This window comes from Scomber scombrus, chromosome 9 (assembly GCF_963691925.1).
Source record: "Scomber scombrus chromosome 9, fScoSco1.1, whole genome shotgun sequence".
Taxonomy (NCBI): domain Eukaryota; kingdom Metazoa; phylum Chordata; class Actinopteri; order Scombriformes; family Scombridae; genus Scomber; species Scomber scombrus.
Window position 1 is genome coordinate 14,336,023 of NC_084978.1, and position 131,681 is coordinate 14,467,703.

Here is a 131,681-nt window from a genome sequence, read left to right on the forward strand (position 1 = left end):
AAATCATGATGTAAACGTAAATCATCTAAAATCTAGGACACTGACACAGTTTCTGCTTCATACTGAGTGTAAACTGCTGATCCAGGGTTTTACAAATCCCCTGCCAACTTCACTTTTGGGGTGTGATTTATATCTCTCCTTCTGTGTCTAATCTCCATCCAAGACTCACAAAATCAGTAAATCCTATCTCTGGAATGGGTCAATGATAACATATCTTCCATATAACCCAGCAGATAAAGCGATAATATAAAACAAAATGACATTTCAATGTAAATACGTTCATTTTATTTACAAACCAGATTTACAGATACTGAGAGAGAACTCACAAACAGGGGAGCAGAGATCGTGGGGCTTGAGAAGCAGAATTCATCACCGCCGTTGAAATGAACAGTGAAAGCACAAACTGAGGGGCTAACATAACAGCTTCTGTGGGGGGGGGGTGTACAAAACCAATCAAGGGGGAAGCAGAGGAGACAAGTAGTGAGCCGAGAAGAAATCCCTTCAGTCGTGGTACATTTTGAAGATACAGCTTTTGATGACGCCCATGTATCTGTCCCACACAACCTGATGTCTGAGGGGCAGAAAAGAGGAACAGAGAGAATAAACTGTAAGTAAATGAAGCAAAGGGATACTGTAACTCTCATGACAAATTATAATTGTGAAATCTGTGTGAAGAGAGTAAATGAGGCAATCTTTGTCCACTCGCTGTAATGGAGAAGTGGTCTATATTTCCTTTTATGAATATCTCTTTGTTAGGTGTGTAGTGGTGCAGGGCTGTGTAAACCCTTAACTACATTCCAGAGTGTTTGCATGAGAAACAAGGTAACTACAGTTTAAAAAATCAGGGGCGAGATAGGGTGACACCCACTGGTAGAAGGGACAACAATATCAGGGAGGATTTTAACATATAACTTTGTGCTTGAGCAGCATTTTATGACTGCCAAACTGTATAACCTTATTTGGTTTTCGGTTTGTTTTCTCAAACCACTCGACAATATCAAGACTGTATTTCAGGCATTGGGTTGTCCCCGTGGGAATACGTAACCCTGGCGGGGCTGGTGCAACTTTTTACCTGATAAGCTTTCCAGAATAAACGCACATTAACTCACTTGAATGTGTCCAGTATGTGCGCAGAGTTGGTGTAGTGAGTGAGGTAGAGTTTCATGTCCGCAGCTGTCCATCTGTCTGAACGACATGGCTCAATAAACTGAGGGAGAAAAAGAGGGAAGGAGGCGTTACATCACACCGCCTCAAAGCCAGACCGGAGCTGTGTCTGGAGATTCGTCTGTCTGTGCTAAAAAAATGAAACTGTGCTTTGAAAAAGAACACACCTTCTCGACGAGATCGATGAAGAAATCTCTGACGTCTTTTGTGTTTGTTAACTTTGCTGCAATGTTGACAAGGCCTCTGGAAAGATTCTACAAAAAAAGGGGGGGAAAAGCACTGTTAACAGACAAAATGATGACGCTCAATGAAAAGTATCAAATTCCATCACATATTTCCATAACCTTTCACTAGCAGTTACTAAATACATTTAAGATATGATTTCAAGTTAAACTTGAGTTTCAAGTTTCTCACCTTGAAATTAGCCTCCATCTCATTAAAAGTTTTAGTTTTTCCCCTGAGGGCTGTACAGACCAGACTAAACAGAGAGAACAGAACACACAAATCAGGAGTAAGAGTGTGGATAAAGTTACATTCAAACGTCAGAAACATTTTTCATTAATCTGCAACAAATGGTGTAGGCTCTTGTGTTTCTGTGACCTTTTGTGTTGATCCAGCAGATCTTTGTCAGTGATTAAAATCTTCAGCTCTTTCAGATCTTGTAAGAACTCTTTATCAAGATCCACGTCCATGTCTTCCACCATGTTGTCTATGATGAAAACTCAAGTCAGATACCATCACATCACAAAAAACATTATTATTATTACTACCTTCCCTTTTTCTTTCATTGCAGTCAATTGTTATATCATCACTCGGATTCTACTGAACTAAATGAACCCTTTTCACTTTTCTTGTTAGTTATTTACAAATTTGAAATATGTTTTAATTCTAATGAAGACCTGCAAAACCTGAAGGACCTCTGCTGGTCAACAGACCTCACTGACAGAAGCACTATAAAAGGTAATGTTCATCACACATAACCAACATCGACAGTGTAAAACTGGGTTCTCATACAAGAGGTTTCCTTTCAGCCTTTTGCCCCGTTGGGTCTCACCATTGTTTTTCTTGGATTTAATCACTAATTTTATCGCTCTGTGACCCTCCAACTCAGACAAAAGAAAACAGATCCAGTTGATTAATAAATATATTACATAATTCATTAAGAATGCTATACAGGCCCCTTACATCTCAGAACAACAACATAAATCACTCACCGACTGCCCCAACTGTCCAGTTGTTGATAAGCAGCCCAGCACAGAAAGCAAAATCCTGGAAAGTGAGATATTGCAACTTTCTTTTCCCCGTCTCAAAGCGATTGTTGGCAAAGAAAACAATGGCAGCGTAATCCCTGAAACAAGCAGAGGTATTATAATCAGAGCTCTGTTGTTTTCATGGGTGTGGATATCCTGAATTCTGATCTTTACAGTATTATTTTGTTTAAACTATCTAACATTACAACACCATGTACTGATTCATCATAAAAAAACAACATTATCAGTACTTTGGAAAATAAACCTGAGGCAGCAAGGCTTACTCTTCTCAATGATTACCTTGCAAGCTTGTCAGAAAGTAGAAAATGCTGACGTATGTTCTCCACCAGGGGTCCCTTCAGCTCTTCCACAACTTTGAAAACACGCTTGAAGTTGTCAAACTGCAATTAAAACGCATGATGCAGGAGATTTACTAAAAGCAGTAAGGTGACCTGTGTAAAACCTGAAGAAGCTGCAGAAGTAGTTGCTTTGCAGACACTCAGCTGCAAAGGCTCTTTCACAACTAATTCATTCATTCATTTCATTTAAAACTTTATTAATACTGTGTAGACCATTGAGAGCAAGTCTTTTTAAAAGGACACCCTGATTACAATATTAATATAAAATATTAATATTTAAGTGCAATAAACTGTCCCCACTGCTCGACATTACCTGTCGTCTGCAACTTTTCAGTGTCACATTTGTCTTGGCACTGATATCGTCCAAGTCTTTCTTAGTTCCTTTTGAGAGTTTCTTTCCCAGGACCTCACGGACAAATGCATCATCAAAGGCATAGTATCTACATAAGGAAACACAGACACAAAAAGTGAAGAATATTCTCATCTACTACATCAGGGAACCAAACAAAGAATTGGAGTTGAATAAATAAATAAACAAACACATGATAGACAAACACATGTTATGGTTACAACTGTCTTGAGAGGAGAATAATTAAGTTCAAAGCAGAGGCAAAATGTTTCAAAAGAGAAGAAAATACATAAAACTGTAATTAAACGTTGACATTGAGAATACAAAGCTACTCAACAATGCAACTTTTGCAACACAGGAAAACACAGCTGATCAGATCAGAGGAGAAGCTGGAATCACATCAGATAATCAAATGAGAATAAATGAGAGCTTCACAGCTGCACCTCTCTATGAGCATGGCTTGTCGATGAGGTGGGATCTGGAACAGCAGTTGATTGCCTAGTTTGGACGGACTGTGCAGCAGACGCTCACACATCTGGAAAGTCCTGTACTGGTCCATGGTGTCGCTCAGCAGAACATCTGAACTCGCGTCACACTCCTCCAGCACGCCTCCTTCCATTCTTACCTTCACTGCATCATTCACTGTTCATGTGGATAAATCAGACAAGCATATGTCACCGGGTTGGTGATCCAGTCATGGCCGAAAAGTTGCAAAGTGTGCGTTAACATATGGTATAAACATACCAAAGCACTTTGCATTACTTACTAACAATCTGAATGACACATGGAGGTAATTGTCGCAGTACTGCTTCAGCTCATTAAAAGCTTCATTATGTGTTCTCTAGTTTCTTTACACTTCAGATGCTTTAGATCAATGATTCCCAACTTTCTGGCTTGTGACCCTTTAAAACCCATGTTTTTATTCAGTCTACTTGCTATGTTCATTTTGTTACTAGTCGGACCAGAGAATGATGTTACTAGGGCTGCAACTAAAAATGTATTACACGATCGATTAATCTGCTGTTTTCTCAATGAACTGTTTAGACCAAGAAATGTTAAAAAATGGTATTTATAATTTCTCAGAGGCCGCAGTGATGTCTTCAAATTTCTCGTTTTGTCTCACTAACAGTTATGTTAGGAAATTCAATTAACTGTCATATATGAAAAGAAAAACAACAAATCTTTACACTTGGGAAGCACAAACTGTCTTATTTTTGGCAATATTGCTTGAGGATAGTTGCCAATTAATTTTCTGTCAATCTGCTAAGAAATTAATCAACTAATCGTTGCAGTTCTAGATGTCGCCTTCTCAGAGTGTTTAACTTTAACAGCTTTAAAAGCATGAAGAGCTAAAACTAAAGGCAAAAAGCAGAGACAAGTCAAGATAAAGTAAGTTAACCTTTCTCATGTAACAGCAAAATCATGTTAACAATCTTGAGGCATCTCTGAATTATCTTGTGACCATTTATGCGGTCATAAGATGCAGCGAGGAACTAAAGCCAAATATCGGTCAAACCAGGCTGTTCACATCTTTGGACAAATAACTCCAACACACCAGGACTCTACTTGTAACTTTGTCCAGTCCTCCTCAGTACACTGTAATGCTCAGAGACAGAGAATATATTAAATGTTTAGTGTGACCTACAGTACCTGTGTATCCATCCAACCAGAACTGATAGACCTCCTCATCCATGATAGTGGTGTTACCCACGAATACATCCAACTCTACTGCCATCTGCATGGAGGCAAAACAGAAACACAAGATCAGGAGATGTCAGACATGAAGCACTTAACTTAGCTCACAATCAACTGTATGATTAGCTAAGCACCATTTAAAGTGCTTAAAACAGCCCGCAGCGTGACACCATACCTTGTTTTGAGTGTTTTACCGACCAGTTTTAAGCACCAGACTATAGTAAAAGCTGACCTTCAAAGTTTACCGCTGCAAACTATAAGATAAGGTTAAGTTTCCATGGCGTCCTAATTAGCTGATTTCCTCCATAAGGCTACATGCTAACATCCAATGCTAGCTACGTCGCAAAGTTACCGGAACAAATGAATGACTAAGACCGCAAAACGATGATTTAAGACCAAAATAACACGTCAGTGTAATCAGTTAGTTAACATAAGTCTTTAAAGCACGAACATACAACATCAGATAGCAGATTTACTGCTGTCAACAACAGCAGTCACGATACACGAACTTCCGGTTTGTGACGTCACAGGAAAAGCTCAGCTCCCCTGTTGCTTTTTACAGTTTTCTTTTTTTCCCCTTTTTATTTTGTTATCATTAATAACAATACAATACAAAAACAATTTCCTTAGAATTAAGGAATGCCATTTTTCTCAATTTCAGTCACAGTATCTCCTCATTAAAGCTGTGAGGACACATGAATTGTGTCAAAAATATAATGTAATTAATTCTGCTTCATATATTTGGTTTACATAATGCCTGTTTGCCCCATTGACTGTATATAAAGTTTATATAAATGTATATGCAGTCTGTGGTTTACCCTTGGCTGTGTTGTACTTTTGTTATGATCCTGACAGTTGCAAAAATAAATAAATAAAAATTACACATCCTATCATTAATCAGTGTTTTTGTGTTGTTGTTTGTTTAGGTGCAGGTTACTGTTTGTACTGTTTGTACTGTTGGTTCTCAACCTTTTTGGTGTCAAGGACTCCCAACTTGATACACATCAGTCCACAGACTCAAATTTGATAAGATGTAGTCTCAGGGATGCCCATATGATAATACCGAGTGATTCCATAACTGTCTTTAGTCAATGAAATTAAATGTATTAAGTTAGCATATAGCAAATTGTCATGTGCAGTACCTTCAGTAGGCAATTAAAACATATAACAGCACAATAACAGACAGTACAAAGCAAAAAGCACACAAAATCACATCACAAAATACAAAAACTATTTTTTTTAAATACATAAAATACAAAACTACACACATTAGCACATCACATACACCCACAATGTAAACTTGAAATAAGATAAGATTAGATGAGATGAGATGAGATGAGATGAGATGAGATGAGATGAGATGAGGTAAGATAAGATCAAATAAGATAAGATAAGACGTATCTTTATTTATGATTTATTGAAAATAAATGTGCAATATCCACAAGTTCCAGAGATTATAAACATGTGTACAATGTTCCTGGGATTTACATAGCCATATATTGAATGCATAGCGACGTTAATGCAAATTTATGTTTGTTTAAAGTTTTGCTGTTTTAGTATATCTTGTTTCACTACAGTTTGATAACTACTATCTAGTTAACGTTTAATGTTCTTTAATATTGTGTTACTTTGTTGTCATTTGATTGTTACATTGTAACATGTTGGAACATTCTAACAATGTAACAATGTAGCAAAGATTCTGTTGCTATGCTGCTTGTTCCAGTGTTCCAAAGCTGATGTCACCACATCAGTTCTGGCCGGACTTTTAACACAATTTAAAGGTAAATATTGCTCCTACATTAGGTCTATTCTTATTTACTATTTCACTCTCATGCATAGATTTGATCTTTGGTGCTTTTAGGCCCTGTTTGTATCATGGGCATCACTGGACAACATCAGTAGGTGAATATAATGTGGGATACAAAACTGTGAAGAGATAATGAACAAGTAGACATCACTCTATGATAAGACAAAATAAAGGACAGTGTATTTATTAAGACTCTCAATTAAACTACAGGTGATTTTAATATGCGTTGATATATTAATAGCATAAGTTAGACCAGTCGTTCTGAAAGTTTTCACGTTAAGGACCCCTAAACAGAAACATGGACCACAAACCCCAATTTGGTAAGATTTTGGCTTTTACATGTTTTATTACAGAACATGTATGAAACATATGACCAAAATATTCATATTCTGTCAGTGAGGTATGCATGGATGGAATTATAGTGAAAATAAATGATTCCGCTTTTTGCTGAGGATCTGCTGGAGCTCACTGAATGAATCTCTGGGAGATTAATCATTATCAGGGAAAACATGATGGCATTTTATCATAATTTTATTTGCTAGAGTGGTACAAGCAAAAAGAATGGTTGAATATCTTCCTATTTATTTAATTGTCATTGTTTTCGTAATTCAATCTATTTTTTGTATTATTTGTTCCTTTTTTGCCAAACCTGCCCCTTGTGTTACAGTGACTTCACAATGCATTAATGGATAATAATCCCAGTAGACTGAAAATTGGGGCCTACCACTTTACAGTATAGACTCAAGTCCTTCTCAACTCAACTCAAACATTCCCTTCATTGTAAGCAAAAAAATCCTTTAATGGCCATAGGAAAAATGAAAATGTATATGATTTTTTTTTTTTTTTAAACTTACAGGCCATATAGCCCATTATTGATCTCTGCCCTTTCATTTGTGCTCTTAGTTATTTTTAAATGTGTCAGATCAGAGATAGGCCTCTGCAGGCTATGAGCGCCGGGGCCTGTATGGGCTTTGCTTGCTGCGTGTACACAATCTGTCCTCTTTTCCTCTGGCGATTAATCTAAATAAATCCCTGTAAATCCCTCTCCTCTCCCTCCCTTTCTGTGTTTCTGCATGTGTCCTTCAAATTCACAACATGGGGGGGAAAACGACTCAGTCAACATGTCTTTTCTTCTCACTGCACATCGACACTCTCATTTCTAACCTCACATGACACCCTGATTCCGTCCCCTGCTCCCTCTTGCACGGTTAACACCCTACATTGTTATGGCCTCAGTGAAACAATGGAGGTGGGACACAGGGCGGAAGGATGTGGCTGAATGCCTCAGCATTAAACCCATGGAAAAAAGCCTGCAGTCACACTTTCCACCAGTGCTGAAAAGAAATGAGTAGACTGCAGACCAGGAGTCAGATTTTACTATACAGTGCATTTCTCCCTAAAGGGATTTCAACAGGCATGTAGGGCCTGTAACTGTATATCTCATCTTTCAAAGGTTTTGGTTGAGAGCTTTAATGTCTCCATTAAGGTTATAAGCTCATGTCATTTGTTTTTGAGGATGATGAATTTTTACAGAACAGAAACCCCCCAGAGGAAGTGTCTTCCCACAGGCCTTTCCTACTCATTTCCTTTAGAGAATGTGTTTATCTCTGTTGTTTTGGTCTGATTGACTGATACATTTAGAAGAAAAATATATGGTTTTGAATCCAAATGGGGGCGCACAAGTTCCTCACTGAGAGAGCGTATGTAAAGCAGCTCATCCTCATACATCTGGGTGTTTTTCTTATTGTAACAGATCTCATCTGGATATCACAGCGCTGCTCATGTTGATGTTTTTATTCTTCGTCATATTTGTGAAACGACCATACCGTATAATCGGCTATGTTGAAGAGCCACTGGAAACCACTGAGGAAACCACAAATATGTGTGATCACAATCTAACCGACGTGTCAAAGCAACAGGGCAGCCATCATTAAAAAGTACAGCATCCTGTCAGATCACGCAGAATAAAAGTCATGACTGCGTCGAGACGCCAAAGAATATCGCATTATGAAGGAAAGTGAATATTAAGAATAACACGGACATCTATAACGTAGATAAAATGATGTATATTTTGCAATACTGCCTCTTCTTTCACTAAAATTGTACATGTCGGTGCTTTTATTTGGAAGGCGGTGGAGCTTCACTGCCGGTTGTGCGCTCAGCTTGACGCACAGCTCCCTGCTGAACGGAGTCACAGCCGTGAAAGTGGCGGAGGAGGCGGACATTGTTGTGGTAACAGTCCAGCTCCTGAGGATGAGCAGAAATGATGCACTCATTTTGAACGGATAAAGGGCGAGATTGGATTGTGTGTTTTTTTTGTATCTAAACAATGAATCGTTTTGTAGCCTTTTTTTAAAGAAAAGGAAGGAAAAAGCTGCTGCACCGTACGGACTCATCCTCCAGCCACCGGGGAACTGAGTTCATTCAGCCGAGGCGAGCCTGATGAGACGATGCCAGCGACGTAAAAGCCACAACATCTGCAGGGTGTGCATACGAGGCTGCTGGATTAAGCCTCCATCGTGCATACGTACATCACAAACAGAGAAAAGCCCACGAGGCGGCTGTTGCCTTCAAAATACAGCGAGAGGAGGTAAAATAAGGACAGTTGTATTCCTGGAGGCCTTTGGAGAACACAGCCTGCTGTTGGGAGGATGACAGATTGACATTAATGGAGGTTTGATGTGGTGCATTTTCATACACGACCTCATTAAGGCATTATCCACGGAGAACAGACACTGGGTTCAGCACTGCGCCCAGGAGGAGAAAGTACTCTAAATAAAGATATCACATGTGTCAGCCTTGATTTGGCCTCCAGTGGTGTAATGATTCCGTGCATGACATCTGGAGCACACTGGATGAAGAGGATGTGATGAATCCGTGTTGAGCACTGACACATCTCAGCGCTTTCAATAGATTCTCAGGTACCTCTCTAGGTGTACGTTTTTAATAGAAAAAAATGGGTAGCGAGGGTGAGATGTTAAACAGGGAGCTGTCAAAGATGTCTGACGAGGATCTGCTGGCGTGCTCCAAAGAGGAGCTGGTGAGCCGGCTGCGTAAAGAGGAGTCAGAGAAAATGTCAGCTCTCATCCAGCGCGGGCGGCTGATTAAAGAGGTAAATAAACAGCTGCAGGGACACCTCCTTGAAATCAGGGAACTGAAAGTCATCAATCAGCGCCTGCAGGAGGAGAACGTGGAGCTGCGAGACTTGTGCTGCTTCTTGGACGACGACCGGCTCAAAGTGAAGAAGCTGGCCAGGGAATGGCAGCTGTTCGGGCATCACGCGGCCAAAGTGATGCGGGAGGACCTGGGCGGGTACTTGAAAAAGCTCGCCGACCTAGAGCGCATGCAGGACGGGCTGGTGAAGGAGAATTTGGACCTGAAGGAGCTGTGCCTGGTCCTTGAGGAGGAGTGCGTCAGCAGGAGTGACTCCAGCCCGGGAGGGTCAACCGAGCTCAACCTGCCCTGCATGGTGGCCCGGGACCTCGGAGACGGGAGCTCGAGCACAGGCAGCGTGGGAAGTCCAGACCAGCTTCACCTAGTGTGCTCACCTGATGACTGATGGCAGGTTCATGTCAACAGTCAGGGCTTCTGCGACCTGAATATGGAAGCTGTAGACTAAGGGTGAAGTGATTGACAGAATGACACAGAGGAGCTTTGTCAGACTGTAAAAATCAAATTGGTGCAAAAAGCATTAGAGCCTTTTGAATGCTGCAAGATTTGTGTGCCACTAGGTTTTGACTTGACAAAGATTCTACCACTACAGACATTTTCAGGACTTACAGAGACATTTAATAGATGTTTGCCACATGATCATGTACCAGAATTTTACAGTGTTTTTCTAATGAGTCTTCTGTTTTTTGGGGAGGGGAGGGTGGGAGGGGAATCTCCTTTTTTCAGTTGTCTGTTGTTGGAAAAAAAATGGGACCAAAAAAGTGGGTCACATAAATTTATCTCATGCACTGGACTAGCCGACACTGGTAGAAAGAAGCCTTTTTTTCTATTGCACTGGACAGCGTTACCATGGATCTTTAAATCAGAGATCTAAAGATTCATTTCAATCTGGTTTTGAGCCATATTTAGTCCACTGAATTCCAATAGCACTGAAATAGTTGTGATAAAAGAAAATATGAAACTATTTGATATTTGCTTTTTTGCTAGATGCCCAATAATGTGTAATATTTTATGCACTCTCTTCCTCAGGACAGGATTGGAGTGCCATATGTGCATGATGATTGTCACAATTTGTACAGGCTGGTTAACCGGTCTGATGTTAAGGCCCTTCAGGTTTACTGTGGGTGGGGCTGCTTAATGTGCATAATGTACATGTGCTAGAGCCTGGGCAGAGCCAGCACACTCATTAAGGTTTAGGATTAGACAGGATAGATGTCCTTGGACCTCACTCAGAGCAGAACTGGCTGAACTATGTTCTGTCACACACTTTTTTAAAACTCCAACTGGAAACTCTTTGTAACAAACTGGAAGATCTACAGGTTTGAATGGTTTCTATTCATTATAGACCAGAAAGCTGAGCCTGTTTTAAATTCACTTGTGTTATGTTTTTTATGACATTGTTGTTGTTGATGTTCAATTAGCATATCACAGAGTTTGTTTCAGTTGGCAAAGGTCAGCTCTCTCTCTTCTGTAACTCATGCTTTGTATTTACCCTGTAACATTAGGGACACTTTTAACTTTGACCCTTCTTTATCTTGATTTATCTGTATTAACTAGCATTACTAACCGATTTCAGTTTAAATCATAGATAATGCACATGGATTAGAAAAGATTTATTTTGTCTTTAGCTGTTTATTGGTGGGCTATGCTCGTAGTGCATTGAAGAGCTTTAAATACAGTGGGTATGACACTTTGCCGTGTTCTGACCTTTTCTTTGTGTGTCCGACTTTGCAGAAGCGTTTACATTTACACAACACAGAATGAAGGATTGATTTCTGCACTTGTTGTTGTGACCTTCGTGTCCAAACCAACTGCACTTGATTGATGTGTCATTCGTGTCATACAGGCTGACTTTATGGATGTTCATCAGTTTTATTTTTGGATCCCTATTCGCACAGTCTGGAGAGCTGGTGAGGGTAATGCTTTTACCCACTTAGTGATGCACAGACATCCTTTGACAGCAGCATACACACAGATTTTTCTTTCTTTTTTTTTTGCTCCAAAGCTCTCAATTAGACTCTTTCTATCTCTCTCTCTCTCTCTCTCTCTCTCTCTCTCTCTCTCTCTCTCTCTCTCTAACCCCATTTGAGCAGAGCAATCCAGTGCCCTCTGAGCCACGTATGTATTAGCAAGAGATTCACTTCATTTTTGGGAAATGGAGTAACAGAGAACACAGTGTTCACAGTGGAGGGTCAGAGAGCGGTCATCATGTTGCAGCCACCAAACCTTTTTCACAGGCTCAATATTTTTGAGCTGCCACTAACAATTATTTTTATGATTGATTATTCCGCAGCTTATTTTCTCCATGAATAGATTGTTTGTCCAGTCTATAAGATGTCAACAAATAGTGAAATAACAAACCAAAACCAAAAGATTTGTTCACGATATTAAACACAGAAAAGCAGCCGATTCTCATGTTGGAGAAGCTTCAACCAGCTAATTTTTTTGTTTGATTAAACACCAAAAATGGTTAAAGGATTGATTGATTGCGATAGATTCATCTTCTGTCGATCAATTAATCAATTAACTGACACTTTGTCTCAGTCCTACAGTATTGTGTGTATTTATTCCAGTTTGGGTTAGTCTGGTGTCTCAGTGTTCACTAACATGATTATTTTTAAACTGAGCCAATTTATCTGTTGTTATAAAGATGCATTTCCTCATATTATTTGTTTTTTTACCAATAACATCACCCATCAAAGTTTCCACACTGTTATCAACCTGTTCTTTATTGTCTCTGAAACAGTTACAGTTTTGACTCAAGACAAAAGTAAGGCACTGCCCACCAAAACAGTTCATTTGTCAGAGAAAATAAAAACATTATCAAAAATATAACACACTCTTAAAAAATAAATATGTCACAATACAATCTGTATTAACTCCTACGGTCCAGCCTTAGTGGTCAATAATTTGCATAGACAATGTTATACATTTTTGAAATAAACATATAAAAATAAGGACCTTTTTATTTGTAATACTCTATTGTCCTTGGTGAGGACATTTATAAAGTGTAACATGTCACTAAATGCAATATCATATATACTCATTATTATCAATATATTATTATATATATTTATTCCCAGATAGCTTTTATAATTATTCATATAATATATTCTGCATGCAATTCTTTCAAACAAATTCATAATGCCAACTTATAGCTATTAAAATCTGAAATATAAAGACTATATTTAAAATATTAAAAATCTAAAGAGTGTAATAATCATATCCTGATAATGTCGCTAATCTGTATTTTATCAAAGTGCAGAACAAACTTTCTAAAAAGATTAAATTAAGCAGATGTTCATAGCTTGTGTTTAAATGTTAATCACAATCATTTTAATTTCTGTCACGTCTCCCAGAGAGTGTTTATGTTACACACTCACACACTATGACTTAGACTGTGTCAGCACTGAACATTAGTGTTTTCAGGATGACAGGGCCGTCAATCACAGTGTGAGGATGGTCGGGGAGTGCAGGGAGTGGTCTGATTGGTCGCCACTGCTGCTGCTGCGGCGATGAGCTACCCCACACGGCTGTGGGGCTTGAGAATGGTGGACATTTCCCTGATGTGATGTAGCGTGGGATGTGGTGGAGGCACTGGTAGAGGGGTAGGTGAAAATCATACCAGCGGTGAAGGGAGTGAGTGAGGGAGTGGATATGAGAACTGGAGTGTGGAGCGACTCTGCCTCAAAGACAACAGCAGAAGCAGACGATGTCACAGGCTTGGTAGGGATAGTGATTTTTGGTTTCGGCTTCTCCATCTTTGCTGGCAGTGTTCTTGATGGTCCAGGCCTGCTGGAGTCCCGCGGCTCCATTTTGATGCCCACTAAAGTGGACAGTGCTGGGTTTGGGTCAGAATCGGAGTCAGAGTCCTCTCTTTTACAGATGGGACGGTGAGCCTCCAGTACCAGCTCAAGCTTTTCTTTCTCTTTCTGTAAATTAGCAATTTCCTTCTGTAAAACGGACTTTTCGTCCTCCAGCTGGTCAGTCTCCTGCATCAGAAGGAAGCAGAGGAAAAACAAACATAATGTAAGAATCCTCTCATGCCCTGATTGAGATATTGTATCTCAAACATCAGAGATATGACATTTTTTACAATGTAAACTCACACTTTGAAGTGTCTCGGTCAGCTCCCGACGGCGATTGCGACATTTTGCTGCCGCCAGTTTATTCCGCTCTCTTCTTATTCTTCGTCTCTCCGCCTCTTCGCGAGACAACTGATGAGAAAGAGGAGAAGAAGAGAATAAGGTTATTGAACAAAATTAAATGAAAGAGTCAAAATTAAATGTTGGATTATGTAACCTTCTTGCTTTGGGCAAACAACACACGTCAATACATAAAATGTACAGAGAAACGTGTTAGGAGTCCACCATTGGCAACATGACAGAGGAGAAATACTACCACCATGTGTGTGCTCTTAGTCATCACAGTCATGGCGGCTGAATAATTTGGAAATGTTGGAGCTTTTGTCCCTTTGTGACACCCTAACTCTGACTACACCCAGCGCCCTACTGAATAATTACTGTTGATCCAATGTTTCCCGCCCTTTCAGGTTAATGAGTCACCCTCAGACCCTCTGGGTGAGTCAGGTGTGAGTCATATAACATGACTTGCCCCTGTGAGTCACATGACAGTCTACTTCCTGTACCATGAAATTACAACTCCAAGAACAAAACTGTGACGGGGGATATGTGCCAATGCATGCCCGAGGAAGCAAAAGAGAAAAAAAAGTATATTGTGGTTGTGATGAAAATGATGATGGTTTTGATAAGGATACAGTTGTAGTGAGTGGGGTCATCATAACATAATCGCTATCTTGTTTGACATGTAACATTGCTCTGCTAACAAAAAGCAGATCTTTGCAAACAGTGTGTCACAGGTGATCATTTAACTGAGTCAACATTGACTAAAAGTAAACAGCATCAAAGAACATAAACAGTGTGCACTTGCTTCTAGAGACTGAAATTTCCCTTTTTAATTATCTAAGAATGGAAAGATTATTTAAATAATGTATTATGGAACATTTAAGTAATCTTCCTATTTCTAAATAGGTTAAAGTTGATGAGCGAATCTAAAGGAAATTGTGTCACAGAGCATTACAGGATATTACACACTTGTTGCATAGACATGATTGAGCCACTTTCCGCACCTAACTATTTATCCCACTAGGAAACATATCAATCATAAGAGGACTCCTGTCATTTTCTTTTATGTTGCCAACTCTCACTTTCCAAACAAACCTACAAACATCAGTATTTCTTCAAAAGATGTGTCAGAAGAAGAATTAGAAGAGTTACAAGATTTAAAACTCACTGATATGTAAGGATTTCTTACATGATCATCGCTCCTGCGCTTTGTTGAAAGCGTAGTGTTTGCTGCTGCTCTTATGACCCCTGGTCTGAGAAAGTGGGATTGGGAAGGTGGTGGACCCAGAGGCCGTGCTCCTGACAGGGAAGGGTAAGGCGGTATTGGAGATTGTGAGGGACCTGGTGGATGCATGAGGGAAGGCTGGACCAGCCACTGGAGGTCTTGGTTGGTTGTGATGGCATTGAGGCTTGGTACAAATTGACTGCCAGCCATTGTAAATTTCTGTAAAAACACATATAAAAGAAAACAGGAATACAGTTAGTGGAGGGCCTGAATCAAACACCTGATGAATAACAAAACAGATAGTTCCTGAGATCAAAGTTCAAAATAATTACAGTAAAACATGACTAATGTGGTAAGTATTATGTATCTGAAGTGGTTTATGATCTTCTATTACACACATAGTACAACAACTTGTAGAAAACGTTTTAATTCATGTTATTATTACTAAGATTTACCTCATTAAAATATCAATATATCTTAGAAAACAGATAAAGAAAATGAGTTACAATGAAAACATTTCATTATCTATACACAGAAATTATGTGACAGCAGTATTGTATGTTTACTACGTTATTATAGCCTTACTCTGACTTTCTTTAACTCGTTTAGCTTAGTTTACATTATTTTGTGTTAATTTGACGCTGTCCTGGGATAGCCCTTAGCTTATTTAAATGAAGGTACACCTACCTGCTCCTGTTGTGTAGTGGAGGTGCTGGTGCTTCCCAGGGATACCGTGTTTGACCCAGGCGCTCCTCCTGTGTACGCCGGGTTGTCTCGTCCGTGGCTCCCAAAATTTCGAAACATCCTTTCTTCTTAAATAAAACCGAAAATTGGCTCCAAATAGGGCTATATAGCCTTCAAGGTCTCGCGAAATTACTTTCGAGATGAGACTCGTGTGTCAGTTCAAACTCTGGGCAAGCCCACCTTATTGCGGTAAATCGGTAGAGTCCAAACAGGCACGTCCTGATGGGGGAACAAGGAAGGAAATACCACCTCGCTTTTTTTTCAAATCGGATCAAAAACGCTAAAAACGACTTTCAGCACAAACTCTCGTCCTTAGTCATACACGTAGAAGCCAGCGTCTGGAAATGATTGTGAGGTTGTAAACTCTTAAAGCGGCACTATATTTTTGCCACGCCCCCCCTGAGATTACGGGAAATAGTGCTGTCTGGAATCTCTCACGAAGCTCACACGTGTTATGACGTCATTGACCATATTTGGTGAGTTTCCTCCTGAGAGTATACCCGGGATTCCTCACAGACAGACACAGCTTCACCTCATGGTCTTTTATGATAATAACAGTACTACAAAATACTTCTTTACTCATACTTAGATAATATTCTATTGAAGCTAAAGTAAAATGTCTATAGTAAAAATATAAGTAGCAAATATAAAATGTACTTTACTGAAATGATTGTATTTACTCCATTTTTTAAATTATTATTAGAGGGGTGTGGGGTGTTTTGGGGTAAAAGTATTCGAATTGGTAAAACCTTTTATCAAAATGAAATTACTAGGCTTAAATTGATACTGTAAACAATGGTACATAGATTTAGTGACGTAAACCAATCTTTAATCACTAACTTAATATGTGTTTTATTCATAAAGTTTTATTATTCTCAACTTTATTTTTTACTTTCACTTTTTGAGTCTTTTTAAATCCAAATTTCATCAGCAGTCTGGGCAGGTTGATGTTATGTATTGAAAGGAAGAACAGGAACATTTAAAAAAAAGAAACAACGAAACAACATCAAAACAACTTAAATTTCTAGTTTTCATTTTCAGATCCATTTCTGAAATTGTTAATATCTTGAAAGGATGACAACATTTTTATTTAGTAATAAATGTCATTACTAAATACCCGAATGTATACCACTTCTGTAAACATTTAAGAACACTATCTGCAAGCAACTCATGCTTTTATCGTATAGCTAACTGAATAATTTAATTCAGGGAATATCAGTGGATGGCTTGTTATAGTCAATGAGGGGAAAACAGCATGAAGATAGAGAAAAATGCTACTTTTATATCCTTATCATTTACATATTATTATATATGATAAGCATGTCAAGATTGCATACAGGCATCATGAAATAAATGATGGAGTGTGGGCAAAGCTTGGTTTCATGTGCCTAACTGTACGGAGGTTTTGGCAGTCACTCTCTCTTCACAAACCACATCAATGTGCATGCATGCCTGTGGAGATGAGTCAGTTGATCGCCACAAAGCTGCTAAATTATTTCACCATCCGTTTCAACGGCTGTTTTCTACTTGCAAGCACAATATAGCACCTAGTAAAGATTCAAAAAATGCATGGTGTAGATTCGGTAAGCTTAGTCTGTCACAACAGCTGCTGAGCTTGCAGTCCCTAAGGAAAGAGTTCCCGGCAAAAGATGACTTCTCTTAGCTGCTGAATGTCTCATATTACTGCTAATAGGTCTCCTAGTCCTAGAGTTAGGACTGTCAATTTTTTTAAGAGTCAATTGACAATTGCTAGTCAGCTAAACATCCTCTTTTTAGGAGAAAAAAATACGTAGTGCAATCCATGTAGAGCTATTGTACTATAGGCGTCCATCTCTTCATGATTTATAATGAGAATAGTGAAACTTCCAGGAGCAGTAAAAGGCATATACCTGTTGCTCACTGACCCATTTCACAGCTGAGTCTTGTATTTCAGATTTCAACAATCTGTAATGACGAGGCTACACATACAGGATATTTTCTTTGGCTGATGGTATCATATGAAGAAAATATGGGGCAAAGGTGAGCATCAGATGACTAAAGCTTCAGGAATGTAATGATGACAGACTTGCTATGTCTCTATTGAGACATGTCATAACATGTTGGACACCTTTTTATCTCTACTTGCTTCTATTTGTCCACTAGTTGTGTCTCGTGTATTGTATTTGACCAAGGAAGGTCTGCCGAGCATGCATGACTAATTTGATAAATTAAAACAATGATTCATTTTCATTTTGAAATATTATTCAGGATTCAGATTTGTTGTTTTCTATTTTCCTGCACATTTCCCTCCAAAATTAACATCTTCTTGGGGTTTGAAGGAAGTTAAGATTCCATTTCATTTTACTCACCCTAAAAAACTCGAAATGTATTCACATTACTCATCCACACCCACATAAACCCATCCCACCCACACACACACACACCCATCCCACAAACACACGTGCTTCACTGAGCATAACAGCATCTTGTCACATACACTTAAATCTGTTTGGTTTAAACTTGTGTTGCAATTTATTCCCTGACATTTCCTGCTTAAGTATCATGGGCAAACATAGATTATTTTATTGTGATTATTCAGGGCAGTTTTGAACCGGCAAGTGACAAGAAAGTACTGATTGTCCTGAATTGGAGAAGTAGTGTTTACATACAGTGAGTAATGTATGTGTCATAACAATGCCTATTATTTACCACCTTCACAATATCAATAAATTATGTGAATACATTTTGTTGAAAGCACATATTCATATTATCATATTTTGAAATAGGTCAGCGCATTTTGTTTTAGTCATCTGGGGTAAATGACTGCATTTACACCCATGGAAGAAGTATTCAGATCATTTATTAAAATACAAGTACAAATACAGCAATGTAAAAAATACACAGTACATTAAGTATTAGCAGCAAAATGTACTTTAAGTATTAAAGTAAAAGTACTCATTTCATCCCTCTGACTGATATATTATATGACATCATTAGATGCATCAGTGTTAGAGCAGAATGTTCTGTTGTAGCTATGCTGGAGATGGAGCTAGTTTACACTACTTTATATACAGTTAGCTAGTTTAGTCCGGTGGTTCCCAATCAAAGGGTTGGGCGCCTTCAAAGTGTCACCAGACAAATCTGAGGGGTCGTGAGATGATTAATTGGAGCTGAAAGAAGAAAAAACAAAGTTCTGATCCACAAATCTGTTTTCAGTTTTTGGACTTTTTCTGTCATCTTTGATTTTTGATGACATATTGGATCATTTGAACATTTATTGAAATGAAACCATGTGAGAAGTTTAGAGTGAAAAATCACTATTTGTTGGAGCTGTTAACAACTCAGACATCTGAAATGTGACCCCAACTACACACTGCTTTGTAGTTGAGGTCACAGCCTAAAGCTTGGAAACCACTGGTTTAATCTTTAACAATGTGTTGTATTTTAACAGCTTGTTGTATTATCCATTGTGTCAAATCTCCATCTGAAAAGTAACTAATGCTGTCAAATAAATGTAGTGGAGTAGAAAGTAATAAATATTTCCCTCTGAAATGTGGTGAAATAGAAGCATAAAGTAGTATCTAATGGAAATACTCAAGTAAAGAATAAGTACCTCAAAATTGCATTTGAAGTACAGTTACTTTCCAGCAGTGGGTAAAGGTGTGTTGCTATGCTGCTGTTACAGTATGTATGATGCTCTAGAAGATGAAGTTTGTGGCTCCCTGAAAGTGAAATATAACCTACCTGCTGTCCCCAACATATTGTTAAGAATTGGAGAGGAAAGTGTAAGCAAAGTAACATCCACACATGGCAGTATGAGTCTTAGCGGTATGTGTTAGTGGAGTTGTGTACTTAGATGTTTTCTGCCACGCAGGCACCGTGAATGGGAGGGACTAGCCCGAGCAGCCTCATAGACACGTAGCCACGTTAGCTGTGTAGGTAAGTGCTCTTTTATCCTCATGATTTACTTTATTATCAAAACACTATCCATTAGACAAGTTGTGCTGACATTTGTAAGTGCACTGCTGGCTGTAATTATGTGATCTGTTCTGTTCCACTGAGTATCAGCTGAACATATGTTACCATTAACTTAGCTCGTCTGGCTAGCTGGCTAACTTAGCATCAACTGGAAGCAGAAGTGGTAAATAAGTTTATACGTAGGTTGGGTGCAGATAGCCAGAACTAGCATATAAGTGTTACAAATAAAGCTCTTTTCATTTGATGCTGAGCAATGTTAGCTGTAGAAGAACATCCTGGTTCTTTTTATTGCTAACAAACTAAAGATGTATTCACTTATAAGCTGCTGTGTAGCTAACATTAGCTAACGAGTCTGTTTTTAATTACAAGCTAACGTCAACGACGGATAACGTTACGATGGATTTGCCTCATCATGGTTACCGAGCAAGTAAGTGGAAAAATGATTCAACGTGTTATCTTAAGTCATCGTCATTTTGCAAAATTTTGCAAAATATCCACTTAGTGTCTGACTTCCTATTTGCTTACTGAAGCAAAAACACACAGAGCTCACCAGACACAGCTCCTGCTCTCATCTATGTGGTTTATAGTTTATTAAATACACCTCACTAAAACTAATGCTGTCATCTCATTTGTAATCAGCAACAGCTTTGCAACAAATCCTAGCTTTTTGAAAGTTATGAAATCGGCTCTCACTGATTTACATAGGGTGAAACACCTTTCATTATAATGCAGCACAATACAACAGCACTACAAACTAACAGCCTCCAAAGTGTTGAATTAACACCTCTCTAAGTCACTTTTAAATCTGCAACTATAACAATTAATCAGCCGATTATTTTGTTTTGACCAAACAAATGTCAGAAAACACAGAAAAATGCATGCTACCAAGCCAAATGTACAATATTGCCAAAAAAACTGAACCTTATAACCTTCATGGAGGCTGGATAAATTGCAGATCTGTTGTATTACACTGTGTTAGGTTTAGGTAAGTTTACACATTAAACTGACAACTGAGTGTAACTCTCAAGAAATGTTTGAGGACACAGTCATAGTTTACTAATGGGGGTTTCCAGAATGGTCAAATGAAATGAGCAGTTTTAGCTTGGTCACTACAGGTAAACAGCTTTGTTTCTGTCTTGCTTTAGAAAAGACCTGATATGATTGGAAGGTCTTAAGGGATAGGAAAAAGCCAGAAACTGCATGACACCTCATAAAAGTAGCTCCCCCCCCCCCACACACTTTGATATAAAGTCTATGCCCCATGTCATGTCAATCTTTTCCCAGCTAAGCCACGAGCTCGTGCCGCTCCCCCAGGAGCAGAGTCTGTCCTGTTTGATGATACCAGCTCAGCACCACCAGCAATGAACAGTCAGGGATACTACACTCCTGGGTACAATGTGGGAGCACAATCAAATGACATGCAAGGAGGTATTGGGGTGAACAACCTCTTTACTGACCCAATGGCCAATGCAGCAATGATGTACGGCTCATCCATAGCCAACCAGGGAAAGGATATGGTAAACAAAGAGGTGAGGAATAGCAGGTTCCCTCTGATATGATGTACACTGTATGATTAAATGGGGAGGATGGGGTGTTAAACTAACAATCAGTAAGGTCAAGGTCTGGGTTGGGTGAATAGCACTAATTTGCTGACATGATAATGTGTCTTGTGTGATTCAATCACAAGTGGTGAGCTCTGAACTTTTTACACTGGTAGGGATGCACCGAAATGAAAATTCTTGGCCGAAACCAAAAACCGAAAATGAGGAAACCAAGGCCGAACACCGAAAGAAATTATTATGCCAATTATTAGTACAATTGCATTTATGGCTATGACTGTGTACTAACCTCACTAAAATCAAGGCATTGCAATTCAAAGAATAAATCAATTACAAAAGTATGAAAATATTTATTTAGCAATGACATTACAACAATGCACAATATAAAATTAATTTAAGTTAAAAATAACACTTAATGTTACACTTGGTGAAGGGTTGCGATCGGTATTGGTCTAATAAGCAGCAACACAGAGCTATAAGCACGCTTTACTCTCACACGCGCTGCATTTATAGTCACACATACACACACACCTTCTACTGTGCTGTGCGCTTCTCCGTCTGTAAGCGGGTTCTCCGCATCCATCGCGGCCCGCATCATTTCTCGTGCGCGCTGCTTTAATCCCACATCCAGGTAATGATCTTTATAACGCGGATCAAATACAGTCGCGATGAAGTGCAGAGGATCCAAATAGATCTCAGTGAAACGTGTGCTCACAGACTCTAAGAGTGTACTACACTTTAGTGCTGCAATGAAAGGAATAACGTCTGCTACAGATGCATCAGAGGAGCTGATCTCTTTAGTTAGCTGTTTCGGCCGTGTTGTTTCGGTGATAAAAGTATTTCGGCCGAAGATTTTCGGTGGCCGAATTTTCGGTGCATCCCTAGTTTGGAGTTTAGCTGGTGCTGCGTGATCAAGCACACAGATCTAGATATAGTCTTACTTTTGAAGTATGTAATAAGAAATAAGAACAATCTCAAATATCGTGATTTGCTTTCCAACCATGAAAAAGCAGATGATGTTGTTCTCCATCCACATGTTTTTTTCACAGCTGTATTTAATTAGTTCTTCAAAAACTGATTATTTCCTTCGTAAGTTCATTATTTAAAGTTTTCACAAATGTGTTCTTTCACTGGCAGTCACTTTCCAGCAGCAGTCTCATACTTTCTGGCCTTCAGACACTCTTCATTGCTCCTCTGCCTGATCAAGAGAATTTCTTACAGTTAAAACTTTAATGTACATGTGTCACCGTTCATAGACAGATTTTCAATGAAATAGTCAATTTTCTAATATGGTCCAATTCTTATATCAAGTGATAGTTATTGAATTTCCGTACCCAGGAGTAAGAGATGAACACTTTCAATGAAAGTATCGATTGTAAAAGGCACATAAATAAAACCAACGCTGTTCTACTGGATTGGCAACTTTAATTCGCAGGTGGTTCAAAGTATATTTTGGGTGTTGAGCCAAAATGCACAATCCTGAGGGCAGGCTCAGCCCACTTTTAAGATGACTATGACTCAGCAGCATTCATTCATTTTTGGCAAGATTCACCCCCATCTGTTAAGTTAATATTTGCACTTCTTTTGTGTTACAGATCGGCAGATTTATGTCTGTGAACAAGCTGAAATACTTCTTTGCTGTCGATAGCAAATATGTGATGAAGAAACTTATGATCCTCATGTTCCCTTACACACATCAGGTAATCAGAGCCTTTCATCCCATCAGACTTTGTCCTACTTTGTCCTACATCAACGTACAGCACGACACAAAATATTTAATAGTTAAAGACAGGCATGATCATTTTCTCTGGTATCATGTTTTCAACCACTTATCACAGTTAGACCATGTAAAAAAGATTATGAGCCACTTAATCACTGTTAGAGGGAGAGCCAGGGTTTTATTTATGAATACTTTGATTGCCAGTGTGGATATAAAAGCACACTGAGCTCAGTTAATTCCCACATATAACTAAATTAGATTGTAAATTAAGTCGTCACTCCAAACATTCTGTGCTCTGATACTGTACGAACTACACAGAGTCCAAGTGTGTTTACAACACTAGGGTCACTTATTGATAAAGATTTGTAATGTTAGTATAACTTGCATTAAGTACCTCATGACTTGGGTTTACTTAAAGTTTGGTGATATTCTAGTTTTTTTAGCATCCACAAATTCCAAACAATAAAAAAAAAATATTAACATGTGTTGTCTGTTTAGCCTGAGGTTGATACAGCTTATTCCTCTGGGCCAATAGGCCTCTAATTTTGTCCAAAAAATTATAAAAGACACATCAGTGAACCAGGCTGTTACACTGGGTGACACATTCCTTCATTAACATGAACTGTGCTATGTGGGTTATTTTGAGTTTATCTCACAGATACTGTCCTGCTGCTGCGAAGCACTGAAAATAGTCCAACAATTACATGATTTGAAACAACAGTAACGTTTGACTCAGAAATGATTCATTCTGTTTAAAACTGAAACTATTCACAACTATACATTTGTAGGAATGAATGGCTTTAAGGCTGAGTGCCACACACAGGTTAGGAAAGTTGAAAAGAGTAAAGAGACTGACTGAAAGAGTGTCAGCTTTTTTCTCTTCATGGGATTTGTTGACAGCAAGAAAATAATATGGCCAAACTTATTGTTTAATGGGGGCAACAAAAAAGTTAAACTGAAGACACATCACATGTCGTTCTGCCACAACATATTTAGTTTCAAGTGTAAGAGCTTACTCTGTATTAATTAATAAATTAATAATCATTCCCTCTTATATCGCAAATTATATTGCAATTACATTATAAGTTAAAATAATCACATTTAAGACATTTTTCTGAATCCTTCAGGCCTATAACACTGTTGTGTACAGTTACATAAAGTTGTTATATGTCCTGTGTTTCTGTACTCTTTGTAGGACTGGGAAGTTCGTTACCATCGGGACACTCCACTGACTCCAAGACAGGATGTGAATGCACCTGATCTTTACATACCAAGTAAATAGAACATTAAACTTCAGATGTCTATAAACACAAAAGTTAGGGATGTCTGTACAATTAATTAACTTTTATTTTTTTTATTTTATTTTTTTTTAGCGATGGCTTTCATTACCTACATTTTACTCGCTGGAATGGCTCTCGGTATTCAAAAAAGGTGATACATTCTTCCTCATCTAATTTTATTATATGACTTGCACTAAATGTGTAGTGAGTAGATAAAATGTGTAATAAGTTAAATGAGGACTTTGTTTGTCTTTGTGTGAAGGTTCAGTCCAGAGGTGCTGGGACTGTGTGCCAGTACTGCCCTCGTGTGGATCATCATCGAGGTTTTGGTGATGTTGTTGAGTTTGTACCTGCTGACGGTACACAGTGACCTCACAACCTTCGATCTCATCGCCTATAGTGGATACAAATATGTTGGGTAAATATAGTGTTGCAAATGATCTTGGGGGTTACATTTAGGTCAGAGCTCTAACTCACAGGGTACTCAAACTAAACAAAATAACTGCCAAGTAAAAGATGTAAGCAAACTGTTCAGCTCAGAGGTTTACAGATACTTTTTTTTTTTAAATAGTGAAATGTATGTTAACCACATTATTAACTGCTGCTGTGGTAGTTCTAGATATTATAAATACACTTGTATATGTCTTTCATCTAGGATGATCTTCACAGTGCTGTGCGGTTTACTGTTTGGCAGTGATGGTTATTATGTGGCACTCGCCTGGTCCTCGTGTGCACTAATGTTCTTCATTGTGAGTATTTGGAGTCATCACTGACTTCATCCACTACAGTTATAAATCAGAAGTTTTTTTAAAAACACAAAGCCAAATCACTTGACTGACTAATATCTGTTCAGTACAGCAGGAATGACAACATGTGATTATTACTCCACTATAAACTGAATCAGTTTTATTTCTTTTTTAAACAGATTATCTTTGAATAATCTCAGTGGGATGTATTTCTGAGGTTTTCTGCATCTGAATATTCAACATCCCATCTGGCAAAACTATTATACACTTTTTTATAATTTAATACCACACAAGCATAGCTATAAGCTATGTTTTTTTAATGTGGCAGAATCATTTTTTACCAGGGTATTTTAAAAAGAGAATGAAAAAACAAATGCACAGAGAAGAAGAAAGCTTGTTCACACACTAAACAAATAACCAGGAGGAAAAACAAAACCTAAATGCTAACTGGTAATGTCTTTTGTAGTATTGTACAGATGGAGCTTGACATATTTAATATACTTCTATTTATTGCACCATTGAAGTTGAATTGCAGAGTAACAAATGTTTCAATCTCTGCAGGTTCGTTCTCTGAAGATGAAGATCATCCCTTCACTCTCATCAGACTCCATGACAACTGGATCAAGTGCCAAACCCCAGTTCCGCCTTTATATCACCGTGGTCACAGCCATCTTTCAGCCAATCATTATATACTGGTTAACCTCTCACTTGGTCAGGTGACTGTGAGGTATTCAACAAGATAAAGTCCAAGTGTGTTGAACCCAAAAAATGTGGTTGTTGAGGTTCAATGTTTGTACACCTGCCTTTAAATGCTCTTTTGTCAGTTAATTCCAAACATAAGTTGACAGTGTTGGGCTGCTGTGTCTGTTAGACGGACATGTTCATAATGAAATGGTGTCGTTGATTTAACCAAAAAAGTATGAGACAGAAGATGTCACATCAGAAGAGTTTTGTTCTCCACCATGATTGTACAGTGATACTGACAAATGCTTATTTTTGGCCACCTAACTTTGAAGACGAGGGCTTTTATTGTAAGATTTGTTTAATCATAATTCAGATTCAGTTCAAGTTTCCTTTTTATATAATGTCCCTGGACATACTTCATAGTATTCACACACAAACGCAATACACACACACACACACACACACACACAGAAGTGCACATTTCATACATTATCCAAATACCGTTTTTCTGGTATGTTAATGTTGCTGCATTCTTCCCCTTTTTGTGTGTGAATCCTTGATATTATTTATCTAAATTTCACAAAGCATGACAATGTTTGGAACTTTTGTAGAAAATAAATATATTTAGCTTTGTGTATTCAACTCTGTCTGTGTGTTACATTTCGTTTATTGTTTGATCTGAAACATTGACTTTAGTCACTTAATAACTCATTTGTAAAGATCAGTATTTTGCCTGTAGTCTACAACAGAGGTAGACACAATTATTTTATTTAGAAGCACTGTACCTAAGTTTAATATTGGCATTTAGAGAGGTTCAGTGTTTATTTTGTTATGTTTTAGAGGGAAATTGTGTCATCTATATACACAGCAAGGATTACCTGTTGGTATGTAGCATTATTAAGACATTCTACTTATTACTGTGCAGTATGATGTGTTTACAGGCCATCAGCTGAAGAGATATGATGCCTTGTTGGAGCCAAAGGTAGCTACAGTATTTTGTACTACCTGACTTCACCGTCACTACGTGTTTATTCTAATAAAACTGTTAAATGTAGTAAGAGATATAGGATCTTGAATCCCGTCTCTTCACGGACAGTGTTAGTTATTCGGTGTGAGGACCATAGACTGTATATAAGAAGGTGAGGACGTAATTGTTACGGGAGCGCGCCCGTGCACCCGCACTCTGCAAAGCGTCCTTTTCGTTTCCATGGAAACCGCGGACGGCAACAGAGCACGGAGGGAGAGGTGTCCGACCCCGGTCCTGCCTTTTGAGATCATAATTTCACCTTAAACTTTTGAACGACCTTTCCTTTGGACCTCTGAGGAGTCCCAAGTCCCGCCAGCTTCACCTGTGAGACTCAGTAAGTAATAGTTTAATTCTCTTCGTCATGTAGCCGATGTTAATATCATCGAGTGGATCACCTGTTAGAGGAAAAAGGCGGCTTTCTTGACTGGATGAAACTTTATATAGCTCCGCCATTTGCCCAGTGAAATGCTTTGTAGAGCCATGTGGTATCACGTCCAAACTTTTAGAGCGCCATACATTTATTTTTACATGTGATAAAAATCGATTAGCTGTCTTAGTTTTGGTTTATGTCAGAACACCCTCTGTATAAATGAGCAACCTTGACTTTCTATACCGGACCTGCACCTGTCCACCACCTCTGGCCACCTTAAAACTGAAGGTGTTAGAGGGGTGAGAGGGCACACTACATAGTGGACTTTGAACGGTATAGTGGATGTTCATCAGAGGGGGAAAGGATAGCTAACATTTAACTGCATCAAGCTGTTCAGTGGTTTCTTTTGCAGTATCTTTTGAGTGTAAAACGTTGGTGTTGAATAGGCTAAATATGGGGTAGCTATCCTGCATGTTTGGATTCTCTTTATGTTCTGAAAGTAAGTTAAAGTTAGAAATCTAAAGAAACTAAAATAATGCAAATATTTTTAGTGAAATTAATGATTTTTGAATTATGATGAAAAAATATTTTATGAGCCATTATCCTAACAACATATTTAACACACATAAACTACAGTAAGAAATAACCATCATAGCAAAATGTTAACTTACTTCTTCTCAAAATATTAGGCCCTATTAGTTATGTAATTAATGTTATCTGAAAAATAAAAACAGATTATTATTATTTTAGGAAAGTTAGTTGATTTTCATATATTTTATATTGACATGTATCACAAATACATTTCCACATAGCGGGCCTCTACCCTGATAGTGTGCAATACTTTAAAAATAAGACCAGGAGCAACCATGAACCATGAATAAATAGTTCAATCTATTAAAACTGCATAGGGGGAACTAGGTGTTTTTGACCAATACATTGAAATTAAAACAGGATGAATGACATGAAGTCAGTAGGAACAAACATACTGATTGACAAAGTCATGAAAAACATGAATGATAGAATAAAGCTCCTGAGAAAAATGACACAAAATAAACCTCTGGGGTCTGTAGGATTAAGGACAACAGGAAAATGGCACACACATCTCAAGCCAGTACAATAAACAGGGGAGAACACAGCACCACAATATTCATGGACACCAACATTACCACAATCCTCAGTACAACCACAGACCTCATCCAGCCTGGTCAATCCTTCCTCACAGCACTAACACTGATTCATGTTTGTCTAATTTTTCTGCAGAGGTACAGCTGAATGACAGAAGCGTCCTGCTGGGAGAGAGATGGAGAACAGCTCTCATACACTGCCACCCTCGTCTCCATGTCCCACCACTTTCGGAGGGTCTCTGCCGTTCTCTTCCTCGCCACTGCAGACCTGCTCAAATGGCCGTCTCTCACTCCCACTTTCGCCTATTTCATTCCCTCCGTCCCCTGCCTCACTTTCTCCAGCAACAGCAGAGTCTTTTCAGTCTTCCTTCCCTCTTTCACACTGCTTGGCATCACAGTGCCTCGAAGGACAAAATGTGCACTGCCTCACCCCGCCGAAAATATCTGACCAGGATGACCTGACCTGCCTCAGCTGGCTGCATCAGAGGGGCAACCTGCTTCCACTACAGCCCCTTCCCAAAATGGCTCCACTGCCTCAGCTAGAGTCCTCCATGTCTTCTCAGCCTTTTCCTGCCGGCTCCTCCAAGCCACCGTACTCCTTCAGCAGTCTGATCTTCATGGCAATAGAAGATTCACCGGACAAGAGGCTTCCAGTGAAGGATATCTATGAATGGATTGTGAATAATTTCCCCTACTACGGGACAGCGTCTGGAGGCTGGAGGAACTCTGTCCGACACAATCTGTCCCTGAGCAAGAGCTTCCGTCGTATTCAGAGGGACAAGAGCCAGGTGGGTTTTTCACATCGAGGGCAACAGCATCACGTAGGAAGTCAAGAAATGGTGTTTAATGATTGGACTGAGGGTTTAAGAAGCCATATTTGAAAGCAGCCATCCTACTGAAATGTCCTTGAGTAACACACTAAATCCAGCTGTTAAGACAACAGTTTTGATTGTAATGTACAGCAAATTATACAGTCTAATGTATCACTGTTGTTTAATATCTTTGATCTATTGTATGTTTATTTGTTTCAGTCAGTGGGGAAGGGATCGCTGTGGTGTGTGTGTCCTGAGTATCGGCCAGCACTCCTCGAGGTGCTGAGAAAGACCCACAGTTATCACAGCACCAACAGCAACCTGATAAACAAGCCTGAACTGTGAGTATAATCGCAAAGGTCACGTGTTTGCATTAAGGACACACCAAACAGTTATTTTAATTACTTTTTTATTAATATTTCAGGACATAAAAGGTCAAAAACAATAATTTTAAATAATAAATAATAATTGCAGCCTAAATGGATTTCCTGAAATGTAATATTTATTGTTTGCACATTCATATTGAAACAATATTAAATTAAGAAAGGCAAACAGCCTCTTACATCTGTGAAGCTGGAAGTTGAAACCAGAAAATGTGTTGTATTGTTACTTAATAAATGACCAAAGTAACTGATAATCAAAGGTGGAGAAGATGCTTTTTTTTTGTTTTCACTCACTCTTTATCAGATATTGGACTACAAGTAAACTCTAAATCGTAGTGGAAATACATATAATTGGTTACAAATTTGACCATTGGTGAGTTAATTTACCAGGGAAAAATGCATTGGCTCAATATTTTAATATAATTTTAAATTAATTATATTTTTGGACTATTAGTTGAACAAAAATAAGCCATTTGAAGACTCTTGGAAATTGCAATGGGCACTTTTCAAATTTTTTTGACAGTTTTCATACAATATGTTTTGTTATAATAGACAAATTAATCCATAAGGAATATAATCATTAGTTAAAGTCTGACTTGAATGGATTTGATCTATTGGATTTTTATGTTAGTGCATAATATTTTTGTGGACTGCTTTCTAATGAGAGCAGTAACATATGATGATGATGCTCCACTTGTCTGTTGTGTGTGAAGTGTTTCTGAATAATTTTACATTTTTAATGACACTCTTTTACTGAGGTGTATTTAAAGCAAAACACATACTCACATCTGACCAACAACACATATTTAAGTAGCTGTCTAACTATCTTGCCTTGTTTTGTCCAGGTTGGAAGGATCTGACTATGGGGTGCCTGCAGTGTGTGAATCTATGGAAATCTCAGGTTAGTGATGAGGAAACTCACTCAGGCTTATGTCCTTTAATTAGCACAGGAACCCGCATGTTTGACCCTTTACGAATTTTGTTTAACCTACATTGTTTCATCAATGGAAAGTAACAGCTTTCCATGACACTTTTATTACCTGCAGCTTTTCTCCGTCTCTGCAGCTTTCTCAGCATGCAACATTGTTCCTGTGTTTGTGTTCTGTTGTCATGGCAACAACCTTCTATTACCTTGGCAACCCTGAAATAGTCTAGCTAGTCTCCTTTATGCCCGCTTGTTATTTCTAAACCTATGCACCATATATACCCACGTGCCCACTGAAGAATCTGACAAGTGTTTGCTCATCCAGCCTATACTAAAATAAGTTACAAGTTATCTTTTCTTTATGTAAAATACACACACAATCTTTTATTTATTGTTTCTTCTCTTGCAGATCCTCTTTCACACACCCTCCTCCTGTCCACGCCCTCACCCCAAACCCTAATCACTGATAATCCATCTTTTGCCGAAAACCCACCTTGCCCTTTGACCCCAGATCAGGAGGAGCTCATTACCATGGAGGCGGTCGATTACCAGCAGGATGAGGTCAGTGAAGAGATGGAGAAAGACCCCTTGTCAGACAGCGGGTACATTGAGTTACACTACTTCCAGTCTCACCAGTACCAGTACCTAGTGCTGCCAGGTGACACCGAGTTGGACCTGGAGACTGTGGAGATCCTTCAGCTGGACGCCGAGGCCCAAGAGGCTGCTGGATCACTGCTGGACCTGGCAGGAGGTGGATATTAATACTATATCACATCTAACAGTCACAAGTGATGCAGTGCTTCAAATACTCCAACAGACCAACATAAATGGGGATTTATGTTAAAAGGTCTTATGTGATGATGAATAATTGTTAAATCAGCTTCTTCTCCCTGAGACATTGACACTGCCTTAAAGCTTACATATTAGGGCTGGGCGATTATGGCAAAAATCAAAATCACGATTAATTGAACTTTTAACGTCGATTACGATTAATGAACGATTATCTCCACCCTTGATGAACAATTATGTATTTTCACAGTTACTTTTGTTTTGTATTTTACACTGCCATCACACGATATTTTGTGATATTTTCGCACATGAGTATTTTTAGGGAGTGAAAATAATGTTGTTTTAAGGTGTGACGCTGTGGTTAATGTCTAGTTTACTTGATTAGAACTATGAAAAGATCATGGTTTGGGTTAAAATGATCACTGGAGAGAAGTTTTCAAATTCCTTAAAGATATGCAACCTTTACTGTCATGGCAACAGTGAACACCTAGATTAATTGACATGAGCAAGATTAAGTCGATTAGAGTTTCTAAATTTCGGTTTCGATTATTTTTCGTTTAATTGCCCAGCCCTATTACATATCGTTATGTAGTTAGTTAAAAATATAGATCAACTTTTCTGGTGGACTAACAAGACCATGAATCACATTACGTCACTTGATTCAGGAACTCTCAAATTTTTCTCTCCTTTCCAATACAATTTTCCAAATTGTAAATTATACATAGATTCACATTTGTAATATTAAACTGAGAACTATGGATAAAATGAGAACTCTGAGATATTGAAACTGAGGAGAAAGTATTAATAGAAAAGTTGTTGTTGTTGTTTTTTTTTATCAGACTCTGGTCATTCTCAGGGGTGGAAGGACTTCCAACTCAAGTAGAAGCACTGTTTCCTAAGATATTTCTCAATTTAAAATAAGATTTATACTGTGTTAAAAGCTGTTCAGAAGAAGCACAAAAGTCGCTCTTTTGAGGAATACACGAAGTCACATCCACACTGTTACCGTTTCAATATGAATATGCCTCAGGCCTCTGATTCTTGAAAGTGGGGACCATCTTTTCTTTATAAGAAAGTTTTCTTAGACACTTAAAAACTCTTTAGGGCTGCAACTAATGAGTGTTTTCATTTTTTATTAATCTGTCAACTATTTTCTAAATTAATCAATTTGTCATTTGGTCTATAAAATGTCGGAAAATGGTAAAAAAAAGATTTATTTTTCCTAAACCCCAAAGTGACATCTTTAAACGTCTTGTTTTGTCCCAACAGACCACTACCCAAAGATATTCAGTGCACTATCATAGAGGACTAAAGAAACTAGAAAATATTCACATTTTGCAGCAGAATTTGGACATTTTTTTCTTCAAAGATGTCTCAAAACAATGAATTGATGATCAAAATGGTTTACATTTAATTTTCTGTCGATCGACTAATCAATTAATCAAATATTCGTTGCAGCTCTATTGCTCATTATGTCTTAACACTAACTATTCTGAAATTGCTCTTTCCAAACAGTAGCTGAGTAAATAATACTTCATTAAAAGACGACTTAAGTTATAATCTAAAATTCTATGTGAAAGCACTGCTCAGTTACAATAAGTACATCCAGTTTTCATTCTAGTTAGTTTCTATACACCCGTTGATCAATCTGTTGATCATGTTTGTTAGAGTTGATTTTAGCTTCAAAATGTGATGTTACTGAATTCCTTGATATGTTTAAAGTTTTCTGTAGATTTGGATAAATCTAAATATAATCTTGTAAACTGAGATGTCAGGAACAGTTTGATTTAAAATTTCAGTTAAAAATATAAGAGGAACTCACTGCCATTTCAACCACTTTACATTTCAGGGTATACTGAATTTGTGTTTCTGTAAATTGTATGTATTTTCAAAAGCTTTCGATTTTGTAATCTAACAAATAAAAATCTGTCATGCTGTTCTTGTGAACTATGACTGTATCTCTCTCGCTTTTTGGATGTTTTTATTACAGCCCGACCGATACATCAGTCATCTGATATTATCAGGCGATATCAGCCTATCACAGATATATTGGTATCAGGGAATATGTTGTCCTATATGTGCCGATATTTATTCTTTTATTGTTCAAAGTTATTTAGTCAGCATTTAATTTATATATATATATTTGATCCTTTTTCTTAATTCAAGTTTAATATATTCATGTTTTTTTATTCATAGCTAATTATAATTATCATATAGAATGCAATCAGTGCACTGAAACAGTAATCACCACTAGGAATTTAATAGTTTATTGTAAAATTATAAAATATCACAGCCTCCATTACATATCTTTGTCACAAGTATTTGATAACCACATTTGAGGGATCACTGCAAAAAAAAAAAAAAAAAAAAGGGTTTTATATTCTGTACATAACATTATCGGCCAATATATCGATGTCTTTTTTTTATTTTGCTCCTAATATCTGTGTCGGCATCGGCCCCTGAGATCCAGTATCAATCGGGCCCTTGTGCTCAAACAACGGATCAGTTTAAGTTTGGGGTTTGGGAGCGTACTTACAAAATAAAATTGTGTATTTTACACATCTCTGTAATCAATTACAGTTTCTTCTACACATAGTCACTTAATATGTTGTCTGTTGACTTAACCAAAACCTGTTGCTAAGATACTTAATCTCGGAAGTCTTTCAGAAATGATTTGTTTAAAGTCAAACTCCTGCTGTTTTACATTACCTGCTCAGAGGTTCCGCATTCGTAACTTTACGTTAAAAAACTACAAGTCCCATGTCTGCTAGAAAGCACAGACACACTGGGTCATGTAGTTCAGACTCATAAAACACTACCGGGGAGAGAAGCATTAAAACTACATTTCCCGGACGTCATTGTTGAAAACGGAAGTTATGCGAATTTCGTGTTGGAAAAAAAAAAGTTTTAATGCTTGTTTTCATGCCAGTGGCTTAAAAAGTAACGTCGTTGTTCAACTCTCATGAGTTTGTGTTGAAGCTGTTTGAAGACTTCAAAGGTAACAATACACTTAGAAAACTGGTGCTAAATCAAGCTAAGCGGTCATATTGGAGATTATCTAGGACGTTAATCTCTAAATGTTTTTGTTTTATGAGTTTTAACAACAATAATTTTCCTTGATGGCTAACAGCGGCTACATGTTAGCTTCGTACTGTGTTAATTTGAGTTATGAGCTTCACCGTCAGCTAGTTAGTAAGTCCGTATATAATTGTTGCGTTACTTAAATGTTTAGCTGGTCTAGGCTAACATTAGACATCTGTTTAGCTTTAGTGACTTTCTGCCAACGTAGATAACTTCGCTGTCTGTGAGCTTCAGCAGCTAAAATAAACACGTTTAATTACAGAGGACTGAAGTTACTGTGTATTTTAACTCCAGCCAGTTATGGAGGTGGGTTTGTCTTGTGCAAAAAGTCTTCGAGATTACCAAACTACTTGGAAGTGCATACATTGCTTCATGGCATCTACTTGATCCACCACATTCACTGCAGATAAATACCTGACAAGCCTTTATCTGACAACCACACCTTTTTGATAGGTTTGTGAAAGATGAGAGTGTGTAGATACACGCTGTTATGAAAGCAAGTCCCTGTCTTACTCATCATGGGAGAGGGCATCCTACACAGAAAGCTGCAACAATGCAGCCCATTGAAGGAGCTAAGATGAGGAGTGTGTCGGAGAGCATGCTGAATCTCAAAGCTGGGGGCAAAGCAGCATGACACCCATAACCCCAGAGTTATCTCGATACAGAGACTAAACATTGGGACTGATGCTGTAAAAGAGTGAGCATACGTCTGATATTACAGTGGGCGCAGCAGAGATGGCATTTACTGTCAGAGTAAACAGCTTTGAGTGTAATTTTCATCCAAGTCTCTTGTCTTAATGAAGCTGGAAAGAAAAAGGCTCAGCAATGTGATCTTTAGATATCACGCCCTGCAAGTCTACAACTAATGGCCTCTCTCATTATTGATTCATCTACTTGTTTTTTCATGAACTGATAAATCTGTGACTCAACGCCCATCACAAGTAACTAGAGCCTGAAATTATGTCTTACAGTTGCTTGTGACTCACTGGCAGAAAAAACTAGAGCTGCTCCGACTCAGATTGGTCATATGTTGATAATTTAATAATCTATTTGGTGATTTTCAAAGGGGGGGGGGGGGGGGGGGGGGGGAATTGCAAGTTGTAGCCTCTTGAATGTGAGGATTTGATGCTTTTCTGCGCAAACTGAACATCTTTAAATTTTGTGTTGTTGATCAGATAAAACAAGACATTTGAAGAAGTCGCTAAGAAATAATATTGGGCATTTTTCACTATTTACTGAGATTTTATAGCCAAAACACTTAATCAAGAAAACAGTGGCCATTCAGAGTGCTTTGCATAAGGTGAAAAAATGCTACATTTAAAAAACCACAAAATTAAATAAATTAAAATAGAGTGGAATAAGATTTAAAGGTTTACTATGCAGGATTTTCCTTAAAAAAAACAACTAAAAAAACAATGTACAGACTCATCCAAAGATAATCCCTCTTAATAATCAATGTGTTTATTTGCAGAGACCCTGCCCTCCGTCTATATATTCTTATTTTTTTATGTGTTTGGGGCGTTCCTGGGTGTCAGCCATTGGTTTATTTGTGTTTAAGCCGTATTTATCTGGGTCACATGTTTGACGTTTTTATGATAATTCAAAGACTGAACAATTGAACAAAATAAAATAATGGAAACATTATTTAAAATAGTTCTTCAATAATAATTTTTAAAAATATATATTTTTGTCTGATAACCACAGGGACCAGCACCTCTGAGCAATGGGGAGTGAACCAGGCCCAGTTCAGGTCGTCACAGTGTGTAAGGAGGATCACTCCTTTGCGTTGGACACTGAGGCTTTGGCTCGGATTCTGTTGGCACCTGAAGTCCGAGATAAGCATGTAGTGGTGCTGTCGGTGGCTGGAGCCTTCAGGAAGGGGAAGAGCTTCCTGCTTGATTTCATGCTCCGTTATATGTACAGAAAGGTGAGTCACATGCCTAACACAATCTTTCAGAGTCTCGTTTTTCAAGGCAAGATACAGTATGTTGATCCATATATCTGTCGACAGCACTCAGAGGAAAGCGAGAGAGAGAGTGTGTGTGAGAGTACGTTATTAATACCAAAAAAAATTAAAGTGTTAAAGCAGCCATTGATATTGATATGAATCAAAATAGAAAAAGAATGAGGTAGGTAAAAGAAACAAATATAAATAAAGCTTAGATTATATACAATAACTAAATAGACTAACTCAATTATACACTATAAACTATAATATACTATTTGCTAAGTAATCATGAACTCATGCTGGAAAGTTTTCATGTTCACTAGTGAGAGATCACAGCAGATTATACAGACTATCCCTCTTTTCTCTTCTTTGGAAAATCACTCAGAGTCCGTAGTTGGAATGAAATCCTACACGCAGTCATCCCACATCATTGCCCGTCCCTGCTCTAACATGTGAACGGACGAGTCATTAGACTCAGCCCATAGGTGGAGTCTGTGAATTGTTTGCTTATCTGCACATATTTTTTAAATAATTCCTGACGTCATTACATTTGATGTACTCATTGATAAATCTTGATTTTGGTAGCTCTATTTTCTTTGCTCTAGCGCCACCATCAGACCAAACTTTAATCTTTCATTGCAGTTAAATGAACTGTAAACTGAGGGAGATAATTATGTCCTCTTCTTTTGTGTTGTAAAGAATGCAGAGCAGCCAGAATTTACATTTATATTTCACTGTGAAATGTCATCAGCTGCTGCTTCTGTGTTTGGGTCAATGACGTTTTTTTGTTTCTATGTGGTTTAGTCTAATTTAAAAGGATTAAAATTTCAAAATAAATATTTGAATACCTTGAACACATTATTTTATTTTGTGGACCCAGCATAACATTTCTGCTTTTAATCCATTTTTAGAGAATATATTAGAGGATTATGGCAAAAATGTCTAAGTGGTGTAACCATAAAAACTCTGTACCAAATAATTAAACTTGCTTAAAAACACTAAATTCTCAATAAAACACCATATCAACTAGTTTGGCATGATCTTACATTATAACTTTTTATATTAAATAAAGGTAATGAAATACGATTGTTCTATATATAAAATAGAATCTGGGGAGTCATGTAAATCAGGAACCATTTCATTTTGAATAAAATGAAGTAATCATTTGTATAAGTACTCTTAAATACACTGTAGGTGGATAAAATATTTAATATTTATCATTCTTTTGTAGTAACACCATTTGACATTTTCAGGTGCATTCAGTCTTTTGGTAAAAAAAAAGAAAATGTTGCAAATGTCATTTCAAATGGCATAAACCCAACAAATATACAAAATGTACATTTTAACAAACCTGATGCTTCTTTTAAAACAATTTTTAAAGATATTTCTGAATTGCCCATCTTGCCGACCCTTATTTGTCACTGACCTGTTCATCAGGATCACTGAAAGAACACGACAGGCCATGTTTAATTTTTTAAGTAAACCAGAAGATTTCTTAACCTTTTCCTTTCAGTGGACTCAAAAGTGTAATTTTGTATTACTTCAGGATGATGAAAACTGGCTGGGTAAGGACGATGAGCCGCTGACAGGGTTTTCATGGAGGGGAGGTTCAGAACCAGAGACAACTGGCATCCAGCTGTGGAGCGAAGTTTTCCCCGTCCAAAGGAGTGATGGAACAGAGGTACTTATGTTTTCATTTATTTACTTATTGGATTCAAGTTTGTTGGACTGAAAACAGTTTAAGAAATAAAACAATCAAGTTCATTAAAAATAAATCAATTTATTAATTAATGCATATAAAGACATTTCTGTGAGAGCTCCTTGGTTTGTTTGGGCTTTTTTCTGATTTTGCTCCCTTAAACTGCATCACCTCTTCATTCAGTAGTGATTCCCTGATCCTTTGGACCAGAATCAGTGTTGAAACAGACCTTTTACACAGTTTCTGGTATCAGTATCTGCTGTCATTCAGTGTTTAAAGCTACAGTAATAATCTCTGTGTCACCTTACATCAAAAATAATCCCGATGAGATCTGCACAGTGAAGTAGACTGATTTTAAATTAGGGAAAAATAATGACCTGGTATCTGTCTTGTGCTCGACAGCAGATAATCAGGGTTGAGGTACTGGAATTATTATTGAGAGTGGAAAGTGGTGAAAGTGGTGAATCACAACTTTTCATCTTAATGTTTTGTTACTAGGCTTTCATTTGTTAGTCTGACCTGCATGTCTGATAAAGCTTTAATCAGCAAACAATTCTGCTGTTATGCTACAGATGATGATAAGAGTTGAGAGAATAGAAACAACGAGAGACAGTGGTTCAGAAGTTTACAGTTCCCTTCCCAGTACTGAAGCAGTTGTGTTTTCTTTAATCTGTATAAACCTCCACACAAGCCAGAATTTGTCCTGTAGTTTGTTTAACATTATATTACACAGTATACCATACTGGCCCAAACATAAGACAAGTCTGATTGAAAGACACTCTCCATTTCCAACACCTGTTTCTGGAAATGGTAAATGGCTGCTCATGTAGCATTTTTATCCAAAGTGCTTTACAACGTTTCTGCTGCTCACTCACCTGTTCACACACACACACACACACACACACACCAATGGCAGCAAGCTACCACGCAGGGTGCCGACGCAACCATCAAAAGTAATTTTAGGATTTCAGTATCTCACCAAATGACATTTCGACATGCAGACAGGAGGAACTGGGAAAGTTTCCCTGAGATCTTTGAGTCCTCTTCCTAGAAGCCTTTTCTCTCATAAAAGTGAAATACTTCCAGCAAAGCAAGACATAAATCCCACCAGTCACACACACTAACACTCTCTCCTGTCAGTTTATATTTTTTCAGACAGTCTGTTTGAGCTCTTCGTCATCGATGGATCTTGGCTGTTTGACAATTGATTCAGTGTTTCTGCACATCATGTCATGAATTTCCTCTGTAGCAGTAAATCCTGCAGTTAAACTGAGATAACCAAACACTTTTAGTGCTGGCTTAGTCCAACAGACTCGTCATAAACAGACCAGAAGACACTTGTTATCCCTGCAAAAATAATGCTTCAAACTACTTTTTTGTTTGTCCTGCAGGTGGCGGTAGTGTTGATGGATACTCAGGGAGCGTTTGATGACCAGTCCACTGTGAAGGACTGTGCCACCATCTTTGCCCTCAGCACCATGACCAGCTCAGTACAGGTGACTCATCTCGTCTTTGACATCATAACGTTTCTTTTTTTTTTAAACTTCTTTTTATTTTGTTTTCACATCAGTCATACAGTGCATCAAAACAATTCTTATATGGCATAGAGATGAATACCAATTATGTCAGTCTTAGGGGGTTCAGACGGGTAGTCCATGGATTGAAGGCATAGCCCACAAGGGTCAAACACTTAATAGACTGATCTACATCCTTCAATAGGTTAATACATTGTTATTCCTAGACCTGTCTTCCGGTTCCAGCAGAGAAGACACAAAAACATAAACAAAGATAAAGGTATTTATAAATATACATATATATATATATATATATATATATATATATATATAAAAAAGGTTATATCAAGTGGAGATGTAACACAATAGAGGTCCAGTTATTGAGGAATGCGTCTGACTTTAGCTGTAAAACTGCAGTGGTATATTCCATGTGATACACCTCTTGGACTCTATCCCTCCATTGGACTATCGTGGGGGGCCGTGGCTTCAACCAGGAGGCCGTTATGACTTTATTATCAATTAGCAGAAGTGTCCTTAACAGTTTTGTATGGCTATCTTCCAGAAAGTCCTATGTCCAATAAAAAATGTATTGGATCCATCGGTAGGTCTATAGATAAGCATTGCTTTATTTCTCTTTGTATATTTTTCCAATATTCTAATACTTTTGGACAATCCCAGAATATATGTGTGTGGTCCCCCAGTAAGCCACAACCCCTCCAACACTCAGGTGGAGTATTACTCCACTTTGATGTAACCAGAGGTGTTCTAAAATATCTCATTCTCAGCTTCCAACCATATTCCCTCCAACTGAGGCTATTTGTTACCTTATGCCCCTGTTCAAATGAATTTTCCCACTGTTTGTCAGATATTATTGTATTCATCTCCAATTCCCATTTTTCTTTAATATCCAGGTTATTTTCTCGCAGATCTTCTTGTAGTGCCTTATATAGATGTGATATACATTTTTTGTCACTGTTCCCTGTATAGTTGAAATGAAAATATACTCTTATTTTAGATGGTAGGGAACAAAGCTCTTCCCATTCTTTATGTTTCTTTAGATAGTCTCTTATTTGTAAGAACCTGGAAAAGTCTTCAGTTGCTAAATCGTACTTTTCTTTAATTTGTTCATCATAACGTTTCTCAAAGTGAATTCCTGTAATAAATGCTCACATTGTTTCTCTGTTGTAGATCTACAATCTGTCACAGAACATACAAGAGGACGATCTGCAACAGCTACAGGTCTGATTATGTCAGAGCATATATATTTTGATGACACTTATTTCACTGTATCCAGAAATGCTACTTGTTTTATTAACATTAATATATTGTCGTATCAGAAATCACCAGGAGTCGTCCAGTTGAATGCAGTTAGAGTTTTATTGTCGACAGCAAAACCCGGAATCATTATATACAGACAGAATCTATGCATAAATGACACAATGAACTAAGATGAGGGTCTCTTTTATACTTCTAATATTGCTGACCTCTGTGAAAAAGTTTCAGGATTTTCCCACAGCTCATTCAGCTGCTGCTCAGTTACTATATTCACAACAGGCCATATCAATTTTAATACTGTTCAATTACTTTTCGTACTGCATTCTCTTTTAAAAATAGTAATAACAAAAGTGTGGTATATTTAATCACATACATTTTAGTTTATATTTATCAGATCATCAACTGTGCTTATTCGCTCAGTAAGTGCAGAATCACATACACCTCTTCTTTTAACATAATGCTCTCAGTTTTGATCATCTTTAGCAAATAATAGTCAACAATCAAGTACCCTTTTAGCAGTTACAACATTGTTCATTGTTAGTAACTATCACCAAAATGTTACTCTACAATATCGTCAAAGTTGTTTTTTCTTTGTCTGACATAAAGGCGTTAGTAAGCAAGTCAGTCATTTTAGTGTGTGGGTCATTTTTGCTGCTTCTCTGAGTTTTGCAGCTTTGTATTAATTCCTGTATCCTGTCTTCCTCCTCCTCACAGCTGTTCACAGAGTACGGCCGTCTTGCCATGGATGAAATCTTTCTGAAGCCATTTCAGGTAAGTAAGGGAAATGGTTTGCAAGGCGTCCCAACATGGACTGAAATCTTTGCACTCTATGCACTTCTGCTCAGTTTTTCACTGTCTGTACAGGCCTGTACTGTAACAAGCAGAAAAATCTTAAATCCGGACTAGGCTGGATTTTTTTATTTGTTCTTTGTATGCAAATTCACTGAAGTAAGTAAGGGAAACCATAACATTTAGTGCATTGTTGCTGATGTTGGACATAGATCTAATGTTTTGTTGTTGTTTTTAATGAAAAATATTTGTCACTTTTTATTTCCTCCTACAGTCTTTGATGTTTGTAATCAGGGATTGGAGTTTTCCCTATGAATACACCTACGGGTTTAAAGGAGGCAAGGAATTCCTGGATAAACGGTTACAGGTACCAATTTCGGTCTTGTTGAGTTGGAATAAATACACTTGGACCTCAGCTATAAACAGATTTCCTGTATTTTACTTACTGTCAACAACCTTCATGTGCAGAGTTAAACTAGCAATGAACTCATCCTTCTTACAAGTATTGGTGAATGGGTGAAACTGTTGCACTGGGCGATGTTCCTTCACCCTGAAGAGTATGAACATGTTATTTTAAGAAAAGACTAATAATAGCGAGGACATTTTCATTCTCAGGAGAGTAGTTGGGATTACAGTTTTTTTCTAGCTTTTTGAGCTACATATCACAACCTCCTAACTTTGTACTAAAGTTCTTGACAATGTTCAGTTTAGTTCAAAGTAGTTTTTGGAAAACAGTGTAGGTCTGCAGCACAGAGGAAAAATATATATATCGGGCTTTGGATACACACACAATAAGTAGATCAATTCATTGTTGGTTTGTCTCTGCACAAAACAACAATAAGAAAAATACAGAAAATCATTTGGCTAAATCATTTTCAAAGGTTAAGGAGGCGCAACATGAGGAGCTGCAAACAGTGAGGGAGCACATCCATTCATGCTTCACCAACATTTCCTGCTTCTTGTTACCTCACCCTGGGTTAAAGGTTGCCACCCACCCTGCTTTTCGGGGACAACTTGAAGGTAAGATCTCTAGTTCTCCATACAGTTTGACCTTATGTAAGTGTAGTACAATACACTGAGTGCTGTCCTAAGCTTTATTACACCTATTTTGTCAGATGTGGCGCCGGAGTTTAAAGAGCAGCTGCAGAGTTTAATCCCCAAACTGCTGCACCCAGACAGACTGGCTGAGAAAGAAATAAATGGAAACAAAGTTACCTGCAGGGGCCTGCTCGAGTTCTTCAAGGTAACGTCTTTTCCGTCTGAGTGTCCCTGCTGAACCTGAATCAGTTTGTCATATCTCATATTGTGATTTTTGTGTCACCAGGCTTACATCAAGATTTACCAGGGAGAAGACTTGCCACAGCCAAAGACTATGCTCATGGTACGGTGGTAATAAGACACACATTTTTCCTGTTAATAAATTTTCCTTTTGACACTCAGCTATGGACAAGAATTATTTTGACATGCTTTTTTGTTATTTACTATTGTCTATATGTATGTTTGTGTCACAAGGCTACAGCAGAGGCCAATAACCTGGCAGCCGTGGCAACAGCCAAAGATGAATACTACAAAAACATGGAGAAGGTGGGTTCACTTACATGTTAAAGATGATGTATTAACCATATTGTGATCACTTTTGGCAATGCGGGACATGTGAACATCATAAAAGGGATTATTATTATTACCATTAGCTTATACTATAAAGTGAGAGAGAAATGATTGGTAAATTTGAACTTTTCTCTGTTTTCCTCTCTAAGGTGTGTGGAGGAGACCTGCCCTATGTGTCTCCTGACTCTCTGGAGGACAAGCATCAGTTTAACTCCCGAGGAGCTCTTCACACCTTCTCCTCGACCAAGAAGATGGGCGGACAAGAGTTTTGTGACCGTTACCAAGCACAGCTGGAAAAGGAGCTGGAGGAAATGTGGCAGTCTTTCAGCAAGCATAACGAGGTACGAGACTATGCTATAAGCGTAACATAAAACTTTGTATGTTTTAATTTTTTTAGATGTTTTTTTTTCTTATGGTTATTATTAAACCTTAAAAACATCTGAGTGTGACTCTTATATTAGTGAGTTAGTACAACATTAAAGTTTTCACATACGCAGTGTTTCATGTATTCCTTTTATTATCATACAAAAACAAATTCATGGCTGTTTTTGGCAATGATAGGACTCAAAAATTGTTCTTAATTGTGTGTTTTTTTTCTCTCCTTTTTTTTGTAAAAGTCAAAAAATCTCTTCAGCGCTTTCCGGACCCCTGCAGTGCTGTTTGTGCTTGTGTGCCTCCTCTACGTGGTTTCAGGTGTGTTTCTCTTCGTCGGCCTGTCTACCTTTGCCCTGGTGTGTGACTGCAGTCTGGGCGTGGTCATGATGGCCATACTGACGTGGGCCTTCATCCGCTACTCCGGTCGGTATCGGACTGTAGGAGGAGCCATTGATCAGGCAGCAGGTGTTGTCCTGGAGCAGGTGAGAATAATGGGCCTTTTGATTCAGTTTATTGACTGATCTTTGCACATGTATGTTATTCAGAGCTTTTATTTTTAGCATTTTTCAGTGAACTGCCTTATTAAAACCACTAGAGGGAGCTATTCATACTAGAAAGAACAACAAAAATGGCATTTAGTAATCCTAGGATAAAATAAATTAATAGTAGTCTAGTTTAAGTACATTTTAAAATTAAGTAAATTAAGTGAATGTACGGTGTGAATTATAAAAGTGGGTATTAGTAGATTTAGAGGTTAAAGTTAAAATATGTTCTTGTCACTTGAGAAAGAGGAGGGGGACACTCTGCAGAAGTTTGGATGTTCTTATTAAGTACAGAGCCAGTGTGACAGGAAGTCACACTGTATGGTGGTCAGCAGGGCCCACATTTATAAACAAGAAACAGACTATTATAGCTAAAGCAATATTCATTGTCCTATGTCAAGTCATTTCTGACCTTTGATAGTAGCAAAGACTGTGGTGTCATCAGAAAAGGCAAGGTCTGACTCATGTGGCTGAATGAAATCACAGGTTAACTGTGTGGTTTTTTAGCCAGCTGCAGTGTAGATAATCTATCCGTTAAGTGTTGACTTTTGGCTCGATTGACTTGTTTTAAAAGCTGTTTTCTACTGAAAGGCCGATTTAAATATAAACTTCTCAGAGGCAATGTGATTGTAAACACACATTCAGAGGACAACAGCAACATAATCATCCATCTGAATCAGCATGCTATGTGCTGGACGATGTTCACCAGCTAGTTGTTAACTTTGTCAGTCAGCTGTTTGTTGCTGCAGTCTTGCTTGTACTTTTATTGCTGTCAATTCTGTGTTAATATTATAAGAAATTTGGAGCATTCTTTAGGATAAAACAGACACAATTAAAAATGTGTGAGACGAACAGAAAACAAAACTAACCCCATTAACAGCCGTCGGCATCCATTTACTGTTCTTCCAGGAGTTCACTCCTTTTACTTTCACAAAACCAGAAGTGGTTTGAAACAATCGACTGCACTCATGCTGGCAGAGTTAAATATATGACCGATGAGGTTGAGAGCTTTCATTGAATTAACCACAACAGAGAAAAACTGAAGTGAGGGAGTGTCGCAAGAAGCACTTGAAACCGCATGCAGTCAAATGAACTGTCTTCCCCTTTCTCCCTTTCTCCCTTTCTCCAGGCCACGGTGGCGTTAAACAAGTCGAGAGGAACAAGCATCGTAGAACACAAGAAATCCAGTTAGAGGACCTCTGAACCTTCATAATCTCGATGCAATGCAACCACAGCGCACAACACAGGCACACATTCAGCACTAAAGCCTTATCATGCCACCCACTGGAACAAACATGCAGCTAAACTACATTGGCACAGGCTACAAATGCACAAATGGTACAAAATGCCAATTTACCAGCATCTTTATTGTGCACGTTACTCTGCCTGTTGAAGCCCAGGCTCAAGTAAAGGTGACTGGATTCATTGAGACAGGGGTCAAACTGTCACAATCCCTCTGATTGATACTTAATGTCTTAAATCGACACTGCCGTCATTTTACAAGTTTACAATTGGTCTTAAAAGACAAGTCAGCGTTTACCTTGAAACTTCTAAAACACTTTAAATTGTATTTAAATTGAATGCATCTCACGTGGCTGTATATTGTTCAGACAGGGGTAGTCAGGGTGCTTTCCAGCGAGCTTCTGCAGTATATCTTTATAATAATTACTTAAAAATGCTGGCTTTAAAGCTTCTATCTTTATACATATTTCTTTGTGGCTATATTTTTTTTACTTTGTGGCCTTAAAAACATTCCATTGTGTTTCTAGATTTACATTATCTTTGATATAGATTTGCATTTCTAGAAATGTGAACTGTCACTACTTTGTTAGTAGAAGTGAAAATGCACTTTCTATATATAGCTCAGCAGATTTTGGAAGCTGTTTGTAATGGAAGTTCAGTTGAAACTTGTTTGTTTCAAATGCTTTGCTGATTATTCCTTGAAGGAAATATGTACACTTTGTAGATTTTGCTACTAGGTACTAGACTCTTCTAGACAAATTATATATAGGATCCTTATTCTGCAAAACTCCAAAGATAAATGCATTATTGGAATAGTCAAATGTGCTGAACGCCCAACATAAGAATACAGCAACCAGACAGCCAAAGAGTTAGCTTTAATTATTGTATCAAATATAAGTTATACTTCAGTCTTGTACTCTTCGCTTCAAATATATATATAGAATATAAGTTGAAATATAGTCTGCAGTGTAAACAGAGTTTTATTCATTCAAGCACATAAAATGGCAGTGAAATTAACAGTGAGAAAAATCTTTCTCACTGAAACTCGTGTTAAACAGACATGGAAACATTTAACAAGAAGACAGGCGAGAACATGCTCATAACAAGCAGGAGAAACCTGCAGTAAATGAGACTGTGGGCCTGTTTTTGTAGTGCAGTGAGAAAGTACTCTGAGCTGCATCGTTGTGTTGTAGAACAGAGTGCACATTGATGATCTGGCTACAAGTTAAAGGAAAATGTGGATATTTAAACAATTTCACATTTCTCAAACTGTAAGAACACTTGTCAACATATAACAGATTTCAGTATATGAGCAATGACAAACTCATTTGGGAGAAATGTACATTTATATCTGAATCCAGCATCGCATGTTGAGGTTACAGCTTATCTTTGAATGACTTGCACGTTTAAGAGTTACATAACCTATAAAGCCATACTACAGAAATGACAAAAATTATAAATTGGGGGTGGCTTGACTTGGTCCGTTAGTCCTCATGTACATGTGGCCATCTAGTCAGTCACCTGCAGATAATTAAAAACATAGACTAGATTTATAATTGTTTTTTTCCTTTTGTGAGGCCAAGCAGGGCTTCCTTGTATCTGCGCCTCTCTGAATATAATCAAATGCAGATTATTTCGGAAACATTGGATTGGAGAATGTGGAATGGCAAGTATTTAATAAAATAAGCCTTTAAATACCATGAGACTTTATGGCCTCAGACAGAAAGTAGATTCCTGTAGTCTGGACTTATAATGCATTGTGCACTTCAAAATTAACCATATACGTACATAGACACAGAATAGGAAATAAAAGTGCTTTAATCTCAGTCATTCCATTATGTGCCAGTAATGAGAATACAGGGCTAAATGTGATCATACAAACAACGAGGATGAGAGGATAACAGAGATTCTCAGTCCACGATTTTTTGACCAACATTTTGAACATTCCATGTCTTTCCCTGTTGGCAAGAGGAGGAACCTTCAGGGTGTTTCACAGCACTTACGATTGCACCTGCCTTCCTTTTTGGTGGATTTTGCAAACAGCTTGTTCCAAAAGTTACTCAATGCATGCAATATTTTGGTAACCGCCACTGTAATCATCTCTTGCAGGGGTATAGTGGCCTTGACTTGAGAAATGCTGTTTTATAAAGAATAAACAGAGCTTGAAACTGTTAACTCGTCTTTCCAATCTCTTCATTCAAATGGTTCTTTTTTTAATTGTTTTTTATTAAGTGCCACCAGGTATAAAACTCAGTCCAAGTCATGTTTAACTGAAGACATTCACCCAAAAACAACATGAGCAAGTAAAAGCTTGTCACAAAATAGCACTCAAAGCCACTGAACATTATTTACTGTCCCAGCTATATTTTTAGACATTTTTAGATTTATGTTAGGTTTTAAAAAGACATTTAAACATTTCATTTGAATGTAATGGTGCAGCTGCAATTTATTCAGTCTTATATTGCATTTGATATTTGATTTGATTGTATTAAATTGTATTAAACTTGTCATTGCACAGAGTAAGCACCTGTATATATAAATGTAGTTTAGCATCTAACCAGACAGTGCAAACAGTAGCCAAGTGCATAAAGACATTATAAATATACGGACAGGTAACAACATCAAGTGTCTTAGTAAGGTGTTGGTCATCATGTGATGACAGAACAGCTTCAGTGCTCCTTGTTATTGATTCTACAGTCTCTGAACTCTACTGGAGGGATGAACACCAATCATCAAAAGATATTCCCTCATTTGGTGTTTTGATGACGGCGACGTTCAGCACTGTCTAATATGTCAGTCCAAAGTCTCTCATAGCTGTTCAACTGCGTAGAGATCTGGTGACTGGAGGACACAGCATATGATTCACATCATTTCATATTCATCAAACCATTCAGTGACCCCTCGTGCCCTATGAATGGGGGCATTGTCATCCTGGAAGACACCACTCCCATCAGGACAGAAATGTTTCATCATAGGATAAAGGTGATCACTCAGAACAACTTTATATTGATTTTCAGCAACTCTTCCCTCTGGGGACAAGTGGACCACAGCATAACAGAGCCACCAGATCCCCTCACTGTAGGTGTCAAGTATTCAGACCTGTACTATTGTTTTTCTTTAAATGTGTCACCTGTCTGTAATTGATTGCTCATATAATGAACCATATGGAATATGGTATGACAGGCACAATACAAACAAATACACACAACATAGACTAATAAACTATTATATGGTATGAGTATGTGTTGCATTATTATGTCCAATAATGTACTTATATGCACAGTATGAGCAGTAACAATACAGTATGTTGAATAGTATGAGTTACACTGCTGTGTATTGTGTACAGTGTAAACAAAGAGCTAGCATGTTAAAAGAGGTCATGGCATCTTATATTTTCTCAACTTTTGTGGTTTTGTTAATTTTGGAGCAACTGAAACAGTATGTGTTCTCGTGCTTATAACGTGGTTTTCTCTTAATGTTTTTTTTTCTGTGGGGGAGGGGCGTGGATATTCTGCCACATAATGAATGTAGGTCATCGTGTGTTTGTGTTTACAACCACAGCGCCGTTGCTATAGCTACATGCCCCTTAAAAAAATAAACACAAAAAATAGCTGCTACATCATGTGAATGAGAGCTCAGAGCTGTTACATTACAGCAGCAGCGTCGTTTTCTCTCTCTCTCTCTCTCTCTCTCTCTCTCTCTCTCTCTCTCTCTCTCTCTCTCTCTCTCTCTCTCACACACACACACACAGGCGAAATGTTGTGGCTGCAGCTCCCGGATTTGACGTGTCATTCCCCGCTGCCTCTCATCCTCACACTGGCTTTCTCTCTCTCTCTCTCTCTCTCTCTCTCTCTCTCTCTCTCTCTCTCTCTCTCTCTCTCTCTCTCTCTCCCTCTCCCTCTCTCTCTTTCTTTCTCTCCCCGCAACGCGATGCCGTGCAAAAAAATCTGCTATAGCGAATTTGGTGTCCCTTGTTTCCTTATATGGTGATCAGCGTCGCGGCCCGACCCTCCTCGTGCTGTGAGCGAGGCGCGCCTGCACTGACCGCCGCCGCCGCTCACCGTTCACTTCCAAATATGGAAGTGAGTTCAACAAAAACCACACGAGGAGGGGAGGGGAGGGAGAGAGGGAGAGAGAGACTGGGAAAGACAAAGGGAGAGAGAGGATGGATGGCGGAGCATTACCTCCCATCCTTATAATCACCCCCCGCGCCATTGGTCTAATAATTAATACTCCGTCTTTATACCCCGGCACCCAAATTACACTGTCACTCACAGTTATGGACTTTGTAAAATATGCACTAATGATTACTTTTGTATTGGCGTACAGTAAACTAAAGATAATATAATAATAGATAAAAGCTTCATACGAGCTCTGACAAAAGACTTCATTCATAATCTTCGTGGAAATAAATGAATAATTAATATAACTACACCAGACACTAATGTAGCACTCTTAAACCCCTCTCTAACCTAGAAGATATGATAGTATTAGAGATGTGTTGGTTTATTCAAATTGACCACTATACAAACACTTTCCTGCTTGTTATGGTTGATTTGTTCACGCCTGCAGGCCGTCACAGCGAAAGGAGATAGAAATATTAATAGAAAATGCCATTATAGTATAGCTGGGAAAAAGACATTTAAAAATAATAATTAGATAAAAAATAGTAGAGCTCACAGATGAAATATTCTCCCGTATATCGATGCAAATTATTATAATTTGAACAATAATGCTCAATAATAATAGGCTTTGTTAAATGAGTCGGGGCTCATCGATTCATTTATTAATATTACTTTGTTGTATTATCTGTTTTAATCTGTGAGTGTGTCATCCGACTGAAGCTAATCATTAATAACCATAATGACCTTTATAATTTAATTTACATTTCCACAAAGTAACTCACTACTTGGACTGTGATTGGACTGTCCACACCATGTTGTATCATAAGAGATATTGGACCATCCACACCATGTTGTATTATAAGAGATATTGGACCATCCACACCGTGGTGTATTATAAGAGATATTAGACTGTCCACACCTTGTTGTATTATAAGAGACATTAGACGGTCCATACCATGTTGTATTATAAGAGATATTGGACCATCCATACCATGTTGTATTATAAGAGATATTGGACCATCCACACCTTGTTGTATTATAAGAGACATTAGACTGTCCACACCATGTTGTATTATAAGAGATATTGGACTGTCCACACCATGTTGTATTTTAAGAGATATTAGACTGTCCACACCATGGTGTATTATAAGAGATATTGGACCGTCCACACCTTGTTGTATTATAAGAGATATTGGACCATCCACACCGTGGTTTATTATAAGAGACATTAGACTGTCCATACCGTGGTGTAGGCTATTATAAGAGATATTAAACTGTTCACACCATGTTGTATTATAAGAGATATTGGACCATCCACACCATGTTGTATTATAAGAGATATTGAGTTGTCCACACCATGTTGTATTATAAGAGATATTGGACCATCCACACCATGTTGTATTATAAGAGATATTAGACTGTCCACACCATGTTGTATTATAAGAGATATTGGACTGTCCACACCATGTTGTATTATAAGAGACATTAGACCGTCCACACCGTGGTGTATTATAAGAGATATTGGATCGTCCACACCATGTTGTATTATAAGAGACACCGTCCACACCATGTTGTATTATAAGAGATATTGGACCGTCCACACCATGTTGTATTATAAGAGATATTGGACCGTCCACACCATGTTGTATTATAAGAGATATTGGACTGTCCACACCGTTGTGTATTATAAGAAACACCGTGGTGTATTATAAGAGATATTAGACTGTCTACACCGTTGTGTATTATAAGAAACACCTTGTTGTATTATAAGAGATATTGGACCATCCACACCATGTTGTATTATAAGAGATATTGGACCGTCCACACCTTGTTGTAATAGAGGAGACAACAAAATAAACAGCCGGACCATCCTGACATGCGCTCCCGCTCGTGCATTTTGCTCGAGTCGTGCTCGTACTTATAGGCGCGTTCACGCGGTGTATCCAGAGTGAGCGCGACGCCTCATCATCGCAGTCCATTCAACAAACACAGACCGACTCAGAGCTACAACAATGGTAGGTTTAACGTCGTCTTTAATCACGTTTTGTGTATCATCAGTGGATTTTATGCCAAGTTTAGAATTAACATCATGATTCTGAGACGTTTGTGGACGATTAATTTTCATTTTTAGATGATGATAGTTGTTTTAGCATCAGACATCAGAGCCGGTGAGAGCAGCAGACTGTGCCGCAGCAGCTAGCGCCGGGGCCAAGCAGAGAGCCGCTGAGCTGTCCGAGAGGGCTGCTTTCATACAACAGGGCCAAACCGCGTTTTATATTCAACACACTCTGCTATTAGCCGTGAGGTAACTTTGACAAGAGTGTGAAAATACAGCAGATAAGCTGCTAACGGGTCCTAAACAACGGGCGCCATTTCGTCCATGTCCCCGTGTTTCAGGCTCATAAAGCCACATTACAAAAGGCCCTGCCCCGGTTAACACCCAGCCCACTGCTATGCCGAGGCTCCTCTGGGTTTTTCTCCGCATCATTTCATTGTTATTTCTTCTCTTTCCCTCGGATGCTTCCTCGGTATTAACTGTCAAAGCCAGCAGGTGCAGCAGCGCCTTGGGCGCCCCGGGGCCGCTGACTAGCGGAGCTGCTAACAGACTCCATCATGGCGCTAGCTGAGATTTCTCCTTTGTCTGTTCACGGTTCATGTCTGACAGTCTGCTGGATGCAGCTCGACTTCGTGCTCTGAACCACGTTACATTGAGCCTTTTCAGACTAGAAGGACCGTTTAAGTTCATGGCCGAGTCTCGTTACTCTCCTAAATGTGTGAATTGCATCGGATCGGTGGTTTGGTGGGTTTCTCCTTTTATAGCAGCTCACATGTGCGTGTGCTGCATTCACGGCCCCACCCTGAATTTGGTGCAAAGACCATTTTGTTTGGTGCCGTATTATAACCACATCTGCTGTTACACTGAATTTGCAGCCGTTTATTTGATATAATTGCCATGCATTTAAAACAGGATGTAGCTCATATTTGATATATTTATCTTCGCCGGTGTGTCAGCGCCGGATCCGCTAGCTGAAGCTAACGGGCCGCTGGCTCTGGATCTGGAGGCTCGCTGCTGCGCATCTTTTATTAGTTGCGCATCTGATTTGTACAGCAGTTTAAACAGCCCGCATGCACGTCACGCCATTATACTACCACACAACACAAAGGAGGATTAATTAACAGATGCGTCTATTCATTCATACAGAGTCACCAAACATGAGAGATATATGACGGCTTATGTGTAATTCTTTTGTACACCACTGCAATGAGAAAAGTACATTTAAAATCATAGCATTATACATATGACTAATGTTATACCAGCGGGGTTTTTTTTTTTTTGTCACAATCCAGCTGTGTCGTATGTTGCTGCTGAGTCTGCACCGTTAACAACCTGACATCAATTAAATCAGCCCATCACACGCCTCCCCTTTTCCTCTACCCAGTGTTTCCTTTGAGTTTGAATATGAAACAATTAGTGTAGTGATTGCTAGTGAAGTTGTGGTGTGGTCTGAGGCCTCTAACCATAACTCTCTCTCTCGCTCTCTCTGTGTGTGTAAAGGAATTCAGACTTGGACTGCGACTAGATTTGTATTGAGTCACTTGAACCTTAACTTCTGTAAATAAAAGTATCCACTGTTAAGATTAGATAAGATGGGAGTTTAGAGATCACCATGGTGATATTAGCTAGCTGCTACAACAAAAAGAAACAGTATATAGAAACAGCATTCATTGCAAATAAGGTCAAAGCAATGCAGTGAGGAGGAAAAATGGAGGAATAGAGTTTGACTTTACAGATAATCATTTTTAATTAATATGTATGGAGATTGCATTTAGACAGATGTGTCATGCTGACTCATGCAAAGAGTCTGCAAATAGCAGCTCATTTTGAAAGCAGACTTTGCTAAAACTGCACTATCATGGGGGGCAAATAAAGAACAAATTACAATGCTTTATTGATAGGGAGATTAAGGAAGTGAGTACAGTTGGTTAATTATTACTCTAATATTCACTGTCAGGCAGGCCGTTTACACCCTAAGCAAACATACATCGCCTGCTCCTGCTGCTTTGCTGTCAGATTCCTTTTCCGTCTTTCCTGTCCCATTATTTCCTTTTCATTGTCCTTTTTTTTTTTTTTCCCATTGTCACACTGCTGTTAGAAAGCAGTTTTCTTCCATCTTGTCCTGAGACTGCATTTTCCTATGATGAAGTGCGTTAAACAGAGTCAGAAGACCTGACTGAGTGAGTTTATGGAGCAGCTGTGACTTGGCGATGTGACTTGTCTTCTACATTTCAACAGAAGCCCCATTGTCTGTGACTGTGAACCCTGCACTGCAATGCTTAATGCCTGACCACACCCTTACCCACATGGTCATCTTTATGGCAGAGATAGTGTCCTCGGCTTCTGCTCCTCCGTCTGCAGAGAGAACTTATGAAATGTTTTTTGCATCCTGGTTCTGCCTCGGTCACAGTGACAGCGAGACACACCTGTTGGCTGAGCTCATTTAGTATTCATAATCCAGGTGGACTTTGGACGAGCAGCACTGGCCACTTTCTGCTCCTCTTTTTATTCTTACAGTTTGACCTTACATAAAGTAAATGGAATTAAAAGGCTGTACCGACCGAATCGTCAGTCTTGATTTCATTTGGACCAGCTGTGCTTACAATTGGATAATTTTCAGATTGCATTACACAGCTTAACTCTTCCACCACCATTACATTTACTGCATATTTAAACAAAATTATACTATACAAAATGTAGTGTTGTAAAATTTAAAAAGCCCATTATTTTAATGATCACCTATTCACATTAAGTCCTGATCAATCACTTATGTTTTTTTTTGTTTTTTATTTATATTTGTTGTTTTGTTCTCAACTTTATTCTCTAAAGTATGATGGATGCCTTTCTATTCATTTATTTTTAAATTGTGTAGTTGAAGGAAAAAACCACATCTAACTGCTTTTTCTCACGGCCACACCTTTTTGCATTTCAATCCTCCTTATCAGTCCTCGTAAAGAGCATTCCTGTTGTGTGTGTGATAGTCACATGCAGCACTCTGAGGCCCTCCTTCAGCTTCATGATGGCTGTATTTTTCTGTACTCGAGTCGTCACTTGAGGCTTGTTTAACACAACGGCAAAACGGATGTCTCGACATACAGACAGAACTACCACTGCAGAGCAAGGCTGCAACTAACAATAATGTTCATTATCCATTAATCTGATAATTTGTTGTCAGAAAATGGCAAAAATGCCCATCACACTTTCCCATAACTGACAACTACGTATTTGTTTTTTTTGGTCCAACCAACAGTCTTAAACCCAAATATATTTAGTTATTTTCACTGAATAGAAAAAGCTCTAACCTGCAAGTGACTTCAAACAAATAATCATCTAATTGGTTCTATCTTATGTATAATATCAGCTCTACTTTGAAACTTAAAATCATTAATGTCCTTTTTCTTTTTTTTAACCTTGGATTGTAATGTTCCCAAAATTCATCTGAAGTGCTGTTTTCACCTGTAAAAATCCTGACGGATTCCAGTTTTATTTGCTTTTTTAAATTTGTTATTTTCTGAAACCTGTATTCATTGACTCTGAGCTTTGTGCCGCCTTTCGCACAATAATTATCCTGGGTTGTGTAACTTATTGAGGCCTCAGCTTGTAAAAGGATATTAAATGTTCCTGTAGTAGCAGCACAAACTGTAACTAAGTGAGACCCTCAGTTAACGGCTCGTTCTCTACACAGGCCTCCGGTGTGAAAGTCACAGATGAAGTTATCGCAGTCTTCAATGACATGAAGGTGCGTAAGGCTCAGGCGAACGAGGACGAGAAGAGAAGGAGGAAGAAGGCCATTCTCTTCTGCTTGAGCAAGGACCTCAAGAACATTGTTCTGGATGAAGGCAAAGAAATCCTGCTGGGTGACTTGGGAACCACCGTCCAGGACCCCTACCAGCACTTTGTGAAGATGCTGCCCCCAGACGACTGCCGCTACGCCCTGTATGACGCCACCTACGAGACCAAAGAAACAAAGAAGGAGGACCTGGTCTTTATCTTCTGGTAAGAGCAGCCATTATCAGACATTAAAGTGTTTGTGACTGTCATTACGACAGCGTTTGGTTATTAATATTTTTCTTCCTGTTCACAGGGCTCCAGATAGTGCCCCCTTGAAGAGCAAGATGATCTATGCCAGCTCAAAAGATGCTATCAAGAGAAAATTTGAAGGTGAGTATCCGAATTATCGAACTGCACATTACACACATTAATTTAACTATCAATCCCGACCTTAACCACAGCTAATACGTACCTAACAACTGTAACAGTCAATACTATTATAATAATAATATGTGAAGTGACTGTGTAATATGAAAGGGATCACTTGGTAACAAACCCCAAAGATGATGATTACCAGACTCCACATTTTTCAGCTCATTTATTTTGTTTTTCAAGCTGTAACTTTACTGTTTTGAATACATCTTAATGCAGATCATCCTCATTTCCAATAAGCAGGCAGCTGTTTTCAGGGAAAGAGCTTTTAAAAACCAACATTGTGAACATAATGTAGTGTTTAACATCTAAAGAGCCAGATGCTTCCCTCAGGAGCTGGTGGAGACCAAAGCAGAGTTAAAATTAGAGTTTGATTTTTAACATTTTTCAGATGGCCAGAAACACAGCTCAAACTGAATGCCAGTTTTGTTTCATGTCTCCTGGATGTGTGAATGGGTAATTTGCTGACATGTTTGCAATATCAAAATATTTGTATAATAATATTAACGTTGTCTTTGCAGTGTGTTCTGCTGCCCCCTAGTGGACCAAAATTAAACTTTTTTCTTAAACAACCTAGCAGAATACATTAATATTGCCATTATTTTTTCTTTGATACCTCAATCCAGCCATCTTTTACACAAGTCTAATGCTGCATTCTGACAAAGTGTTAAAAATACCTATCATCAAAAAAGTTCTCGCACACAACCTCTATGGATGTATAGGACAGACATTTTTAGAAGTTTTCCTTGGGCAATAAGACCTTACATACCCTGTGAGGAAATATAAATCTGTCTGCTGTCACAGATTTTGCTGCATCATTTATACTTTTGTAGCTGTTGCTTTAAAATTTCTATTTTATTGCAAATCAGTGATAACTTTATGGTAAAATATCTCCCCATAAATGGTTGCTCTTGTGAATTTCCAGGAAAACCTGCTAAAACGTACTATAAAGATGTTATTAAGGTATACAATACATGCACCATGCATCACTTGTTCCTTTTTAAATTAGCTTTTTATTCAATTAGTCATTCAGCTTATTTATAGGAAATGTGCTTTTTATTGACCTACATGATGATGATCTTCTGACCAGAACATTGTTAAATTTGATTGTGCATTAAGATGTGTGTCTGTCTTTTTTTTCTTCATTTCAGGAATCAAGCACGAGTGGCAGGTGAATGGTTTGGAAGACCTCAAAGACCGGCACACCCTCGCGGAAAAGCTCGGCGGCTCGTCAGTAATCAGCCTGGAAGGATCCCCTATATAAATATTGCCCCCCCCCCCCCCCTCCCCTCTGGCTTCGATCATCGAGGCCTTTCAGACACATCTGTTGGGTTTAGCTGTTCATTCCAGTGTGGATTGGAGAAGGGCAAAAGCAGAACCAGCACCATTTGTGGGACTCTCGGGGAGGGATATTGCGGGTGGGTGTGGGATCAAGTGACAGTTTTAAAATATTAAAAAAAAAAAAGACAAATTCCAGACATGCAGACTGTCATTCCAATTAACGCAACATAAAGATTATGAACAAAACACACACAAAAGAAAAACGTAAAGATACAATGAAGGAAGGATGATGAAGATGATGATTAATACACATGTGTAAGGACAGGGTTTTGTTCTTTCCAGGTTCCATTTGAACGATTGCAGAGAAAGGGACAAACAACAACCTTTTAGTTTTCCAACCATTGAATCCTGATAAATAATTGTTCCAACTACATTTTTTTTGCCAAACTTCTAGTTAAGTTTTGTAAGTGTGTGTAGTTGAGACTAGGTGTAGTAAAAACTAATTCACTCTTGATTGCACAATGTATCAAAACCTTCTCTGGGGGAACACGGTTAAATATATATATTTCTTCTTTTCTGTTTTGTTTTTCGATTGTTTTTTTTCTTTTTGAACATGCAAATTCCAAAACTTGAGTGATTCCTTTTTATTTCCAGTTATGGGTCTGAAAACAATGGCATTTGATGTAGTAAACAAACACATTCCTCGTACTTGTTAAAACCAGGATCTCCTCGATTTAAAAACTTTGGTGTTATGAAGGTCTGATGGGGAGCGATGTGTAAATGAAAGACCGACGGTCAGAGTTTAGCCTGAATATTGAATGGTGGATGTTTTGTATCGTCTCCTTATCTCTAATAAAAAGCACTAAACTACTGACTTGGTCTGCTCTTTTTGCCACTCTTTTTTTTATTTTATTTTATTTTTTTAAATGTGTGCATTGGAAGCAGACCAACGGCTGCAGTGTGGTCTGATGTTTCAGGTTTTGGTCGACAGTGATTCACACATCAGATTAGCCACTTGTATGTAATAGCATTATGGTTCTAGTAGGTGGCCCTTTTTGTAAGAACTTGAAATTTTAACTTGCACACTGTTAGGGCAAATTTGACCCGTTTTGTTTGTTGAGATTTTTGACCAACTGGCACATTTTAATACATAATGTTTTTGGTTGAAATTTGCCTCACAAATTTATAAAATTAACAAGGATCAAGCTATTCACATTCATTTGAAATCATGATGGTGGCTATGTTCTGATTTATGTTAAATAGGACCATAATATATAGTGACTTTTTTAAAATGTATTGACAAATAGTGTAAACCACATAAATACACTATGCTCTGAAAGCTTTATTAAGGATTAATCACCCATTTATTGATGACAAGGTTTTTATTAAGTCGATCATATGGTATATAGACTAAATATTTAGGTATGCTAGGGAGGTAGAGATTCCAATTCAATTTGAGCTGCAACTTATTTACCCCTTTTGATTAAAAATATCTCAATTGTTAGAAAATCCCATGTGAAAATAGTCAAAAAAGCTTGATTTTGTCTGACTGACAGTCCAAAATCCCACTTTTGTTTTACTACCTCCTGTGATGATGAGGGCTTGAATATTTGTCTGTAGGCATTTGGTTTCTGGAAATTCTGGACTTGATTTTGCCTATTTGATCAGCAGTTTGGGGAGTATCATACATGAGCTTTGTTTTCTTTTGGTCCCTTTTTTGATTTGTGTTTGGTTGAAATTTAGTAAATACTTGTATATTGTCCATCTTGGTTGAAGGTATCCGATATGTTATTGGAGTTTTTCCCGTCAGGTTTTGGTTACAAGATCTATGTTATGTTATACCTTTATCACTCTTATTGGTTCATAAAGTTTGGTGACCTCATGCAAGTCCGTCACAGAAACACCCAGTGAAACACCAGTGAAGGTGTGAAAGACCTATTAGCCAACATACTGGTCCATTCATGCTGCGGTACCTGTTCGGACCACCGGGTGGCACCACAGCACCACTCCTTAAACCCAAGTCAAGACTGACGACACAAACACCGTCATAAATCTCTGTTTATTAAAATATATCAAATATTTTTCATCGAAAAAATAAAATTAACAAACCTTCTGTCTATCCAGTTCACACGGAGAAGAGCACACTCTGCTGAGACTTTAGGTAAAAGAGCATCAGTGGTGTGTCCATAAAGAGTTTTTTTATTCTGATTGCTCATGCAGGTTTCTCTACCAGTCTGCAGATTGTTGTAGAAGTAGCCCAGACATCCTTTAAGAGCTATTAAAGTATCAAAGCATGTGAGATGTGTAGAAAGAAAGTCCTCAATAAACTGACATCATCTACAATCTGGTGCCACTGACACACATACACACACACAAACATACACACGAGTGTTTTTTCCCCTCTTGTAACAAGTGGCCTATGTCGATACTGTGGAAACACTGACTGTGTTATTAGAAATCTGACTGCGGGTTAAACATATTAAAGATGCCGTGGTGATGATCTCAGGCGGATTTGTTTTAATAGGTTACAGAGAGAAAATTAAACACTGGAGAGAAATCATTCAAGTGAGGAAACTGGATCCAGAAGTGGCCTCTGTTTCACTGCTGTGCCACTGAAGGATGTTATCCTGCTTTCAGTTTAATCCTTTTTTCTTTTCTTTTTTTAAATCTAAGACATTTCACCCTGTATTCTTTCAGTCACGTTGTGCTTCTTTTTCTTTCTCTCCAAACTTTCTAAACTCCCTTTTAGTCCTGGAAGCAATCTAGTCGGTTGCCGTGCACCCAGTAACAGATCTGCGCAAATTTCAGAGGAGTGATGCGCACAGCCACATTGTAGTCCCGGTTCTCTCCATCTATCTCCAGCCACTGGTGTCCAGAGAAAATCCCGATGACCTTTCTTTCCCAGCGCTCTAAAGAGTTGTCCCACACTCGTCCGTAAACCCCTGAGCCGCTGGCTCCAGGTCGGGCGTCACAGTGCTGGTATATCAGGTCACTGGACTCTTCTTCCACAGGACAAAATCTGTAGACCAGCTCCCCGGGTCTGTCGCTGTCAAATCCGGAGAAGTGGATGCGCTTTCCTGCCAGGTCATCAGAAGCGGGAGCCACAGAGAGGCGCATGAAGGGACGGCGGTGAGGCCATCGCAGCTCCAGCAGTGCGTAATCGAAGTCCATGCTGACCTCCTGAGGGCCCTGGATCCAGCCCTTTGGCACACGGGTACGCTTCACCCTGACCCAGCGGACCAGAGGCTTCTTGGTAGTGAGGCTGGCTTGGGTGCCGTTAATGGATGGAGTAATCAGGAAGCCCACCCTGAGTTTACGCGCGCCTTTGACATAATCCTTCCCATCGTGCACGCAGTGGGCGGCTGTCAGGACGTGCTGCTGGGACACGAGTACGCCGGTGCAGCCTGTGGAGATCCGCACCGCCGTGGAGAAAGGGTAATCCAACAGGAAGTTGTCTCCTTGGATGTTAAAACGTCCGTCCGCTCCATAAATCTGCCTCCTCATACGCTTGTGTCTGGGCGTCACTCTGAGCCCTCTCCTCGGCGAGGTGCGCGCAAAGAGACTGTCATCTTCCTCCACCTCATCCTCCACATCCACAGTGGTCAGAGTGCGGGAGCCGTCGGAGTACAGCGTCTCAAAGGCCAGTCTCTCAGTGAGCAGCTCCTTCTGGGCCTCCTGCTCTCCTCTGCGGAAGCAACTGGCATTACAGTGAGTGGTGAAGTCCAGCTGAGTCTGAGAGCTGAAGCGGGAGCGGGTGAGAGGTGTCGGTGCGTGAGGGACCAGCGCCGGGACGTAGACCTGCGGGTGTTGAGGAGGGTGCAGGACGGACCGGGCGAGGGGCAGGAGGAGCTGGAGGAGCAGCAGAAGGATGAGGAGCAGGTGAGTCAGGAGGGAGCCGTCACGTGGCGTCATCGTATTGACGGAAAACACTGAAAAGACACGGAAAATGAATAACAGCTTTCTAACTTTCCCCGTGAGAGATTGCACGAATTCCTAAATGTTTGTCAAGAAAACCATCTGTCTAAAACATTTCCAAAGAGTCTTACAAACACACAAACCCCCATAAATAAATCTGGACTATTTCACACATGAATGTTGATTGTAATAGCCTATGTAAGTGAGGCCAGCTTAACATCTAATGTTGCAACGCAGCCCAACAATGAACCTCTTGTTCCGATCATATAGATTACGAGGAAAATAGGATTTCAGCCGGACAGAAACAAACAAGAATTTTAATGTTTGATTGGCAAAAAAGTCGCAAACAAATTCCAAAGAAAGGAAAGTTCAATTAAAGAGGAAACGAAGAAAGAAAGCCTCAGCCACAGCAGAACAATGCTGGATGGTTTATTACCTTGAGTTGGTGAACAAGACACTGAGTTTACAGTAATATTTGTTGAAGCTCAGAGATAAGGAGATGTTTCCCATCAAACATTAACTACTTGTGCTGTGCGTGGGCTTTCAGGGCAGATTAGCAGAGACAAGGAGATACTTGATCCTCTCTATAGACTGTGGGCCCGGAGGCACTCATGGCACGAAGAGAACAGGTGTGTAAAAAGTGAAAAGGAACAAGTTGAGGCATGGCAGCGAAAAAGAGCTTTATTTCTAACAAAAGGGGTTGCAGGGTGTGGCCTGTCAGCACACCCCTGCGCTGTCTCGTGTGAAACTACAAAGGAGTCACAAAAAGAAAGAGTTCCTGTGCGCAGAGAAATTACACAGCTATACACACATTTCCCTCCATGTTGACGTGTCAGATACATGACAGCTGAGGCAGACTGTTACAACTGAGCTTAAGTGGTAAATTGGCTGACAGTGGGGTAGTGAAATACATCTCCGCATTGTGTGACAGCCCTGTAGTAGTATGTTATATGATCCAGATATTACTCACAGGTGATTTCAGGAAGTGAAATTGTTACACAAATGTGTTCTCGATGATTTATGGTGGTTTAGAGTTTGTGTTGGACTCTAAAACTAAATGATTAGGCTCTGATCCAAAAGGCACAGCTCTCATTCTGATGAAAACTACAGAAAAAAGATCAATCCTTGTGCACAGGTGACAATACATAACTGGAGGCATTGTTTTTTGCCCGCAGATTGGACAGACATTTTTTAAAGATCTGATGCATAAAAAGGAATATTACACAGTCTACTCTTTCAGTAGATATGTTGCACAAGCATGTATGCAAAACAGTCCAGTGTGCAGATATAGAAGACTCCCTGTTCGGCATCCAAAAGTCATCTAAATGTGTCTGATTTAAGCAGCAGTCAAATAAAGTTAAGCTCTCTCTAACATTTTTATTAAAGCATGGGGGGATGGTTTAAAGACTGCTTGTGAGACAAAAACAGTACGGAAAAACACATGAAACCTGCCATCCACACATTCCCCATTTAATAATTTCACCCTAAAATAACCTTACACCTGCCTACATCAGGCTGAACAAATCCGTTAGCTACCTGTGAAGGCACTGTGAGCAAACTTGTAAAGCACAGCCTACTATTTGATACATTACCTCCTGATTTAAGATCGATAGTCCCGTGTTTACATCCCACTCACGTTCTCCTCCCCATCAGACCACTCGCTCAGGATCATTTTCCAGGTTTTCCTCATCATCTCTGCTGGCAGACAGGTACTTTCTCTCCTTCCCCTCTCTGCCTGACTACGTGCTTTCCGACCTCAATACAAGGAAGATCTTTCTTGCACTTTTTTCCCCCTAGCAGAGTGTACAAATAATAGTCTCCCTGAATGTCCGGAACCACAGTTTCTCTCTGAAACCTGCCAAGCCCAGACAGGGAGAGTCACTAATGAAAGTCTGTGGTCTGTAAAGAAGTGTTTTCTCTCCTCCCTCCTCACTGTCCTAGCGCCCCGCCTCCGCCTGCCGGCTAAAAGGGAGAGAGAGAGAGAGAGAGAGAGAGAGAGAGAGAGAGAGAGAGAGAGAGAGAGAGAGAGAGAGAGAGAGAGAGAGAGAGAGAGAGAGAGAGAAAGAGAGAGAGAGAGAGAGAGAGAGAGGAGGGGGCAATCTGTGATAGACAGAGAGAGAGAGAGAGAGAGAGAGAGAGAGAGAGAGAGAGAGAGAGAGAGAGAGAGAGAGAGAGAGAAAGAGAAGAATAAACGCCTTTTACATATTGTATCTGATATGTTTGTAGATATTTGCATCTTGTATATTTATTTGAAATCATCTGTCACTGTTAGTAATCTTCTGTACTACTTTGGCAATATAGATTTATGATCTATCAGGCCAGTAAAAGCTTATTTGAATTTGAGTTCAATCCCTCTTTACAAGAGAGAGGACAGTCCATGTTTTGATGTTTGATTTAATTATGTGCTGGTTAATAAATCAAGGCCTTCAATAAAAACATATTCTCACATTTTTAAATTGTTTACTTTCACATGTTACAATAAATGAAAAAAAAAAAGATTGAGGCTATTATTATAAAAGTATGAGTAAAATGATGGCCCTAAAGATAAGGGATCAGATGGGAACATGAATGTCTGTACCAAAGTTAATGGTCATTCACCCTACATTAGTTGAAGTATGTTTCACAAAATGTAAACTTGACCTGGATGACTGATAATCTTAATCACACAATAAAAATGTCAACCTAACGGTGGCGCTAGAGATAAAGTCTAGGGATCATCAAAGTCTTTAGAATTCATCATATGGGAGTCATGAATGTCTGAACAAAAAAAAAATATATATATATATATATATATATAATATTATATAACTTTTTCTTTTTAAAAAAAATCTTGTTTTGGTCTTATTTTTCTATTCCCCTAGATGTTTCGTTCTTGTTACTTTTAAAAGCTCTCTAATCCAATTATTTTAGCATTTTTACAGTTTACTCTGATGGTTTTCACTTTGTAAATGATTGGAAAAGTGCTCTATAAATGAAGTTACTAGTAGTAGTAATAGTTAGGGCCCGAGCGGCGACTGCAAGTCGCCTGGCGAAAGCCCTATTGAAATTGTAATGTTTATTATTATTATTATTATTATTATTATTATTATTATTATTATTATTATTATTATTATTCCGACATTTCGTGCCCCAATTTCGCCCCTTTCCCAAATGCGAAAATGCTTATACTTTTGCACGGACGTCCGGCCTCATCCGAAATTCGATATTTTTGGGTGGTCGCACATGGTCGACGCAGAATGGCGGAATAGCGCCCCCTACAAAGTCCAAAAATGCCCATAGGGAATTTTGCTAACTTTGTCCTATGCTCACAAAATTCGGTACACATATGTATTATACCCACATATGCAAAAAAGCCTCTTGACCTCATGACCTCAACCCAACAGGAAGTCGGCCATTTTGGTTTTGATTTTTCCTGCCTAAAATTAACTCCTCCCACAGCGTTCGCCCGATCAAGTTCAAATTAGGTACGCAACATCTCCAGACCTAGCTGAGCTTAAGTTGTGCTCTGCGCATCCGTAGGTCAAAGGGCGTGTCTGCCAGGGCTCAACTAACTTTGGCGTGCTCGCCATGTACATACGAGTGGCTCTCACGCCCACATACTTCATCCAATCAGCTTCAAACTTGCTGGACATGATGATGGCTCCGCCCTGAACGTCCCGATATATTAACTTCCCACTTAACTCATAGCGCCCCCCGGTGGTAACAGGAAGTTAACTAAGATTCATTAAAATTACATACTTTGCCCCATCAACTTCATTCAGAACCAGTTGGTGAAGCTACATTATGAAGACTGTGAAGCTACGAGTAATGTCGTCCGTGTGGCGACGCGGCGACCATCAATTCCATGAAAATACGTTTGGCTCTTTGATGGCTTTATTGAACTCGTATCATCATGAAAATTGGTACACAGGTCCAGGGTGCCGACCTCAATGTCTCCATTCAATCATAGGCGATCTCACTCGTCTCGCCCCCTAGTGGAAACAGGAAGTGCCATATTTTACATCATCATTGTGCGATTTCCACAAAACTTCACATGTGTAATCACTGTCCCATCCTGAACGCAACCGCTTGTGTTTTGTTACACTCTACTGCCCCCTGGTGGATGAACCATCAACCTCTCATAACTCCTTCATGCTTTGTCCAATTCACTCCAAACTTCACATGACTGATGAGTGGCCGCCCTGAACACACCAGACCACACCAGACCATATGTGTAACTACCTGTGACTGCCCCCTACTGGATGAACGAAACATTGCATTTTTGGCCTCCTTCCAGGTTTTTCTCACTTTCTGCTTCACGCCACAGCCCCGCCATGCCTCAGGCCCCGCGGTGGCATGGGTGAGCGAGGGCCCGCCATCGCCGCTTGCGGCTTTAATTGTTATTGTAGTTGTAATAGAGATAAAGTCAAGGGATCACCAGTCAGTGGGATTCATAATCTGGGAGCCATGAATGTCTGTACAAATGTTTTTGCTCATCCACTCAGTAGATCTTTCACTGGATAAGTGAAAACATTAACCTGCCTCTGGTGCTGGAGGAAAAGTTAGATGATGACCAAAGTCTATATCATATTCATCCTCTGGGAACCATAATTATCTGCTCAAAATCTCAGTCAGACTTACAGACAAAACAAAATAACATTGTCTATCCTATATTTTGTTGAATAACATTGTTCAACAAAAAACATTTATTCTGGAAAAGATGTGTGGCCATCTGTACCAAAATCCACTCATTAACACTTAATTAACACTTTTTACTACAGACAGGTCTACCATCATTTATAGCCTAAGTATCACCTGATAGAAATGATACAGGCAAATAGGTTATTTCACAAACTCCCAATCCAACTTTATTCTTACAATGGCTTATAATTAATATATATAAACATTTGTAAATGTTATTAACCAGTAATACATGAATTATTTGAAACTTATTATTAACCCTAACATTAACATTAACATTGGCGTTAACTGAAGAATGTTGACCGGACCTGATTTCAGACAACTAGAAAATTCATGTTTGAGAAAGAAAGGCAAAAAGTGATGTTTTAATCATAAAGTATAATACATATGCATGTAATTATGCAATTGTAATTATGTTTGAAAACATATTGTCGTCAAAATTATTTTTTTACATTATGTGAGATCAGTGCAGTGTATCAACATGCCTGATGATAGTTTTTCCTTCACTGATTCAGTTATAGATCTTAAGTGTATAGTTTCCATCATATTAAGCATTTGGCACTTTCATTTATAGCCTACAGTTACACCCAAGCAAGAACAGTCTTGTTTCTGGCATAACTGTGCTCTAATTACCATTATCTGTGCCAGGAGTCATAATATATAGAAGTGAAATCCACTCCTGTTTGCTCAGACCTTGTAGCTGGCAGGCAGAGGACTGTTGGGGCATGTTGGCAGCAGCAGTGTTCACCTCGTCCTCCATTCCCTGGCTACCTGACCTTGATCTCCAAGAGGTCTTTCATCTCTAATTCAGGGTCTTTGTGAACCTGTGGAATTTGGGAGGCCGTGTAGCAACGCTCCCATGGGTTTGGTGTGGCTTCAGGGGTGCCGAAACAGAGCTACCAGTCACGGCGACAGTGCTTTCAGGAATGCTGAGGAATCTCCCAACAAGGACACAAGTTAGGCTGTCGGCACAATGTGGCCGCTGTTGTCCTCAGTGCACGTCACCCCAGAGGAAACATCTACCGAACCTGCTCTGCGCTGCATGTAATAAAATCTTTAACTGGTTCTGTTCCTGTTCAACATGACTGCCTTTGTGTTGACAGATTAAGTGTTAGGAATATTCCCCCAGAAATAGAGAGAAATCATTGTGGATGAGAAGGAAGGTAGCAGGCAAAAGGCCAGAGAAGTGTAAATGTGTAACTCTGTAAGCATGCTGTGTGTGATGATGGTATCACTGCCTGTCCTCTCTGGGCTACAGACAGCGAACACAAGAGATATCCTTTGTGTGTGTGTGTGTGTGTGTGTGTGTGTGTGTGTGTGTGTGTGTGTGTGTGTGTGTCTGTGTGTGCGTGTGTGTATGTGTGCGTGTGCGTGAGTGTGTCTGTGTGTATGTATGTGTGTGTGTGGGGGGGTGTGTTTGGCATTGAGCAACTTGGCTCCTGTTTCTCAGTGGATTCCTTTTCTTTCTGTCCTCTCCTTTTCCTCACAAAAGTTGCTATTCATATTTTTTCACACACTAAATATAACTGTAATTATTAAATTAATTAAAGGAAACATTTTGGGGAATGTGTGTAACCGCTTTTTTGCTGAGGGTTACATTAGGAGATTGATGGCACTCTCATGTCTGTACAGTAAATATAAAGCGACAGCCGGCAGCTGGTTAGCTTAGCTTAGCATAAAGCCAAAGCTAAACCAAAAAGAATCTGCCTAAATCTCACTGATTAATACATTATATCTATTTTGTTTAATTCATACGAAAATCTAACTGTACAGACAACAATTTGTGGTTTAACATGTGTCTGTCCTCATATAAACAAATGAGATATAGCGTTTGATTTAGAGGTGCTAGTAGGACAATTTTGTTACCTTTGGACAGAGTCAGGCTAGCTATTTCTAAGTGTTAGGCTAAGCTAACCATCTACTAGCCTAGTTTCATATCTACTGTACGGATGTGAGAGCGGTATCAATCTTCTCATCTAACTCGGCAAAAACACAAATAAACTGGTTTCCCAGAATATGGAACTATATCCCTTTAAAGCCTGTATCAAATCTACTTATACAGGATGGAAACTTTCCAGTCCCTTTTTCTCAATTTGTCAATCCGTGTAAATTGATGTGTAGGGTGAGACATCTTGTCAAAATGAAAAACAACAACCTTGTCGGGTCCAGTGTCCCACCTGTCTCCTGCCTGTCATACAGTATATTAGTGGTTGCTTGTCTAACACGTGTTTCAAGGTTCACTCATGGTTCAGTTTTCAGAATAAGCACCTGCAGTTTCTTTGACAGTTTTAAGTAAAGTCTGCCTCAGAACCATTAAAAACAGCTGCTGGTGATATATCTTGAATTTCTGGCCCTATTTGGTTTGTTTAATAGCGTTCATTAAATGTTTCAAGCTTTAACCAGCTTATTCCTTCAAGATTCACAAGTGGCTAGAGCAAAGAAACAAGCTCCCAGCATGCTTTGTGTGGTGGACAGATGTAAATAAACGCCCTAGACGAGTTTCTAGTCCATCACAGGACCAATACAGACACTTCACACATCTCAGTCTGTAAATCCATCTGACACAAGCAATTGAATGCAGGAAGAACACGTCAGCTCCAGATGAAAGAAAAATTCCTGGACTGGGAATCGACCCCATGACACTGACACACTGCTGCCTCTGTTTGATGGGGGTTTTTTTCCCACTGCTCTGGAAAGTCATGGGCTCCAACTCACAAATTGTGATCATTCATACGTGAACACCAGGTGGGATGGTCATTTTATTGCTCACTCTTTGGCTGTGAAGCATCAGGAGTGTAAATGCGAAGGCCTTCTGGTCAGTGGGCAGACCAGATGTGGACATGGAGCACTGCAGAGAAAATACACGCTTGCCAGAGATATTGACTTCGCTGCAGGAGTACTTTAAGACATTTGATGATTTTGATAGTGTGTGTAAAATAACAGAAATCAAATTTTTTTGGGTGATCAGCATTATGTCCCTTATGAGGCATCACAAGTAATTCTTGCTTAACTTTTAAGGGGTCACAAGTCAAAAGGTTTAGAAATCACTGGGCTACAGTTCAGCTGTCCTGTTGGATTGAATGTTGTGTTTTCTGTTCCCATTCTTGAAGATAACTGGCCAAACATAAATGACATGATGTTATTTTCAAGGGTACGGATGCTGACATCTGTCTTTGATGAGACAAAGACGGCAGTCTCTCCACTAACTAAGAATCAATAGACCAGAATAGAGAGCAGTTACAAAATATAATAAGTTTTGAGTATAGGCTGTTATTCTCTCTCTATCTTCTTTTACTTTTAGTCTTTTGCATTTGACAGTATGTGTATAAACTGCAGCTGACATCTTAACGTGCACTCCTGTTTTCTGGTTATTGTCAAAAAGTAGAAAGTTGGGGCACATTAAGGAAACAAATTCTCTTCACTGATTTATGATATTTAAAGGAGACATATCATGCACATTCACAGGTCTGTATTTTTATTTTCCAGTGGCTTTATAGACTTTATTTATTTAACTCACACTGCCCCTCAGTTCAGCCTCTATCTGAAACAGGCCATTTTAGCTCCTGTCTCTTTAACTCCCCATTTCAGATGAGCCAACTCTGTTCTGATTGGCTAGCCCTGGAAGCTCCCTGCTATTTAAACAAACCATGCAATAAAATATAGTATTGATATAGTTTTCTTGTTCTTTGCATGAAATGTCAACTTTCCAAATACATCTGTGCATGATCAAGCTTAAATCACCTAGAAAAAAGGGCAGAGAGCATTCAGAGCAGGTTGAAGCCTGAGTTCAGCATAGATATCCGACGTCATAACAGTATGTAAATAACAGAAAAACATGAAAAGCATAATATGTCCCCTTTAACCGAGTATGTGGTGGATTTACCCTCAGCTTCTGTCTCTTTAACACTCAGCTCCTGAAGGTCAGTGACCTTTCTGCTCAACCCCCAACACTATCAGTCATACACACTTTCACTGACCCATACTCACACACTCACACTTTCCAAGATGATTCATTTAAGAAAACAAAGAGGTGCCATAGAGATTTTTCCCCCCTATGATGAAACAGATGTCATGTTTATTAAAATTTGGCCCCTTTTTAAGGGAAGTACGTTATTTATCTGTCACCCTATGTAGGGGAAGAGCGGAAAACAAATGACACAAACTGAAAATGAAATCCATCAGATTACCAGCTGTTGGTGTCACTTGTGTTAATAATTATTCAGTGTTTGTCTAGGATTCCCTAATATATATCTCATTAGTGGTAGCTGTCTGAGCTGAGCTTGTTCAGTCTGGAGGACTCAGAAGATTCCAGATGAGTGAGTTCACGCTGGGTATGTGTGAGCAGGCATACCTTAAATTTCCATGGAAATGGTGCTTTGGTACTGAGTGCAAGTCAAAGCCTGTAATAGTTCCATATGGTACAAACACAGTTCATCCCTTATATATGTTTCCTCTAGGGCAAACTAGACTGATTTGTGTACATTTTTCTCTTCTGCCAGTCATAATGCCAACATGGTGGGCCGGAGGATCAAGACTTGTGTGACCGTTCAGCTGACACTCTGCGAGGGCCCCCGAGACAGTTTCTCTAAGCAAACAGGGATTTATTAACATGATCACAGGGTTTTCTCTGAACTCTTTAATCTGATAATTGGCTTTAGATTCAAACAAGCCATTAAAACAGTGGAATAGACTTTTCATAACAATCTTGAAGCTCTTGACCTGCTCTCGCCCAAACCCTCTGTCACTTAGGAACTGCAGAAATTGGAGCCCTTTTTCAAGAGTAGTTCTTTAAAGACTGGGGCTGTGAACACAAAGAATGTCCCTTTTCTCCTCTCCAGCCTGTGCCAGTGTTTTATGTCCCCCCTTTTTTCCATCTGGATTTATTTATTGCTTCTTCACCCGATCCCCTTTCATCAAAGCCCTCCCATCCCATCTGTCTGTCCTCTACCCCTCCTCATCATCAGGTCAAAACAGAACGGATATTTTCCACATTTCAGTCCATGTGTTGTTGCAAAGAGGTTCATCTGCAGAGGGAATTACCTGATGTGATGTTAGATTTTCCTCCCTCCTGATAAACATCTCATCCTACTGTCGAGCAGATACCCCTCCTGCCATTGGTCCCTGTTTCTCCTTCAGGGCCTTGTGGGTACGTATCCAGCTCTGACTTCCCCTCGGCATGATGTCATTTCAGTTTGGCTGCATGAACTGTATGAGGAAAAGAAAAAAATAGGGGGGGAAACACAGTTAGCAAAAACAGAACGAAGGAATGCAAACTGACTGACTGCGATGAAACCCATCAGGAGCGAGGTGGAGTGTGTCTCCTCATATCTTGAACCAGTCTGGGCAGAGTGAAGTGTGTGAGAGGGAGTCTGCTGAGGTTGGAAAACGTCCCAAATGGTATGCTGTCGCTCTGACCTCTGGCATACAAAACAACTTTAAAACATCTCTTTGACCTGAATATATGGAAGGAAAGAACGGCATCTGTTGGTGATATAATGGTTACAACATGAATTATAGTCCTGAGGCTCAAAATAAATCTGGTTATCACTATTAGGTTACTTACACTGTTGTCAAATTAGTCAAATGCTAGTCTGCAGTAGAGGGTTGCTGGCTGAAAATATATTTTATTAATATAACTGGATCTAAAAAAATATTGTCTCTCAGTAATGTTGAAGAAAAATAGGAAAAAAATGGGTGTAAACTGTCTGTATGTCATGTAACTTATTTGATAATGATACAACAGAGGACAACCAAACCCTGTGATCTTTGACACTTTCCTTTTTATTGCTAATATTATTCTTCTTATATTGATAGTAACCCTGAGCATATCTCGACCCTGAAAACAATACTAACCAACAGGGAAATTAGCAAAAGAAAATAAATTTCATGTCTCCAGCTCCTTGTGAAACAAAACTTTCCACCCAACCTCTCAGTACAATGAGAAGATGTGCGTCAACATTTTTGATAGAAACTCAGGAATGAAAATCATTAAAGTGTGGGTTGAATATTTGGGAAATTTAAACTGATGCCAGAGGGGAGAAATTACACAGAAATATTGCTAGATGTAAGTATAAGATTTGCATTTTTTTTGGTAATATAGAACTGTCTCTGTGATCAAGAGGGACATTTAAAGTATCTGGATTTGAGATGACCACACAGCTGTTGTATGTTGTGGAAAATGTAAACACGTGAGCCTCAAGTAGGGCAGGCCTCTCAAAGCGAAGCCTGCATAGTTCATCACACCAATATGGTTTGCATATTGAGAAATCATCAAAAGGAGTTGTGATAAAAACAAAGTACGGCCGACTGCAAACCATCTGACCACATGAGCAGACTTTCTAAAGCTATTCCTGTGGAGGAGACGGAGAGAAGAAGCATTCAGGTCATTGGAGTGGGGAAACAAATCTGCTGTAAAGGACTCGGTAAACAGACCCAAATATTTACAGCCTCAGAGCGAACACTCCCAGTGACACTCTTCTGTGTGTGAGTCTCTTCTTCGTGCCAGAGGCATTGATGAGTGACCTACTGAATAGATATTTTACCTCCCACCTGCATATCCCCATTTGACCCTTCAAGTAGTAGAGTCTGTCAGGTCCCTGTCTGCCTGCACTTAGAGGTTGTTATTCTCCCTTTTTTCCCATTAAAAAAACCTCCAAACTCCCCTTGGTTTCTTTAAAAATAAACAGCAGTATTACACTACACCTTAACTTACTTGTATGTACTCAGCGAATACATGTTTTGTTTTGTTACTTCTTTTAAACATTTAAAATATTTAATCCTCTTGTGTGTTCTTTCACAGCCGAGATCTGTGAAATAGTTGGATTTCATGAGTAAAAACTTAAAGCTTCATTCATTGATTTTTTTGGCTTGTAGAAGTAAAATATTGACACATTATGGCAAGCAGGTTAGCAAATGCATCCAGGAAACAGGGAGCAACATTTGCATTTATAGTCATGTTTCAGACCACCTGCTGATGTCCAATATTCTCTTAATTGTTCTGATAAAGGCCCTGCACTGAAACGCATGGGTGAAATAAAGATTAAAAAGGTTCTTTATCTGCTAAATGCTCCATCATTTTCACCAGCTAGTGCTTGTACTTGAACTCATATTTAAGGTGAGTACTGTTTTCATTCAGCTGATGAATGAAAACAGCCTTGTAGTGTTAGACAGTGAAGCCCAAACATCCAAATAAAGAACAGCAAAAAACCCATTTTTGACTGGAGGGAGGCTTAAATATAGAAAATTGATGTGCAGCTTTAAGAAAACTAAAATTTTATTCACCTGCTTCAACCAATCAATCCATTTTTATTCATATAACTCCAAATCATTACAAGTTATCTCAAGACACGGCTTCGGTACTAGTTTTTCATGTTTATGAAAATTGATTACAGCTGAACAAAATGTTATAATTCACAAGGAAATATACCAAACAGAATGTTTGATTACTTTCATGATCAATTTATGTCTTCTGCCTCAACAATCAGAGCAAACTGTTCTACAATTTGACACTAAATCAATAGAAAAAACAAAAATATCAGCATACACACTGTTACACAGTCATGTTTCCATTAATCATCAATCAATCAAAAATATTACCCTGATTTACATCAATTTCCACATGACTCAACTCAACACTAACCTTAGATCAAGTCTATATCATGGGGATGACGTCCCCATGATTTAACAGTGCAAACAGATGTATGTCCCCACAACACGGTTATACTTCGTCACACACAGAGACACACACACACACACACACACACACACACACACACACACACACACACACACACACACACACACACACTGGGGGGGTACCTGAGTCCTGAATGGAATGTTCTGGAATGTTCTGGAATGTTATACTAGAGTTCTTTTTCTCCAAAGAACTCTAGACAGGTTCCGCCCACAGGAGCAACATGGTTGCCAGGTAACACAAAAGCCTTGATAACCAGTGGAATCCAGGCTCTGTGTGTGTGTACATATACCCCAGCCCCCGAACACAACAACAAACAAAACCTTTCAAACTTGTGAGTAACATTCAGTCTGGACAACTGTCTTTTAGATAATGAGTTAAATTTATGTGTTCATTTATATGTTTCTTATTTATTGTGTTATTTCATTTCTTTAATCAACCAGATCATTTTTGGGACTGGTGGTTTTAGTTGTCATGGCCCTGCATGACGTTAGAGAAGGTGATCCAGATGCAGCGGCCCTGACAAACTGCAGGCTGTCAGATCTCTTCAGTCTTCTGTTATCTGCAGCTGCTAATTCTCACCGTTGCATGCAGTATTAATTTGGTGACACCACTCCCTAATAAAACAGCAGTGTATATAATCACTGTCAGGCTCTCTAAACAGACATTTCCTATGCAATATACCAAACAACTTGTCTGTGAATAAACAGAAATAATTAGGGGCATTTTTCTAGCCACACACACCCATCATCACCCCTCACTCCAACAAACAAAATTAAAGTTCCTAGCACAAGATGAATTATCAGTACATGAGCTGTTTCTGCATTCCCGCAGTGAAATTAAAGCTTTTTTCCACTGCTCACCTCTTTCCCCCAGATATCTACTACAGGGATTTTTACGATTCTGTGCTGGAGCTGAGCAAGTGAATGAGGAGCTGAGCGAGCCAATAGTGGGAGGTTTTCATTGGTTATAAAAAAAGAAAATCTAAAAAGGAAGAGAACGTGGCTTCTCTCACTGCATTCTTTCCTTCATCAGGAATTCACTGAGGTTTGGCCATGCGCTTTTTAGTGGGGCCTTTTCCTGTTCGCTTGGGAATAACAAGGCCGCCCGTTTCTTGTCCCAGTGTGCTTCGAACAGAGAAGCAACTACACAACCACAGGGCAACTACACAACCACAGTTTAATCCTTTAAACGCTGTGAATGACACAGAAACAAAGCGAGCCCCCCCCATTCCCACTGTCCGAAACAGGACCCTGAGAGCCGTAGAGCTCATTTTGCTGAGAATAATACTCTTCCGAGTTCAGGGTTTTTTTCCCCTGGCTGGTTCTCTTTTGAGTTACGGGCAGATTGATGAAGCAATGACACTCATAATTGGATTCCAGCATGGCATATCTCTGCTCTGTGCTCAGCTGGAGCTTATTGTTTTTGACCAACATTTAATCCACGGCTGATTGCGGCCCATAAATTCAACAGACAGGATAACGCTGGGATTTACAGCTCCAAAAAGACATCAGTGCTATGACAAAACATTCCAGTGACAACTGTTTAATTTTAAACTTATCTAAAGGTTATCCGCAGCCAGATGAACAAAAAGCCGCAGGAGATGAGTGCCTGTGAAACCGGGATCATCACAAAAGCTTTGCAAATGCATGTCTGTTTATAATAAGTGGTAGAATCCAAAACACCCCATGCAAAGCCAAGGAAAACTTTGAGGAAAAAAAAACAAGCGTTTCTGACAACGGGGATCCAATTGGAGGAGACTTAGAGAGAAAGAGACGTTCTGTACCAGCAAAAACAGCTCATAAATGTCTCCACCTGTCCTGTTTTTCTTGACTTACCAAATATTTTAAACAGGAGTAGAAAGAAATGAAGGAAAAGGGAGAGGAAAGTAATAAGAAAAGAGGGAGGGTGAGGATTTTTTAACACATTAATCTCTCATTAACTATTAAGGAAATTAGGCTATTGTATAACCCTGATAACAATTACACCCTGTTCTAATCACTCTGGATCCATATCTCCCACAGCCTTAACACACACTAATCCAACACATCTGACATCTCGCAGCAATTGTGCCTGTTTTTCCCTGAAGCATGCGATGCAGCAATGTCTGACTGCTCGATGCAGACAGTGGGATGGGTGACAACAGTGTGTAATCACGCAGAGAAAGAGAGAGACAGAAAGGCACATGAGGTGGCTGAGGTGGCCAAAGGCTGATCTCAGTACAAACGAGGCTGGGCTGCAGCTGTGTGTCCTCACGTTCAACTCCCATCTAGATCCAGATTAGCAACACTGTTATTCAGCCAAGACCTGCTCCCACTGGCAATTGGACATGAGTACACTGGGGTATACACTTACACATGGCCAAGGAAAGGAAGGAAGGAAGGAAGGAAGGAAGGAAGGAAGGAAGGAAGGAAGGAAGGAAGGAAGGAAGGAAAGAAGGGAGGGAGGAAGGACGGTATGTAGTAAAGAAGGAAGCAAGATAATAGGTAGGTAGGTAGGTAGGTAGGTAGGTAGGTAGGAAGGAAGGAAGGAAGGAAGGAAGGAGGGAAGGAAGGAAGGAAGGAAGGAAGGAAGGAAGGAAGGAGGGAAGGAACACTGTAAAAAAAAAAAAGAAAGAAAAAAAAGTAGTTTTTTTACCAGAAATGTTCTGTATAATTTCCCTCTCTCTTCAATCTTCCCTTTTTTAATGAAACGGTTGGAAACTATTTTTTCACATAAAAAACAATATTTTGGCAGTAAAACATTTCAGACAATTTTGTATTAAATATCTGCTGAATACCATATATAGCCTTTAACATAACTATTTTTCATGTTTTCTGACATACTATGCTTGTTTTTCCCCGGTCAAATTAAAAAAAAAATTAAATGAAAAATTAGTTTATAATTCACTAAAATGACTTTAATTTAATTGAAGGTATTTATTAAATGTTTATACATTTATTCTTTGTTTGAACGTAGTAAAACCTATATTTTAAAATGGAGTCACTGTGGATGTAATGGGAAATTCCATAACCAAACGGCACAATACCCTAAATTTACAGCAATTGTTTAAATATAGCTACTGTTCATGTATTTTGACAAACAATGTTTACTTTCCATTTGACAATGTTTACTGTCATTGTACAGTGAAACATTTTCTAACATTACAATCCTCTACAAAGAACAATTGGTCACTAGGCAATTGAGTCATTACTCAAAGACAATTTCTTTGGAAACAACTGCTTTTATATGAAGTCATGAAACCGACAAAACACGACAAAAGGTTATCAGGGGAGACAAAAATATAGCTGGAAACATCAATGAACATTGTAACTAGTTAACTAAATAATAAAATCGGAGTGTGGACAGAAATATAAAGCTATATACTTTTCCTGTGTCAGTTGATATAAAAACTATTTTACACTTCTATTTATTTCTAGTATATTTTCATCAGTTTTTTTTGTTCTTGACACACATTTAACTATTTATCTACACCCTTCTTTCCCAAATCATCAAATATTTCCCTCTCCACATTTCTAGTCGGCTATTCCTTGTGTTTATGTGATAATGATGTGGATTAATTGTGTCAAAACCAGTTTGACTATTTTACCAATTGAAAATGTTGTCTTTGCAGACCTCTGGTAGTTGATCTTCCCACCTTGCAACACTGATGTCCAAAAGTATATCAGGGTGTCAGTGCACAATAATATCATTGTTGGTTATGGTTACAGGTAAGAGAGATTTGAAACTTTCAACCAGAGATGGTGCTGCTTTTCAACCTGTGTAACTTCACACAGGTTAAGGGTTGTGAGGAATGTTGAATATATATATTTATTTCCAGGGTGCCTTTAATTTACTCTGTATAATTTCTCTTTTATGTTGTATCTCTACCAGCGTCTGTGTACAGTATGTACTGCCATCACTCCCTCTTCTCATGCAGGGGGATTGTAACCAGAATGTGTCGTTGAATTATGTGCTTGGCAGGGTGTTGAATGACCGTCAGCTTAAAGAGCACTAGTTCACCAACTCCACAGCAGAAACAGCTCAGCTGCCAAGTCCCAGTCGCCCTTTTGTCACCCACAACAAACACAGCGAGAACACATGAAAACTATAAAGGTTTTAATATGAGCTGCGCTGTCATGACATCCCCTGGCATTAAGATTTTTTCTCACTCTGCAGAAGAAAACATTAATGCATTTTACCTCATAAAACCTGATCAAGAATGTGTGTCCCTCTCCAGAATCGTGTTTCACAGTCACAGTTTAAACGTTTTCTCACTGGACTGCCCATTACTGCTCCCAAGTGCAATGAAGTGCTTTTATGGAGCAGTTTCAGTGATAAGTACCTGGCAGTTTTCTATATGTTTCTTTTGTCAATAAATCTCATGTGCAGAGCCAAACTGATAGAACTTGACTTACAATCACTGTGTGTATATCCAAAGCCTGATATATCTTTTACCTCTGGGCCGTTGAACAAACAAATACTATTAAAAACATGTCAGTGAGCCCCACTGTTGCACTGGGTGACATGTTCCTTAACCTTGAAGATTACGGCCATTAGTTTCGAGCTGGCTCCAAAGACTAATACCAGCTATCATGTTTTCAGTCTCTGGAAAGAAATTATGCTACATATCACAACCTCTTGACTTTGTACTCAAGTTCTTTGAGAAATGTACAATGTAGTCATTTTTTGGACAACAATGGAGGTCTACAGCACAGAGGAATACAGATTTGTTGACGTTAATAAAATAAATGTAGAAAATTGCAAGCCTTGTCCTTTAAACTGCAGTGTCCTTAGATTACATTTGCACCAGGTACAAAAAGCAAAAGGAGGCTGTGCCCAACACTTTCTCCTGACTCTGTGGGCAAAGAGCTGTTTTCCATCTGAATCATATCAGTGTCTTCCTGTAGATAAAACAAAAATATGGAAACAGTGAGGGAGTTATGCCATTACAAACAGTTTGAACCTGCTGCCCATGAATCAGAAACCTGACGGCTCTATAACAATGGACTCGATCTGACCTTTCCTTGTTGTTGTTGCTGCTCTCAGCAGCAGAGCTGCTGCAGGCTTGTGTGAGTCTGAAGAGGACCTGAACATCTTTTTGACTGCAGACAAAAACACAGCTGGTTTGACATATGATAAAGAAAGAAAAACAAATAACCATCCCTTCTTTTTTCTATATTTTTATTGAGTGTCAAAAGTATGAAACATACATTTATTAAAAACATGTTTTAAAGAGAGAAAGTCAGAAGTACAATGCTCACCCATTTTTAAAAACCTGATCACTGATCACTGGTCATAAGATGGAGGCAAAGTGTGTTGCCAATCTGTGAGCTTGCAGGGCACTGAAGGCCCTGGTATGATATGAACCATCCTTATTAGGTGGGAAACCAAAAATGGCAGAGAGGGGATTTGGATATATCACTACATTGTCAAATATTCAAGGCCAATAGTTTGTCAATTTCAGGCGCGACCAAAACATATATACAAGGTTTGCAGGGGACTGACCACATCTGCTACAGGCATCACTAATACTGGGGGCTATTTTAGATGATTTGTGGTTAGTATAATGAATTCTGTGTATAATTTTACATTGAATGAGCCTGTGTAAGGCACAAACAGAAGAATTATGAACTAGTTCGAGGATGTTGCCCCCAACTGTTATCATCTATGCTGAGTCCCTGTTCCTGCTCTCACACTTCTTTACTTTGATGGGGGAAACCAGAGCTGACGAGTCCATGGAGTCATAGCTACATGACATATTCCTTCTCTGATTGGGGTTTGAAAGAAACAAAAGAGGTGAGATGCTGGTACATAATATTTGGTTGACAGGTCTGCAAAAGACATGAAGATTTCCTTGTCATTTAAATCATTAACTGATGTTATGCCTCTGTCGAAACAAAACTGGAATGCAAGGTCCATGTTAGATAGCTGCTGATAAATGTTTAATTATTGAGGCACGAGTAGAAGATCTGTGCAGGCAAAAATGTTGGCTAAATTGCATCCATATTTCGAGAGACTGAGTAACCACTGAGCTAAAATGCTAATGGTACAGACAGACAGGTAGTGCAAGCAGTTTGCCCTTTCCAAAATTAAGTTTATATCCTGATAGCCTCCTGTTTGAAAATGTTTAAAAATACCAGGAGGGATGTAGAAGGGTTCATCACATTCAGATAGATAGATAACTTTATTGTCATTCAGGTACCCATGAAAAAACACAGTGCACTTTGAAAGAATTTTTGTTGCATTTGACTCTCAAAGAGCAGCAAAAACATACCACAATCAGTCGATCAGTAAAAGTGCTTTGTGCGCATATAGTTAAAAAATCTGCAATAAATATATATAAAATTTTAAAAATACAATTATATTGTAAAGTAAAGTAGTTCTAGCAGCAGTTTTCACAGAGCGAAGTAGGTATAGAAGTAGATCATCAGCATACAACAACAATTTGCGTCCTGTTCTAAGTCAAGTAATACCCTAAAATGTTCTCCTCAGAACATAGCAAAATGGCTAGCAGCTCAATCACAACTGCAAACAATAAAGGGAACAATGGGCACTCCTGCCTTGTGCCATGGTGAAGCTGAAAGAGAGATGATATTATATTGTTTGCTTGCACTCATACTGGGGATGAGTACCATAACTTAACTCATGAGATTAAATTAGGATTCAGGCCAAATCTTTGCATGACTTCCAAGATTTCTCCACCTCATCCTGTCGAAGGCTTTCTCTGCATTCAATGACACAACCACTTCTAGTAGAGTTGTTGAAGCTGGACACACTAAGTATATTTAAAAGTCTTCTGGTGTTGTGGAAGGATTGCCTCCCCAACATGAAACCTGTTTGGTGTAATGAAATTATACGTGTAAAACATGTTGGAGAAAAATGACTAGAATCTTCAACAGAACCTTGTAGTCTACATTCAGCAGTGATATGGGTCTGTAACTGCTGCACTGTAATGTAATGGATCCTTCTTTTTTGTTCAGGAGAAGTTATGATAGCCTTCGTCATTGTTGGGGGGAGACAGCCTTTTGACACAGATTTGTTGTAGTTATCTTGCAGAGCTGGAGAGAGGAAAAAAGCAAACTTTTTGTAGAATAGTACTGTAAATCTGTCCGGACCATGTGATTTGCAACTTTGCAAGGTTTTAATGGTTTCAATTGTTGATATTGGCCTGCACAGATCTTCAACAAAGTTACTGTCAATTCTAGGGAACTCAATGGTATCTAAGATATTATCTATGCTGGCTTGAGTGCAATCACAAGTATATAAATCTGAGTAAAATTTGGCAAATGTTTCAGATCAGTAAGAACAACACCCGGTGGGGATTTAATATTTGTAAAAAGCCCAGACACAGCTGCAGCTCTGGCTTGCTGAGCCAGAAGCTTGCAGGCCTTGCCTCCTGATTCAAACAGACATTGTCTTGACTTAAGCAGATACACTTAGAAACATACCCATAAGGTTCATCTTGACAAATCAGGTGTTTTTCCTTCCAATAATGATAATATAATCAATCTCAGGGAGTTTGAAAAAGTGTTGTTAACTCGCAAATGTGAATTAAATCTCTATTGTTTGAAAGCAAGGCTGTGATTGGGGGAGTTTATATCTCAAAAGGTGGGAGCATGATCAGAGATTACTATACTGTGGTAATCAAATGGATGTATGCTAGAAGGCAATCTGTTGTCTAAGAGAAAAAAGTATGATATGAAAAAAACAGCCGGGAATTCACACCTCCATGGATCAGATGAGCCCAGCTCCCCTGCGATGACGTTTAATGACTTGGCTGAGTTGGTTAGGGAACATGGTCTGGCAGAGGGGCAGAGGATCTGTCTAAATCAACATCATGTACAAAATGAAAATCTCCACCGGTAATAATGTGGTGAGCCTCAACATTGGGAATAGAAAGCCTAGAGAACTGCTTGTCAGCTTGTCATCCCGGTAAGGTGCATAGATGCTTGCCAAAACAACCTGGGTATTGCATAGTTTGCCTGACACGATAACAAACCGTCCGTCGGGGTCAGTTGTAATATTTTCTGGTTCGAATGAGATGCTATTGCAAATTAAAATTGCAGTGTCTCTGGCTCTTCCACTGAACTTTGCATGATATAAATGACTAAACCAGCCCCTCTTGATGCACAAGGTGTCCTTATCATGGAGATGTGCAGTTCTCCTTCAGAAATACTCCTCTCAGGTCTTAAAGGTGAGACATAATCTTATCTATCCTGGTAAAACGGTTTGCCATTTGACATTCCAAGATATGAATCAAATGTTGTTATTTACACAAGATGTTCATATTCATCATCCATTTGGCTCTGTGTCACTTGCACTATGTAAACTACGATCTGAGTGGTGAAGAAAAACAAGTAAAATGTAAGAAGGATGAAGGAGAGCCAGGGAAGAGTAGAGAGAAAGAACGAGGGAAGAAACAAATGTGTCTGTTGCACATAAGTGTCTTGCTGTTTGAACTCTTCAGAACTTCCTCTGGAGTTAATCTCCTGGTATTTCCTCATCACACAACAATCAGCTACCTACAAATTACAATTCAACCTCTTAGCACTGTAAACATGTTTTTGGCATACGTCCACCAGAGAGCAGTGTTCACCATTTAGAGTCAAAACCCTGAAAGTTGAAAATGAACGGCATATTGACCAAAATAGAACGGTGTCTCAAAGAAGAAACAACCGCAAACCAAACAAACTCCCGGGTGATGAAACAGTAAGTACTGTAGCTACAAACGATGAGCAAAGCTGTCATCTTCAGTGAATTGTAGGTTAATTGATGGTGGGGCCAATTGGTGTACTGCTAGCTCATCATAAAAATATTTTACTATTTTAAGTGGACTAAGTGAGAAAAATAACACCCCCCCACATCCCCAAAAATCAAGCAAAAAAGGCACTGTCATGTTTTATCCCTCAAGGTTGGTATATGTCTAGTCTTACCTTTATATCACACCTTCCCATTTTATCCATGTGAGGTAGCAAAACGTTTAGCTCAATTAGCACTAGTAACATGTTACTAGTTAACATAACCTGAGTGGGCAACGAACTTTATCTTGAATTAGTCCTTGGTTGTCTGGGTATTGTAACTTTGGTATGTAGCCAAGAACAGAGGGGCTTCGTTTACCAATGAGACACTGTCTACATATGTCTTCTGTGTCGTTGAACAACCGTGCCAAGTACAGCAGTGAAGGCTTGAGATTATAAATGAGTACCTGGTTAATAATATCCTTGTACTCAGCATGGAAATTATGCTGCTCCATCACGTTGGGACAGTAATCTTCATATATGTAGACCAGACTGACCTTGTAACTTGAGTTTGTCTGGCTTCCTTCAAGCAGCACAGATTATCAGGTTCTTTGTCTGGGACATGTGGAAGTGCATAAACACGGCTCCGGGCTTCTCTCCCGAACCTGGCTTGGACCTGAGTGCACGATGAGCCCTGTCAAACTCTGGTGGATGTGAAAACATCTTTCCCCAATATGTTGACAGGTGTTGGTTGGGTGCCCTCGACTTCAGGTACTCCTATTAGATGAAGGTTATGCCATCTACCTCTTCCCTGTAGGTCAGAAGGTCTAGCCTTCAGCTTGGCATCATCATTGGCTAAAGTGGTTAGCATCAACTCTACGATCTGCATCTAGTTCACTCCAGATGCCAGATCAGGGATGCACTGCTGCAGATCAGTCACTGTGGTCTGCATTTTGTCCAGTTTTTAATTATTTGTCGCAATTTTATTTTCAAATCCGAACTTGTCTGGGCCAGTCAGCAACTCTGCTAGCATGTTCTTAGTTCTCTTCCAAGAGGTTGAGTTGGTATAGTTGGGTAAATTTAGACAATATAAGAACTGTGTCACGGGAGCCAGGAAAGTCACCACTACTCCATTTCTTGCACCGTGAAGTGAAGTGAAGTCCAAATAACAACACCTCCAACCCCAGCAAAGTCTGGTTTATCACATCTGGTGGATAAAGTTGTCATCAACACAGAAAAAAACATTTTTTAAAAACCAACTTCCTCATTGCACACAAGGATCAAACAACCTGATGAAAATAAACAAGATACAAACAAGCTGAAGGAATTTGAGAGCAGTAGAAATGGTGTTGATTTCATGCAGCCTGTGGTTATTGAGCTATGCTGTCTTTTAAAGTGCCGCACAGACGCCATGTGACAGACAGATGGAGCTCATGCTGAGGCAGAGTGTTAAGTCATGACTCACACAGACACTCACTTTAGTACTGCAGTGACAAAGTCTGATAAAGGCTTTTAATACAAAAGAACAACTAAGAAGAGAGCCCACACTCTCTTATGCATTATAAAATCTTGACAAAAACTAATTTTCACATCCCTCACAGCTTTTTCTCACTCCTCTCTTTGTAAGCCTTACACAAAGAGACATGGGACTTATTCCACCCTCAACTCTTTATACATCCTCCAAGTTAAGGTTTTCTCACTCTCTTCTCTTTGGCTGTATCGCTGGGAAACTCCAAAACATGTCCAACAATGTCAACTCTAGTCAAACAGGGCCGAAGTTAACATTCAGCGTTGTCTCCCTGGCCTGAGTGACTCCCAGCTCCCCATCATCCGATACTCTCTCATTGAGTTGCACAAGCTGTCAGATTCAACTGGTTCAAGGCGTAAAGAGGCAAAAATGCTGCAATTGTGCATAGAGAGGGTGAGAGAAACTGGGTGTGAATACATATTAATCAGCTTCAAACACTGAGTGTGGTTTCTCTTTATGCATCTAGAGATGTAAAAGTTGCTGAAGCATGTGCAACATATTTGCTGCGCCCCACATGGTAAACAGCGCTAAGGAGCGAGGCCAGGTATCTTAATCCCCATCACCCTTGGGATTCCCCACCAAGAGATCCCATTAGTGAGGATAAAAGCTGTAATGTAGTCCGGAGAGGCTCGGTGGACTTGCGGTGCGCTGCAACCCCCACAGGCCAGTGGTGACCTCCATCTGATCCCTCACTAACTGGTATTACAGCTCCGGCTCCAACAGGCAGTGCAAAAAGCAATGAACTGTAAAGCATTTTGATGTCTTAATGAACAACATACACACAGCAACAAGTCCAATGAAGGGCGCCTATAAATGTGAAAAGAGCAGCAGTATTTGCAGATACCACAGAAACGGATCCAAACATCTAAAGGCTTGTAGTGCGTAGGAGACCAGGGTTTTGTAACACTCAACAAAAAAACACATAAAAAAAAACTAATGTCAGCAGTTTGGAACACTGCTGCAGGATGGCAAGCTGTCCGAATGTGGTTTCAAGACAGAAAACTTGAGTTAAAAGTTGGCAAAAGAAAATAATCTGAAGGAAGAAAACTTGTCTACATTTTTATATAACATACAGTAAAGCACATAGCCCTTAAGGGTCAGCATCTGGAGTCACTGAGCAATAATCACACACAATGTGAACATGTGAAATAATTCAACGACTAAATCCGGAGATCAGGAAATTTATTCACTTCACTGATGTCTGGAGGACGATCAGAGAGGGTGTCAGAGCGTGAAAATGGAGGAATCGGGAGACACAAATCTTCATCCTGACCGTTAACAGGGACAAAAAAGAAAAGCGGCTGTCACGTGTAGATAAAATGAGTCCGTTAATGATCAATTTTCATAGCTGCCAAAATAGAAATGATTGTGGAGTTTTGATTGTGTTACATTAATCGACACAAGAGGTGAATGAGTTAAGGCCCCCAGCAATTTCAGAGCAGTAGGGAAACTGACTGATTGCTATAATTAGTATCGATCAGATCCAAGTTGCTATAACGTCACAGGTACAGAAACATAACCAGGCTGTAATCAATGGGAGGGAGCGTGTAACAATTGAGTCTGAATTACAATGAATCACTCTTCTGGGTTGCATTCAACACGGTTTGGCCTCAGCTCTGTGCATAATTACTTAAGTATGTTTTCCCTTCATAGTTTATTTTGTGCTTTCATGCTAACTTAAACTAAAGGAAGAAAGTCTGGTCAGAGGCCAGTGCCCTGAAGTGACCACTTGTCCCAGCTAAACAATGAGGACACAGTTTCCTGAGCCAGGAAATCACAGAAAAAACACAACTGTAAAAGATTTGAGATTACTGGAATATTTTTTGTTTTACTATCACATATTTTATGTTTAAAATTATATCCATTAGTAAATTAACAAGACCCTTATCATTATTAAATACTTTACTCTTGTTCCTGTAATGTATCAACTTTAAGGCTCATGTTTTTTATATGGATTTTTTAACCTTATTTGACTGTGGAGAGAGACACAGGAACCATGGAAAGAGTTATGATGTGAAAGATCCCAGACCTGAGTCAAACCAGAGACGTAAGCCCATAATCTGGGCCCCAAAATATAATTCTCCAAACTCTAAACATCTTATTTTAAGAATTTAAGAATAATAAACCCCTAATTATATGTTGTGTAAGTGAGATGGCATGGGACAAAGTTAAAGGACATGGCTGGTGATTTTTTGTTTCTCTTGCTGTCAACAAATCTCATGTGCAGAGCCAAACTAGCAATAACTTTATGTACTTACAACTAGTGTGTGTATCCACAGCCTGATATATCTCCATTGTTGTCCAAAAACTATTAAAAACACATCAATGAGCATGGGCCTGGGTGACATGTTCTTTCATCATGAACATTATGGACACTTTAGTTTGTTTCAAGACGGCTCCAAAGAGTAATACCAGCGATCACGTTTACAGTCTCAGGAGAGATGTGTTCATAGATGTATTTTTAATAGTATTTTGGAGGTGGAGGTCTACGGCACAGAGGTTTAAGATATATCACACACAATACTCTGCAGTTGAGATTTGTTAACAATAAGACAAATGTAGAAAGTCAAGAGTATTATCCTTTAAGAAAACGTGTGGAGAGGGTTTTCAACACTGGATGTTTTTGTTTCTTCAACAGGTGAAACAGCTGCAGTTGATGGTAGACTCATTACTAATTACCTTTTTCCTAAAATTAAAGGTTATCTTCTCGCATAGGGGCTGCAAACACTCACGAATGTGGAGTGTCGCTGTGTTTTCTTCCATGTGCATTAAGATGCTACCACTGGTAACAGAAAGTTATAATAATGTGCACAAAACATTAGCTTTTTTGCACTTGTATGATTGCATCCTACATGCAAGTTTCACTTAAATAGGAAAAAAACATTCATGGATTGTGATAGCAGACATTAAAAGAGTTTGCCCGATTGGTATTTTTTCTATTTTTTCTTCTTCGATTTTTCGATTTAGTTTTTACCTCAGATTGGCTTTTAGACTTTTTTCCCCAACAGAAACTGTGTTACAAACTTGAGACGTGGAGTTTGAAAGATGTTGACATTTACTGGGCACAAAGGGCTTAATGAAACAGCTCCTGCTGAGTTGCATTATGGGAAATGTAAGATTTGAGCCATTGGATCTGCCTCTTGTCAGTCCCCCAACTTCATGGAAGCACGATACTAAATGCTTGAAGTTTCCAGACAGACCAGCCGTGATGGTCGGATTTTTTTCAATAATTTTAAACAAAAGCTCTCTTTCAAAATGTGTTTTAATAGGATTTCTTATGAAGAAATCCAAAACCAGATTCCTCTCATATGTTTCATGTCTGCTAATGCAGATTAAACCAAACTGTTATTTTAGAGGTGGTGCTGTTGAATTGTGCACTAACCATAAAGTTGAATTAACACCTTTCAAAAACAATTTCAATAAAAGCTGAACCTTTGTACCTCTCACAGGATATGATGTTATTGCCGGGCTGTTAGTTTGAGCGTGAGGTGTGTATAATATACAGGCAATTGACTGTAAATCAACTCTTCTCCTCTACAGAGGTCACTGCAAGAGCATTTTGTTGCAAAGATCCACATTTTTCCATCCCCTGCTGCACAGCAATGTTGAGAAATATTTGGATCTTCGCTCTTTATCACGTGTATGAGCTCTGGATATTTCTTTCCATCTCCCTCTCTTGAGCACAGAGCTGATATTGTTGTCAAAGCCGTGGCTTTTTTACAGTGGCACATTATAGGGAACAGGGGACCATCTGGTAAAATAAACGATCAAATAAAAAAGGGAGCTGTAGCGAAACTCTGGTGTTAAACCGACCCCGCCCTTGCTTCTGTTACAGCTAGGTTATGGAAACACTAAGGCTAAAACACTTCCTCCTCTTTCTACACACACACACCTGGTCAAAATCCATGTCCTGGGCCCTCCCTCCTTTGATCCCTCCATGTGGAAACAAAGAGCCACACGAACCGGTGTCATTTTTCCAATTAGTAGAAGAAAGGAGAGCTGGAGATGAACACAGACAGCAGCAGCTTCTGGAGTCAGCAGGAAAGCTGCTCATTTGCTAACACCATGCTGGGTTAATTCAACCCCTGCATGAGTGTGTATGTTTTCACACTGGCCTACTGAACTCTTTCATTTCATGCCACCGGAGGACCTCTGCTTTGGACAAATAGACTCCAAAGAATGCACACATGATAATACAAACGAGGAGACACGACCGCACATTCACAGTCTCACACACACAAATACAAAATGCATAATGAATGACAGCGATCGTCTCGGTTGCCTTTGTTGTTTTCGGGCTCCTGTAAGAGTCAGTGGTATCAGTAGCGTGTCTGTATGTGCGTTCTTTTGTCTGTGTGTGTTCACAGCTGCTTTTAATATATGAGGAACTGGCAGATAGGAAAATGCTCAGAAGCAGTGAAGGGAAAGGGGGATTTAGGGAGCTAAATACCCTAACAGAAAAAAACACATATATCACAACCCCCTGTTGACTTAGGCATTCAGCTACTTTCTAAAATCAATCTATTCAAACCCCTGAATGTGCTGAAACAGCGCAGAGGAGCTGAGAAGGTTTAAAAAGACTGAACAAAAGTTTGGCTCCTAAACTGTTGACAAAAAAACGTATTGTTTTATTCTTTTCTATTTTATTAAGTAATAAAATAAGAAATTTACTGGGTGTAGTTACTCTTTTAGCTAGAAAAATATTCAGGCACTCATAGACAGAGCAAAGGGATTAAATATATAAAAAGGTCTTTATTTATTTGGGCATAGAGGATACAACGCTGACCAGTTCTTTAGTGTGAGCTGGGTTTTTTTTATATCTTCAATGGCACCTGCATGTTTCCTGAATTTACTGCATGTGCAACTGAGTAAGTGCTTTACCTTTTCATTTTTCTACAAATCATTTTAGTTCTGAGCATTATTGAGTGAATTGTTATATATATATATATAGTTAGTTTGTTTAACCATTCCAGGCACCAATTAGTTCCCATTGATTTCTTTCCAATATGAAATTCAATTAGTGAACTCCTTAAAAAAGCTTGAGTGTGTTAATCAACCAATGAGCATCTAGTCTGCATTAAAGAACAGTTTGACACATTATAAAATAAATAAATAGGTTTAGTCTCTTTCTTGCAGAGAGTCGCAGAGTGATAGCACTCTTATGTCTGTTACAACTAGAAATTGGTTAGTGTAGTTTAGCATATTGACTGGAAACAAAGGGAAACTGCTAGCCTGGCTCTGTTTGAACGTAAATAAATCCACTCACAAGCTAATCTCTTGTATCTCAGTGGTGTGAGCCTGTCTTTTGTCTTCATGCTACAATAAACTAATCTGGAGCTTTTAATCCTCATTAGCAGAAGAAATAAACTGTTAAATGTACCTTGAGGCGAGATTATTTTTTCAACTGCTGTTTCCAAAGGAAAGAATAAACTCTGAAGTTCAACTTTGAAGCCAACATGGCTGAGAAGTCTCCAAAGTGCTAAAACTTAAAAATGTGAATGTCTACAGTTCCATGAAAACTAGTCAAACTCGACGTGATCATGACATCCATTTGATATGATTGAAAGCTGCTGAACAGCTACCAAATGGACCCTGGCATTAGTTTGCTACTTCCCTGTTGCTTAGTAATGTAGTTTTAATTTCAGACTGATTTGAACAGTCTGTAATGCATGACCTCATAATAATAATTTAACTTCATGCAGACTTGATGTTCATTGTGATGTTTTATAAAGAGCAAATTGTAAGAGTCTGCTGAGCAACTTTAGTAACATAAGAAAAAGGGCGCCAAGAACACTGGAAGAATTTATTTGACTTTCTAAAACAAAGCAGCAAATATAAAGTGCATGTGATCTGCAGTGAAGATCAGTCTCCATGAGAGCTTTTGTACCCTATTTGAAAAGATTTCAACATAAGTAACCCTACTTGAGTACCATTTAACTCAACAGTACTCCTACTTGAGCTTGATATTGTTTAACACTAAACAGCAGGCCGTACCGCTGCCAAAGTGGGAGTTTAGCCTCCATATCAGGCCCGGAGGAGGCCAGGCAGCTGAGAGCACAGACCAGTCATCATTGTTGGTTGGACCACGGCCGACTGCAGCACACCCAAGAAACTGGCTGCACGCGCGCTTTGAGTCATGTAGACTGTAGAAAGCCATTCATCCCACAGCTCTGACTGTTGTGGAGTTAAGTAGCAAAGGTTTCAACAGATCCCCTCCCTATTCGCCCCATTTAAACTCTGCTGATCAGCTCTGTGGTCAGCCGCACACTCCTGTTTACACATTATTTTCCTTTCAACTGTCAACCCCAAATGGCTAATGCCAGTTCAGATAAGAGCAAATGGAAAATATGAAGAGACGTAGTCAACACAAAAGCAGGTTTGGAAGTGCTGTATGTTGCGAAAGATGTGGGTTGACTGCACTTTTCCAAAGGTACACTGCCAGTGTCAACTGGAAACCTGGACTATTCGCAGATGCACGTCAGGAGCAGATTCCTGGAGCAGACGAGAGGAAGGCTACTGAAAATCAGTTCAATATGAAAGGCATGACCCTATTCAGCTGATGGCAAAGACCTCAGACATCATCTCAGAGATGATGCTGTGGATCTTTGAGTCAACATTTTGTCTGTAAATTAACTCCAACGCCCTGCAGTAGCATGTGTATCAATGCATGCGTATCACTGCAACACAGACAAAAAGTAGACACTTGTATCCACTTTGTATTTATGACCCACTCCATCAGCCCAAGATAACTCAAATGTGTGTTATCTGACAGAGGAACACTGCCACCTGGAGGTAGATACATAAACTACATGTAGTTTAAGCCCGAAGGTTCGTTTTAAACATTGGAGACAGTTTAACCAACAACAACAAAAAACAGACAGGGCTCAGGGTTCTGAGCTCCCAAAACTGCAAACTTTTGTCACGTGATAACAAATGAACTCCATCTGCTGATGAAAGCGAAGAGATTGGGCTGAGAAACGGCTCCGAAAAATGTTTCCAGACTGGATCTTTTGCAAAGAATGTTTTTGTGAAACTACAAGTGGTTTATCTTGTCTGCTGTGTGTTTAGTTGAATGTTTGAGCTTCACTGCAGGATGATGTTTGTGCAGTTTGAAATGAGAAAGCTGTTTTCACTTTCATCTGCTGAGAGGAAAGTTTCTCTGTGATCACCTTAAATCTGAGTTTAAGGTTTGTACCTGAGGGCACGATTTGTGGCATGACAGCTATTTTGGACACACTTGTGGTCCACTCAGTGTTATGTGGAAACTTAAAAGCCTCCAGTGCACAAACACTGAGACTGGACAGTGAAGGAGACATCTTGTGTCCAGCAGCTAAATGTCTAAAAAAATGGATTGGATAGAATTTTTAATGAGGTAATGTAACTTTTTGTCTTCTTAACATGTCTACAAAGGATTTTATTGAAGACAATTTAAACGCTGGATACTTAAAAAGTCTTTCATAATTTCACAGAGAGTAAGTACATGACCTTTTTCACAGCAGCCATTTTGATTTGTCAAGCACAGATGTTACTAATAACATTAACAATGTTGTATTTAAGTGTCCCAGTAAGCCATGACAGTGATTCAGCATGCACAATACCCTAAATAAGTAACTGCAGAAACAATATACTAATATACTAAGACAATAAATATGTAGTAAATACTATATGAAATGTATCTGTATTGTGTTAGCTGGACACTGATTTTGATGCGATAAAAAATACTAAGTTAAAAAAAAAAGAGGAACAAAAGTTGCCTTATTTAAAGATTTATTAATTTATAATACAAGCTTTATGTAGACCACATTGCATTTTAGTTTTTACATTTATTCATACTGAGCTAAACTTCATAGCAGTGACATTGATTGACAAAAACACAAACCAAAAGACACTCAATGGAAGGAATCAAAAGGTTTCCGACTGTTTCTGAAGAAACCGCAGCCCATCAACACTCCCAGTGCACCACCTTTTTTTAAGACCACATGCCCTCACTAGTTCTCACACAGTATGCCATGTGCATCACACAACCTCAGACACACTCACACACACGAACGCACCCACACTAAAATCGAACAAATACCTATACACAAGATAAAAATTGATATATTTAAATTTCAATATTAATGATATTACTGAATTCCACGATAAAAGGCAAACAAGAAGTAAAGACAGCATCCAAATGAACAGGAGGTGAAACACCGCCAAATTTTTTTTTTTTTTTTTTAAACCCTTCATCCGAGCGGGAGAAGCTCCCCCCCCTGCCTCGCCTCAGTGTCCAGTAGAGGGAGGTCTCACACCGACGACGCACCTCCCTCTCATCTTCAACCGCTTCTTCTGTCTGCGTTTAACTGGCCCGCCGTGTCGGCTCCCCTTGCAACCATGGGAGCGTCGACAGTCTAATCAATAAAGTCACAGCCAGAGGAACATACACGGCACCTGATGGCACTCGAGCAATCCACCGAATCCTCTGACTCCATCTTCACACGCCTCGCTGGGATTCTGTTCCTGCTTCTCGTGGACCTTCACGTCCCTCATGTGTTCACGCAGCCCTTCCTAATAAAAGTCTTTTCGCTATTGGTCCACTGCCAGGAACGAACAGGTGTAGGTAACGGCGCAGACGCCATGGGTGCTGATACAGACCGGTTACATAACGGTTCAGTTACTGAGAGGGAGAAACAGTCTATGCGGAGGAGGATGGCACGTTTTCTACCACATGGGGAATTGAGGTCTGTTCCTCTGACCGAAAATAAAAAATCCATGGAGGAAGAAGAGAAGATGAAACACAATAAACACTTGCTTTTACTGGTTAAGTGCAATGAAAGGGTTAACACCATTCAGTAAGACCTGGGGAGAACATCCATGTGACTACTAGGGAAGGGTTAAAGCCCACATATCCTCGGTAGGACTGTGTCCATGAATGACAAAAAAAAAAGCACCTGGGTCTTTTTAGCTACGCATGAGGAGCCTTTAAAACGTGTCCAGCAGCGAACAGGTCCGCGAGGGAGCGACGGTATTGTTTCATGTAATGATCTTCAAACAATTTCTGCTGATACAGTAAAAGGTTGGGAGGGAAATATATTGGCACAAAAAAAGCCTCGGATTGGACAAGAGTTCAATCAAAGCAGGTGACGGCCCCAACCTGACCTTCTGTGATTAATTCCAAATCCGCTGACAGGACGACAGGCAGGAGAGAGGACAGCGTGTATGCAGGTGTGTGTGTTTATGTATGTGTATGTGTGTGTGTGCATGTGTGTGAGTGTGAAGGTGGGGAAGGGGTTGTCTGTTACTTTACAAGAGGAGACAGCAGTTGCTCTCTGTGGTTTTTTCTCTGTTCCTTTGACCTACAGAGACAGAAAAAAGAGACATGAGGCGAGATAAAAAAATATATATATAAGCAGCAGCAAGAAGAAAACTCATCTTGAATAAATACAGCTCAGCATCTTGATATTTACTGACCTTACAACATTTTACTTTTTACTTACAAATCTGTTTAATTTAAAATCAGGAAAACAAAGTATAAGTTGCGTCACATAAAGAGATTAAACTTGATATCTGGTCCTGATCGCAGAACCAATTCTTTTAATGATATTGTTTCTCTGCTCGACTAAAAAACTGGACGAAAAAAAAGATCCTCACCGTGAGAGTTGGGCTCTGGAAGAGTCTCTCTGGCAACCAAGTGCATGACAGTGGTTCGCCCCTGCGGCAGCTTTAAAGCTTTAAACATGGAAATAAAACATTATGATTATTGTTTTTCCTAATGATGAATTCCTATAGTGGTTTACAAAATATTTATACAATTATCAGAGATGTTCTTGATCGGATGATATTTCAGCCATATTCAGACTGATTGACTGGATCACTTAACACTGAGTCAGCTCATCTGATCGGGGGTCAGTGAAGTCCAGTTTAGATAGCAAATGCAGGGCAGATAATTAAAGGGTTGGGTCTAGACCTGCTCTACGTGAAAAGTGCCCTGAGATAACTTCTGTTCTGATCTGGCGCTATATTGATAAAACTGAATTGAACTAAATGTGTCCATGAGGTCAAAATTTTAATGATTAAAAGACACAAATCCGACCAGATGATTCAGCTTGCTGCTAGCGCTGCTTTGTTTTGACTCGGCTGCATGTTTTCCTCGAAACCAAAATGGCTGTGAGGTGAAGGCGGACAACTTGGCTGTTAATACTGCTATTGTTTCACTGGTTGCTATGGCAATAAACTTGGTACTTATGTCATATCCTGCATCTGTTATACTCGATTGGGTCCCACTACTGTTACTGAAAGCTAATCCCTCGAGGTGGTGCCTGAATAGAACATTTTATGAGCCTGTTGTTGATTTATCTTGAATATCTTGGACATTTATTGATTACATTGTTTTATTCAATCTAGCAGGTGTGCTTGTGGCTCTTTATCTCTATTTCTACATAAGTACACCTAACAGAGCCGATACCACCATTGTCTAAATACCTCAGGACAGATTTACTACATGAAACCTCAGCTACAACTTTATGGGCTGCTAAAGTTTTCTGAATTTGTTGTGGGGGCAACACTGGCATGAATGAATGAACAGAAAGCGAAGACGACACGACTGTTAACTTCTGAACACTAGAAATGCGGTGAAGATTTCACTTGGAAAGATATTTAAAATGTGTTTTTATAGGAGACGGTGGGAAAACAAGATGTGTTTACATGCCAAACAATAAAACGTGCTTACCAAACCAGCTTATTCTGATCCTTTCATTTCACAAGAATACGTTTGGACAGAAAAACTCTCCTGTTCACCTGACAGGCTTTATATGATTTACGCTGCAGTCATGACTCACAAGGAAATGACCAGTAACACAGTAAGTACTCTTTAAGCAGGGGTGGACAGCTGGTATGATTTAAAGTACAAGAAAGTGAGCGTCTCCCTCTCATTTAGTCAGACAGAACATGTTTTGGTTGACGAGGCCTCGTACACTACTGTGATCTCCTTCTAGGACATCTCCACATGTAGTTTACTGTCTCAGAAATACTCATCTTTTACTCATTTTAAAAATGTACAGGAGTGTTTTAAGCAAGACAAAGATGGTATTCCCTGTAGTCAGAACTATCTCAGTGATGATGATGATGATTATTAAGATGATGATGATGATGATGTTGGTGGTTGTGGTGGTCTTACCTCCCAGGGTAACATTGCCATGAAGGAAGCGTCCCTGGAAGATGAGGCGCAGTATGCTGGGGCTGCTCACCTGCTCCTCCTCCCATCCTGTAAGTGAATCACTTACTGTCACTACACCAAAACACCACCGTTATTACCCACTACGCCCCTTCTGACAATCATTAACAAGTGATAATATAAACCCTCTATTCAATATTTTACACATTAATTGTTGTAGCCCACAATGGCAACAAAGGAAACAGGAAACTTAAAGTTTGTGTGAAGAAAAACCAAACATTTCTTTTTTTTTGTACATGTTACAAAATGACACGTGAGAGGATTGAACTACGTAGACCTGAAGTGAACTGTTTTTCATCATTTCTGTGTTCAGGATTTTTTGGGCGGGCCTAAGATGGTGGCTTGATGACGTAGAGGGATTGCTAGCATGACCCCTCCTCCACTATATAAACACTAAGAGCACCTACTCATAGTGACTGTTTCTACAGCAGATAAGTTTTACAAACTTTCATCGGAGACAACTGGGATTCACTTCAGATAATCCAATGTTAATGGAGCCATTTTCGCTCAATGTTAGCACTTCGGCTTCAGCACCGGCTGTTTGGCTGAGAGTACGGAGAACATTAAATTCACAGCGCTTCACTAAAAAGCACCTTTTGCTCATAGGTTGACGACCATAATGAAGCTGCTTTTCAGTGGAGAAGTGTGAGACTGAAAGAAACAACAATTTAACAAACCAATGATTGGCGAGTCATTAAAGTTACATTTTTACTAATATAAGCCCACATTTACCTACAAAATCAAGTCAAATTAAACAGTAGCTTCTATTGTTACTGTTACTATTTTTAAAATATCATCCATGTTGCAATCCTGACAACCACTAACAAGACCCATTTTAAATTGTGTATTTTTATATAGGAGTTTGGTATGAGCGCTGTTAACTCAAGAGGCTGTTTGGTTGGGCCGTGCTCTCGGTGCCTTCAGCAGACACACCTCCCACTTATTTTTCCACAATTTTGAAACCTAATTTCGTAAATTAGGGAATTTCATTAAAATTTGGTTGAGAGGTTAAATACACATTTTTCTGTAGTGTGAATAACTCCAAACAAACATTTATTATTGCTTTACACTGATTTTAACCCACACTAGTAAATGATCTGGAGAAACTGATGAATATACATGCATAAAAAGTCCAGTAGTTGAATGTTTGAAATGTATAAAGTTAAAATAATACGGTGAACTGATTCCTATGAAAACATACCTGCAGGCCAGTTATCAAATACATGCTTGGCGATGTCTGTAGCCGAGTCATTTGGGGAGAAAGTGAAGTCTTGTGTCTTCCCACTGACCAGGATAAGGCGGAGGTGCACCTACGACAACAAAAAAGAAAACAACTTAATCTCAGGTCCACAGAAACGTCGTCTCAGCCAACACAAACATCAAACTTCCACTAAATTTCCTTTCCACTTCCTCTAACCTCCTCAGACACGAGGTGACCTTCAGAGGGCTGTGAAGAGACAGGCATTCCAGTCTAATTAGATTTATCCTGACTAGATCTCCACCCTTTGACTGGGCGACTTCGTTCACCGAGGGCTTACGCTAAAATGAGCCCCTGTTGCCGGAGAAGACAACAGATAAGGGTGGGGCTGAGGGGGGAGAACGCTGGCCCTTAGTTTCGGGGTGCTTCGAGCTCCTCTCCGGGCTGTTGGCCTAATGCGATAACCCCAGGTGTCCCAGACAGCTCTGGGCCTTGTTATTAAATTTACATGCCCAGTGCATAGCCCCGAGGGGGACTGTGCATATGTGTATGGGAGGGTCTCAACAGTGGGGCTTCCTCCAAATGTTATCCTCCGGGTTACTACACACACACACACACACACCAATCTGTTATGATAAATAACTAAAAATAAAAAGGGGATGTCTCGTCTAACATGACTAAATGTTGCGGTAACATCAGGAAACACATGTTCCACTTGCTTCACTCCTTTTACAAGATTGAAAAATACCTCATCCTGTCATGTTATTCTGCATGGAGCAAAAACAGCATTTAACACATTTTAACAGAGCTGACACAATTAATTGATTAATTGACCAGCAAAAAAATGTATCTGTATATATAGTCATGTATAATCTGTATACAATATTTAACATTTCTGTGACTTTTTAGGTAATAATCCCAAAAAAATCTACTTATTGTTCTTTGTCTAAGTTAATTATGTGAAGGAGCTTATGTGGACTGATGGTCAGACCAAAAAAGAAGAAATATAAAGACTAAGTTTCTCTAAACTTTGTTTCGAGGGCCGCAACTAACAATTCTTTTCACCATTTAAAATATCTGCAATATAAATGCAGATTATTTTGTTAATTCAATGATTATGTGGTCTAAGAATGAAAATAAAATAATTAAAAATAAGAAAATAATTAAAAATGTTGATCTTGAAGTGTTATTTAAGACATTTTTTCAAGTAAAAACTATAAAAATTAGATTTACACTTTGTCTAATATGAACAATCTTATGTGAACTGTTGGTCAGACAAGAAAAGTGAAAATAAACCGCTGCAGTCCTGTAATTTATAACCATTAATGATCATTGATATGACAGCAGCACAACGCTTTGCTCAGCTTTGTTTCGTTACAATGAAACACCAAATATGAGGTTTACATGCTGCTGCTTTCAGGGGGGTTGAGGGTGTTCACTTTCATTTTGAGGGTCCTTTTTTCCCCACACGGCTCAGATTTTAGCGACAATGCTGTTGAGCGGCCAAATCAATCTCCTGTCCTCCGTCGAAACAAGAAACAACAAAGGTCCAATGTCTTTGGATCATAAACTTGAGGCAGTGATTGATACAAAAAGATCAACTACGTCTTTAGGTTTATACTCGTCTGTCTTTTACATTATTCTGTACGTCAGGACTGAAACATCATTCTGACCTAAATTATTGATTTATTGGGGTTCGACTAATTTCTGCTGCAGCAAGAAGTGCTCCTTATTAATCCATTAATCCATCATCTCTAATCAATCACGTTGCCATCCGAGAATTATTTCAAAGAAGGGAAAAAGTATCCCATCGTTTAAATCTTTCTAAACGGACATCTTCACTCAAGAGTCGAAACTGACAGATGGGATTAATTTCCCCGACGTTTGCCGTTCTTAAAAAGGTGGAACATGAACTTTCTTTGCTTCACAAATCACAGAGAGGGGAGAACAAAGAGACTTAACCAGGAGGTGTGACGTCAGGGCAACCCTGCTCTCTGATCTGTTTACAAATACAATCCTCCCCTCGTTGGTCCTCCGCCCTCGCCTCCCCTCCCCCCTCTGAACTGAATAACCTCAATGTGGGGTTACATGCCTATGACATCATTAACGAGCTTTGCCCTTGTCCCTTTCATCCCCAACAAAATAAAAACAAAGTCAAATCTGCCTGGTTACCAGCGGCAACACCCGGCACCACAAAGGTCCTGGAGTTTCTCCAATCCAAAGACAGACGTGAAATCCTTCAAACACGGTTACAAATGACGTTTTTTGATAAGAGTTAACGGAACAACAGAAGGTTTATCCATTCCTGATGTTGGTCAAGTTTCCTAAAAACTACATTAAAAAATTAGACAATGTTATTGTTAAATTTAATCTTAAAAGAAAGTTTTGAAAGGACAGACTCGAACCTCAAAAACAAAGGTACTAGTGTTTCTGGGCAGCTACTAACGATACTTTTCAGCATTACCTTAAATTTGTATTATTTTCTTAATTCACTGATTGATTGTCAGAAAACAGAAGCAGCAATTGTTAAGAAGTTGTAAACTGCAAATATTTTGACATTTTTGTTTTTTGTGATAAAAAAAAGAATATTGTATCAAAATTGTTGCAGATACATTTTCTGTCACTGGAGTAAATGATAAGTAAGACTAGTCAGTTGAGCATCAAATGCTTCCTGATTTTTTTACACCAATAAAACAACTGCTTGTATAAATAACCAACATAACATCTTTGTTGAATCAATTATTTGAGTTGATAATTCATCAAGAAAAAACACACAATAACAGCTAACAGCTTGTTACAGCTTCACAAATGTTGAAACTTGCCTAACGTGAACATTTGCAGGTTGGAAAACCACCAGACATCAAAATTAACAAGAAATCTTCTCCTTTCTACCTTTTCAAGTCAAGTCAATTGTATTTGTATACCTTTATATGACAAATTGGCCTAAAGCAGCTTTACAATCTGTACAGCAATACAAAATCCTCAGTCTTTAGACCATCCATTCAGAATAAGAAAAATTCCCTTTAACAGGGAAAATTAAATCTCAGGAAGAGTAACAGAGGAGGGGTCCCTCTTCCAGGACGGACACACATGAAATAGATGTTTGTACACAATAGAACAAAAAAGACAAATTACAGAAATGCAGCATGAAAAACAGAATGATATTAATAAAATATAATGTATAATATTTTCTAAGAACATATTTGATCTGTTCATTCCTATGGTGGAGTGGGGTGGGGGCGTTGGGGGAGAAGTGGGTGGGGGTCATGGCCATGGCCAGGACTTAAGAGGGTATAATCAATTGGCGTCTAAACCTTGAAAGGAAAGTAGGGCAACGTTTTAACTGAGATTAGACAGATGGTGTTCACAGGAACAGCAGTCACTGTCCCAGCTAAGTGTTTATAGACATTGGCTAATCCGTGAGCCCCCCCACCCCCACCCCAAAAACCCAAAATTATTTTAACTTGGAGAAACCTTTATGTAATGATCTCCCCATCACTATTAGGTATACTAGACTTTTCCGTGTTATGCAGGATAGCTTATCCTTAGACAGTCCATCAAACTCAGCTGTGGACCCTCACTCACCATATCAAGATCCTTCTGGCTGCTCATGATTCAGTGAGGAGGAAGATAGTGGACGCGGAGCAGAGAGAACAGGACTGGTGTGCTTCAGCTGCTGGAGACGGGGCCAGAGCCCTGACACAAACAACACAAACACTGTGAGCCTGACATCAACACGATGCAAATATCTGGCCAGCTAAAATCTCTAACATAACATCGCCATAAAAACGTCTACATCTTAATTAGCACTTAGCATACACCGTAATGCCATCGTGGTTTTATTGGGCTCATTATAACAAATTGACGGTAGTACCGATCAGCTTAGCAAACCTTCACAGGTTGTAGCACTTAGCGTCACATGCTAGCGGACTAGCGCTCTTATGTTAGCTTGATTGAACAGTCGCTGCTACTTACCTCCTAATTAGCTCGCACTAATACATTTGTTGGTGTTGTAAAATTATTAGAAGATTGTTCTCACACCAACTCAAACCGAGATTCGTCATGACATAAATCGAAACTGAGCCCAGGCTAAATGCTAACTTTAACGTTAGCCATGTTAGCTTATGCTAAACCCGCTAGCGGACTAACTAAATGCAACAACAGCAGTTTATGTCGTGTCGAGCTCACCTGCATCTGATCAATATGATGAAACTGTGCATTCAGTTGAGTTGACGAGTCAGTGGAGAGCGGTTTTCATGAGGAAAACATCGAGTGCAGCTGGGTATCGCTGGATGTGGGTATCGGAGGCTAATGGACGGGAAGACGCCGGACGTCAGCTGGTTGTAAACACAGAAAACAGACGCAAAGACTTCTGGGAGTTGAAGTCCAGACTGCGGGTGCTGTGACGTCATTTACAGTAAAAACAGTGGCAGAAAGCCTGTTAACACATCTATCCAACAAATTTTAGAAACAGATGACAAATGTTCTTTAAGCAAAACTGAAAAAGAAAAAAAATGATTATTACAAAAATATCCAAAACAACCCCATCATTTAAGTTATTTTTAACTGAAATAAAACATTATGTCGAGTTTCTACACTGTATAAAAATACTTAGTAAAGTACATTTCTTATCAAAATCTATTCAGAATTAAGATGTGTCACTTATAGGTTTACTTTTTATCTATTTTCCTTTATTTCTATTGATATTATTTTATCTTCTTTATACCTCTTTTTATTTATGAACTGGAATGACTGGTTGCTTTTTTGTGTATTCTGTTCAATAAAGAATAGAAAAGTCTGTTAGAAAGTTCAAAAGAAAATTTCACATCCATAAATCAAAGTTCTCGCCCATCATTTGAACTTTTCATGGTTGAATTTAGACGGTATTTTGAGTCTATCCAACTTATAAACAATACAAAATGTGCACATAGTCAGTATGCTATTTTTTAAGAGATTTGATTTTATTGCCTACTTTTTCTGTCAAATTACTTTATTCAGTTATTAGTTATTACTTTTACCATATTAACTGTATCAACAAACTGAAAGTGAAGTCATGTCCTTTATGTTATCTTTATTTCATTATGATACCTAATTGTTTTTCAGTTATTTTATTATTGTCATGTTGTATGTGACAACCCCTATAGTTAAAGTGATCTGGGCAAAAAAAACTGTCTGTCTTAAAATCTGGTGTCTTCTTCAACCAGAGATGTTATCAAAACGTCTCCACCAGAATTAGGGAATTCATATCCTTATTGAGAATAAAAGCTAAGAACAAATGTATAAGGGAAATAATCCAGAGAGCACAATTAGTAAACCTGCTTCTGTATTTGCTTGGAATAATATGTATGTTGGTATAGACTGGACAAAAGAGGTATCGCTGAAAATATTGCACAGGTGTTATCCAGGTTATTCAGTTATTGTAAAACATAGACTAAATGTTGATGCTCTTTGTTACGTCTCTCACCACACAGATGAAATGATAACTCTTCTTTTTTGTGAAGTTTTAGCTGTGTGTGATTATGATCTATTATGATCTGCACACTACCTCAAGTATTCATTGTTTTGTTACTGTTGTTGGAATGAACCTGTTGTAAATGCCATTGTGTAGATAAAGTTAAACATATTTTTAGCTTCATTGATAAGCCTTATACTTTCACTTTATATGATGTAGATGTATTTTTCCAACACAAGAAGAGTTCCTTTGAGTATGTTGTCAAGTTTTTTATTTCATGGCTAAACCTTGCTTTGGCAGTACATTTGGAGGAGAAGACTCACCATAGATACATCAATGATATAATTTATCTGTAGACTCACATCAACAACACCACTGTAAGAGGCCTAATTAGTCTCGATACACATAAAAGTTCATTCTTGACATAACACTAACAACTCAAGATCCACACACAGACAAAAGCAACTGACTAAATGTTGGTATTTGAGGTTTAATGGCATGTTTTTTTCTGTTATCTGCAGGTCTGCTGACTGTCATTTAATGCACCCACAGCATTCACGAGGTCTCAAAATGCCCAGAAACGGAGTTATCCAATCCTTAAAGAAGTGTGAATCTGCATTAAAATTGACCTTGCTTATGTGTTTTGGCCAGAGTCACTGGAATACAGCTCCTGCTATGATATTTTTGAATGTCACCTTTTTCTTATGTACAATCTCACATCAGTGTTATATATATACAGGCTTAAACATAAAGTTATCCTGCCTAAAACAGCAGTGAGTTAGATTACAATACTACTTTGTGCTATTATTCTCATTAACATTATGTGTTTGTAAAATAAAACATTACAAATATAATCAGATGCACTTCCCTAAATATAATTTACCAGTAGTTTCTGTAGATATCATCAATCCAAAGTGTACTTAGAGGTGACATGGGGACTGTGGGACATCAGATATACTGAGAGAGAACTGATATCACCCAGTGTTTCTGAACTCTCTGATAGATTAATGTAGAATTTACTTGAATCTTCATATTGCTAACAACACAGCTGCCCCTCCAAAAGAATAAAGTTGTGTTAAATGAATGTAGACACAGTAGAGTGTCAGTGGATTATAGATCACAAAGAGCTATACGTATTGCTAATTGTTTGTGACAGTTAACAATAGAGAAAAAAGGTGAGGTGTTAAGACCAAACACACTTTCACACAGATTTCAAGATGTGCAACTTTGGCTGTGTCTGTGAACCAAATGATTAAAACAGAAGGGCTGAGGAGCTCTTTTTGAGTCTTTTTATGTATATCTTTTAAAATTAGCTCCTCTGTTTCTTTCAGATTGTTGACCATCCTAAAGAAAGCCTATTAAAACAGCTAAATTACACTTTAGAAGTCCCTTCAGTATAACAAATATTCTTATGTATGGTTTAACATGAAATAAAATGTTGCAGCTTGAGCTTGTAGTTGAACACATCTAAAGCTAACCTCCTATTTTTTTAAGTGCAGTTGCAACCAGTGATGAAGGCCTAGATATCACCTAACGTGGATGCCAAATCTCAGCACAGCAGAAGCCTTGGAGGAGTTCCCTGCAATGAGAAAGCACAACACTGTGGTGGGATCAACCTGGTCTCTGGTTACCTGCAGACAGCACATGCACTGTTGTTCCAGATGTTGATCTCACACCAAGAGCAATCTGGTGAGTCATCGACATCTTGAGCAACAGACAACTGCACCTGGATGACAGACACCGGGAGCCACAGACACATTTTTCCACAGGACGTGAGCCTCTTCTCGGTCCTGCTAATGAGGAACACTGCAGTCACAGGAGACAAACGTAAGAGATGGAGACTGAGTGTATTTTATATATATATATATATATATATATATATATATATATATATATATATATATATATATATACATATATATATATATATATATATATATATATATATATATATATATATATATATATATATATATATATATATATATATATATATGTATATATACATATACATATATATATATATATATATATATATATATATATATACATATATATATATAGAAACCCGTTTCAGGATGATGAGCAGAAAGCATCATGGGTACTGGTTATAAAATAAGATTAGGTGTACAGTTTTATAAAATTGGACAAATAAATCGTCACACAGCAGCTACGTTGCAAGACAAATCAGACATATTTACATTACTGAGATATTTTACAGTAATTTCATTGTAATATTTTTTCTTCTTTACCTTGTGCCTTAACATGTCCATGTATACTTAGGAATATGTGCAATATGCAACTCACCTACCTCACTGAATGAAACCATGTCAACCCTATAATGTTATTGTGTTCATTGTTGCATTTTTTGGTCTTGTCACTGTTTCTGTCATGTATGTTGTTTATTTGCAGCTGTATTTGGCACTTTTAGCCCAAGGCAAATTTCCTTTGGGACAATAAAGTTTACCTTATCTTATCTCATCACTGAATAATAAGGAAAAACTTTACTGAAGTTACAGGATAATTTACCACACCCTAACCCTAACAATAAAGAAATACACCTCTTTAATATGCTAAAAAAGACCTTCAGCATTAAGAATGTCTCAAAGGTTCCTGACCTGCTCACTATATTTTAGAGACAGTGAATCTAAATGTGAATATATTTTCTGTTTCTGTTTTTGAAGGCCTACTACAAGTATTTATTATTCAGCTATAAAAACATTCGGACATCCAGTCATTGCTATCGTCCATAACGTTCAACTTGTTTATCTTGTTTAGATCTTTGGAGGACAGAGACACATACAGTAATAGTAGTTAGACCCATGACAAGTCTCTCATGAATTAAGTTATGACTGCAGTCAGATTTCATCATGATTGAATGTGTGACAAAATAATCTCAACTCTAGGGTCCATTTATTATTTTATTAGAAACACCTGTGCAATCTGTTCCAATAAAGGCTCTGCCATAAATTCATTCTTACTAAGATAGTTCATTTTCAGTTTTTGTTGACACAATTCTACTTCACGTTCATCATTGTCTTATTATATTGAGAGGTATTACTAATATCTTAATAATAATATCTAGCCCCATAAACATGCATTAGGGTTGCAAAATATTAGGAACACTTTTCAATATAACGCACTCCAGTACACCACCACCACTCATGACAACAAAGTATGGCAGAGCTGTTGTATTGGATTGCATTAGATTGCACAGGTGTGCCTAATTACATCACTCCTGCCCTGCAGCAACTTCATTGACTCCCTAACAAATCCTGTATTGATTTTAAGATTCCGCCCCTCACTTTAAAGGTCCTTCACAACCTGGCACCGTAGTATCTCGCTGAACTTGTTCATATCTACACGCCCTCCTGCACTCTCAGATCCTCTTTTGCCATCCAGCTTTCTGCGCCATCTGCCAACTTAACCACCGTAGGGTTCAAGAGTCTTCAGCCGATCTGCCCTCCACCCTCCACCTCCAGACATTTGCACTTCTGATTCTGTCTCCACTTTTAAATCCTGCCTGAAAAAACACACTTATGCCGATTGGCATATTCTGTCTCTGTCTGATTATGTAATCACATTCATGTTTATCTTTTGTACTATTGCACTAATTTCCACTTCAAAGTTTGCTGATTTTATCATGTTTGATGCACTGTTGTTTTTAAGTGTGTCTTGTAAGGTGGTGTTGAGTGCTTTGAAAGGTGCCTATAAAAAAATGCATTATTATAATTATTATTGTTATTATAGTGTTTGGTGAGTGTACTGCTATACTCTATAGTGACTCAATAACCTTTTTTATTTGCCCTGAATGGGATCTGTAAGTATGTTAATCCGGTCCTATGGCCTTGTAGAGGTGGTGGACAATAAACCATGAACACTCTTAAAATAATCAAAATAATGATTATTACTATTGTGATGGCCCCAAGGCCTCTGACCTATTTTCTTATTGGTTGCTTGGGATCTTGGAAGTGGCTCATTAGAAAAGATGGCCAACACCTGAATTGGTGTGAATGTTATTTTATAAAGAAGGACATGAGCATTCAGTGTCTCTCTACTCTCTGAGTTTGTTTGATCTTGGGTTACTTAGATTTTTTTTGTCTTATGTCTAGACACATTCACACACCCATTCACAGCAAATATTACTGATGAACTGATATACAGGTCAGTGACAAAGAAGGATTGGCGAGATGAGCAATTCAAAATGTTCTTAAATGCATGCATCAGGTTTGTTAAAATATACATGTTCTATTTTTGTTTGTTTTATGTCATTTAAAATGACATTTGCTCGAATGCTCCTGAAAATGTCAAATGGTGTAAACAATGATACATTTTACATAATTTATCCACCCACACTCTATCTAAATGTACTTACACAAATAATTACTAAGATTTAAATGGTACATGATTACATGATAGACCACATTAATTTTAACCCCTTTTAAATTTGACTAAACCACATGGACACAAAACAACATCATTGACCCATACATACTTAAATTAGTTAATTTAAATACATTTACTTTTCCTAGTTTAAAAAGTCGTGAGTGGTCTCTACATTTTGTCCTTCCTTTGAGCCAGGTTGTGTGACACTATAGATAAAATATTTTTTGTGGTTGAAGTTGTTGTAGTCTTATTGTGACTATTATTAGCATCGGTGGCCTACTTACCTTTTAACAGCTTAAGTGTACTGAGTGTACCTGGGACTTAGTACACTTAAGCAAAATGTTACATAATGCTCCGCACAGGTAAGAGCCGCCTACGCTGCTGTTTACGCCTGTGCCGTCACATGAATGACTCAATTTCCCAGAAACCCGCTGGGCGCATGCGCAGTGATGGTTGGCTGACAGTGGTAAACAGACGTCAGAAGGGAGTCTTCGCCTCGAGTCAAAACAAAACAAAACAAAACAAGTCAAAAACACTGAAGGAGTCAAAATTTGGACAAGCACAGCGGCAGGAAGTTTTACCGACCGCACCGCTGATTAAAAGCGGCTACTTGAGGGGAGTCATCGGAGGCTTTTCACCGACTTTTCCACGGATTGTAAACTCTGGAGTAGCAGGAGCTTAACCCAGCTAACGTTACGGTGGCTATCGTGCTGTTTTCAAAGTGCGGTGAGTGGGAGCCGACATACCTCCGAGACAACTCAGCTTCACCCAACACCCTGGAATACACTCTGTAGTTTGTGTACCGAGACCGCAGGGAGAAGATCCGCGGAGCTCCGGGCCCCCGGTGTAGGAGGGTTTTTATAGCCGCCTCTTCGAGCATCGTGTGCCGCGGCAGGAGAGGAGAAACATGGCAGATGGTGACATGCGCCCGGCCGCAATGTGGCGGATCGTGCAGACCTGAGGCACGGACTTTTCTTATGCGTACATTTTTCTCATCTCCTCACTTTTTTATAAAAACAATTTAAACACTATCATTCAGTTGCTTTTTTAAAATATTACACCACTTTTTCCCCCTCGCTTGAAGTCTCTTTGGTGGGTTAGTTACAGCGCATCAAAATAGAGGCCAAAGACTCATTAACTTGATGTTTTTACACTTTTCTGGCAGTCGGAGAACAAAACCATTGCTCGGATAATCAGCCGCTGCACGTTTTTACACTTGACTTTGCTCTACTGGACTAATCTGTGACTGTTTGAGGATCTTTTTTGGGGATTTAAAAAAAAAAATTGTGTCGAGCTTTTTTCTGGCTTGTGGCGAGTCCAGACATCACGTTGTTTACAAGTGGAGGCTCTCCTCAGAAGCTCCTTTGTAACCGCTAATCCCTGTGTGTTGCCTTCATAGCTTTACAGTAAACATCCTCGGGTTAAATTTCAACAAAAGGATGTGTAATTAGACAAATTTGGTACTTAAAAAAACACAATTAATTGATTCATCCTTAAACTATTGCCTACTTTTTACCAGACAGTTTTAAAGTATACTTTTTTGACATTTACCCTTTTGACATATATATGTATAAATTGAGTGATTAATAACGGGAATGGCATTATTTTACATGCGTTCAGGATTTTCTCATTCATTCACAGTTCAGCCAAAACTTGTGTAGCTCCAGATGTTTTGGTGCTCTGTGCCACTCTGCCATTTTTGTTTTTATTTCATTCAAACAAAGGGACTGTCATCCCAGCCCTCCTTCATGCTATATACATCTGAAGGTTTATGATAGTTACTATTAAGGAGATTATTTGGGTTCCCTAATCTCCAATCTGAGGATTAACCGAAGCTATTGGTGTGTCCAGATTATTACGTCTCTTTTTTTCGGCCCCACTGTTTACACCCCCGCAGCGGCTGAAGCATATTGTTTTTGTGTCCGGATAGTCCTTGAACGCATCACTCGCTGCATATTAACTCCCAGTTATTTTTAAGGTAAATGTTTTAAGGGGTTCAGATTTTTTGCGTTGACTCGAGGTTCAGAGGATCGCCATGGAGGAGTCATCGGTTCCCCCCATTGACCCAGATTTCGAGCCACAGAGCAGACCCCGGTCTTGCACGTGGCCGCTCCCCAGACCCGACATCTCGGCTGTCAAACCGGAGGGCGCGGATGGCACCGAGTCCGCCGCCGGGACCCCGCCCGCCGACGAGGACAAGCCCGAGCAGCAGCAAATCACGTCCGAGCCCGAGAAGGCAGCGGCGGCGGCTGAGGGCGGGGCCGTGGCCGGTGTGGGCGGAGCCGGAGCGACGCCCCGCAAGGGATCATCCCGGCGCAACGCGTGGGGGAACCAAAGCTACGCAGATCTGATTAGCCAGGCCATCGAGAACTCACCTGAGAAGAGGCTGACCCTGGCCCAGATCTACGAGTGGATGGTGAAAACAGTGCCTTACTTTAGAGACAAAGGAGACAGCAACAGCTCAGCTGGGTGGAAGGTAAATACAGGTGGTGTGCAACTTAACTGCATCATGTTACAAGGTGGTCTCTGATGATGGGAGTGCCACAGAATCATAGATTTTAAATGTACAATCAGGGTGCAAAATTAACATTATTCGTCCACCTGGTGAATGATCAAACGTTACCTGTCACTCAATTGATCATCATTGGTTTTTTTGGCTGGTGAGTGAAACAAATCTACCAGCTGCTGCTATATTTTAACAGCATGTAGCTGGTAATAATTTTGCGCCCTGTTTACAATATGTGATACATCATAGAAGCATTATGGATGACCATCCAAAAGAAAATGTGGCCTGATATTATATAATAAGTATATCTCATCACTTTTACAGGCATGAAAAATCACTGTTTTTTTATAATGAACTGCATGATGAAGAGAAGTCAAACTTTTTCAGCAAACATTTATATACCAGAATAAATCTGACCTCATAAAATGTTTTGGGAATATTAGTTGGGGACCAGTTTCCAACCTTCACTGGTAACAAAAGGTTAAACTACAATATTCTCTCACAATTTCAAAAAGTTAAAATATTATTCAATCAACTTAAGACTAGCTGTGACTCATTCACAAGTGAAACAACATTTAAATGAAGCGTAGCCCACTTTTAATCTGTAAATCCTACATTTTCAAATTATACAATTTTAAATACCTTTTCTCTCTGTTTTCAGAACTCAATCCGCCACAATCTATCACTCCACAACAAGTTTTTGAGAGTACACAATGAATCAACAGGCAAGAGCTCCTGGTGGATGCTCAACCCAGAAGGAGGAAAGACCGGGAAAGCTCCTCGCCGCCGGGCCGCCTCCATGGACAACAGCAGCAAGCTGCTGAAGAGCCGCATGAGAGCCAAGCAGACCAAGAAGCAGGCGGGGGCGGCAGGCAGCGGGGCGCTGCAGGGTGATGGCAGCACAGGCTCAGCTGGTGCAGACAGCCCTAATTCATCTCAGCAGTTTTCCAAATGGGGGGTCAACAGCAGCAGCCCCTCGTCCCGCGGCAGTCTGGACGATACCGACATGTGGACGACCTTCCGCCCACGCACAAGCTCTAACGCCAGCACCCTGAGCGGACGCCTGTCCCCCATCGCTCCTGGCCAGGAGGATGACGACAACCTGCCTGAAGACGGGCTGCTGGGAAGGTACACCGCCCCCACCCTCACCGAGACCCTCATGGAGGAGCTGGATCTGATCGATGGCCTGACTTTGATGACTGGACAGCAGGGAGGAGCCAGCCCCAGCACAGCCCCTCCAGCACCTCCCACCCCGCTGCCCTCCGCCTCCACTCTGCTGCCTCGCGGCTCCAGCTTCTCCACCTTTCATCAGCTGCAACCCTCCAGCATCCCGCAGGCCCCCACTCACACAGGGACCCAGGCCTCTGTCTCACAGTGCGGACCCAGCAGCAAAGAGCCGTCGACTTTTAGCAACTCCCTCTTCAACCCCATGCCCAGCTCGGGGTCTCGTGGGAGCAGCCACTACAGTACCCACGTGCCTTCCAGCCTGGAGGCGTTGCTCACCTCGGACTCCCCTCCCCCGAGTGATGTCATGATGACCCAAGTGGATCCTGTCATGCCCAGTCCTGGAGGGGTGGGCTTGATGGGCATGGGCGCATCCGTGGTGGGCGTGAGGCCCAAACCTAATCAGCTCCTGTTGGGTAAAGGGCTCGAGCCGAACACAGTGGCACCGATGGGGCTGCAGGCTCAGATGCAGCCGCAGCAACACCACCTTCATCAGCAGCACCAGCAGCACCAGCAGCACCAGCAGCACCAGCATCACTCTCAGATGGGGTTGGGGATGATCCTCTCAGGTATGTCTCAGGACCCGTCACAGCTCTCCGCTCTCAAAGCCCAGCATGCCGCAGTGCCAGCTGTGGGACCTCACCACGGAGTCGCCTCAGCCAATCCCAGCGCAAGCCTGCAGGGGATGGCTCAGTTCGGAGTTCCGTCCTGTTTCCAGACTGGTCAGGACCGCCTGCCCACAGACTTGGACATTGACATGTTCACCGAAAACTTGGATTGTGACGTGGACTACATCATCAACAGTGACCTCATGGACGGAGATGGCATTGATTTCAACTTTGACCCCATACTGCCTGGAGGCCAAGGCTACGCCGGCCCGGCCTCCACACAGGGCTCCGCTCACAACTGGGTGCCCAGTTAATTCCACAGCTGACCACACAAAGTTAGCCAGGTACACCTATTGCTCTCAGGTTCCTTCATCACAAAAAACGCTGAAGTTATTTATTTAATTTATTTAATTAACAACCCTTTTATCTTCTTGTCCCGCAGGAACTGATCTCCAATCAAAATAACCTCACAAACCACAAAACGACCGGTGCATCTCTCCGCCCTGCTGGCTGAAGACACTTTTTTTCAAATTCAATGTTTCTATTGGGACTTTAAAGACAAAACCAGACCTCACTCATGTCATGTGCCAAGACATGCAGAGGACAGGGAGGAGATTCAGGCTACTATGCACACTTTTTTCATTTTCACACTTTTTTTGTTTTTTTGTTTTGTTTTTTGTAACACTTGCAACATTTTGGCTGCTAGCCATTTTTTTCTTTTAATCCGAACTGAGGATTTTTATAGATGTGACATAATGTGTTAGAGTGAAAAGACAAATCAGCAGCTCCCCTCTGCCGGGAGTTCAGATTGTAATGATCTTACACCAGAATAGCTTTATGGTGGATACGGTACCCATGATCTCGACGTCTTTGGGATTGAAGACTCGATGGACTGTGCGTTTTGGAGAAATGGCCAGTTTTCCATCGAAACACTCGCCTCACATGAACTGCCAGACCAAACAGTGATTGGTCATCTGGACGAGGGGCAGAGAACAAGTGTTGAGGCTCGTTGTGAACAGGTGGAAGAAAAAGACTGGACAGCTCTTAAAACGTTTGATTCAGCATTGATGGCTACACATCTCTGTGACTGCGACCGATAACATGTACGATTACATTTCTCTCTCGCTGGAGAGAGAGGGTGAAAGATGATGCATATTTTCCTCCAATGAAATTTGGTGATTCACCAGTAATTGGGTATGTATTTGCAGTTTGGCATTTTTTTGACTTCAATCCAGTGTGTTAAAGTGATGCATAGATGTGAGTTAGAGGGTGTTTTTCTTTTGTTTTTTTTTAAATCCCTGATGTGCAGTTAACTAACAAAATGAAGAAATGTGATTTTTGAATTTATACACAGGGCATTCAAGGGTAAATTTATTTGCCAACAAGTGATTGGTTGGCCAAGTATTATTTTGTCTTAGACAGCAGTACACATCCACTGTTGAATGGTCTACCTGATTTATTTTTTTCTTCATCGAGCCTGTGCGTTTTCAAAGCACTTATGTTTCCTGCTACACAGGGACCCCAAACTAAGAGAATACATCCACATGAGGTTTTACCATTTCATTTAAAAAAAGAGAATTTAAGAATCCTGTAAACATGTAATGCACACGTTGCACATGTACTTAAATGACACGCTATGCAGAATTATCAGGAGAACTAAATGAAATCTTGAAGGAAATTTGAAAATCACTTCTTGAAGGTTTTGCTATTTAACATTTTCCTGATATTTTGTCGGGGATGGGGTCGATTGAGGGATGTCTGAATATCCTCTCACACTTTAATTATTCAGTACTAACTTGAAAGAAATTAATTCACTGTGTGAGAAGTACAAAAAAAAGAATATATTTGATTATAGTTTTAATATACAATTTAGATGGAGGTAATAAATGAGATATTAATACATATGGATATATTACTAATGACAAGTGATTTTTTTTTACATTGGAGGAAGCATTTTCAGATAATTTTTAACGGTAATTTTCTATACGTTTATTTTTGTAAAGGATGAGATGCATGTAGATTTTTTTACATAACCAAAGGAACACTAATATTTGCATTTGCATGGCATTTAGGGAGCGCTTGAGCCTGACACAGTATCTCAGTGTACATAAGCTTTGCAAAAGATGCCTGTAACATGAAATCTGACTTTTGAAAGACAATTTTGAGGCGAAGTGCATCAATACTTGACCATTGTAACAAAAATCCCCGGGGATCTTCCTCACAAGGGTTTTATTTTCTTTTGGCTTTTCTGCATTAACGGTGCCGTGTGTAGGATATAGTGGCATCTAGTGGTGAAGTTGTAGATTGCAACAAACTGAATACCACTCCTTCTCCCTCCCTTTCCAAGTATGTAGGAGAACTTATGGTGGCTGGGAAAACAACCAAAGACCCTACGAAGAGCCAATGTTTGATTTTTCCATTCTGGGTTACTGTAGAGACATTGAGGGCTCCGTGCAAGAGGACCCGCCCCGGCTTTGAAGCCAATTTGACATAGTGCCCAAACTGTATAATTACAATGTTATACATTTTGAAATCAGCAGATACATTTTTTTAGCTTCACAACCTCCTCAAATTGACTTGTTTCACAATCAGAATTTAATCCATTCAGTCTGATCACATTTGTAAAGTCTATAAGAGCCGCATGAGTTAATTGTTTCATTCCCACTCAAGTTAGCTGGAGGGCTAAACTGGAAAAAGCTGACTCGGCCCGTGGAAGTCGCTAGTGTGCTTGGCCCCACAAATGCAGACGCTGTGTGGAAGAAGTCAAACTTTTTTGTCTTCATAGCGCATTTCATACACAATGGCAACTCAATGTGCTTTACATAAAACATTTAACAGTAAGAATTGGTATAGATGGCCCCGCCTGCGACGCTGTATCCAGTCGTCTTAATACATCCATGATGTAGAAATAAAGACACAATGATTCCTGTTTTCAGGTGATTATACACTAACAAAAACATACTTATGAATATTATATTCAATTTACGTTACACTAGATGTTACTAAATTCTACACACTGCACCTTTTATTGTGAATCCAAGATTGTTTTTTAAAATCTGCGCTGAAATGTGGCACAATAAAAGACAGCCTTTATCGTTCCACTTTTCAACCTGCCGCCGAATTCTCATCTCAAAACGAGACTAATACAACCGTTATCTCTCAGGGTCGCTCGGAAGAATAACAGCAGGAAAACAAGTCTGCACGGGCGTAATCAGATCACGTGACAATAGCAAAAAACAATTAAATATTTATTTTACGTATTTTCTGTTGCAACAGACTGGAAACCAACACGCCACGTCTTCTTTGGTTCTCCTGGAGACGTTTCCATCTTAAAATAAAGAGTTGATCTCAAATTTGAATTCCCTTTTTAGAGAAATGTATCGTAGCTCTCCAGACATGTATATCAGTACCAGTACTCCCCCGGGTTTTTTTTTTTCTTTTTTGGGGGTGGGGTTATTTTTTTGACTGCCAATATTTAAAACACTATAGCATGATGTTACTCTGTAGCAAGATTAACTTTATTTCGTCATACCCCCCCTCCCCCACACACCCCCTTTAAAATGTTGTGTTTTCTGTTTGTATTTAATTACTTGTTCATAACCACAGAGGGTCGTGTACATCAACGTTTTGTGATCAGAAATCACATCCCTGCAGTTAAACTCTTTAATATTCATCATTTCACTGTAGTTATGTGACTATGTTAGCCTCTGATTTGTATAAAGCACTCTTTATTGTTTCCACAAGTGTTTTTTTTTTGGCTGTTTTTGAATGGTGCTAGATGTCATTTATGACATATTATGCAATGGGTGCATATCAGGGCCTTTTTGAATTATCTGTACACAACACAAGGATCTGGATTTTGGTGTGACAGCACAAAATCAGTCCCCCCCCCCTCTTTTTATGGGTTTTAAAATAAATATATATATATAAATATATTTATATGTCATAATAATCCCCCAACATGGTCACTTAAATAGATCTGGAAAGAGAAGACCAGCTTGTTAAAAGTGCATGAAAAATGTTTGTTTCTTATTATATGAACTCATGACATGTAAGTATTTTAGAAAGTTGTATATGCAACCAACTCCCCTCCAGTTTTCTCATTCATGTCCAGGTGTCAGAGACATTATGAGCAGTAGACAGAAAGTCTGCAGCATGTTGGTGGATGGTTTGCTGCACTGTGTCTCTAGTTTACTGTTGCCTCCTTTTTTTTTTAAAAAGAAAAAAGGAAGGCCCGATGTTATTACTTCCTTTCTTTCTCCCCTTTATGTAATTACAATTATCTACATATTTTTTCTTCCTTTAAGTAGCAGTTAGTCCCTCAATGTCTGTTTTTGAAATTGCCCCATTTGATACAGTATTTTAGTATTTGGCAAGGGTTTTTTTTTTTTTTTACTTAATTTTTTCCATAGGGGTGGGTTACAGGGATTAATGACATGTGCATAAGCCAATTACATTTTATGATTTTTTTTTGATTAATGTTGATAGTTTTTCTTTCTTCCTCTCCCCCTCACCTATCCTCTGTCTTTTTTCTCCTCTCTCTCTTTACACATTGTAAAGTCAGCCAGATGACAAACAGTTCTGAACAGCAGAAATAAATTCAATAAACTGTTTAACCCACTTTGTCCGATTCATTGGTGCGTATATGTGCAGTGCAGGTTCCTGTGCAGTCACTGTTTTCTGTTCAGCACGTCTGCCGCTGGGGGGCGCTGCTGAATAAAACAACAGCCATTGTGGACTCAGCTGTGGTAGCTTTTCTTTTTCTTGACACAAAAGCATAAAATATTTTCTCTTTTAAGCTAAAACACCAAGAAAACTGTGGATTGACAGTCTACTTGTTTATATAGTACTGTAAAAACAGCTAAATACATATTTAATTAGTTAAAATTATTATTAAAATTACATACAACCCTTCCTCATTGAAAAATTACAGAGTATATTTGATATAAAAGTCCATCCTCAGTGTTTGTGTAATGGAGGCTTCAAGTTTCTCCATCACAGTTGTGTAAGTCTCAGACCGGACCAGGACTGGGTCTAAACTAGTTATGATCTCACCTATCAGACTCGTAGGTAAACACCTTAAACTCAGATTTAAGATGAGCAGAAAAACACCCTCTGCACATATGTCTTAGTGAAAACACAGTTTTGAGTGGAGGAAGGCACAACACAAAATGACTGTAAATGAGTCTGTAATTATTGCTTTATTCTGCTACATGTAATATTTGTAAATAAAAAACAAATTGGGCCATGCAGCAGAGCGACTCACTGACACTTCCGAGTATCAAAATGTGTCATTCTTTCTGTTGTAATTTTGGTTTATTTAAAAACAGCTACTGAAATGACAACAGTGATACATTTTTCTAATGTTGACTGCTGTTTTGTGCCTTCAGGTCACTGTGTTAAACAGATAAAGTGCTTTTCTTGTTAGGGTTATGGGTCGATCCTGACTGAAGAAATGTTTTGATTGCATTTTAAATGTAATTTTAACTGTTGTGCTGAGCTTCATGTTGGTAAGAAGAAAATGTCTCAAGAGTTGCCAAAAACTGGTATCAGCAACAAATGTGTGTAAAAAAAACCTTTACATTACACAAATTTAGTATCTACATCCAGCACTTATGACAGTGCTTCGACCAAACTAAATTGAAGTCCACCCCCTGGCTTTTTCTAGCCTTCAACCACATCTCTTGTTCTTCCTGGATAGTTTGTTCAAACTTTTAAGTCCATCAACCAAAAAAACAAAAACAAACTGACTAGGCTGAAAGTTATACAAGGACCTCTAATGCCAATTTAGGCATTAAGTTTGATCTTATTTACAAACAGTATAGCAGTATTTTACAAACAGGGTTGTTTGTTTTCAGCGCCAGTTCGTCCCTCCGAAAGCTTCATTTCAGTGTGTAAAGATCATAATGATCACCCAGCAAGTGGAGACAAGACTAAGATAGGTGCTTCAAATGAATCTACAATTTATACTTATTTCAAGAGTTTTACTTTCTCTCTGAGGCAAGTTTGTGATTATCGTATTCAGTCAAACCAGTAAGTGGTGCAAAAGCCTAAAAACGGAGGGATTGCTTTGTGAAAATGGATTAAATTAGTAGTCTGGAGGAGAAAAGAAACCACAATAAAACAGAAAACAGCAGACAGGAGTTATTTTCATAGAGCATCTTTATAGAAAACATTTCTTCACATTTTCAAAAACATTTTTTTTGTCTTTTCGCTTGTTCTCTCTCTTTTTTTAAAGTTGTTTTATTTATTTAATTTTTTTAGTTAAATGTCCTTTTTTTATTTTAATCTGCTAAAGTTGAATGATTTTAACATCCATCTGTGTCAAAGGCTCTTTTGCTGAGATGCTGGGGCTTGTAGAAGATGTGTGATAGAAAACACGGGCCATTCACAGCTGTAATGTTCATCAGAAACGGTGCTGACCAACACCCGGGAAAAACCCGTTCTCCCCCATGGTGCCGGAAACAGTTCAGTTTGTCAGGTTCTGGGGCGTTTCCCAGCTGCAACCAAAGCCCACATTCAGCCTACAGTAGTCACATCCCTCCACTTCAGCAGCACTCCAGTTTTAGCCTGAAGGCACCTGCGTTAACGCTGTTGCTTTTTGTAGATATGCACTTCTATTTTCTTTCTTACATCCTGCAGTTAACTAACGTCTAAACCCTAAAAAAACTAAAAAAAACAGTCATCTACTTCTAACCAGGCTGTAGCACAACAAGCAGGTCTTACCGTCACACCCAGAAAACGAAACAAAAGTTGTACTCTAGTTTACAAAAAACTGTAAAAACAACAAAACAACAGAAACAAAAGATACAAGTGTTTTAACAACTAGTTAATAACTAGTTGGCACATTGTTCTGCTTTGCAAATTGTACCATGAATTCAACTTGTGGTTATGAAAGGTTGAGTTGTTTTCTTTTAACCTTTGGTCTGCAGTTTAATCTCTGATTTGATCATGTCTGAAGCGCATCAGTACAAAAACAACACAAAAACAATCATCTTGTGAATGGCTCAGCTTAATTGTCACTGTTCGATACAGCTCACCGACCTCTTCAGTTTCTCTCTTTTCATTTTATAATTTGAGTGTTTTAAACAGCTTTGCAGACATCATTAACTTCAGACTCGGTGTCAGCGCTGAACTGAAAGTAACGGAAGGAGCAACAGTTCACTGAAACATCTCAGATATTCACTCAAACAACCGGGGCTGAAACATAAGACCGAGTCTGAGAGTTTACGGACAAACAATCTAAAAATCTTCGATAGACGCCATACGGCGGAGAAGAAAGGCGTTAGACCCACAACACTGTGTGCCTCAAGTTCTACTTATGAGCTACCTTGCATTATAAATATATAAAGTTTTAAAAAGTGCTTATTAAAAGAAACTATAGTGATGTGATAACTTCCAGCAGTGTCACTTCTGTGTTTGTTCTTTACCAGCATTAATACGAAATGTTAGGGAGAGCAAAACTGTCGTCCTTCACAGTCCACCAACACTGAATAGGATTGTCCAAAAAAGAAAAAAGAAAAGAAAAAAAAGAAGCCCTGGTCTCCCAATAACATTCATATAACCTGTACAAAAAGATCTTTTGGGGAAAGAATAGGTAATACAAAAAGGACTGATCGAACTAAAAAGAAGAGTATTGGCCACTGGTAACACACTGCTACAACAAAGCAGTTTCTCACTGACGGAGCTGGAACACAAAACAGGTAAAAATTAAAACAACTCTAGTAATAATTGCACATAACCTTCGAGAGCCGAGATGTTCTTCAAGAGGACATCACAGGAAGGGACTCTGCAGATGGGGTGGAGCTGGGAGGAGGGGGGGAAGGTGGCACACTATGGTATAAATACATTTAATCTGAGAGAAGAAAAAAAAAAAAAAAGGAGAAAGACCACATTCATGAGGCACAGCTACAAAACGATAGTGCTCTGTGTCCTTAAAAGTGCTGCTCTCGTTCCACATAGCTGTCAGCTGCTGAGATATCCGTCCTCGCGTCTCTGTGTACCGGCGGAGAGTTTCGATTTTGTGCCTCTCCGAGCACGTTAGGCAATCATGTACTGAGTGATGGCTCTCAGAGCGTAGAGAAGCTCCGCCTGCAGCCGTGCCTCCATGATTAGTAAGTTCACATGTATCTGAGGGAGAGAGAGTAAGAAATTAAGGTTTATATTAACACAAGCTTAATAAAATACTCAACATTTACTTATTTCTATTCTCAGTGAATAGACTGAATTCCTCCTTTCTGTTGTGTTGCATTCATGTTGTATTGCATTTCTTAATGTTATTTTAAACACCTAATGTATAATTCACAAGTGCAATTATTTTGTAAAAGCAAATTACTCATTAAAAAAAGAGGAAATAAATAAACAAAATATTGAACATATGTGTTAAAAAGTGTGTTCTGTCAGCTGTAAAAAGTCATCTCACCCGTTCTGAAGGTTTAAGTAGAGCCCAACTCAGTGGACACACTGGAGTTTTGGTGGCGTCCGGAAAACAGGTGACAGCCTTAATGTACAGCTTCAAATCCCTCTCCAGCAACTGATTCACTTCTCCGTAATCATAATCATCATACCTGCAACCACAAATAACAGATTTATTAACTCAACACGAAGAGAAGAAAAGTTCTGGTGTGTTTTTACTTTCATTGCATCAAAATGAAGTCTCACCGTATTCCTAACACACAATGGATGTAATTCCAAATGGCCCTTTTCAGGTCCGGGCTGTGCAACGATGGGAGGGTGGTCACGCTCCGAAATCGGTCGTCAAGCAGGTGCCCGATGTCTGAATACAACCTGTTGACTAAAGAGAAGCCGTGGTCCTCCCACGAATAGTCCTGCAACAATCAATATGATGAGTCAGCACTTTACGGCTTCAACTGAGGGACACAAAAATATCTGAGGATCATCAAAGTCTGTTTTCCCCCCCCAATTTTTAAGACACTGAAGAAGCAGAGTGAGTTGATATGAGCCACATGTCAGGCCATCAAGTCGAATAACTGATTGACATCTGTAATTATTTTGATTATTAGAAGAAAATGACAAATACTATTTAATTCCAGTTTCTCACATGTGAGGATTTACTGCTTTTCTTTGTCTCATGTGATAATAAACTGGATCTCTTTGAGTTTTGAACTGTTGGTCAAACAAAAACAAGAGATGAAGATGTCACTTTGGAGTCTAGGAAATTATGACCAAATAATAATTTTTCACTATTTTGTGACTTTAAAAAAAATAAACAATGAATGAATTAACAATTATTTGAGAAAATGCTGTGCAGATTAATTGCTTAGTTGCAGTTCGTCTCCAAACTCACAGCGTTCAAACATACAAGGATGTAAAATTACAAATTTATAAACCTAATTTAGTTGACCAACTATAATTACTTTTGGCTTCCAACATCAAGCGCGGATGTGAACGCAATCATGTGTAATTTTCTTTCCAAGAACCCATTCAGGTTGGTCTGCCAAACCAATGTGTTAAAATGTCAACGCCACTATTTATCAGCTGGTTTTGCCTGACTACGACATATAATTTACATCTTAATTTGGCCACTGTCCACTTTGAGGTCGGCTCAAACTGCTTCTGACTGCAGCACTGATGCGTTCAAAAATACCGCGTCCTCACCTGAACTCTAAATACTTGGAAGTGGTCCTCCTCTCTCCGGGTGAACTCCTGATAGCAAAAGTCAGGGTCTGTGATAAAACGCGATGGGTCTGAGAAGCATATCATCTCCTCCTCTTCTTCCATATCTAAAAAAAGAGATGATGACAGCAAAGGAGGAAAGCAGAGGGTCCATAAGTGTGGTTGATGAGTGGTAATTGCTCAAGTTTCACACCATGTGACCTGAATGTAACGCTCAAGATAAACATCAGAGGTCAGCGGAAACATGTTCAGTTTCAGTCTGTGAGTTGTTGTTGTTGTTGTTGTTGTTGTACCTGTTTGCTGGAGTGTTTGGGTCTGCAGCAGGCGCTCTTCTCTCTTCTCTCGCTCCTCCTGAGACTTCTGAATCCTCTCCTTCAGACAAACCATATCACAACTGGAGTCCAGAGACTGTCGACACAAAAAACAGACAGTGAGAAGGGATGAAGTGTGATTAACTCTCAAGTTTCTTACAAAGAAGAAGCACCAGATAATAATCGGATCATGCGCTCATCATCAGAGAATATATATAAATGTGTGTCTCTCCCATATTCCTCTCATATTTACACAACAACTCTTTAATTCAAAGTGATGCCAAATATATCATCATTTTATGGTCAGAAACATGCTCGGACTAACTGAACCACATATTTCACATTTCAATCATTTCTGTAACAGATCATATTGTTTACATCAATTTCATTTGCGCAAACAAAGTTCACCCTAAATGCTGAAACCCTACAGTTTTCAATGTGAACAAAAGCTCTAATAAAGAGCTCTAATGTAGAGTCACACTCAAATTATTAATCAATTAACTGAGTAGTCTATAAATCAATTAAAGGCAATAAACAGAAACATTAAACAGTCTCAGCTTCTTAAAGGACCAGTGTGTAGAATTTAGCGAACAGACTTGGTAGAAATATTTTAATTAGTGTTTAATCACCTTAAAATAAGAACTGTTAGGCTTTCATTACCGTAACGGGTCCTCTTCCACAGAGGCCGACATGTTTCTACAGTAGCCCAAACGGACAAACTAAACACTGTCTGTAGAGGGACTTTCACATTTTTCACGAGTTTTGAACCACTGTAAAATTGTTCTACACATCTGAATGTGGAGGGTGAGGTGAGGTGTATTCAGTTCATGCAATCTGCAATCTCACCACTAGATGCCACTAAATCCTACACACTTGTTCTTTAAAGTCTGATGATTTGCTGATTCTCTCAGTTTTTTAAATTTAATCGTTTTTTTAATTAATATATTTGCATTTTGCATTGTTGGTCGAAAAAGAAATTGTCATTTGAAGACATCGTTATTGACATTTTATAAACTAAAAGTATAATTAAAGTTTAAAATGGTAAGAAATAATCTAGTGATTAATCAATAATGAAATGAGTCATTAGTTGCAGCTCTAATGCATTACCTTGTAATTATCAGTGGGATTGTTTTTGTATGTCGGCAGTCTCATCTCAAAGGCAAGGGAAAAAAACCCTTCATATTTATTTCTGCTTAATGGATGCTGCACACATTAATAAAATTCACTTTGAAAGTTTCTTAGCGTTACAAATGTTCAAAACATGGAAGGAATTTTTTTTGCACTGGATTTTTTGCTCTGCTCTTCTCTATAAAATAAATAAAATCAAGTGTGAAGTGTTACCCGTCGCCGTGTTATGTGCTCAGAGGGAGCGGCGAGAGACTGAGGCACGTTGGTGTTGCCGTTGGCAGCATCAAAGGGGCAGAAGGTCGGTGGGGTACCGTTGGGAGATTTGGACAGGGAGGCAAAGTCTGAATCTGTGTCAGATCCAAACACGAAGCTGCAGAGGGAGTGGCAGTGAGCCAGGATCACCACGGCCTGCACCAGCTCAGCCAGTGACCAGCACTGCTCGCCCGACTTCAGCAGAGACTGGAGGGAGACAGAGACAACAGCTCAGGGTCGGACAGGTCGCATCAACAGCAAATTTTAACTTATTAGTCTTTATACTCGTATATCTGCATTCTCAGTTCTCTGACAACGTTTTTCTGTCGGTGATGATATGAAAAAAACATCGAATCTACGTGATGTTATTGTGGTTCGGCCGTGTGTTGCTTTGCTGTACCTGGATGTGTGAGCAGGCGGTGAGCCAGGGTTGGTGGGCCAGCACTTTGTTGATGTGGTTAAGGAGGCGAAGGCGAGGAGGTGCTACCTCCAAACCCTGCAACCACAGAGGGTCCCCACCCACCCTCAGAAACTGGGCGGAGTGTAGATACACCAGGTAGTTGCAGTGATGTCGTGCAGCAGCCTGGATAGCATGCGAGGAGAAAGGGAAAATAACTAAGTCAACAAAAGAGCGTGTTGTTTTTTAATTTTGCGTAATACTGGAATAATCTCTGGTGACTAAACCCAGACCTTCCACATCCTCTCAAACAACCATGTGTTTTGTTTAACTACATGTATGGAGGTGAGATGATCACTGACCATGATGGCGATGTAATGGCGGTAGGGCAATGGCAGGGGACCGTCCATGTGCAGAATGTAGTGCTGTGTGCGCAGGAAGCTCTCCAAGTACTGAGGGTGAGAGGCCATCTGCTGGGATACGGCATCCACGCTCCCCCTGCTGACCGGAGCCTTCGTGAAGAGCAGTGACACTCGCTCCTTCTCACCGTTCACCATCACCTATACAAAGAGGGAGGAGGAGGAGGAAGAAGGAGGTTTGTTTGTGATGGGAAAAGTTAAAAACCCTCGGGCTGTTTGCTGTGGACGAGTTTTATTTGTTTTGTTCTAACGCACGAAGCTGAGGCAACAGCGATTAGAGCCATGTGATGACAGACGAGGCCTGTGCTTTGGACCAAAGTCGTTTTTCACACCTTAAATCATCCGAAGACAAGCAGCCTCAATGCTGTGACACCGGCGCCGACAGCAAGTGGTGCATTCCTTTCATTATTCTTTCTCTGAATAAAACAAGCAAACAGCGGTGCTCAAACTGGGAGCTCGAGCCTTGAACAGACCCTCATGCTAGACACAGCTTCAAACACGAAATTATTATAAAATGTGGATGAATCGAGCACCGTGTATGTACAGATATGTGTACGTGTGCTAGACGTCATTTCTGTGAAATACAAGTGAATGCTGCGAATTGACCACAGGGAAGAAAAACACCCAGAGTTGTCCTTTGAAAGGGGGATTTACAGGCTGGGAGGAACTACAGATGAAGGAACTAATGTGAAAGTTGGGCTTAGGAGGCCGTGCAGAGGGCAGCGCTGCAGCAGCAGAGAAGTGGATGAGACCAAACACACAAACAAAGGAGCGACTGGGCTGAGGAACCTGAGGCCAAGAGAAACAGACCCATGGTGAGAGGGGAAGCTGGCCTGCCCTCGTAGGCACAGCCATTTATTACCTCTCTCGTCGTCATACAATGGCCTCTAGGAAAAGGTGTTTGGGAGCGTGGCCACGAGCGAGGGCCCAGTTCCCCTGCATGTGAAACCTGAGTGCACAGTGCTGATTAAAGCCAAATGGCTCGCTGTGGAGTGAACTGTGCGAATGTTGGCAAAGACTTTGCCATTTTACAGCACATACTGCTATCTGGTTTTATTCCTGGCCTGTAATATCACACACACTTCATCTTATGTCACAGATATTTGAAGCAAATGGCGACCAGCCGGCCTTGTTACTTAATTTAAGCCCCGCGCAGCTCTTTGGCATTCGGCACCATGTTTATCTGGCTGGTAGCTCCATGTGGTATTTCTCTTCTCCCTGCAGTGGATGAGGGTTTCCTCCTGACCCTGCAACATGCTCCACCTCTCGAGCTATATACAGTCCACGCTAAGATCTTCAAAGACGTTATAATAAAACATCAAACATTAAACAAATCCTTCTTTATCTGGTATTTATATTTCCCTAATCTACTATTTGCTGTCAGGAAACAGGGGAAAGGTCTGGAAGGAGCTGGAGGATTAAAAAAAAAAACGCAGTGAGCGATCTGGCTGTACGTGAAACAAGCTCAGACACAGACCATGGCCCACTCCTGTCTGTCTGTCGACGCACATCGGAGAGAGAGTGTGCGGAGGGAGCGTGGAGCACACAGGTGACCAATCAAAGACCTATTGACACGAGCACACGCACACAAGTATCTCTCCACAAACACAAGAGCTGCTGATTAGTATGCTGAGCTGCTGAATCTAGGTTACTGCTCCATCAAGCACTAACTGGCTAAAGGAAGAGGAGGAAGGGGGTGGGGGGGGGCTTTGTACTGGGCAGTGTTTTAGGGGGTGACGCTGTATAGAACTAACACTTGAAGTAGGATCTGTTAAGGACTAGTCTGCCACTTCAGAATGAGCCGGGATCGCAACATTAACTAATTATACTTTCATCTGATTGTCAATAATGTGCTGAGCTGCTCTGTTCAGTGTGAGTGACACAAAAGGAGCTCAGATTGACGCTGTCGGTGCTCGGCAGAGTGTTTGAGAGACTTACTGCGTTCAGTTAGCGCTGAAACAATTAGGTGATCAATGATTAACAAAAAGTTAATCGTGAACTAATAGTTCTGAGTCATTTATCAAGTGAGATGCTCTGAAATGATCTGGTTTCAGCTTGTAACATCTGAGGATTTGCTTTGAGCTGCAACGATTCGTCAAATAGCCGATTAGTTAAGCAAAAGAAAATTAATCAGAAACAATCAATTCAGTAACTTGTCGGGCAAAAGTGCAAAAAACATTATTGGTTCTAGCTTCACAGATCTGAGGAGCTGCTGCTTTTCTCTGTTTAATATTGCTGTAAATTGACATTTAAAGATGTGGCTTTGGAATTTGGCTAAAAAGGAGATCAGTGTTTCTTTCTAGTTTTTGAAGTTTCACAGTTTAAATGATTAAATGACAAAATGATATGCATATTAATCTATTATCAATATTGTTAGTTGCAGCCAGGGCTCAAAGTTAACACCAACAACCAGACAAATGCTGGAAAATGATGCTGGATGATAGATTTACTTCACTCACCAGCCATAAAAACAATGATAATCTATTGAGAGGCTGCTTAAATCTAAACCTTCAGAAAACCGGTGGATAATAAATGAATTTGTTATTTGTTGCAGCTCCAGATTTACTGCTTTTTCTCTAATTTTTTGCAGATTTATAAAAATATTCTAATTGCAAATTAAACAATTAATTACTTGCATTACAATTAAATTAGATACAGTTCAACATTCAACACTGACCCAAAACAATAAATATACTTGTAGGTATACAGTTTGCCCGTATACTTACAGCAGGACGTCTCCTCAGATACAAACACAGAAACTTCTCAGACTGGAAATAAACAGAATGACAGTTTATCTACCGAGTCGCTCGATGTGAGATCTGCACATCACCATCATCGACCCTGCCAAGTGTTCTCAAAACATCCGACTTTGATCTGTTTTGCAGCTCCTTGTTAAGAGAGGAAAGAGAAACTAAATTTCTGTGTGAGAATGAACTCAATAAAAGGTTCAAACTGTTGTTTTACTGGTTAAAGCTGAAATTACAGACACATCTCCCACACAGGACTGAAAGAACAAGCCGCACACCCAGGTGACAAACCCACTGAAGACAACACAAGTTATCAGCAGAAATGTAACAAAGAAAAAATCTCTATGAGCCAGAAAACCATTTAACTGACTGTCATATATTTGGCCTTCAAGCTCACAGCTTTGATGACAGCAGAAAAATAAGTGACCACACTTACTCTGACACAGACTTAGGAGATGGGATTTGTCTTCACTGCCCTCTCAAAAAATAAAAGAGGAAATTGTTGTTTTGTGTAATCTCATAAACATGTCTGGACAAAAACGACAAATTGAAACAGGAACTACGGTTGACGTGAACGCTCGCACTGCAGGAAATGACACATCCTACAGTTGTGACTGAGTCTGCCGACACCTTCACATGAAAGCAAATTTAAAACTCATACGAACGTCCTGTTTGAGAAAACATGCATGATGTTTGTGGCGATGTTTAATGTAAATGTATTAAGATTTTTAAAAATCTGGGCCTTCTGTCTTGAACATAGGAGACATTTGTTTCCTTTTTTTGTGGGTGTCAGATTGAATTAATGAAGAACATTTAAGGAAGCAGATTAGTCAATATTTCTGACTGACATAAACTAGGTGACGACAGTTTAGACAGGGTTTTTATGTCATACCTGTGCCCAGACACACAATCAACACTTCATCTCTATTTCCTTGAAAACAAATCACAAAGCTGCACACCGCAGTTCTTTTGATACACTCCTTTACTGTCCACCCACATAAAAAAACACCCGCATGAAAAGAGGAAAAAAAAAAGAACTGGTAACAAGCATGTGTGGGTAGATTTATAAAGAAAAAAGGAGCGTATCATCATTTAGGGCAACTGTGTACTGTCGCCTATTACAAAGCATATTTTGGTTTCACATGTACAAAGATGCAAACAGGCTGATAAAGCACAAGCACTTTGAGGCTTTGTGCAAACAAACCTATTAATTCTGCTTACAGTCCGCCCAGCAGCGGCTGATTTTGAAACACGGCTATTTTTCTACTCAAAAACAAGCTGGAGGGTGATGAATAGGAGACGGCGATGTTGATATTACAGTGCTGCTGCCCCTGCTGCTGTATTCAAATCACAAGATGAATTCAAACTTGTGGCCTGGCTGCAGAGATTTAAACAAAAACTAAAAAAACAACACACACACAGCTCACAGGAGAGGGACTGTTCACAGGTACTGATCATTTGACATTCAAAAAGAACAAAAATCCTTAAACCCTCCTCCCTTCCCAACACACATGAGAGGTCATTTGTTTATTGATCAGAGCGTAGCAAGAGGGAGCAGAGAAATGAAAAACAGGGGTGACGTCACTGAGGGGAGGAAAGGTAAATGGAGACAAAGACGGGCTTTGATAGCAGGCCGACAAACAAAAACAGCAGCACTGTCCGTGCAGGAATATGAAGAAGAAGAAGAAGAGCAGCCGCGCAGTAGATGACACACAAATGAAAAGTGGGGAAAAACGATGCCAGCAGTCTTCCAAGGGTAAATGTGTCAGTTCGAGATGAGACGTGCGTGTGTGCATCTATGTCTGTCTGCATGTGTGTGTGTGTCTGTATGTGTATCTGTGTGTGTGAGTGGTGGTGTCGGTGGGGCTACAGGAGGGGGGCTGCTGCAGATACAGGAGAAGGACATTCAATCTGCATTCCAATTGAGCCTAGAGGGGGGGTCCGTCCTTATCATGCTCCGGCGTCCTGGCGGCATTAACCCCCCCCTCTCCTCCTCCTCCTCCACCTCCTACTCGTCCCTTCATCACCGGAAACACAAGCAGCTGGGGCAATTTTGGCTCTGCAACCTGAACTCGGGGAGTAGCGCAAGACAAACCAGCTGCAGCCCAAAGAGGTTTTGGAGAGGAGAGAAGAGGAGAGGGGAGGGAAGGGAAGGAGCAGCACATACAACACAACCAAGACAAACAAAACACTGGTGCAGGATGAAAAACAGCCCACGTACAGCAGATGAGTGATTGAACCTGTCAGAAAACACGGCAGGCAGGTAGAGCGAGGAGAGGAGGAGACGCAGTTATAAACAACATAATATGGCTGATAACAGGGTAATTCATTACTCTGATCATTAACAAACAAGCCTGGGGCGTGTAGTGGATCATATCAAAGTCAGCTGCTCCAAATGCGGTCGTGCTTACACGCCTGCCAAATACTTGTTGTGATTTAAATAGTTTGGACTCATGTGGTTATTTTCCCCCTTCGTTAAAGCCATATACTAAATTTTTTGACCATAGTTTAAAGACAATAATGTTTCCAAGTGCCGTGTGCAATATTATAGGCCTACCATTTAAATGACACTGAAAATGACAAGCAGCCGAGTGAGTGAGGCGTTGAAAAGTCACACAGGACTGCACTTTGAGAGGAGGGGGAGAAAAAATAAGTGGAAGATTTTTGAATCTGTCTCTCTTGCTCACATTCCTGCCTGTTTTGCTCCATTTCAGGACTCTAATCTGCAGCAAACATGTCTTTTTTGGGACTGCACTCTCCGAGACAGCGCCCCCAATCTGTTGCAAAATGGAAGAGCACCCGACAGAGGAGAAAAACAACTTTGATTGGCAGTCCAGTTCAGCAAAGCAAAAAAAAAAAAGAAAGAAAAAAAAACAGCACAATGAAAAGTAGGCAATGTTTAGCAAAGACGATAGGCTGGAAAAACACATTAATCATATTTCAGCTGCTATAAAACCATTTACACTCTTAAGTCCTTTTCGCCCGTCCTTACATTTATATATATTATTTATGGTCATTAATGGTACTGCATTACTTCACAGCCTCCTAATTGACAGACACTTTTCTCCCAAATCCTCAGATGATGTCATCGTCACCTCCAGCTTTTTTCTCCTCCTCACTGCTCACTCACACAGACACCTCCTCACAGTTTTATTACAAATATAAAGACAAATATGACCACATATCAACAGAGAGAGCTCAGAAATCGTCTTTGTTGAGCCAACAAAAGCGTCTGGTTACATTGTTTGTGCAAGCCTGTGTGATGTTGAGCTCACAAAACACAAAAACGATAACCAAAGAAAAAGAAGAGGAAAAAAGGGTGATATTAAACGTTATATGGTCATTTATACAGCGAGCTTTAATTCACATTTTCACTACTGCAACATGTTTAATGATGTTAAAAAAGGGATAAAAGTGGCAGCTCCCAGCCTTTTAACAAAAGCACGACAAGGTGTTTTAGTGGCGTTTTTTAAGTGAGATGTTAACACTAACATTGAGGCATGTTTTCTATCCTAAGTGAGCTATCATTAGATGATAAGATGAGTTTGTTTTTTTTTTTTTTTTGCTCGCTAGCCTCAGCCGCTTGTGTGAGGAAAAAAAAAGTTGTGACATTAAAACAAACTTTACATTTTAACATGTCATCTGCTGGCTGAACTTACAAGTTATTTAAAGCTTTAAAATGAAGAGCAGCAACACAGCGGATAATGGTTACGGAGATTTTTCATTGGTATAAAATAAACCCTTCGGCCAAATGAATGAACGGTACTCGGGCTACACAGCTAGCCGCTAGCTTTAATTGTGTTAAAAGTGTTTTTTCTCCATTTTAATGTCAGCTTTAACCTACCTGTTTCTGAACTCGCTGGCACTGGGTTCTTAGGGGGTACTCCATTTTATTCGTACAGATGATCATTTTCCAAAAACGGTGTGCTATTGCATGGATGCGGCTCGGTCTTCTTTTTTTCTTGGGTCTTTCCAAGCTATAGCTAACAAAAGGCGGAGAGCCTCTGTCGCTGCAGCCGTGTGCAGCTGAAGACAGGACTGACAGAGCAGAGGAAAGCTTCCCGGAGCCCAGCCGACAGCTCCGGTAACAGTGTGTCCAATCACAGCGCAGGAGGCGGGGCCGCAGGGTTAGAAAATGCTAATAAACATCTGCAAACAACAGCGCAGAGAGGCAAAAACAGGCCAGGACCGAGCAACAAACACACACAGTCACAGAGAGGGGTGGAAAGTAACTATGTACATTTAATCAAGAAACCTACTTGTACTTCAAGTATTTCCTTTTAATGCTACTTTGTAATACACTACATTTCAGAGGGCAATGTTGTACTCTGAATCTGTACTGTACTCCACTACATTTATGACAGCTTTAGATACTTTTCAGATGAAGATTTGACACAATGGATAACATAACAAGCTTTAAAAATACAACACATAGTCAAAGGTGAGTGTTCAACATTTTTGGCTTGTGTCGTCTTTCATAAAGCAGTGTGTCTATGAGTTGTTAAAAGCTCCACCAAATATGCAGAGATTTTTCTGAAAACTGAAAACAGATTTGTGTATCAGAGCTTTGTTTTTTCTTCTCTCCTCTTCCATTAATCATCTCACGACCCCTCTGATTCATATGATAACCTTTATAGAGGGGCCTGATCCCTAGACTGGGAACCACTGGACTAAACTAACTGTATATGAAGTATTGTAAACTAGCTCCAGCTCCAGTAGCTACAACAGTAAAATGCTGTTTACATGTTGATGCTTAAGTATTGATAATCTAATGATGTCAAAGATAATAATATATCTGTCAGAGGGACCAAAACATTACTTTTACTGTAATACTTTAAATACATTTTGCTGTTAATACTTATGTACTGAAGAAGGATTTTTCATGCAGGACATCTTTTACATTACTGTGTTGGTACTTTTACTTAATTAAAGGACCTGAATAATTCTTCCACCACTGCTCACAAAGGGTCAAGCTATCAACTCTCCATCTAATCCCCGGACGGGACATTTTTAGCAGGCAGCAGTTAGTATATGACGCTATTGTTTTTGTGTACACCCCTTTTCGTGTTAGTTTCAGCTACATCACACACTTAAATGCGGTAAATATAGCATCAAGTACCCGTAACATAGTGGACCTGTCTCCATGAATATGATCATTAACACCTGAAATCCCCTTCCATCTGCAACATGGAGATGTAGTTGGACAAGCCTCTAGTTGAGGGTGAACCAGGTTTCTCATTTTCCATGTCAACACCACATCCAGACCAGGAAAGACTTGATACTAGTGCACATGTAAATGAACTCATAGTTCAGAGACTTGTGAGAGACAGATGTAAAAAAAAAAGAAAAAAAAAAAAAAAGAGAGAAAAGGTCAAAATCATGCAAAAAACATGCACAGGAGCAGGGCTGAGCCTGACTATGTTAGTGTCATAGGTTAGAACTTAGATTGAAGCCCCCCAAAAAACCCAGTTTAAGAACTAAAAATATGAATATAAAATAAAATGAAGTGCAACAATGGTATCTCCAGCCCAGCCAAAGTCCTCCAGACAAAAAGGCAAATGGGGGTCTAGGGGCCATTCAACAAGTGTTTGATGGCATCACCTGAGGTAGGACATGAAGTTTGTGGCTGTCAGGAGAAACCTGGTTTGGGGTCTTATGATGGTTTTGATCATATTCAGGATAAACCTTAACATGAGAAACCCGGTGGCTCAGTTATGAACTGTATATGATTCTAACTGCATCCAGGTCTCGGATTATCGGTGTCCAGTTTGTTTCTTGAGTCCTCGGCATCTTACCACTCACTCATTTCTCTACTAACAGTGAATGGTCAGAAACCTGGATAAGCCGTTTACATGCCTCAATATGCTTCTATAGTCCTCCAGGTTATATCCAGGTTTTTCTAAGCCAGGATACAGTATTGGTGCACATGTAAACACTTCCTATGATGAAACTTAACACCATCTTTCTGTCAGACCCTCTTTGTCTGGTAAATGTCTACATCTGTCAAAACCTGTGCTTCCTCTTTGTAATGCAGGCTTTCTGTTATAAGGTTTTAATGTCCGGGCCCGAGCTGACAAAACCCTGATGACATCAACAAGGTCATTTCCTCTGCTTGATGAAGCAGAGTTACAGTAACAGAAATATTACACAACTGTATCCTGCAGCTTAGTAATACTGTTAAATAAACAGATTTGTGTTATATGATGTGTTAAATCAGTGAAGTGATCTGTGAAATGATATTTTAGATGAAGGTGTGCTTTCAGTTTAGTGGTGACTGTTTCAACACCCAGTGAGGATACAATATTAAACTGGATTACACTAGAAGCTATAAAACTGTAGTGCAGCTAGATTAAAGACCCTCTGATAAGGTGAGCTGGAAGTGTATATATATATATATATATATATAGACACAAACTGTGCAAAACTTAAATCTGTCATCCTGCTATCATACACCAAGTTTTCCAAACGTCCCAAAGGCAAAGGAAAGATGCTTATATCTTGATCCAAATGAAATAAACAAGTACTGCCTGCACTCATTCTTGCCATGTGATGTTCACAAATGACCACTGCATTTGGATAGAGGGCTTGTTTTTATGGACCCTCAGTTTTGACTCAGTTGTTTTGCTATTTGTATGGACTTATTC

The 131,681-nt window shown here is 39.4% G+C and overlaps 11 protein-coding genes across 14 annotated transcripts; 6 read left to right on the forward strand and 5 right to left on the reverse strand.

Annotated features, from left to right (window-relative positions):
• Positions 1-276: 276 nt before the first annotated feature.
• On the reverse strand, positions 277-5,317 carry fibpa (fibroblast growth factor (acidic) intracellular binding protein a). 2 transcript variants are annotated; one of them, XM_062425495.1, is made up of 11 exons: positions 4,993-5,317; positions 4,773-4,857; positions 3,566-3,764; positions 3,087-3,213; positions 2,715-2,815; positions 2,379-2,512; positions 1,765-1,873; positions 1,579-1,642; positions 1,332-1,418; positions 1,110-1,207; positions 277-571 (listed from the first exon to the last, which is right to left on the reverse strand). In XM_062425495.1, exons 2-11 carry the CDS (start codon positions 4,855-4,857, stop codon positions 502-504), a joined length of 1,074 nt encoding a protein of 357 aa, XP_062281479.1. In that variant the 5' UTR covers positions 4,993-5,317; the 3' UTR covers positions 277-501. The 2 variants fall into 2 exon arrangements, with proteins under 2 accessions (XP_062281479.1, XP_062281478.1); XM_062425494.1 differs by lacking the exon at positions 4,993-5,317 and having other exon boundaries at positions 4,773-4,863.
• Positions 5,318-9,002: 3,685 nt separating this feature from the next.
• On the forward strand, positions 9,003-10,484 carry ccdc85b (coiled-coil domain containing 85B). The gene has a single exon (XM_062425967.1). The coding sequence runs from the start codon at positions 9,581-9,583 to the stop codon at positions 10,181-10,183; it is 603 nt and encodes a 200-aa protein (XP_062281951.1). The 5' UTR covers positions 9,003-9,580; the 3' UTR covers positions 10,184-10,484.
• Positions 10,485-12,928: 2,444 nt separating this feature from the next.
• fosl1a (FOS like 1, AP-1 transcription factor subunit a) lies at positions 12,929-16,141 on the reverse strand. The gene is made up of 4 exons (XM_062425634.1): positions 15,853-16,141; positions 15,109-15,384; positions 13,905-14,012; positions 12,929-13,787 (listed from the first exon to the last, which is right to left on the reverse strand). The coding sequence occupies exons 1-4, from the start codon at positions 15,967-15,969 to the stop codon at positions 13,242-13,244; spliced, it is 1,047 nt and encodes a 348-aa protein (XP_062281618.1). The 5' UTR covers positions 15,970-16,141; the 3' UTR covers positions 12,929-13,241.
• Positions 16,142-19,762: 3,621 nt separating this feature from the next.
• Positions 19,763-26,497, forward strand: yif1a (Yip1 interacting factor homolog A (S. cerevisiae)). 2 transcript variants are annotated; one of them, XM_062425936.1, is made up of 9 exons: positions 19,763-19,827; positions 20,236-20,293; positions 21,151-21,395; positions 23,021-23,125; positions 24,341-24,419; positions 24,519-24,576; positions 24,688-24,843; positions 25,081-25,174; positions 25,733-26,497. In XM_062425936.1, the coding sequence occupies exons 2-9, from the start codon at positions 20,263-20,265 to the stop codon at positions 25,889-25,891; spliced, it is 927 nt and encodes a 308-aa protein (XP_062281920.1). In that variant the 5' UTR covers positions 19,763-19,827; positions 20,236-20,262; the 3' UTR covers positions 25,892-26,497. The 2 variants fall into 2 exon arrangements, with proteins under 2 accessions (XP_062281920.1, XP_062281921.1); XM_062425937.1 differs by having other exon boundaries at positions 19,784-19,823.
• Positions 26,498-28,552: 2,055 nt separating this feature from the next.
• Positions 28,553-31,258, forward strand: si:ch211-145o7.3 (forkhead box protein N2). Its single transcript, XM_062426118.1, has 4 exons — positions 28,553-29,169; positions 29,401-29,529; positions 30,417-30,472; positions 30,906-31,258. The coding sequence occupies exons 1-4, from the start codon at positions 28,553-28,555 to the stop codon at positions 31,256-31,258; spliced, it is 1,155 nt and encodes a 384-aa protein (XP_062282102.1).
• Positions 31,259-34,190: 2,932 nt separating this feature from the next.
• atl3 (atlastin 3) lies at positions 34,191-47,533 on the forward strand. Its single transcript, XM_062425461.1, has 14 exons — positions 34,191-34,283; positions 36,071-36,293; positions 37,861-37,995; positions 39,405-39,509; positions 40,716-40,766; positions 41,517-41,573; positions 41,866-41,958; positions 42,473-42,611; positions 42,707-42,834; positions 42,916-42,972; positions 43,104-43,175; positions 43,349-43,540; positions 43,817-44,056; positions 45,246-47,533. The coding sequence occupies exons 2-14, from the start codon at positions 36,090-36,092 to the stop codon at positions 45,306-45,308; spliced, it is 1,536 nt and encodes a 511-aa protein (XP_062281445.1). The 5' UTR covers positions 34,191-34,283; positions 36,071-36,089; the 3' UTR covers positions 45,309-47,533.
• A 3,874-nt stretch (positions 47,534-51,407) lies between these two features.
• On the forward strand, positions 51,408-57,893 carry cfl1 (cofilin 1). Its single transcript, XM_062425882.1, has 4 exons — positions 51,408-51,497; positions 55,224-55,534; positions 55,623-55,699; positions 56,893-57,893. The coding sequence occupies exons 1-4, from the start codon at positions 51,495-51,497 to the stop codon at positions 57,003-57,005; spliced, it is 504 nt and encodes a 167-aa protein (XP_062281866.1). The 5' UTR covers positions 51,408-51,494; the 3' UTR covers positions 57,006-57,893.
• A 1,286-nt stretch (positions 57,894-59,179) lies between these two features.
• prss23 (serine protease 23) lies at positions 59,180-62,826 on the reverse strand. 2 transcript variants are annotated; one of them, XM_062425682.1, is made up of 2 exons: positions 62,574-62,826; positions 59,180-60,951 (listed from the first exon to the last, which is right to left on the reverse strand). In XM_062425682.1, the coding sequence occupies exon 2, from the start codon at positions 60,932-60,934 to the stop codon at positions 59,768-59,770; it is 1,167 nt and encodes a 388-aa protein (XP_062281666.1). In that variant the 5' UTR covers positions 60,935-60,951; positions 62,574-62,826; the 3' UTR covers positions 59,180-59,767. The 2 variants fall into 2 exon arrangements, with proteins under 2 accessions (XP_062281666.1, XP_062281665.1); XM_062425681.1 differs by having other exon boundaries at positions 62,530-62,826.
• A 28,482-nt stretch (positions 62,827-91,308) lies between these two features.
• Positions 91,309-100,295, reverse strand: ubl3b (ubiquitin-like 3b). Its single transcript, XM_062426040.1, has 6 exons — positions 100,160-100,295; positions 99,557-99,667; positions 95,975-96,083; positions 94,717-94,803; positions 93,192-93,269; positions 91,309-92,896 (listed from the first exon to the last, which is right to left on the reverse strand). Exons 2-6 carry the CDS (start codon positions 99,581-99,583, stop codon positions 92,844-92,846), a joined length of 354 nt encoding a protein of 117 aa, XP_062282024.1. The 5' UTR covers positions 99,584-99,667; positions 100,160-100,295; the 3' UTR covers positions 91,309-92,843.
• Positions 100,296-106,334: 6,039 nt separating this feature from the next.
• Positions 106,335-114,755, forward strand: foxo4 (forkhead box O4). The gene is made up of 3 exons (XM_062426052.1): positions 106,335-108,285; positions 108,977-110,491; positions 110,590-114,755. Exons 1-2 carry the CDS (start codon positions 107,845-107,847, stop codon positions 110,459-110,461), a joined length of 1,926 nt encoding a protein of 641 aa, XP_062282036.1. The 5' UTR covers positions 106,335-107,844; the 3' UTR covers positions 110,462-110,491; positions 110,590-114,755.
• Positions 114,756-116,291: 1,536 nt separating this feature from the next.
• On the reverse strand, positions 116,292-129,057 carry sesn4 (sestrin 4). Its single transcript, XM_062425381.1, has 9 exons — positions 128,882-129,057; positions 122,234-122,431; positions 121,875-122,057; positions 121,436-121,681; positions 120,077-120,191; positions 119,766-119,890; positions 118,809-118,975; positions 118,570-118,714; positions 116,292-118,277 (listed from the first exon to the last, which is right to left on the reverse strand). Exons 1-9 carry the CDS (start codon positions 128,945-128,947, stop codon positions 118,188-118,190), a joined length of 1,335 nt encoding a protein of 444 aa, XP_062281365.1. The 5' UTR covers positions 128,948-129,057; the 3' UTR covers positions 116,292-118,187.
• Positions 129,058-131,681: the final 2,624 nt, after the last annotated feature.

Bases quoted from the DNA above. Each gene is read 5' to 3' on its own strand.
- fibpa (XM_062425494.1), bottom strand. From the start codon at position 4,863: ATGCAGATGGCAGTAGAGTTGGATGTATTCGTGGGTAACACCACTATC. The intron at 2,513-2,714 runs GTAATCATTGAG...TGCTTGTTTCAG, and splicing joins CTTTCTGACAAGCTTGCAAG to GGATTACGCTGCCATTGTTT. The intron at 1,643-1,764 runs GTCACAGAAACA...CTCTCTGTTTAG, and splicing joins CTGCTGGATCAACACAAAAG to TCTGGTCTGTACAGCCCTCA.
- ccdc85b (XM_062425967.1), top strand. From the start codon at position 9,581: ATGGGTAGCGAGGGTGAGATGTTAAACAGGGAGCTGTCAAAGATGTCT.
- fosl1a (XM_062425634.1), bottom strand. From the start codon at position 15,969: ATGTTTCGAAATTTTGGGAGCCACGGACGAGACAACCCGGCGTACACA. The intron at 15,385-15,852 runs GTAGGTGTACCT...GTGTTTTTACAG, and splicing joins CCACTACACAACAGGAGCAG to AAATTTACAATGGCTGGCAG. The intron at 14,013-15,108 runs GTGAGTTTTAAA...CTTTCTCATCAG, and splicing joins TAAGAAATCCTTACATATCA to TTGTCTCGCGAAGAGGCGGA.
- yif1a (XM_062425936.1), top strand. From the start codon at position 20,263: ATGGATTTGCCTCATCATGGTTACCGAGCAA. The intron at 23,126-24,340 runs GTAATCAGAGCC...TACTCTTTGTAG, and splicing joins TGTTCCCTTACACACATCAG to GACTGGGAAGTTCGTTACCA. The intron at 24,420-24,518 runs GTAAATAGAACA...ATTTTTTTTTAG, and splicing joins ACCTGATCTTTACATACCAA to CGATGGCTTTCATTACCTAC.
- si:ch211-145o7.3 (XM_062426118.1), top strand. From the start codon at position 28,553: ATGGAGAACAGCTCTCATACACTGCCACCCTCGTCTCCATGTCCCACC. The intron at 29,170-29,400 runs TTTTTCACATCG...GTATGTTTATTT, and splicing joins AGGGACAAGAGCCAGGTGGG to GTTTCAGTCAGTGGGGAAGG. The intron at 30,473-30,905 runs GTTAGTGATGAG...CTTCTCTTGCAG, and splicing joins TGAATCTATGGAAATCTCAG to ATCCTCTTTCACACACCCTC.
- atl3 (XM_062425461.1), top strand. From the start codon at position 36,090: ATGGGGAGTGAACCAGGCCCAGTTCAGGTCGTCACAGTGTGTAAGGAG. The intron at 36,294-37,860 runs GTGAGTCACATG...GTATTACTTCAG, and splicing joins TCCGTTATATGTACAGAAAG to GATGATGAAAACTGGCTGGG. The intron at 44,057-45,245 runs GTGAGAATAATG...CCCTTTCTCCAG, and splicing joins CAGGTGTTGTCCTGGAGCAG to GCCACGGTGGCGTTAAACAA.
- cfl1 (XM_062425882.1), top strand. The intron at 55,535-55,622 runs GTAAGAGCAGCC...TCCTGTTCACAG, and splicing joins GACCTGGTCTTTATCTTCTG to GGCTCCAGATAGTGCCCCCT. The intron at 55,700-56,892 runs GTGAGTATCCGA...TCTTCATTTCAG, and splicing joins TATCAAGAGAAAATTTGAAG to GAATCAAGCACGAGTGGCAG.
- prss23 (XM_062425682.1), bottom strand. From the start codon at position 60,934: ATGACGCCACGTGACGGCTCCCTCCTGACTCACCTGCTCCTCATCCTT.
- ubl3b (XM_062426040.1), bottom strand. From the start codon at position 99,583: ATGAGCAGCCAGAAGGATCTTGATATG. The intron at 93,270-94,716 runs GTAAGACCACCA...CCATGTTTAAAG, and splicing joins TGGCAATGTTACCCTGGGAG to CTTTAAAGCTGCCGCAGGGG. The intron at 92,897-93,191 runs GTGAGGATCTTT...CTGTCTCTGTAG, and splicing joins TCCAGAGCCCAACTCTCACG to GTCAAAGGAACAGAGAAAAA.
- foxo4 (XM_062426052.1), top strand. From the start codon at position 107,845: ATGGAGGAGTCATCGGTTCCCCCCATTGACCCAGATTTCGAGCCACAG. The intron at 108,286-108,976 runs GTAAATACAGGT...CTCTGTTTTCAG, and splicing joins ACAGCTCAGCTGGGTGGAAG to AACTCAATCCGCCACAATCT.
- sesn4 (XM_062425381.1), bottom strand. From the start codon at position 128,947: ATGATCATCTGTACGAATAAAATGGAGTACCCCCTAAGAACCCAGTGC. The intron at 122,432-128,881 runs GTAGGTTAAAGC...CTCTTTGTATAG, and splicing joins GCCAGCGAGTTCAGAAACAG to GTGATGGTGAACGGTGAGAA. The intron at 118,715-118,808 runs GTGAGACTTCAT...TTGTGGTTGCAG, and splicing joins CATTGTGTGTTAGGAATACG to GTATGATGATTATGATTACG.